At 38.7% G+C, this 144179-nt stretch overlaps 5 protein-coding genes and 1 long non-coding RNA gene across 8 annotated transcripts in view; 3 read left to right on the top strand and 3 right to left on the bottom strand.

The window, feature by feature from the left end:
- PRDM13 (PR/SET domain 13) overlaps window positions 1-2042 on the bottom strand; it is a 12796-nt gene extending 10754 nt beyond the window's left edge. The window contains exon 1 of the mRNA XM_088129825.1: window positions 1899-2042. Coding sequence (XP_087985951.1) covers window positions 1899-2042 — 144 coding nt within the window. The remainder of the gene's footprint in view (window positions 1-1898) is intronic.
- Window positions 2043-32301: 30259 nt separating this feature from the next.
- CCNC (cyclin C) lies at window positions 32302-55498 on the top strand. The gene is made up of 12 exons (XM_007428770.4): window positions 32302-32526; window positions 34621-34727; window positions 39145-39229; window positions 39368-39437; window positions 40762-40813; window positions 42993-43048; window positions 43708-43743; window positions 45529-45620; window positions 46151-46218; window positions 46608-46687; window positions 51843-51961; window positions 53820-55498. Exons 1-12 carry the CDS (start codon window positions 32495-32497, stop codon window positions 53872-53874), a joined length of 852 nt encoding a protein of 283 aa, XP_007428832.1. The 5' UTR covers window positions 32302-32494; the 3' UTR covers window positions 53875-55498.
- On the bottom strand, window positions 47593-62424 carry TSTD1 (thiosulfate sulfurtransferase like domain containing 1). Of its 2 annotated transcripts, none has more exons than XM_088138788.1 (5): window positions 62128-62424; window positions 58173-58346; window positions 57611-57770; window positions 56447-56533; window positions 47593-48984 (listed from the first exon to the last, which is right to left on the bottom strand). In XM_088138788.1, the coding sequence occupies exons 1-4, from the start codon at window positions 62306-62308 to the stop codon at window positions 56470-56472; spliced, it is 579 nt and encodes a 192-aa protein (XP_087994914.1). In that variant the 5' UTR covers window positions 62309-62424; the 3' UTR covers window positions 47593-48984; window positions 56447-56469. The 2 variants fall into 2 exon arrangements, with proteins under 2 accessions (XP_087994914.1, XP_087994907.1); XM_088138781.1 differs by lacking the exon at window positions 47593-48984 and adding an exon at window positions 55498-56035.
- A 232-nt stretch (window positions 62425-62656) lies between these two features.
- Window positions 62657-66619, bottom strand: LOC148217061 (uncharacterized). The gene is made up of 3 exons (XR_015795814.1): window positions 66263-66619; window positions 65050-65150; window positions 62657-63740 (listed from the first exon to the last, which is right to left on the bottom strand). It is a non-coding gene; the product is annotated as an uncharacterized LOC148217061 (long non-coding RNA).
- On the top strand, window positions 65565-119263 carry USP45 (ubiquitin specific peptidase 45). The gene is made up of 18 exons (XM_007428771.3): window positions 65565-66044; window positions 76447-76556; window positions 77262-77431; window positions 78741-78844; window positions 79779-79879; window positions 91486-91637; window positions 92195-92290; window positions 93342-93472; window positions 100051-100138; window positions 105167-105248; window positions 107066-107157; window positions 109736-109792; window positions 110095-110241; window positions 113306-113975; window positions 114901-114998; window positions 115883-115969; window positions 116318-116471; window positions 117265-119263. The coding sequence occupies exons 2-18, from the start codon at window positions 76457-76459 to the stop codon at window positions 117393-117395; spliced, it is 2460 nt and encodes an 819-aa protein (XP_007428833.2). The 5' UTR covers window positions 65565-66044; window positions 76447-76456; the 3' UTR covers window positions 117396-119263.
- A 7501-nt stretch (window positions 119264-126764) lies between these two features.
- The window catches only part of PNISR (PNN interacting serine and arginine rich protein), a 19756-nt gene continuing 2341 nt past the window's right edge, over window positions 126765-144179 (top strand). The window contains exons 1-10 of one of the 2 annotated variants that reach the window (XM_088138746.1): window positions 126765-126895; window positions 130861-130973; window positions 133355-133540; window positions 137258-137484; window positions 140231-140417; window positions 140720-140910; window positions 141320-141457; window positions 142119-142218; window positions 142855-142908; window positions 144094-144179. The exon at window positions 144094-144179 is cut by the window's right edge and continues 85 nt beyond it. In XM_088138746.1, coding sequence (XP_087994872.1) covers window positions 130886-130973; window positions 133355-133540; window positions 137258-137484; window positions 140231-140417; window positions 140720-140910; window positions 141320-141457; window positions 142119-142218; window positions 142855-142908; window positions 144094-144179 — 1257 coding nt within the window. In that variant the 5' untranslated portion in view covers window positions 126765-126895; window positions 130861-130885. The remainder of the gene's footprint in view (window positions 126896-130860; window positions 130974-133354; window positions 133541-137257; window positions 137485-140230; window positions 140418-140719; window positions 140911-141319; window positions 141458-142118; window positions 142219-142854; window positions 142909-144093) is intronic. The other variant, XM_088138754.1, reaches the window with a different exon arrangement.

The raw sequence follows: 144179 nt of genomic DNA, 5'->3' as shown, positions 1-144179 counted from the left end.
TCCTTGGGTTGAACCAGAGCTGAGAATCATGCTGACTGCTCAAGTTTGAATCCAAGTGTTTCAGTGTCCTCCATCTATGTACTGTGGCCATAGAGAAGGGACACCCACTATGCATTTTTCCTTGAAGGAAATCCTTCTGAGTTTAGTAAGCCTTACTTCCAAGGACTGACACTTCCAACTGAGTTGTGCTGCCCAATTTTCCAACATCTCCATCATGTTGCTTTCACTTTCTCTGGTCTGTCTCTACTGCCACATCTTGAAATGCTTACTTGCAGCCACTTTTCAAAATGTTCTATTAACGTTTCCCCTCCAGCCTAGCAAATCTCTGCATTGATTTCCTGACTGCAATCCCTTTCAGTGCAATTAATTAATGAACCACCTAATCAGGCTTGTTTCAGGAAGGGGGCAGGAAGAGAAAGGATGAGTGACTCAGTTTAGTGGTAAAATCGCCCTCATCGTTCATAATCTGCTTCATCACAGAGAGAGAGAGCAAATGAGGAGCTACGTCACTGAAAGACTGGGCAATAAACATCATTCTAACAAAGGCAAGCTAAAGGGGGCAACCAAGGGAGCCAGATGAGAAATAAATTTGAAGAGCTTGGCAGAGCATTTAAAAACAATTAAAGGCCATTCAGAATCCAAGTGAAACTTGTGACAGATCTCCGCGCTTGGGGACCAAATTGCCTCCTGCTAACTTCATCTGGAGAAGGTCTTGTACCCCTGAAACCATTTCTATTTTGGAACCCATTTATGGGCTTGGGATGTGTAAATACCACCAATGGCCGACAGAGTTGCTATTTGGGAAATCATCCCGATTCTTTTTGCTAAATAAATATTTCATCTGGATCAAAACACTCCTATTATTATTATTATTATTATTATTATTATTATTATTATTATTATTATTATTCACCATTAAAAGACACGGATAGGATATTTCAGCAATGGTTTGGGATATGCATGAGGCATCTCTTCAACATAGCCCAATGGCTCCATGACAAAACTCACCCAATTATTCTTTGCATCATATTTGACCTTGGCAAAGACCTGTGAAAAATCTGCCTCCTACCCTAGGTGGATCTATGAATCCACAGCTTACAAACTTTCTCGTTTTCTATACCTGTGCATGCATGTGCTACCTCTGTTGGAATAGCTTCTAAAATGAGACAACTGGTGCCACGTTAAGTGTCTGTGGGGTGGCAGTGCCACATGACAGTTGATTTTGCTCAAGCAGGCTGCCGGTCCACCCTTCTGACAGTCTCTTCTGGAGGACCAAAGGTGCATCAGGCGAGATTTTGTTGCCGCCTCCCGAGCCCCACCCCGAGCCCCGTTAAAAGGGCCTAGCTCACCTGGGTCCTGGAGGTGCCTATTTTTAGTTCCATTTTCACTGAAAACTTTCTTCTGCCCTCTTCCCCTTGCCAACAGAGAAACACAAAATCAGGAGGAGGATCGCAAAAATGGATCGCGACCATTTCATGATTTCTTAATTATGAATCCTGTGCTTTGGTTGTTTGGAAAGAGAGATCAAGACGGGAAAACTTATTCTGAATGTCAAAGGCCACTCAGGGTGGGGAAAGAAAAATATCGCACTGCCAGTAAATTGGTCGACTGCCCTCGCTTGGGAAGTGTCTGTGTGTGGGGGCGCGGGGGGCGGGGTTGGAATACCAAGCACCCAAAGCCAGCTTCTTCCTGAAAACTAAAAGTCTGAACGGCGTCAGAACGAGGGTTCTGGCCCAAGCCCTTCACTGTCTTTCTGCTCCGCGCGGGCGGGGCGAGGCAGGAAAAGTAGGGCTTCCTTGCCCGCTGTTCCCTCGAAGGGATCCGCTCCCCTTCCTCCCCTTTCCCGTCTGGGCTTTCCGGTCCCCCCTGTGCTTTCTGCCCAGGTGCGGGAGCAGTACCTTTTTCTTGGGTCCCGGCTCCCTGCGATCAGACAGGTACTTGCCCAGTTTGAAGGTGCCGGGCACAGGACCCAGGCGCAGGCCAGCCGGGATGCTGCTCTCTGCGGTGATGCCGAGGGCTGGCGGGGGCCGGCTGCTTAGCATCGCTGCCTCTGGGCAAAGACGCGGCGCTGGGAAGCTGGCCCGACTCTGGGCGAACTGGAGTGAGCGAGAGCAGCGACGCGGGTTGAGCCGCCCTGGCGTTCTCTCCGCCCGCAGAGTGACGCGGCCGGGGGTGCGCGCCGCCTTTTCAATTGCTTCACGACGAGGGCTCTCCCCTTGGCACGAGGGTGCTCCAGGGCGCCCGGTTGGGGCGGCGAGAGAGTTGAGCTCTCGGAGCAGCTGCCGAGTTCCATCCGGGAGAGGGTCACATGGTGCTTTTCCCTACCCCTTCCCTTCTCCTCTCCCCCACTCCGCAGCGCATAATCAAGGGCTTTTTTGAATGGGGCAGTCAACAATGGCCCAGGCGACCTTCCCATTCCTAAAAATCCAATTTGTCAAGGGCAAAGAAAAGACGCTGGTGAATCAAAGGTCTGGAGGGACCATTAATCCTCAGCATGGGGGATTGTCCCCGAGACAGTTACGATATTTTAAGTGACAAATCCACTGTATAATTTCTCCATAAATTTTACTTCCTCCGATTGTTCCTCGACAAACCAGTTTTGGAAAAGAAGGGAGTGTTTTAAGTCTACTTGGCTGAGCCTTTTGTACACCAGAGGACTTCAAAGATTTTTAATTCTCTCTCCTTTGGCTGGATTGTAAAGGCGATTAAACAAAGAGATGTTGGGGTGGGGGGAAAATGTTTGGAGGCCTTGTTAACTTCTATTGATTCCTGGCGTGTGCCATACAGAAATTGGGCAGGTACTTGATGGGAAAACACCAGAAAATACCTACACTTTTAAAAAGGAAAAAGGAACGCTGCTATATCGCCAACTTCATGGCTCTAAGCTCAGAGTTCAGCTTAGAGACTGGCTTCGTTACTTGACTTTCCTTTTCTTCTGGGCTCACCTGCACGAAAGCCAGGATTCCTCACCGTTTCTTGGAAGTGTTTAAAAACACTGCAGAAATAGTTTTATTTGGATTTCAGAGGGTCGCGCCAGAACTCAAATAAGGAAGAGAAAGCATCATAAGACACAAGATTATGAGAATTGTGTGTCTTCCTTCTCCTTTGACGCTTATTGCCCATACCCTGATTCAGGCAGCACAAAATCATTTTTCCCCCAAGTGTGTTATTCTATTTATTTAGAACAATAAATTGAAAAGCTACAAGTCCAGTTCTCATTGTAACAGAACCAAAGGGTCTGCCAGATTATTCTTATTTAAGAAACTTGCACAAACAGCAGTCATATGCAAGACCAAGAGGGGAAAATGGTGAAGGAATGGGGAGAAATAATATGGGAAATATATGCTGGTCCATGTGTATTACTGAACAGCCATAAAATATTCCAGCAGAACTGTAGAGAGAGAAGGGGCTAACTCACATTTTAAACAAACTTATCTGCAAGTTGCAGACCTGTTCAAATAACTGTGTCTTTGTCCATAGAAATAATTTTATTACCATAATCCTACGCAACGTTTCTTTGGAAGGAAATGCCGATGAACTCAGGGGTGTGGGGTGGGAGTTAGGAGTGCACTGCAGGGCTTCAATACAGGATGGGAAATAAGCATTAGATTCCAGCCCCATGGCTGGGAGCTAATATTCCTAGAATTTAGTTGGAAGGAAGCTCAGTTGAAATCCCTGGGTCTTATTCCCTAGAAAAGACGAGGCTATCTATCACCAAAGGATGTATCTCTCCTTCACATGGCAGTGACGGAGGCATCCCAGTCGCTTTTCCTGGAGAATTTCAGGCAGCTCTCGACTGTCCAAAAGTTTCCTGTTTCATCCCGCACCCCACCCCCTGCACCCGCCTTCCATGCAGATGCCATTGTCTCATAATACCAGGCCTGTCCTCCGATCAGGGATTTATATCCAAGACATCTCAGTGCTGCAGAAGGAAAAAGAGACTTCTTACTATACTTCTGTAAACATTTAAGGCAATTGATTGACCTAGGGCTATTTCTAGGATCAGGCAGAAGAGACGAGGAGACACACCTGAGGAAGAGATCATTCTCGCTTCCTCAGAGGTCTTAGGGTCCCCCACCCCCTGAAATCAGTGGTACAAACTGCCTTCTGCGTTAAGGAAAGCTGTTTTAACAGTGGTCCTCAAAACTTTTGGGTAGTTGCCCCATCTTGGCATGACCAAGAGCCACGTGACCTGGCTTGGTTTTATGCTTCTCTACCAGGCTGTAGGAGCCCCCTTTCAGTCCAGCAAAGGTTTACTTCCGAAGTCATTTGTACCAGATCGAAGGCTAACCCTCAGTCCAGCAAAGGTTTACTTCCAAAGTCATTCGTACCAGATCGAAGGCTAACCCTGCCAAGGTTTTATCGACAGCCTATGCCCCGCTACAGGATTGCAAGACTGACCATCCTTTTTCCATTTACAAGACGGGAAAAGGGTTTCGTGCAAAAGCCAAAAGCTGGCTTGCTGTTTTTCAGTCATACGGGTGAGATTGGCAAACTGTCAGTGAAGAAGACCTTCACCGCATCGTTTCTTGAGAGATGCACTTTATGTCGAGTGAGAAGACATCTTCGTGCGCGGCTGCATTGTGCGATCTCTCGCTGGCTCGCTCGCTCTCTCCCAGAGTTTCGACAAGCTGTGCTAGGAGGCAGCAGTTCCACAACCGGTGAACATACCGGAACGAATCATTTGGAGTCAAGCCAAGGAGAGCCCAAATAAAACCCATCTGCTTGAAAGGGATTTACTTCCCACTAGTTATGCAAAGGCTTTGCGGCCTGGCAGGGCGGGATAAGCCCGTCCCTTGGAAGTTACATTCAAAGGAGTGGGGTAGGACTGACTTTCACATAACCTTTGGGACTGGGCCTCAGAAACTCTGAATTCAAAGGACACGATCCAGCAGAATCCGGTGACTTCAGTAAAAGCCTTAAGCGAGACTCATTTTTATTTCTCTTCAGATTTTGGGGATCTAAGAATGTTGAGCATTTGTTGAATGTTTAGCAACTGGGAATGAACTATCTCATACGCAATTAAAGCTCATATCTTAAGCATGTTGTTGTGTTTAGTCGTTAAGTCGTGTCAGACTCTTCGTGACCCCATGAACCATATTGTGCCAGGCCTTCCTGTCCTTCACTGCCTCCCTGAGTTTGCTCAGTTTCATGCTCATTGCTTCAGTGATGCTATCTAAATCTTAAGCATAATCAGGCTTATTTCTGAGTAAGCTATCGTAGACTTAGTTATCAAACAGTAAGCCAAGACACTTTAACTTGGCAGGGAAGAGAAGAAGCTCCTGAGCTCTTTAATAATTTTGCTGAAATGGCGGAGTTCGACTTTTGTTTGTGGCTTTCTGATGTGGGTTGGGTGCCTCTAACAGCACAATCCTGGGAAGGTTTATTCCATAGCCTGCAGCTTATGCCAGTGCTGTTGACTATGGTCCCCTTCAGTTAATGAAATAGGAAATAGTGTTTGACTGAGCAGGTCTTAAGCTGATTTCCTTCAGCTCCAATGCACAAAGTGTAGGAGAATGGGCTGATTTTCACACATATAGGAATGTTTCGACCTGCAAATCCATGTCCACTTAATTTATTGATCTTTGTCCTATAAACTGCTGGATTGTGGTTTACTCTACCATGGTTCACTGAATAAACAACAATTGGTTGGGTTCACACAACATGCTCAGCTATAACATAATTGGTTTGGTTTGGGTTTAGTTTGTTATTTGAACCCAGTCACAGATCAATTGTCATTTCCTCAAGGTTGAAAAAACAAAAGGTTGATCTGTTAGAAATTTACTAGGACCTGAGATGATTGTTTATTTAGGTCACAGAGTGGTGGTGTTGGCATCTATTAGCTGGAAGATCACCCTCTTTGAAATTGGTGGAACTTATTTTGATATATTGAGAATCCCGGCAAAAATACAGTGTGTGTGTGTGTGTGTGTGTGTGTGTGTATTCTATTTACATCCTGTATTTCTAAAAAAATAAATAAATCACATTTTGGTCATGAAGCAGTTTGGGATTGAACGTCAATGTAGGTGAAGTGGAATACATGGTTATTTAGTGTGAGCACAGCTGAACACAGTGGGACTTCTCTATAAACAACCACGACTTCTCAGATATTTCAATGGCTGGTAGCAGAGGCCTCTGTCAGTTAGAAATAGCACCTGTTGAATCCAGGGATTTATTCCAAGTAAGAGGGCATCCAGTTGCAACTAATAATAATAATAATAATAATAATAATAATAATAATAATAATAATAATAATAATAACAGCAGCAAACAAGGAAAGGAAAGGATCTAGTATCCCAAATCTGGATGAGTTCGACTTCATCAGGTGTGATTGGACATCTAACTTCAAAAGCAGGGCAAAACTGTTGTGCTGCAGAAATCAGCACAGGTTTCTTGTGTCTCTTTGCTGCCACCTAGTGGTGGCCCAGATTGTTGCAGCTCAGACCTGGTAGCCTGAAGTAAGTAAGGCTTGAGGATTGAGGGTTTAAAGCTAAGGATGTACTACACTTTTTCTCCTCCCAGGCTGCTCTCCAACACTGAGGCCCAAGCCTTTGGAAGCCTGGCACTTTTACTGTCCTCCAGGACATGCTCTACTGGGTTAGAGACCTTTCTGATCTTGGCTGCAGTTCCAAACTGCTTGTTGCACAGGAGCATTTGCAGCTAGATACTTCTAGAGACTGCAGTGAGCTAAGCTCGACCCTTGCAGCATGGTTAGGAAACTACATTAAGATAGGATGCCGGAAGTGATGAAAGGTGAAGGCCACATTTGGTCACAGGCTTTCCTAGAATCCTAAAAAAGCCCCGATTTTTTTTTTCTAGGGTAAATCCCATTTTCTTTACGGCTTTTCCTACAGGCTATATCCCTACTATCAGAAATCAGTTTCCATCTGTGGAACCTGTTTCATAAGAGCGGGCTCGGAGCTGCCGTTTCCACTGAAATTCTCCACCGGTTTCAAATAGATCGAGACTTTCGAGGCAGCGTCTGAGTTACCGGCCAATGGCTGCAGATGGGAGAGAGCTGGGGCTTCAGGTTGGAGATCCAAGGCCGGAACCCCCTCTTTCTCTTCTAGGTCAGGTGGACCCGGAAAGGCGCGTTCCCCCGGAAAGGGATAATTTGGGTTGGCTTGCCAAATGACACCCGCCCCCCCTTCATAAGGCCGGACTGAAGATGACCTAGTGCTCCACGCCCTGAATGGGAGGTAACAGGCTCAGCGAGAAGGGAAGGCAATAAATTCTGGCCGAGGACAAGACGGGTAACCTCTGCCCCGCCGGCTTTCGGATGACACCAGGCAGAATATACCGCCGCTCGCTGCAAGCGGACGGATCAACGGGGGTGGGGAAGAGTCTCCGGCATGGCTTCTAGTGGGATTCTCGCCAGCCCGGTTCAAGTCAAAGAGCAAGAACGCCACGCGAACTGCCGGATCAAAACCGTCCTGGAAACAGCGGCTGGGAGGAAAAAGAGCTCGCGGGCCGAGCGTATATATGAAACCTAGCCAATCGGGTCTGCATCCCATCCCTATCAAGGGAGGGGAAAAAAAGTGGGGGGTGGGCAGGAAGAAATATATTTCATGAGCCTATTTCTATTTCATTTTACAGTATTGCGTTCTTAGAGCTGCATTGCTTGGGAGCTGATTTCCATAGTAATAAATGTCTCCCCCCACCCAAAAAAAGGTGATTATATTTATTATATACACGGCGGTTCCTTCTTTTAAAAAAGAGAGTCTGAAATCAACTTAATGTGCCCACTGGAGCAAGCCACACCATGAAAGCTTGGGTGTTTACCAAAAAAAAAAAAAAAAAAGCAGGGGGAGGAGGGGAAGAGAAGGAGAAGAAGGAGACTTGGGAGCAAATGGGATGGAAAATTAAATGAAATTAAATAGCTTGAACGGTTTTATTGTCCCCTATTAAAAGGACACATTAATTACATGCTTCTAGCTTTATTCTGAGACAATGTCGGACTCACAACATTCCACTAGTCCCTTTTGAGACACTTCAACTGGGCCGCTGGAAAGACCAGTTAAAAGGGGGAAATCACTTTTGCCCAGCGACCAAAAGATTTTCCCCCCTCCTTAGTGAGCTTTCTATCCCTTTCTCCTTCTCTGTCTCTCTAGCGTTGAACTGCCAACGCCCCCAAGGGAAGGCTTTGGCTCGGAGCTGGCTCTCTTTTGGCTTGAACAGGTTGCCCCATAATGAGGCATGAATGTTAAGGAACAACAGCCGTCCAAAGAAGCACAGTTGCGCCTAGCAATGTCCCACCAGGGAGCTCCATTCAGACCATCAAACTGCTTCAGCAGTGAGAAGATTCAACATTACATTCAAACCAGCATGAATGCCTGTATACAGGGCCAGCGCCATTATGTTGGGGGGAAAGAAACACAGTGGATGCTTAAACAAAAAAGGGGGGAGAGGAAAGAAAGAAAGAAAGAAAGAAAGAAAGAAAGAAAGAAAGAAAGAAAGAAAGAAAGAAAGAAAGAAAGAAAGTATTCAGTGGCTCAGATTGTTCCAGTATAACAGAATGGAGCAGGCAATGTCAGTCCTGTTGGGATTCAAAGAAAGGTGCATTTCAGCCAGTTTCTCCCTTCCCTTTCTCACGCACCCCCCCCCCCCCAACTCTAATGTTCAATTTCGAGTTTGATCTATTCAGCTCTGCCTCACCCCCTCCAGCCCATCACCAAAATCTGAAGAAAGTCAATCGGATTATTGTGACTGGTGGTACACACAAATTGTATAGCTCAATGGGCATTTGACATAGCAGTTAATCCGGAATCAATAAACCGTGTATAAGGATCTCAAACCATTGCACCTGAAGACTTTTTTTCATCCCTTATATTGTATTCTCCACTATGAGGATGGCCTAGGACGTATGGATTTATTTATTCCTATTTTTCTCCACAAATGTACGTTTACACAGCTAAAACTCTTTAGTGTTATATTTTTTTAAAGCGGTAGGGGAAAAATGATGTTTTTCTTTATCCGAATGGAGGAGAAGGGTGGTGTGGTTTTAAATGAATCTTGCTCCAGAGAAAGCATAACTTATTTGATATATCTGTCCTCATGGAGTGTTAACTAGTGCTTGGTATACAGTTTGCTGGGACTTGGAATCACTGTGTTTATTCACCTGTCCAGAGAAGGAGAACTGACTCACAGAGAAGGGCGAATGGATAGAACCATTACCCAACTTCACGTTTTGGGTATTGGAATCATAATTCTTCTGCCTAACACAGAAAAAGAAGCCCACGCATCCCTGAGGCAGACTTCTTTTTGTGATGGGGGAGGATTCATCAGTGATGGGCATCCTGAAGGTCTCAGGATTCTTCATTTGCGTTTTGCCACACGAGTAAAGCAGGCCTAAGCATTGCCAAACCCCATTAGTATGTCTGGACTACAACTCCCATCTTCTCACCCTTGCATACCCATAGTCCACGCCTGGAGAACATCAGATTGGAGAATCATTTGTCTAAACTATCCCTTGATCTTTATGGGATCCGGTGTCCGCCCCTCGACTCCACCCTCCGCCCCAATGGATCCTCGCTCCGTTTGCTTTTCTGGGCGAATCCAAGCGAGGTGCTCTCTGGCTCGTTTCCAGCGCGAAACGTAGAGCCAAAGAAGGGCGATCGGGCGCTGCGCAGGTTTGGTGGCGGGTCTCTCCAAGCACCTGTGCGGGAGAGACAAGAGGCGGGTGGGATATTGGAGCAGCTTTTGAATAGTAATTGGGCTTCTATGGCAGATGACACGACCATCTCCGCTTGGACAGCCTTGCCGACTTCCTTCCCGACTCGGTTCCTGGAGGCGCCTGGCGCGGGCCGGGGGGCGGGGGTGGTCGGCGGAGAGTCCACCTTTTTCCTCCCCCCCCCCCCGCGCGCGCACAACTCCGCGCGCGGCCCCGCTGCTCTCTCGAAGGGCCGCGGCTGTTTTTGAAAGCGCTCACAATCGGGCGCTTTCAAGCAGGGGGCCGGCCGGGCGGGCACTTGCCGCATCACGTATTCAAAGTCTGTCGAGAGTCGCCTCCTTTCAGCGTCCCCCTCTCCCGGCTCCCGCCCCCGTTCCCTCGGCCCACTTATCTCCCGGTTGACAGGGTGCGAAGAAAAGTCGGCCGCCTTGGGGGTGAATGGCGATGTTTCGGTGTCGCCCTTATAAATTCATATCTTTTCTCCGACCCTCGCCTTCCGAGGCGCCCGGGCCTCAATTCGATTTTCCTTGCTGTTGGGCACATTTAGCGGCGCCTCTATGGGCGAAGTTCATTTCTAGGCAAATGTATTCAAGAGCGGAGGGCCGTGAATAGGACCGTGTGTCAGCCGCCCCTAATTGGGATTAAAGCACTTCGGACCAGATGCGGAGAGTGACAGAAATTCTCAGGTCGCTTTGTGTGCAGCCTTCCACCCGCCTGGGCGCGCCTCCGAGAGAGGAGGAGGGTCAACCAGCCGGGCCCGCCCCAGCGCCACACATAAAAGGGTCGGGGCGGCCAAAGAAGAAGGTTCGCCTCGCTCTCCCTCTCTCCCGGCCCCTCCCGGGCCTTGCCAGAGCACCAAAGGCTCCTGTCAGCTTCTGGGAAGAACGGGGGCGGGGGGCGGGGAGGGGCGCCGAGAGAGCGTCTTTAAAATGCGCGCCACAAACGATGTGACCTTATTAGACCTGCGGGGCGGGTGGCGAGCGGCGTTTCACCTGAATCCATCCAGCCTGCAAAGCGCTCCTTCTGCCCTCCCCCTCGCGGGAAATTGGGCGCGATGCCGACACTTATTCGGATCGTGGCGGGCAAGGCCGGAGAGGCGATGGACGAGGAACTCCCGGTCGATCCAGGGAGGGGAGAGGAGTGGGGGGCGGGGGGGGGGTCGCGGGACTTCGGCTCCCAATTATTGAAGAATTACAGCACCGCAGGGCCTCTTCTTCTGCTCAAGGGAAGGACGAGACAGCTAAGGCTGGTTAGGAGCGTCAGTCCTTGAAAATATTTGCCACCCCAAGTTACTCTCCCAGCTTTCAGTCATATCGTATTATTTACGCCCCTCTTTGTTGGTGAGATCTAAATCCCGAGTTTTCGGCAGGAAAGGCCCATGTAGCTACCCTGGCTAATCTCAGAAAGCTAAGCAGGGACCAGCCTGGAAGGCCACCGGGAATGGAAAACTGCAACTTGGACTAGGAAGTTTAAAAACAAATAAACAACAACAAATAAAAATAATAATAAAAGAAGTCAATGGCAAACCAATTTTGAATTGTCAAGAAAACAATATGGACATTTCTATGCAACACCAGAGGTCAGCTGACTTCAAGAGCTCAAGGCTGTATATACAGGACTCCTTCCTCCCATGTATGCAAGCCATGGATATTGCAGAAGCCTTGCTACCCTAATCATGGTCTAAAATACAGTACTATTTTTTTTTAGCTGCCTACAATAATCAAGAGGTGTGTGACTGTATGAACCTTAAGCAAATTTCTAAGCATCAGTCTTGGAGTAGATTTTGCTGCATACTTAAATTGTCTGATCTCATAAGCTAAGCAGATTCATAGTACATGGATGGGAGACCACCAGGAATGCCAGACCTATATGCTGGACTTCTAGGTCAAAAGTCCTAGAAGAAAGCAAAGACAAGCTACATCCTATCACTACCAAATTAAAAAAAAACCAACAACAGCCTTTCAGAGATATGTCCATGATGTTGCCAGAAATTGAGTTTGACTGGAAGGAGACTTTTGTGTAGTAGCTAATGCCTGAGTTTATGAAAATGCCTACAGTAGTTGGAAAGAAACTCACTAGAGACCTGTAGTGGGGGTGGGGGGTGGGTGCAGGGGGAAAGGGTTGATCCCTTAATTTTTCTGGTTAAATAATATGTCCTGGGCTGGCTCAAATTAGTAGCCTCCTCAAGATTTGGGGGTTAGCTATGGGTCTGCTCATTAGTTGGCCTAGGGGAACCATTCTTTCTCAGCTTCAAGACATTTCCTTACTAGGAACTGATAGCATCTTCAGAAAGCTATCTACTGTGGAGTCCTTGGGCTTCTCTGAGCTTGGCTGTTTTCTTGCAAACACTTTGATACCCACCTAGGTAACATTTTCAGTGCACTGAAGATGTACCTAGCCAGGTAACAAAACATTTGCAGGAAAACAGCCAAGCTCAGAGAAGCCCAGAGACTCCACAGTTCAACCCTGAGCTACACATATTTGCTTATGTTAGTAAGCTATCTACTGTCTAACCATTCCTGTGCTATTAATAATAAAGACTTGCTTGGTATCAGCACACAAATAGCAGGGTGTTACTCTAAGAAGAAATGGTCAGTCTCCCTATCCGCTAGAGTGTAGCAAAACTGATATAATTTACCTACTGGCAGTTATAAGATAGTCATTGGAAAATGCATCTGAAAGCAGTATATAAATACTAGGACTATTCTTGTGCAATTGCTGCTGCTATTATTATTAATTTGTACATATAGAAAAGGGGAAAGATTTATTCCTGTTTTCTAATATTTGAAAGTAGAGATAAATATATTGGAGCAATTCAGTGGAAATGACTGTCAAGAGACTGAAAAGAAAGTGCTTCTTCACACAATGCATAATTGATTTATCAGAATAGCTGTCCCAGCAGGGCCTTAGACACAATCATCCAGGATAGGTCTGCCCAAAAGCTCATTGCTGTGCTAACTAACTGAAACTTCTACGCTAAGAAGTCATGTACCTCAGAATACCAACTGCTGGGAAGAAAACAATTGGGGAGGGACTACTCAATCTGTGGTCTGCTTTTACAATATTTCTAAGAGAATCACATTGGGGAATGCTGAAAATAGGGTGCTGGACTTGAGCTGTTAGTCTGGTCAAGCAGGATTCTTTGCCTTAATGTTTTCATAGTGTTTTGCTTCATCATTTGTCAGTGGGAAAAGTGTTTGAGGGTATTTTCCATTGTATCCTTAGATAAGTCTGTGTGAGACGGGCACTGATTACCATGAAAAGATATTTAGTCTGGGCAGAGTCAATGGGACCTACGTATGCTTAGATGTATCACAGTTATTCTCCTCCCACCCAAAACCATCACAATTTTGTTGTAATCTAAAAATATGGATAAAAGTATGCTAAAATCAATACAAAACAGTTAAGATTGTAAGTATCAATACTGTTTAATATTGAAAATATGATTCTAAAACACTATAAATAGCATACTAGCAATGGGATTTTTTTAAAGTGCCTGTAAAAATGCACAGACAAGACTGTTTCAGAGTGAAATATTTTATTTGTTCCTACTTGGAAGTAAGAAAGTATGGAAGCCCACATGCACACACAAATAGGGAATAACTATTTTGGTTTTCCGGATTTCAGTATGAAAAGCTGTGCCGGATCATGTCCTTTAATGTACAGTACGTCCTGTGATCCTAAATCTTGTTCTAAAAAATTAGGCAGCTATGCTGAAATCCACAATACATTCAACAAATTTTGCCATACTGTATCAGTCTCTTATATTCTTGCACTTTTGACAAACCCACAGTATTTTTTTCACCGTTTAACTTTTTTTCACCAAATCTCTTTGTGTTTTTACAAGACACAGCCTTTGGTGAAATATGCATTTGAAAAGGCTGTGAAATGTTTTAGACTACAAAGTGCACAATGCAGTGAGTTACTACAAAACAAACGGGGCATGAAATTAACTGCATATAAAAGGCTTAAGAGTACAATTTATGCATTGCATTTTCCATTCAGAACATACCAGCAAAAAATCCCAGGCCTTAACTGAAGAAAACAACTAACAAATGCAAGCAGAAGCACAGATCGAACCAAATGAAATCTGAACAGTTTGATGTACATAATTTCTGTGGGAAACATTGTAGATTCCATCTAATATAAGATGTCATGTTCAGAACTCCAGTTCCACAATTTCTGTACTCTGCTGGTGCTTCTTTACTATTTGCAAAACTAAATAACTAAAACATACTGTACACATATGTTGTTTTATAGAGGTAACATTTAAAATACTTTTATGCATCTTTTCTAAGTCTTTTATTGGATATGTTTTCAAGGAGTAAAATAATACTTACAAGGTATTATTTGTAAGGTTTTCACAGCTTTCTGATATTGGTTTGGATTCAGGCAATGCCTAAATCAAATAAATAAACTCCCAGAGTCCCAGTATCACCAAAGGGAATTTTGACAGTGGAAGACCAGGAGAATACCATCTGGGGTAGATTCTTCTTAACTTTGTGCATCATCAATATCTTCTCCCTTAACACTGGCTATCATTCTTATCACTGATCACAAATGTAATACACATTCTTTTTTTTGTTGTTGTTGTTTAAGCCTCCATTACTTTGCAGTTAACTTTGTGCAAAGGTAACCTCTAAGCTCCCAATATTTCATTTTCTGCATACTTGTGGGTAGAATGATTGTCAGAAAAGAGGTCAGAGTATGGTGGCAGCCAGTTTTCATGACATGCCAGTAATTTCTGTTTCCAAATGCCTCTTCAGTGAACTCTACTTGCTGCAGCATTGGCTTCCAGGATTTGGATTTTATCCATCTTGAAGAAGGACCTAGTGCAGCTGCGGATGGAAGGATGCTCGCTGCATGGTCACTGAAGCAAACACATTGCCAGAAGGGGGCTAAAATAGCATATGTATGCATCTGGGGCCCAAAGTATGTATGCAATAAAGGAAGCGGAATCAAATAAGTATCATGAAGCCTTAATCAAAGTTTATTCTCCAACTTTGGATTAAACAGATGGACCTTTTCCTTTGATGTATCTGAGTGTACCGACACCTAAATTTATTTAGCAAGCTAGTTGTCAATATACTCATAAAAATGTGGAAGCAGAGCACAGGCATTTGAAGCTTATAGATTGTGCAAATCCATGTCCTGCTACTGAGGTCCACCACTGGTTTCAAAATTTAGTAGCAAACCTAAATGCTTTGTCATATACTCTGCAAAATGAATCATAAATGGACAGATTCACAAAATGCATAGAAAAGTGACAAAACCTGGTACAGAACCTGATAGGTACCTATGGTCCTCATGAAACCTCATTCCATATGGATGCATCTCGTACCTATTTCTAAGAACATTCACACGCACTCTCAGTGGAGAAGAAGGAATAGAGTCAAGTGTGGCAATCCAGTGCTCCCTCTGGCTGCTCTGGGGAAGGGATGATTCTGGGCAGAGATCAGCAAAGTAGCTGTTGAGTGGTTGGTTGTTGGACAGGAGGGTGACAGAAGAGATAGGAAGCCAGAGTATGTGTATGGGAATTGTGGGGTTTTGTCTGAGCCAAGGTTTAGAGGACTTCTGTTTCCGTTTCTCTCTTTCTGTCTCCTGGGCCCTTCACATCTACCGCTGCTTGCCTGACCAATGGGGAAGGGGCTGGTGATGCTATGAAGCCTTACCAGTACTGTCCTGATGCAAGATCTCATACCAGCCGCTTCCTGGAGAAAGTGTGTGGTGACCTTGTATTCTCAGAATGGTAACTTTTGACCCAGTTAATGTGATCATGAGCTGTTGGAACCTCAACCAAAGAGATTTGACTGAATTAGTAACTGATTGTGTGGTGGGACAACAGCCAATTTATCCAACTTTCTATCTCTTGAGCATTCACAAACTGCATCCAGCAGCTGCAGACAAGCTTTCTTACAGCCTTTGCTAAATATATCCTCGCTCCCATGTAATCACAGCAAAATATTCCTAACCCTAGAGCCTTCTGACATGGGTAGAAGAGGGCAAGAAGATTTGTAAGGTTACAAATTCAGTATTTCTTATTACATTACAATTAATCAAAAAGCATGTATAGAAAAAATAGTGTTTTTTCTCCTTTTTATTAATGAATAAAAAGGAGATGGAATAATTGCATAGCAAGACTAAATAAAAGAACTGTATTTGTTTTGTAGTTTAGAGATAAGTTGTTACTTCCTTGGGTATCATCAGTGTTTGGATAACATTCCACTCTGTTTTATGTAATACTAAACTAAGGGGCCCATCAATCCACTCAGTAAAAGACAATTTCATACATTCCATCTTCTTATACACCACTCAAAAGTTCAGGAGATTAGTTGTACAGACTGCTTCTGTTCAGTTTAGCCCATGCTTTCCATTGCCGTGACTAAATATGGTACAGTTTTCAGCCCCTAGACAAGCAGAAAAGAGAATTAGCCAATAAGGTAGCTTATTTTCTTAATAATTAAAGTTTTAGAATGGCAAAAATATATACATTAAAAATATCATGTCCAGGTATAGTTTATCCAGAGCTGAGGAGATATGGAGAAAAGTGATATAGGTACCACAAAAACACATACTTGATGGGGGAAAAATAGCTTCTGGACAATTATAACAGCTGTACTATTATTGTGCTAATAAAACTGGTCATACACAAGACCTCGAGAAAGCATCTTTTGGTCTTCTCTATATACAGCATTTTCTGACTGTCCTCCAACATGTCTATAACATGATATATGGGCCAGAGGTGAACATTGTATATTCCATTTAAATAATTTATTTCTTCAAAATGTGTTTCAGAGTATTGGGGGGAAAAAAAATCTAGTTTGTGCCCATATGTTCAACAGGATCTCCAACTGATGCCTCTATCATTCGGTGTGGTGGATCAGAGGGAGTTTGCCACTCCTCCCCATGCTGAGATTCCCAGTGATGTTGAGGCTTTCCAAACTATTTCAGTTTTCTGAGAAAATGCCCAGTACATAATTGAGCTCAGCTTCTGAACCAGCACTGAAACTGTAACTTCCTCTCCCCTCCCAGACCATTCATTTCAGTGAGAGTAGATACAACTAAAAGATCAATCATCATCTGTGAAATCTCAAATTCTTCTTTTGCATTTTGCCAAATCAAACTGACAATCTTTCTCTCTCTGCCTAAAATATCCTGCCCAGTCTGGCTTGTTTTGATGTCACTTTCTATTTACTTTCACACTCTCTTGCCCTATTAACTTGGTTGAGGATGCTGGTTTAATTGCTTTCTTTATGACTTCTATGAAGCTGCCCTTATTTATAAACTCTTTTGTGACCTCATTCTATGCCTAAAGCTCTCTTGTTTTAATCCATCAACATATACTTACCCTGCATGTTCTTACTAAACTAATACAGATGCCCACAAGCACACCAACACTCTGTCCTGCTCACTAAGGACTAGCATAAATGGTAGAAAAGTGTATTGCTTAAAGGTTTTCTGAGAAGGAGAACCAGAACTAAGACTGATAAGAGGTAATATTCCACCAGCTTCATCTGAACCCAGGTGGAATTGCCATAAAACATGGATATACTGGAGAAGACTGTACTAGGAGTGGCAAGAATCACGTTTTCACAGACTGGGTGAGTTTAGCTCAGTCACTCTTTTCCAGTCCAACTTTCTTCACAGGCTTAGTGTGGTGGGCCAAATAGGTCTTGTACTGCACTTAGACATAAGTAGATGCTAAACAAAAATAGTAAATGCTATTAAAATCTATAACTGGGGAGAGGAATCTGAGCAACAACCGAAGAGCTCCAGCAACTAGAATCTATGGCAAGACTTTCTATGAATCCAAATTCAGTTGCAAATAGGATGGCTTGAGGTCCTTCCCTATTGCTTACTTGAAATGCTAAACATTCACCCTTCTGTTGGCAGAGTCTCTGGTGAAAAGGAAGAGGTAGTTCTTCTGAAGCCCTAAGGATAACTGGCAGTGCCCATGAGGCAGGAAAATCCATGCTTAGGCATTTTCCATCAGGTTGCGCTCTTTAAGGGTTAAATTATCCAATCCCTTCCTTCGTCCTACCCAACGATTTCCTGGCAGCTTCAGCCTACCAGCAGATTCCCCAAAGGCCAATTTTTCGCCGTCCATCGCTTTCTTGAAAAGGTCTGGAGGAGCAAAAATTGTGGGACGAAAAACACGCGCAAAATACCTTGCGCCGTGGAGAATAAGGCGCAGCTTTTTCTAAACACAGACACACACAAACATGGAAAAAACTGCCGAGGAGCGACCCATCTCGCTCCAGCCCCCCAGAAGGGCATCTCGGACACGGCTTCTGCTCGTGCCGCAGCCGTGGCAGCAGCGCTAGCTAGCTGAAGCCTCCTTCTCTCCCCTGAATCCTGCACTCCGCCTGCCGAATAACTTTGGACACTTAGGCTTTGTCTGCAGGAGAGAGAAAAGGGGACCTCGTGTTAATGAGGAAGCTGCAGGAAGGGCAGGCCTGAGTTGCCTCAGGTCGTCCCGCTCTGGTCTTGGAGCCTGCGGAAAGCGCGACCCAAGGGGCAAACAGCTTTGGGCATCCCCGGAACGCCCATCTGAGGGTGCATTTTGATTCTTCCCACCCGTACAGAAGTTCGAAAAGAAATTATGCAGAGGGACTGTGGACTGCGCCTGCCCGCCAGCAGGATAACTGTCCAAAGATTGAACAAAAGGGGACAAATTTGGTAAGGTAAATAAAACAGGCAAAAGAAGAACTGAAGATGAAAATGGGCCATATCTGACTTGGGGTTGTGGAGAAAAAACATCCAGATTAATAGCAATCAGTTAGGTGTTGCCAACTGCTCCATTCTAAGCTTCTCTTCCCTCTGCCTCGGAGCATATGCAGCTGACTATCCTGCACTGCCCAAGGCACATTGCTCTGCCCCCAACATGTTTCAGTCTGCATGCCAAGAAGTCACTTTCTGCTTCCTTTTTGGAACATCTTTCCTTTCTGGCCTAGATTCAGGAATTAGCAGTATCAGCCCCAGTTTAGTCACTGCTGCTGTCCTGTGCATACACACCAGCAGATTGTAACCATAATTAGTCCAAAGCAATTCTCTCTTATTTAGTCTTTGTATATCACTTCCAGAAATGGTTTATTAGAACATGGGAGGGGAGTGGAACAAACATTTACAAATAAAGGTGCATAACAATGCAATCTTTTGTGGAAAGAAATTCTGGCTAACCTGGCTGGGAGAGATGGGCAGCATATAAATTTAATAAATAAATAAATAAATAAATAAATAAATAAATAAATAAATGCACTGAATCATAGTTTGTTTAACCATCAGTAAACAACAATTAGCCAGGTTGACACACCAAGCTAAGCCAAGGACAGCAAGCCAACACTGACATAATACAATGACTGAATACATAACAGCAGATTTCATAACAACAGATTTTAAGTGTGTAACTTAAAGAAAGAAGCTAAAGAAATGTAGAACTCTGAAAACCTCAGAACTCATTGGGTGGTTTCTAGTGGAGGTGAGCAATGAGGAATAACCGGGTAAAGTCCATTTGTTATTTGATTTTATCAGTTACATTTATATCCTGCATTTCCTCCAGCATCTTAAGGCCTCTCACCCCTTTGAGTAGTATTTGTCTTCCTCAACTTTCAGTCCTCTACCAAAGCCCTGGGAATTTGAGGGTTCTGCACAGTATCTTAGCTGTTCCTAGCACTGCACTCTTCTGAACAGAGAGCTCTGATGTTGTTCTTGGAATCTGTTGGAGCCACTCTCCCAGCTTAGGAGTCACAGCCCCAAGGGCTCCTACCACCACTGGGACCACTTTGGCCTTTACTTTCCACTTCCTCTCCCTTCTTCAGACCCTCGTACTTCTCCAGCTTCTCATACGCCTTCCTGATGTTGCTGTCACTTGGCACCACTACATCTATCACCACCACTGTCTTCTGGTCCTTGTTCACTACCACAATGTCTGGTTGATTGGCCATTACCTCTAGATGTGGAAGTCCCACAGGATTTTAGCCCTGTTATTATCCATGACCTTTTGTAGAATCTCCCATCTGGACTTGGGAGGGTCTAGCCCGTACACTGTGCAGTTGTTCTTCTACACAATGCCAGCTACTTGGTTGTGCCATTCACAGTATGCTGTTCCTGCCCACATCTTACACCCTGCCACTAGGTGTTGGATTGTCTATGAGTCCTCTCTGCACAGTCTACACCTTGGGTTCTGTCTAGTGTGGTAGAATCCTGCTTCTATGGATTTGGTGCTTAGTGCCTATTGTTGTGCTGCTATGATCAGTGCCCCAGTGCTGTCTTTTGGTCCAGCCCTTTCCAGTCACTGGTAGGATTTCCCAGTGTCAGCCACTTCAGCTATTCATCAATGGTACGTGGGATGTACCATTAATGGTACCACTGTATGTATGTATGTGTATACACACACACACATGTATGTATGTACGCACACACACACAAAGAATGTGTGTGTGTGTGTGTGTGTGTAACTAGCCTAAAGTCACCCAGCTTCTGTGGCTGCACATAGACTTGAACCTCAGTCTCCACAGCCTAGTTCAACATCTCAGTCACTATACCACCCTAGCTTCTGGTTCCCTAGAAATCATATTGCATGGCAACTATGGCATATCTTAATTGTATCTACATCCACCATGCAGTTGTATATTATACATATTTACTCAGAGGTAAGTATTGAGTTAACTTGATGTCCAATATGTATGTAAACACAGTATTCCCTAAGCTCTCTTCCAGCTGGTTTGGAGTGCAACTCCCATAGTTCCCAATGACATCCAGTATCTGGGAACAGCAACAGCAGCTTGATGGAAGATGTATAGTGCAGGTTTAGGGAACCTATGGCCAAGGAGGCTTACAGACCCTGCTCCCTCTTTCCAGGGTCTGGGCCAAGCAATGATGATCAGAAATAAGATGTTTTGTGTAGTTGATCACGGAATTATGCTTTAAAGAGGCTCCCTGGAGGCCAAAGGAGGCTACTTAGCAACAATAACAACAATTAACTGTTGCTCATTTTAGGGGGATTTGTATCTGGCTCTGGGATCAGACCTTTTGAAAAACTTCCTGGTTGGCTCCATTGGATTGTGGCCCACCTTAAGCTTCAGCCCATGACTGGAGTCTCCTGCATCTAATGCATCTCAAGGGCTGCATCCTATTTGGATTCTTTTTGAGATGGAAGCACTGGAGGCTTCTCATGGTCTTTGCCCAGATCTGAGGCAATGGGAGATGGAACATTGTTCTGCCTGCCTGACTATTTCCATTGGCATATCAGCAGCATTTGGACACTGTTGTCTCCTGAACCTTGTCTCAAGCCAGCCTCATCCTCACTTCTAGCCACAGACCGGCTGCAGGAATGGCCCATTGGTTGGGATCAACATGTGCACATGAGTGAGGAAGGGTGTGTGGACTACTGTCAAATCAAGGAAGGCAAGCAGCCAGAAAAACCAACTCCAGTGTCAGACTGAGAGACCTGGCAGCTGCTTGGAGGGATGGGCAGGCAGAAAAGCATAGAATCGCAGCCGAAAACCTGCAGGTAAAATTAGATTTCAGCGGAACCCTCACATGAATCCAGCTGTCATTTTTGGCTTAATCAAAGAAGGAGCCCTGATCTTGACAAGCTTCTTGAGGAGGTGTGTATGCAGTGCATCTCGGGAAAGTTGAGATTTAGTGCCTGGATTTGTAGAAAACAAACAACAGGCCAACGGATGAGCAACCTTTCTGATTTGAGAAGCGAAGCAGCTAGAAGAAATGGCCAGGAAATAGAGTGAAAGAGGCAATGTCTGTATTGGTTGATGGTTAAATGCCCCACCCAATTAAAATATTCTGGTTGCTGACACATCAGCACCTCATTTTAATTTAGTTGGACCTTTTTCCTTCTCCTTATGACACACACGCACATCTGCCAAGTGTAGGTGATGTTTATCCAGCACGTGTTTAGATAGCTTTCTCCTTCTCCCGCTTCCTAAGTCTGACAATAATATTGATATTGGCAGTATCCTGTCTAATTTTCCCCCTGCGGGAAACCGACACATTGTGGTTGTGGAAGACTGGAGTCTTTTGATTTTCAGCAGGATTCTCTCCCCCTTCTCCCCAGCCCCAAACGTGAGACATCTGAAGGAGGAGAATGGGGACTGCAAAAGAAGTATAAGTGGATCTGAAAAGCCCTTCCAGCTCCCAGTCTGTCATTCTCATAGAACCATTCACTGAGCTTTCACTAACTTAGGTAATATGACAGATAGCAGTGATGTTTCTAGTAATGGTGGCCTTTTCTTCTGGGCTGTATTCCGAGGCTGGAGAGGGTGAGGGGGGCAATATGGATTGGAAGAACAACTTTTGGTGATCATGTGTTTCAGACTAGGGGTCAAGTGGATGGAATAGCAGTCTTGAGACAATTAAAAAGAAGAAAACTTTTGGCTACTCTTCGGTGGTTTAATCTAAAGGGGATATTGATTTGTTTGAAAAACAAATCTGTATTTACAGAGAAATATCTTGACACATCTAAAGAAAGCTTCAGCTTGAGATTCACAGGAAGACTGTCTATTTCAGCATTCTTTAAGCTTGAGCAGTTCAGATGGGATCTTATCATCTTCACGGTGAGATGACATTGACAGTGCTTGAAAAGATAGTACAAACCACTGGGATGGGGGTGGATGCCAGGATGAGAAGGCTAGCACTGCAACTTTGAACTGTAGCAAGAATTGAAATACTCAGTGGTATTTAGTAAATACCACTATGAATCTCAAAACTGTGCATCTCTTTGAAAACAATAGGATTTAAACATGCTTAATTTTGTCTGGTTGGTGGCCAATATTTTTTATAACCAAGTCTCCAAATAAATAGCAGAGACTTTTCTGGCTAAAATCTAGAGCCTGGAATAGCTGATAAGAGATGAACCACACTGAAAATATTTATTTTAAAGGGTGGCGCAATAAATGTTAAAACACATATATAAATATCCTGCAGAACAGTGGTTTTGAGAATCTCTTAATGGTAAAACCATCAAGTTATATAAAGAAACGATCAGTTAAGATCATCTTCACTCAAAATGTGTTGAGACCAAAAGTCAGGACAATTCTCTGCTTGTATACTTGAAAGTGTAATTTATGTGCAGTGAGAGTTCCTCCCATGAATGTACATATAGTAAAATTCCCCAGTCAGGAATTCTCCAGATTAGTTGAACTGCAATCCTCTTCATCCTCAACTAGCCAGGCTATCCAAATGATCCTGCTAGCTAGGAATAACAGGAGTGGTAGTCCAAGTCATTTGGAGAGCCTCTGGTTTCAAAAAAGATACAGACTGAGCTGCATCTTCTTCTTCTTTTTTGAATTTGTTCAACCAATATCTTTTACCTTGGAACAATCCAGTTAAAGTTATGACCTTATAAGGTTATAAATCAAACAATCCAGGGACAAAGTCTCATTGAACCCAGTGGGATTTTATTTTATTTCTGAATAAATGTGGATAGAAAACTGAAGTCCATGACTAAAAACTGGGACAGGCTTCATTCATTTCTGACAAGATCCATGGATTTTTTTTTTTTCATGGTTGATGAAATGTCAGTCTCATTCACAGGAAACAGACTGTTGCAGCCAGTCAGATGCAGTCCCAAACTCTTGCAAAAGTAATTCCTCAGATATATCCTGCCATTATTCCCAGATATCTTCTTCTAGAATAGATCTATTCATGATTTGGTGAGTATTCCATGCTCCTTAGCAATCCTGAGCACAATTGGCTTTTCCACCATAAAGGAAGAAAGTTGAGGCTTGCAATCATGTCACAGCCTTAGACATTGGCTGTGTTGCATGACACTTATTAAACTCAAAGTTCTATGTTAGCATCACCACTGAACTATATACTAACCATATGATCTGGATTCACATGATTTGCTGAGCTAAACACTTGATTGGCTAGTTTATGGTTCAGCATATTGAAGGATCACAAAGTTCTCATTCTCAGTTTACTAACAGCACGTCTTCTCTTTTTAACAAGAAGATCAGTATTTAAGAATAAATTTAGAATTTGGAATAAATTGAAGAACAAAAATAGCTTTCTGTACTAGGGCTTTCAGATTTGAGCTGCAGAAATCCAGATAGCCACTAGCAAACTCTTTAATAAAGTTTTAAAATCAACTCTCTGCTGCCATTGAGCGATTATATTGACTCTGGTTTGTAATAGCTTATTGAATAAACAATTATTTGGATTTTGCCACATACGAAAGTGCTAAAAAAAATGATGTCACAATTTAACATATGGCATCCAAACCCAAGCATTATGTTGCCTTGAAATCATGAAATCAATCATGACACATTTGAAAGTTTTAATTGTTCCTTTGAAAACACACACACACAGAAACACACACACACACTGTACATGCAATCATTGTTTTGTTTGCGATAATAAACTAGAGTACTTTAAACAGTGATTCCCTTAGAATGACTGTTATCCAGTCCAAAGGGGGCAAAGGGACTCTCTTCTTCCTCCTCTTCCATACAATGGCCTGGTAGTCTGGATGATTTGCTGCTGCCTGGGGTCAGAGTTCTTATCCCAAGCAGCTCTCCAAACTGCAAAGGAGCGTGGGGCAATTTGAGCACACCAGAGCAGAAGGTAATCCCTGAAGGTACTGTATCTCCGGGGCAATATAAATTGCAGGCCCAGAGGTGTACCTGAAACAAAGGCAAACAACCCTCACACTCCTTCCCACCACTCCTGCAGACCCTGAAGAGTGGCCCTGAAGTGCTTCTATAAAACATCACTGAACTGCATCAGGACCAGCAGTTCAGTTTAGGTGCAGGATGCTGTCAGGCAGGATAGCACACCTCTGAAATAGCCCAAATATGTCAGACATAATAAGGAGCCAAATACATGTGCTTCACAATGAGCCACCCCAGATCATGCAATCAGGCCTTCAAAAGGTTTGGGTGCACAACTTGAGATGGCCCAAAGCTTACTGTGAGGCACATACTTTCACTCCCATCATTATATGTTAATGAGTGTTATATACAATCAAACTGAGTCACATGAAGCCTTCCAAAACCTTGTGGATGAGCGTCTGAAGAGGCCTTCGAATCTAGGCTTTGATTGTGGGCTGCAAGGTCCAGTTCCTTATCCTTTTCCACTAGTGTTGGCCAAGTTGGACCTGGTTTGCCGTGACTGACAATGCTTTGCAGCTGTGGAAAACTTTTAACTAGACTTGATTCAATTCCATCATATCACCAAACTAATAAGAGTTAGCCATTTCTTCTTTATGGAGAGCCAGTTTGGTGTAGTGGTTAAGGCACTGGACTAGAAACTGGGACACTGTGAGTTCTAGTCCCACCTTAGGCACAGCACCAGCTGGGTGACCTTGGGCCAATTGCTCTCTCTCAACCTTAGGAAGCAGGCAATGGCAAACAGTTCCAAAATCATGCCAAGAAAACTGCAGGGACTAGTCCAGGCAGTTGCCAGGAGTCAAAAATTGACTCTAAGGGAAAGAAAGAAAGAAAGAAAGAAAGAAAGAAAGAAAGAAAGAAAGAAAGAAAGAAAGAAAGAAAGAAAGAAAGAAAGAAAGAAAGAAAGAAAGAAAGAAAGAAAGAAAGAAAGAAAGAAAGAAAGAAAGAAAGAAAGAAAGAAAGAAAGAAAGAAAGAAAGAAAGAAAGAGGGCGGGCGGTTGGGGAGGGAAGAAAAGAAAGGAAGAAAAGGAAAGAGAAAGAAAAGAAAGAAAACTAGGCCTTATGATTTGATCTGAAACACATGAATTATGTGTACATTAGAAATTATTAAGTTAACTTTTAGAATTAAGACTGTCCACCCAGGCTCCTATTTATTCCTAAATATTTTCTCTTTTTGGCACTGAGTTGTTTGGTTTTGTTATCACAGAAATGATAAAGACCCAATAAAACAGATAAGGTGGCATTTTCTGTGCCAGTCAATAGCTCATTGTAACTGTCCCAGTTACAATGGGCTATTCTAGAATCAGCAGGTTTTAAGAATTCCAGCATAATTCTGTCTCTTCTTAATTCAAACACAAATCGCTCGATATTCCGTGGACTTCAGTGCCCCGGTGAAGCCCATGCTACTTAGCACTAATTTATCTTATAACGTCGGAAATTTAAAAAAAAAAAAAAAAGGCCTTCTGTGATAACCAAGGGGGAAATGCAGCGTTCCTCTTTTGCTCCAATGCTTGTGATCGGAGGTTAATTTATTTTATTGTTTATTTTAGGAAAGGACTATTACTCTCTGCTCAAAACGGAAAGTGGTCCGAACAGTCGTAGTATTTTTTAGCTGACGCACCCGTGAGTCTTGCGCCTACTGAACTCTCTTGATTCCTTCTAAGGCAGCTTGGCCTGACCACATCCCTTTAACATCAATCGGCCGATTTCTTGGACGAAGGAAACCTTTTGAAACGGGAATACAAATGTAGCCAAGGACGGGGGAGAAATCTGTGTTCCGTGCATGGGAGGGTTTGTGTTGGCTTCATTCCGTCGCCCTGCAAGCGGCAGGCCTGTTCTGCTCCTCGCGGGTGCCCTTAATTGTGGGGGCCGAGCACTTCTCTCGTTACCGAAAACCTCGACAGCCGGCAAGCAAGCAAGAAAGTGAACTAAGCCTTAGGACTAAACACATGAATTATCCCTCTGAGCCTCCTCCCGTCTCATCTTTACAGGTCAACGCGAAGCTATCGGGTGGCTGAGCTGGTCCTGCTGCCCATCCGCCTGATGAAGCTGCTGCTGCCGGCATAGATCTGCTCGCTCGACCGATGCCGCCGAACGGGTGAAGGAGGCTGCGCACCCGCCGCGGCACCTCTGACCCCCGTGATCCCGTCCACCACCACCGCCTCCTTCTCTTCTCTATTGTTGCACCCCAGGCTAAAAGGGGGAAAAAAGGGAAAGTCCTGTCCGAGCTGAGATTCCCACTGTCGGCTTTGTCTGGGATATGCAGCCGCCTGGAAAGTTTGACTTGGCAGTAGGGCAGGAGGACCCAAGGGAGACGGGCCAATACCAGCAGGATTTGGGGAAGGTGGGAATGAGAGCGGAACATGCCAGGAGGCCGCATTCCCATGCAGACTTGAGCACGGTCGGCCTTACGTCCAAGTAGCAATGGGTAGGATTGGGCCCTGAGGCTGCACTTTCTGGGCTTGTTTAACTAGGAGTGAGCCCCACTGAATTTAGTGTAACTCCTAAAACTATCCAGGGAGGTGGAAGCAGTTAGCCACCCTTGGCTGATTTGAACAAGCTGAGCAAGGAGAGTTTTTATTGACCCCAGAGGTTGATACTTATTAAGGGGACAGTAAAAGTTAGAGGTCAAACCAGTCAATCTTAAAGGAAATCAACCCTGATTGCTCATTGGAAGGACTGATAATGAAGCTCAAGCTCAGATACTTTGGTCACCTAATGCGAAGAGAGGACTCCTTGGAAAAGACCCTGATGCTGGGAAAGACTGAAGGCAAAAGGAGAAGAGGACGGCAGAGGATGAGATGGTTAGATAGCATCACTGAAGCAATGAGCATGAAACTGAGCAAACTCAGGGAGGCAGTGAAGGACAGGAAGGCCTGGCACGATACAGTTCATGGGGTCACGAAGAGTCGGATACGACTTAACGACTGAACAACAACAACAACAAAAAAGTTAGATGTACAGTGAGACAGTGCATTGGAATGTTAAAAGGGGGGATTGGATTCTTAGTGAGCATATGAATAGAAGCAAACTTAGAGGGAAAAAGGCTGTAAGGAATACAGTCATGATGGATTTGCTTCAAAGGCTTATTGACGTTGGAAGAACAAATAAACCTTTAGCTAGGGATTATACCTATCATCAGCAAAATATAAAATGTATTGGAATGGATAGAAATTTAATACATTTTCAGTTGAATTCATAAATACACAATAGGTCAATTACCTGAAGCATGATCTGATATTTGTATATTGAAACTTTGTAATCCAGCATTATCATCTCACTGTAAATGGAAATGGAAAGTATGTCCCATGGAAAAAGACACTTGGCTTAAATAGATGTTTAAATACATTCAAAATTGCACTTACAGTAAAACATCAACTCATTTTGTGGCCAAATGCTTTGCAGTATAAAACATTGCTATTGGAAATGGAATTCAGGTACCACTTTGTTTCTGTGACTGAGCTATATGCCAGTATGTACGAATGGATGACACGTTCTTTCTGTGTTAATGGGGCAGATTTTTTTCATATTAACAGGCATAAAGCAAGGATGTCTCCCTACATTTATTGTATTTATTTTGATTATCTTAAGGTGGATGGAGATATACTTCAACTGCAATCGAAGTGGATAAATTTATGAAGTTATGGCACTTTCAGTAAGTACTGAAAATTCAATTGTCATATTAAGAGTAACATCAAGAAAATAGTGAATTGCATATTAATCTTGTGGATTAATAGTGGATAGCATATTAAATATATAGGAATAATAATTACAAAGGGCTGAAAACAATTACAGAAATGCAGTTATGTACCTTGATATGGATGTTTTAATTCAACATGGAATTAAACACATGGCAACCTCATTCAATATCATTATTAGGAACGATAGCAATGATTAAATGATTATCCTTCCAGAATGTTTATTTCCTTTTCAAACATTGCTAGAAATAATGGCCATTTACTTCTTTAACAGAGTACAAGAAATTATTGTCTTTCATACCTAAGCCAAACTAGAATCAGACAAGATGTCCAGGATAAACACAACTAAAAGGGAGGTCTATGAATATGAAGTCTGAACTATTATTTGGATGCAGCTCCACTGAATCAATTCAGATTAGAAAACCTAAAAATGGTAAGAAACTAACACAAGCCAATCCTAACCCATCCTAATCCTTATTTAAAACTGTCCTTAGAAGTTTGGATAAGATAGAAACATATTTTGATCTCCAATCTGATTCCTTTTATCCTATTTCTTGACTATGTACTATTCAAGTATGAAGATAAATTTCCTCAGTTCAAGGAATGGGAAAACAGAGGATTTTATTGAGTTAGTGACCTAATTATAAAGAATCAACCTGTCACCACTGAATATATATTGCAGGGGAATGAAAACAAGCCGTAACCTGGTTCCAAATAAAGCCAGTATTATTCTTTCTTCACAGAACATATAGGTCAGACCAGTTAAGCTCACTGGAAGTATTTGAGAAGTGGTGCTTCTCAGATTCTTTAAATAGTAAAGGAATCTTGCTTTTTATATCATTTTTTAAAATATCAGTACAAGTTCTTTAACTTGGGGAAGAGGCTTTAGATTTTGAACTTGATGAAACTCAGTGAAACTTTGTGATGTAGAATTTCTTTTAAATCCATTTGAGCACATCATCAAGAAAGTGTAAGCTAATTGATCAGTGGCATTATATAGCATTAAAATTATATTACATTAATCACAACTTTACTAGATTGTGTTGACAAGGCTGTGAACAAATTGGCATGTATTTTCAACTTCGGTGGTAATAACCAAGTTTTTGGTCAAAAGGTTTCGACGTAACTAAGAAAATCACACACCCACCTTTTAAAAGGAATTTTGCATTAAGATTGTTGTCTATATTTTGTACAATAGGAAAAAAGTTGCAAAAATAATTAATTCATCTGTTGTTAGCAGCCAGGTGTGTAAATGTACAACACTGGAAGTTGAAAGCACAATTGTCATTAGATTATGGTATTGTAAGTGTGGGAAGTTGCATTGGCAGAAAAAGTATCCCCGCAAACTTTTTTTCCAAAATCCCAGAATGAAGAATAGACTAGTAATATTTGGACACCATTTATTAATTATACTATATTGATAAAGTGTTTCCTGTCAGAGTGTACCTGTTAGTACAAGGAACATGCTATTTTACACAAATATATTAAATATTGATAATTAATCTTATTTATTTTCGTTATAGTTATTCTTATTTATTTTCTTTAGTTATGTCCTCCCAAAGTATAAGCATTAGCTAACTTTTTTCTTCTCTATTTTGAAATTTTGTTTGTTTTCAGTTCAGCTGCTGGATTTTTTTTCTAGAAAATGTTTTGTAATTCATGTCTAGATATTGCACTTGCTCCATAAAAATGAATCTATCAGTCACCTGTCATAAAGAAAATGTTAATCAAAATCAAACTTGTTTTAATATTTGGATGGAAGACTACCAGAAAATTCCAGGGCTATAAGCTAGGCTGAGAAGTCAGAAAACACCACAGAAGAAAGCAGTAGCAAAACACTTCTGTATTGTGGTTAAGAAAATAACACGAACATCCTGAGGTAGCAATGACCTCAACTAGAAGAAGACTTCACTTGTTATGAGTGGGTTGGCATAAGAAGGAGGGAAGTACTGGGAATGGATGGGTATGTTGCTGGAGGGGAAGGGAAAAGACTTAGCTGGTAGCGTCTGGATGAAGTAAAGGCGGGATGTTAAACTTTTGCGGGCTGCACTGCCCTTTGCCTGGTATTTCAAGAACCTCACTCCAAAAGAGGGTGCAGCTAGTACCTATTTTGTATATGAGGTTCAGGAGTTTTAGGAGGTGAAATGGATACCTTAAGCACCTGAAAGCTTAAAGTACCCATTTGCCCCTTAAAACACCCATCCAAATGCAAACAATAGCCCATATTTTTGTCCCCATCCACTTGGAGGGCCACAAAACAGATGTCATAGTTTTGCACCCCTGAAATAAAGGATATTCCCATTCCCTCCCTCCACTGCCACCCCACAAAGACCAGGATAAGGAGTTTATGCCATGATTAGAAACCATAGAGAGGAATTGTGATTTCTGCCTCTCAGCGCTTCCAAGAATGTGAAGTACTGCAGTAACAGTAGCTTTACAGAATAGTGACATTGAACTAATGTTGAGCTGGTATGTTGAACACATAAAGACTAAATATGCTTTCAGATGCACAGGAAGAAATAACAGTCAGCAAGACATGCAAGTCTATACTCCATTAGTTTCAGTGTGGCGTCTGCTATGTACCCATGGAAGGGTGGTGATTGTTATGCAGGAAGCTCTGCATGCAACCAGAGACACTGTTCTGCAGATAATCAGATGTGAGATTGGGTTCTAAGGATAACTGGGATTGTTGCTACCTGTCCTCCGTGCTGCAGAGCTCCATTCTTGCCCGAGCTGCTAAATTTCCCTTCCAGGTTGGTGTTTGATTTCCTAGGGTTTATGTTTGAAGGGAGGGGTCAGAGGCAGTTCTTGAGTTCATGGCTACCATGTCAAACACAGGCTTATCCCAATTCATAATGCACCCAACTCATGTGGGAGGCCACAATATTAGTTTGATCTAATGTGTCTTGGAAGAGATGTCAACTGAGAATGGAAGATATTAGCATCAGTGTCTTGTCATGATCAAACCACTCCCTGATTTCCATGGAGCTGACTGTTACCATTCATTTGGTCTACCCCAGACTTCTGATGGGTCTGCTTGATTTTTAAAAGGCACTTTGGAGTGCAGCTCTGTCAAGGTTTTAGTGAACTCCTGGAATATGGAAGTAGCTGCAGATCTTGACAGGATTGTACCTGAGAGCCTCTCCCTGAACGTTGATCTGGGGGGCTCCTTGGTATACTGAAGAATTCTGGGAGATGAAGAGATGCCTGGAGTGTCACTGGCAAACAGTAAAGAGCAAATATGATCAAACTTGGGTGCATGCTTGGGGTCAATCCTCCACTGTGGTGCAATGGAGCAGTGAGGTGTCAATACTTCTCTGGGCTTATCACATCCACAGATTATTATCTAACAGCCCTATTCAAGCCAACCCAAACCTTTTTGGGGGAAGTTGGGGCAGAAGATCAGTCATGATTCCATGGTGATATGTTTGCAAGGCATCTGGACGATAAAATCATTTACAGTTACTCAGAACTGGATGATGGTTCAGTAAACCCTTGTGAGATTATCTGGGAGCAGTTTGAGTCTGTTAATCTTGAGGAAGTAGACAGGGTTTTCTGTGACTTCAGTTGTGTCACCTGTTTCTCCTGATTGGTAAATACAGTGATGTATAGATCTTTAAGAACATTCCAAAACAGAGGCAAAGATGACTGCCACAAATAAGCATTTATAAGAGTATAATAAAGAAAATTTATGAATGAAATAAAGGGAGTGGAAAATGTCTGGATTCTTGAGAATAATGAAAATCTCAGCAGGTGGCAGTACCTAGGTGCTCTTGGCTGATCTCTAAAATACTAAGGTCAGATGGGGTTATACTTGGATGGGAGACTTGGGAAATCCCAGAGCTGAAGGCTAGATACAGAAGTTAAAAAAATGTCCTAGAAGGCAGCAATGGCAACACAATTCTGCATAACTATCAAGAAAACGACACTAATATATTCATGTAGTCATCAGTTCGACTTGAGGGAGACTTTGATCTTTTTTTCTGGAGAAAACAACTAGACAAGAGTTTCCATTTTAGGATTAAGCTTAGTATAACAAACACAAGCGCTGAATATTTTATTTATATTGAGAGAAAGAGAAATTAATTATCCTGTTCAATGAGTAGGTATTTATAGGGCAGTATGCTATCATTTAGAATAAAGAATTATGAAAAAGCAAAAGCGCACGTAACATCCAATCTCAGCTGACAAGCAAAAAGACAGCAGTGGGCTACTTTTTCATTTCCGCAGGCGGAACTTGTCTGCCGCGGAACTGAACGGCCAGCAAGCGGCGACCCGCCGGACGAAGAGAGGAAGCGCACAGAACAGGGAGTGAGGTCGCCGCTCGTATGGGTGCTGCTGTTTTTGCAGACTCCTTCCTGCTGCTAAAGCTGTTCCTGTTCCTGTTCCTGGAAAGTGGGGGTGGGGGGAAGAAGAAGAAGAAGAAAAAGAAGAAGAAGGGTTTGCCCTGGCTACCGGCAAGCAGGAAAGAAAAAGCGTTCCCACCTTGACCCCTCTACATGGCAGGGAATTTCTGGCAGAGTTCGCATTAGTGAGTTGTCCTTGCAGTCTGAATGTTCTGGGGAGGGGAGGGAAGGAAGGAAAAGGTGGTGCGGAGTGCAGGCGCGCGGGGCCGGGCAGTTGCGGGAGTGTTAGAGGCTTCCTCTGTAGGAGGGTTTTTTTCTCAGTGCAGAGGGTAGGACGGGTTTCTGTGTAGTGGGATATTGCTGTACGCTTGGGAGAGAGGTGTCTCTGCAGGTTGGGGCTTTCAAAGTATTATTTGTAGCTGCAATATTTTTAGGACACGGTTTATTTCCAACAAGACGACTTTCTCTTTTTATCGATTCTTCCAAAAATAACCGGACAACGTGTGTGACTGCATGTATAAAGAAAAGAGGGTGGGTTTTTTCCAGCTTGAACATACTTTATTCAGGTTAAACGTCCTGTGGTGCTTGTAAAGTGACATCTCCTATAAGAGCAAGTACTTTGACAGAGTAAAAGTACGTACTGTGCTCTGTATTAGTAAAAGTTTGCTGCAGAATCTCCACTCACCACCCCAAGGGTTTTGTGTTACCAGAGAAACTGGTTTCCCCCTCATTGTAGCATTGTGGTTAAGATAACTGCGCCTTGCCTGTTTTTAGGTACTATCTTTAATATTTTCGTTTTCATTTTAACTTTTGTACAAAACTAAGGGCAATGTTACTTGTTAAACTCATATGGAAGCAGATAAGGTGAAAAATAAATATTCTGATTACACTGGGTTTATCATGAGGAAAGTAATCTACTTGACCATGTATGTTTCTTTCCAAAATAGTTTACCCCTATTTACATATTTTTGCACAAATGAATATTATTCTAATTTCTAGGAATCAGATTGTGTTTTCAATCCATTCACATACATACTGAAATATTTTAAGGTGACTAAATTGTGATACTGTGAAATTAAAGAATGTCTTGGCTGGCATAGATGTAATCACATTGAATAATGTGATTCAGGTTCAAATATTTTTGACATACTGTTTTTCTTAGTAACATAACTTAGAACCTTATCATAGGGGGAAAAATATCTAGTGGTATTTGCTATGGCTGCAGGATTCTGTTTTATTTCTTTTGCTACTTCTTGCATGTAATTTACAACCACTATTTATTTCTAAAGAAACCAAGATTCCAAGGAAAACTTCTTAATATGTTATATCTAAATATCAAATATGATTCGAGTATTGGTTTTTTAATCAGCAACCAACATTTTCTGTACTAGGAAGTCAAATACCTAGGATGAATAATATCTAAAAAGTATGCAGCCATGTAACTGGAAATCATGATATCACAGAAATGCTATTTGTAGAAGAGTTAGAGGCAGAAAGTGGGGTTAAATGTGTAGAAGTAATAAATATGTACAATTTGTATAGAATATTTAGAAATATCTAAAATTCCTGAGGCAACTTAAAATAATTATTATTGTTATATATTAGTCTTATATACTGCCTTTACTTCAGGAGGTCAAGACAATTTACATAGGGTTCTCCTTTCATTTTATCCCCACAACAACTATCCTGGACTGTTTGCATGTATGTGTGTGTGAGAGAGTGCATGCACGCAAATGGTTCAGTCTTCCAGTGTGTATCCCTGATTGAGGGTGGATTTGAACTCTACTCGGACACCTATTACGTCACCCTAGTTTTCACATAATATATTTAAATACAATTACATCAATACAAGTTATTAGAAAGGGGCAAAAATTACTAGAACAAATTTTCTTCCAAGTTTTCAGATGTTTCACTGTTGACATTTTACATTTGAATCTTTGAATTATAGACGGTCTCATATGAAACATTTCTAGTTTGAAATTATTGTCAAAGCCAGATGGTAGTTTCTTATTGGCCAGAATTTTGTTGCTGGCCTGTTACTGGAGCTCTCAAATTCTGGTGGCAGGTGAACATTGGAGAAATAGAAGAGGCATTGGAAGAAAAAATTAGTTCTGAATACTTTTGACTGAATATTCATGAAAATATGTACCTTTGGCATCAGACCATATAATACAGGATAAAAGGTGTTTTGTTTTTTCTGTGTTTATGATAGATCCAATCTGTTTAGTTGATACAAGTGCTAATGTTCTAAAAGCAGTCTCTCCTTTCTTTCTCTGTAGCTTACAATGGATTTTGGATAAACAAGATCTGTTGAAGGAACGCCAAAAGGACTTAAAATTTTTAATAGAAGAAGAATATTGGAAACTACAGATATTTTTTACAAATGGTAAAAATAGTATCAGTTTTAACTTGCTTAATTGATACACTTGTGTGAGAGACAGAGAGATGGATGAGTGAGATTTGTGTTTATTTCTTAAAATACAATGATTTAACTAATTTTTAGAAGAAACACACTTTGCCAGGCCCTTGAGCATGCTCCCATTAGAATCTTACTCAGTTTAAATATAACATTGGTCACTGTAGATGTTTTTTTCTAAGGTTAGACATATATTTTCTTTTTGGAACATTGCATTTCTAAAACATGTGCGATACCATCTCTATACAGGCCTTTACCACGGTACTGCAAATACTGACTTAGTCTATATCTAATGCCCATCCAGGATGAAAAGGTGGGGTTTCAAATACTCAGGAATAGAAGACAAGCACTGTCATGAGGAATGCTGAAACTCTTGCACTAATAATTACAAAATAAAATTATCATTGGATAAATTATTTGAGGTCAGTTCTGAAGGCTAGTGGTAATTGGGGCCAAAAGAAGGCACACTTTTGGTCAGTAGAGGCTGCACTTAAAATTTGGGGGCAGAGCAGCAAAAGAAGCAATGGATGGGGTGATGATTCAAATTGAGATGGACTTTGTTATATGCATGGGGCAAGGATTTTCCCCCCTCTTTTGTTATGAAGAGGGTTTTAAGTTGCTTGTAATGGTGTTAGGCTTAGAATTTATGCTAAGCCTTTGGTATCCTTTCTCAAAATGGTGGGAAACCAGAATGGCAGTTGAGGAGGTTTCTGAGGCAGTTGGAACGGCAAAATAACTGTAAAATGATGATTAATTTTAGTAACTCTTTTGTATTGGAAGTCAAGCATGTCATTACTATTTAGTCAGAGCCAATAGTAGCAGGGATTGATAAATAAAATTTAAGCCTGCATCTTAATACATATCTTGGTATCATTGAAACTTTATTCTAGGTAAATATGTATAAGATTCATATGCAGGGAGGCGTTGGTTTTAAATTTTTTTGTAAGGGATGAAAGCATGCTTTAATATTTAAAAATTTAAATATTTAAAATATTTAAAATTGGAATATAATTTGGCTCAATTTAATAGCTGAAATGCAGCTTTCATATCTATAAATTCCAGTACTAAGGTTCTATAAAACTTGCTAATAAAGGATTTGTTAAGTGTGCATAAATTACAACTCAGATAAGCTGTAATTCTGTTTTAATATAGAGCTACTGAACAATCTTGCATTCATCAAGTAATGCACATGCACATAACTTATTTCCTTACAGGGATTATGGCAGTCCTATTTTAGAATGCACATATATATTCACAACTGGACTTTTCATAATATGTCTGAAAAGTCAAAGTAACTTGTTACAGTCAGAATCAGTATCCTCTGTGTTGGAGCTGGCAAGGTGAGGTAGAGGGAAATGACGTTAATAGTTGTTTTCTTAAAATTATTTAAGAAGTTAAACAATACAATTATTTTGTAATTAACACATTAGCTCATATTTTTAGACATTTTGGAAATTATTATAAAAGTAAGTTAGGAAAGAGGTACTGATATATGGACAATGCTGTTAGAATGCTGTTGATAGTTGCATCAGCATTATATCTGGCATTCTGAATGTTCTGTACTTTAAATCAATATCCTGCCTCCACTGATAATTTCACATTTATCACAGTTAAAAAACTGTTTAGCTAGCCACCTTGTGTACAAAAGACTTGCTTGGCTTTAAACCTTTAAAATGAGCATTGATGTGTGAATTATCTCAGAAATGGCAGGAATGTAATAAAACACTGCCATGTTCAAATTATGAATGGATGGAGGGGATTTTGGAATAATATCAAATAACCATCTTATGTTTTGTTTTATAATTCTGTCCCTCTGTCTCTGCTTGGTATTTTGGATGGATGCTTCCAACATGCTTGGAACATATCCTTTGCTCCGAAAGCCAAATGAGCTACCTGTACAGCTGACACCATGGTGGCTTTTTCGCCAACTGGCAGATAGAGCTTGTGATGGAGCAGCTGACAATTTTTTTATGATCTAGCTTCCCCCGGCACCCTATTCCCTTTCCATAGATTAAATATGTCATACTTCAAGCACCTGCTGCCTTTGCCAACTCCATAACTATGCTGATATTGGCAGCTTAATTCATTGAACAAATTAAATACCTCTTTTGCAATGTGTTAAAAGCTGTATACAAATGATAATATAACTGAAAGCTTTGGGTTTCACACAGAATAAAGTTCTTAAACCTCTGGATGAGAGTGATTGAGTTGAGAATTGCATGAAGTTGCAGATAGTAGAATAAATGGTTTTCTTTAGGTGTAGATTACACCTCAATATGCCTTGCATCTGTTCTGTCATTTTTGGAGAAGTGAATAATGCATCAGAGTTATCTATAAGAGCTGGAAATAATTATCATCTGCCTGAATTTAAACTAACTCAGCTTAGTAGCCAATCATGGAAAAATTACTGGCACTGTTCAGAAATACAGTGCTGTGCAAAAGTTTTAGGCAGGTGTGAAAAAATGCTGTAAAGTAAGAATACTTTCAAAAATATATATTGTAATTGTTTATGTTTATCAAGTTACAAAATGCAAAGTGAGCGAACAGAAGAAAAACCCAAATCAAATCAATATTTGGCGTGACCACCCTTTGCCTTCAGAACAGCATCAGTTCTTCTAGGTACACTTGCACATAGTTTTTGAAGGAACTTGGCAGGTAGGTTGTTCCAGACATCTTGGAGAACTAACCATAGATCTCCTGTGGATGTAGACTGCCTCAAATCCTCTGTCTCTTCATGTAATCCTTGACAGACTTGATGATGTTGAGATCAGGGCTCTGTGGGGGCCAAACCATCACTTCCAGGACTCCGTGTTCTTCTTGACACTGAAGATAGTTCTTAATGACATTGACTGTATGTTTGGGGTTGTTGTCCTGCTGCAGAATAAATTTGAGGCCAGTCACATGCCTCCCTGATGGTATAGCATGATGGATAAGTACTTGCCTGTATTTCTCAGCATTGAGGACACCATTGATCCTGACCAAACCTCCAACTCCATTTGCAGAAATGCAGCCCCAAACTTGCAAGGAACCTCCACCATGCTTCACTCTTGCCTGCAGACATTCATTATTGTACCTCTCTCCAGCCCTTCGGCGAACAAACTGCCTCCTGCTATAGCCAAAGATTTCAAATTTTGACTCATCAGTCCAGAGCACCTGCTGCCATTTTTCTGCACCCCAGTTCCTATGTTTTCGTGCATAGTTGAGTCGCTTAGCCTTGTTTCCACATTGGAGGTATGGCTTTTTGGTTGCAGTTCTTCCATGAAGACCATTTCTGGCCAGACTTTTCCAGACAGTAGATGGGTGTACCTGGGTCCCACTGGTTTCTGCCAGTTCTGTGCTGATGGCACTGCTGGACATCTTCCAGTGTTGCAGGGAAGTAAGGATGATGTGTCTTTCATCTGCTGCATTAAGTTTCCTTGGACAACCACGGGTCCTCAGTGTTGCCCATTTCTTTGTGCTTCTTCAAAAGAGCTTGAACAGCACATCTTGAAACCCCAGTCTGCTTTGAAATTTTTTCCTGGGAGAGACCTTGCTGATGCAGTCTAACTACCTTGTGTTTTGTTGCTGTGCTCAGTCCTGCCATGGTGTATGACCTGTGACATGAAACTGTCTTCCACAACCTCACCTTAGTAGCAGAGTTTGGCTGTTCCTCACCCAGTTTTAAGCCTCCTACACAGTCGTTTCTGTTTCAGTTAATGAGTGTGTTCCAACCTACATATGAAATTGATGATCATTAGCACCTGCTTGATATAATTGGTTAATCATGCACTTGACTCTAATCCTACAAGATCCCTGACTTTGTGCAAGTGTACAAGTGTAAGAATTGATGCTGGTTTGAAGCCAAAGGGTAGTCACATCAAATATTGATTTGATTTAGATTTTTCTTTTGTTTGCTCAATTTGCATTTTGTAAATTGATAAACATAAAGAATTACAATATATATATTTTTGAAAGCATTCTTACTTTACAACATTTTTTCACACCTGCCTAAAGCTTTTGCACAGTACTGTATATTTCATAGTTTACTACACAATATTGTAGGGATCAGGTTCAATAATCCCAACTGTGCACTCTTGAGTTGTTCCTTGTATCAGGAATATCAAGCAGTGATTTAATGTCAGTTTTTCTAACTACAATTTTAATGCTTTATGATATAATCTACTGTGTCATAGTCTCAGTTTGCAATCTTCATCTATAAAATAAAGTATTGTTTTATCCTATGGGGATCCTATGAATGGGCTTTTAGTACAAAAAGAAGTTTAGGATAATATTTTAATAATACTACAAAAATGATTTGCAACTCTGTGGGGTTCAGTTTCAGTATTCATTGCAGAATACAAAATTGCACTTTGAAAATTTAACTAATTTTTAAAAATTTTATTCTAAGTTATCCAGGCATTAGGTGAACATTTGAAGTTAAGACAACAAGTTATTGCCACTGCTACTGTCTATTTCAAGAGGTTCTATGCCAGGTAAGATCATGAGCTCTATTACTGTCTAATTCTTCCTATATAAATCTTTTAGTGATTATAGGGTCTCTTTTTAAAAGTGGTGTGACTGGTAAATCCCTCTTTTCTGCCTGTTTAAAATTATGTATTATAATTTTTCAGGTATTCCCTAAAAAGTATTGATCCAGTGCTAATGGCTCCCACATGTGTATTTTTGGCATCCAAAGTAGAGGTAAGGAAGCAGCTTGCTACATAGTGATCTTTGGATAGATTGGAGAGAAGGCATTTTACCTTTAGCAGGTGATTTGCTGACTTTTATTTTTTCATTTTCTTTTGGAATAAATAGAAAGCCAATATAGCCAATTAGTAGTAATTAATTAACGGTATAATAAATTGACATGCTGATTGAGTGATTAACTTTTCTTCTATCGGTCCTAATAAGTATACCTTCTCATTTAGCAACTGCAATCCATTCCAGTGACTTTGTCACTAAGTGAAATGGTCACTAAGTGAACACATGACACACAGAGAGAGATGCTGCAAAGATCACTGGTTGCTGCTGTCTCATTCAGATAAGGTTCTCTCCTACAGTGTCCTGTCCCTGACCCGTTTTTTTCCTCTTTTTTGCCCCCTCACGGGGCGGAGAGATTGCTTAAACAAGCTCTCTCTTCCTGAGCTGCTTTTCTCTGCAGTGCAGCACCTCCCTAAGAACCTCTAAGGGAAAGTTAACAAGCTGAGCTCTGTGATCTTAATTAATTGATTAGAACCCTCTGGCTCCTTTGCATTGCTGCCTGAAACTGACAATACCTTAATCAGTTTCACAATGAAGGCTTTTGTCGTCAGGCGCAGGAAATTTGGTTGTAAATCCATGTGTTGGTCAGAAAATAAATTTTTTATTACTGTTTATTACTGTCATATTTGTGAATATTCATTACCCAAGGTAGTTGCTAAATGAGGAGTGGCTGTATTAGCAGATTAAGTAGTGCTTTTTCTGTTAGGGTTTTCTGCTATGCCTTCCCCTGTCCCAGCCTCCACAGTGGTGGGCGTTTTGCAGGTCACATGTATTAGCCAGTTGATGTTTTCTGTCTTTTGATCAGTTGTGCTTTCAGTGCTTGCTTTGCAGGTTGTTTTTTCTGCCTTATGGCTATAGTGGACTAGCATCAGAATGGCTTCCTGCCAACAGTATACAGTAGCAGCCAATGGAAATTGATGAAAGAAAAGAACTTAGCTTTCTTCTCAGGAAGAAATTTGTTTATTGCAACATAATCCTTGAATCTGCAAGTTACTGTGATTTTGATAAAACAAGAAGGATCAGCAGAAAGGCAGAGAAGCTCTTTACACCAGCTCACATGGGATGTTGTAGAATTGGACATGGGGGGTTTGGATGATTCCACAGTGCTGCCCAATGAGAACAAAAACTGCCCTGGCTTTCTTTTTTCCCACAGATCAAGAGTACCTCTGTAATCTCACGTAATAACCAGAGTTTGACATTTTGTTAGCGTTAGTGCTTCTGGAATTGTGTACTTTCCTCTATTATTTTATTTTTGACGTTCTAGGAATTTGGTGTGGTTTCAAATACGAGGTTGATATCTGCTGCTACTTCTGTATGTAAGTGGAACTATCCTTTTGTAGATAATGGCTGTCATCTTTGAAAGGAATTTTTAAATCAAATATCACTTATAGTTATGGTATACAGACATACAGTGCATTCTGAAAGTATTCAGACCCCCTTCACTTTTTTCAATTTTGTTATGTTGCAGCCTGATAGTATAACTGTTCAAATTCATTTTTTCCCCTCATTAATCTACACTCAGTACCCCATAATGACAAAGTGAAAACAGAATTTTAGAAATGTCTGTAAATTTATTAAAAAGGAAAAACTGAAATATCACATTGGCATAAGTATTCAGACCCTTTGCAACAACACTGGAAATTGAGCTCAGGTGCCTCTTGATCATTGCTGAGCTGTTTCTACACCTTGATTGGAGTCCACCTGTGGTAAATTAAATTGGACATGATTTGGAAAGGTGCACACCTCTCTATAGAAGGCCTCACAGCTGACAATGTATACTGTATCAGAGAAAAAGCCATGAGGTCAAAGGAACTGCCTACAGAGCTCAGAGACAGGATTATTGCAAGGCACAGATCTGGGGAAGGCTACAAAAAATGTCTGCTGCACTGAAGGTTCTGAAGAGCACAGTGGCCTCCATAATTCTCAAATGGAAGAAGTTTGGCACAACCAGGACTCTTCCAAGAGCTGGTCGCCTGGCCATACTAAGCAATTGGGGGAGAAGAGCCATAGCAAGAGAGGTGACCAAGAACCTGATGGTCACTCTGACTGAGCTCCAGAGATCCTGTGTGGAGATGGGACAAAGTTCCAGAAGGACAACCATCACTGCAGCCCTCCACTGATCTGGGCTTTATGGCAGAGTGGCTAGATGGAAGCCTCTCCTCAGTGCAAAACACATGAAAGCCTGCTTGGAGTTTGCAAAAAAGCACCTGAAGGATTCTCAGACTGTGAGGAGCAAGATTCTCTGCTCTGATGAAACCAAGATTGAACTGTTTGGCCTCAATTCTAAATGTTATGTTTGGGGGAAACCAGGCACCGTTCATCACCTGCCCAATACCATCCTAACAGTGAAGCATGGTGGTGGCAGCATCATGCTGTGGGGGGTGTTTTTCAGCAGCAGGGACTGGGAGACTGGTCAGGGTTGAGGGAAAGCTGAATGGAGCAAAGTACAGAGATCTCCTCAGTGAAAACCTGTTCCATAGCGCTCAGGACCTCAGACTGGGCTGAAGATTCACCTTCCAACATGACAATGATCCTAAGCACACAGCCAAGACAACATAGGAATGGCTTAGGGATAACTCTGTGAATGTTCTAGAGTGGCCCAGCCAGAGCCCTGACTTGAACCCTATTGAACATCTCTGGAGAGACCTGAAAATGGCTGTCCACCGGCGGTCCCCATCCAACCTGATTGAGCTTAAGAGGATTTGCAAAGAAGGATGGCAGAAAATCCCCCAATCCAGGTGTGCAAAGCTTGTTGCGTCATACCGAAAAAGACTCGAGGCTGTAATTGCTGCCAAAGGTGCTTCAACAAAGTACTGAGTAAAGGGTCTGAATACTTATGCCAATGTGATATTTCAGTTTTTCCTTTTTAATAAATTTACAGACATTTCTAAAATTCTGTTTTCACTTTGTCATTATGGGGTACTGAGTGTAGATTAATGAGAAGAAAAATTGAATTTGAATGATTATAGTATCAGGCTGCAACATAACAAAATTGAAAATAGTGAAGGGAGTCTGAATACTTTCTGAATGCACTGTATGGAATGCAAAATGTGTGTGTGTACATGATAAACTCAAAAATTGTTAAGTTCTATCTTATTCAGATATTTGATTGGGTAGTAATGTATTGGTACAGTATTTAATTTTTCTAAACTAGTGAATGCTTCTTTCCCATACGATAATATTTGAAACTTGCAGAAGCTGATAAACATTTTTAAACTGATTCTAATATATATTCCAAAATATTGTAACAGAAATATTTGTTTTGACATTATTTTTATTGTTCAATTCTGTAAAACGTTGCTATCCAATATAAAAAATAAATATGCTTCAATAGATATTGTTAACTCCTGTTTTCTTATGCTTTCAAATGTAAATCCCTGCATTCAGCATCTAGTTTTCTAATTAAATTAAGGTGTTGAGAGAGAACTAAGTGTGTTAAATTAATTTCGATTGCTTTTATTTTAAAAATCATTCTTGACTTTTTCTTCATCACAGTGAAAACTAGGTTTTCGTATGCCTTTCCAAAAGAATTTCCTTATAGGATGAACCATGTAAGTATGCTGTAAGAAAACACTGTTTGCCTTAATACTTCCTTATCTCCACAAATGATTTTAAAAAGCATTTTACACTTTTATGTGAAAGAGTGGGAATGCTGAGCATATTGCAAAGCATTGATTTCCATTATCATCTTCATTTCCCTAAGACTGAGGAAATGAAGATGAGAGTGACAGGAAGATTGTGCTTTGCTATACCCCCAGCTGTTTTAGATTTTTGGAAAAAACAGAAAATTAAAGTAAAAAGAAAAGGGCCTTTCCATTGCATCATCAGCTGTGGCTGAGAGACTCTAGGAGTGGTGCTTGGGAAAGAGAAAAACTTAAGGTAGTAAACTGGATTGCAGAGAGAAAGAAGTATGAGATAAATCAGTTGACCTCTGTAAAAAGGCGATTTGTTGGAGTAAAAAATATAATTTCAAAGGAGTTTCTTTATGTTTTCCTTTTTTGAAATGACAGTGGCAGATGTTATTGCTGCTGACAAAAAAGCTTGTATGTTTCCATTCCCATTGTTTTCCAAGTTTAGAATCTTAATAGTTTTAGAATTGGCTGATTGTAGAACAGGATAAACTACGGCAATCAACTGCTGCTTCAGTCAAATGGTGCTCATGTTACTTGAGTTATGTACATGTAATTAATGTATTCTTATGTCTATGCAGATACTAGAATGTGAATTTTATCTGTTAGAGTTAATGGTAAGTTCATCATTTATTTTGTACATTCTGTTTAATCTCTTATACTGGTAGTCCTCAGCGTACATCCGTTTGTTCAGTGACCATTCAGAGTTATGGCAGTGCTGAAAAAATGGACGTATGACTGGTTCTCGAACTTCTGGCCATTGTAGCACCCCCGCAGTCATGTGATTGCACTCTGGGCACTTGGGTGCCCGGCTCGCGATTATGACATTGCAGGGAATCAGGGTCATGTGATCACCATTTGTGACCTTCCCTGCCGGCTACCCACAAGCAAAGTCAATGGGGAAGCCAGTAGGGAAGGTTGCAAGTCGCTCCGGTAAGTCGCTCCTGTTTTTTCTCCTGCCCGTGCAGCCTCCGCCAGCTCTTCCAGGCCTCTCCTGGCCTCCTGTGAATTGTGCACAGCCTGCACTGGCACTCCTTGGCCTCCCACAACTTGCAGATGGCCTGTGCCAGCCTTCCCAGGCCCTCTCCTGGCCTCCCCCCACCCCCCTGCGGCACCCCTGCATGCCTTACCTGGGACTCCTGCCTCTTCTCACTTAATGATCCATGCGTTTTGGGGCTAGGATACTGGGACTGCCCAGGATTGCCGTCGCTAAACGATGCGGTCAGGTGATGTTGTGCTTTACAACTGCATCACTTAGTGATGGCAGTCCTAGTCTCAATTGCTGTCATAACCTGAGAACTCCCTGTATTTAATACATAGTAAAAATATAATTCCTCTGCATAGTTATATGCTGATCATCTCTGGAATATTCCATCATCTCCTGAAATGTTCCCACTTTCCACATGTCTGAACTGCTCCAGAATGCTTGGATTAGTCTGTACTGGGAGAAAAGAAAATCCAATACATTCCAGGGTGGAGCTGCTCCTAAATTGTAAATGTCATGACAAGATGTAATGAGCTGTGAGAATAATCTTGAGAGACGGGAGGAAGAGCCGCAGCCTAGACAATAGTCTGATAAGAGAAATCTGAGTCCAAAGCAGAAATGGGGGTGGAGAAAGCATCTCAGAATTGACCCCCTCCCTAGTTTTCTGGAAGGTAAAAGTAAAGGGGGGAGAAATGCTTTCAGACTTGCAAGATTCTGTTATTGTAACCTTACAATAAAGGCAGTATTAGTATTCTTGATTTTGGTTTCCTGGTCTGAACTACCTTGAAGGGCTGGCACAAGCTCCCTTCCAAGGAGCGGCCTTTTACACTGAACTTTTGTAGGAGCCCATGTGCACTCGCCGCAATTTTAGTGGCTGCACAAAGACAGAATAAGTCCACGCTCACTCTCTGCCAGTATTAGAGGGTTTTCAATTACAGTCCTGTTTCTTCTGAAGCATTCACTGAATGTGTGGGGCCTGGGAAGAAGGATCTGAAGAATTCTAGACTATATTTTAAATTTTGAATGGATTGTAAAAGCAAACAAAATATCATATGATTTTGTTTGTACCGGTGGACCGTTTCCCAAGATTGAGAAGGTTATGTCCTATTTCCTATTTTTTATGTGACTCCCACACATGAAGTTAGAGTTAAAAAGAACTGATACTAGTTTTTTGAGATGAGAAGTAACCTGTAGATCTTATACAGATAAAATTGCATGAGAGAAAAGTGTCTTGGGGGGAGATAGAAGTTGATAAGCTACCAGTCAGTTTAAAGAGGACTTATTTCCATTAAGACAGCTACTGTCTTTGTAATAAATGGCACATCAAACATCAAAGAAGCATTTAACGTGATGTTGAGTATTGTAAATGGATGATGATAATGCTTTTAATGTTTTTTTTTTAATGCAATCTTTCTAGGACTGCTGTTTGATAGTATATCACCCCTACAGACCTCTACTTCAGTATGTACAAGATATGGGCCAAGAAGACATGCTGCTGCCCCTTGCTTGGTAATGAAGACAAACTAAAAAGTCCTTTAACCTAAGTAGAAAAGCTAGGAAAACTATTGACCTGAATAAGATTGTTGCCTAGGGATTTGCTTAATCTGGTTTGGAAAGTGCATGAAACCATAAGGTTGCTTTATTTATTTACTTGGAAAGGGCGAGTTGACCATAATATGATTTTTATGAATGAGATAATCTAACAAGTGTCCTATTATCTCTTATAAATAGTCTGAATATATTATAACTGAAAACCTCATGATTAAGGTTGCCTTCCTGCCTGGAAGATGTGTTCACCTAATATCTCTGTGCAGAGTTCTGTTATTTGGGGAAAAATATACCAATGCTCCAAATAGAAAAAGATGTAGAAACAATATATATTGAAATATGTCCTCCTGCTCAGATTATACCCAGTACATCATATACTGTGTAAATGTTTAAAGGAAAAGTAAACTCATATCACTGTGTCATATTATTTTGACTCCATCATACCGAGTCATGAATGACAACTTGCTGATCTGTTGCTTTTGTCTGTGCAGGAGGATAGTGAATGACACATATAGAACTGATCTTTGTCTGCTGTACCCTCCTTTCATGATAGCTCTAGGTAGGTAACATTTTGTGTGCTGTATCACTATTTGAATGGAGTGGTTCAAGATAGAGTTCCATCCATGGCCATTTTTATAGAAATTCTGGTGTTATTATGAAAGCCTCAACCATTTCATTTTTCAGTTAATAACTGAACTGCTTTTCATAGTCCAGGCATACAATAAAAGAAAATGATAAACTGGGGACCTATTCTTCAACTGTACATCTTAAGTGAGTGTTAATAATTAAATGTGTAGAATGGCATAATGGAAAATCCACCTTTGAGAGGGAGACAGTAGCACAGAGAACATGTTCTGGCAATGTGCTTTACATTTAATAATGTAATAGTTCTTATACTGCAAATTTTGTATCTTAATTCTACCTGTCAATCATATGCTTACTTTACAGCTTGCCTACATGTGGCTTGTGTTGTCCAGCAAAAGGATGCTAGACAGTGGTTTGCTGAACTCTCTGTTGATATGGAGAAGGTAGTTACATTTTATTTAATAATTACAGATTTATTAAGCCACAGTTTATAGAAAAAATAAACTTGTGTATTGAACAAAATGGGTAGGGTGAAAACTTCTCATTGGCCCAGTATCCCTTGGTGATGCTTAAAATTGAAAAATCTATTGTTGTTGTTGTTGTTTAGTCGTTAAGTCGTGTCCGACTCTTCGTGACCCCATGAACCATATTGCGCCAGGCCTTCCTGTCCTTCACTGCCTCCCTGAGTTTGCTCAGTTTCATGCTCATTGCTTCAGTGATGCTATCTAACCATCTCATCCTCTGCCGTCCTCTTCTCCTTTTGCCTTCAATCTTTCCCAGCATCAGGGTCTTCTCCAAAGAGATCTCTCTTCGCATTAGGTGACCAAAATATCTGAGCTTGAGCTTCATTATCGATCCTTCCAATGAGCAATCAGGGTTGATTTCCTTTAAGATTGACTGGTTTGACCTCCTAGCAGTCCAGGGGACTCTCAAGAGTCTTCTCCAGCACCACAGTTCAAAGGCATCAATTCTTCGGCGCTCGGCCTTTTTTATGGTCCAGCTCTCACAGCCATACATTACTACTGGAAAAACCATAGCTTTGACTATGCGGATCTTTGTCGGCAAGGTGACGTCTCTGCTTTTTAATATGCTATCTAGGCTTGCCATAGCTTTCCTCCCAAGGAGCAAGCGTCTTTTAATTTCATGGCTGCAGTCTCCGTCTGCGGTGATCTTGGAGCCCAAATAAATGAAGTCTGTTACTGCTTCCATTTCTACCCCTTCTATTTGCCAGGAATTGATGGGTCCAGATGCCATGATCTTAGTTTTTTTAATGTTGAGTTTCAAGCCAGCTTTTGCACTCTCCTCTTTCACCCTCATCAAGAGGCTCTTTAGTTCTTCTTCACTTTCTGCCATTAGGGTGGTATCGTCCGCATATCTGAGGTTGTTGATGATTCTCCCTGCAATCTTAATTCCGGCTTGTGATTCTTCCAGCCTGGCATTTCTCATGATGGAAAAATCTATAGAGATCTCATAAACTGGAATTTAAAAAGCTAAATTGTTTAATTTGTTAATATCTCTATATCAATATCAACAAGATATTGCATAATAATTAAAAAAAAAATTATTGAATGCGTACTCTGTGTTTCTGCTAAAAAGAGAACCACAACCTGAAAATCAATAAGAACTAACCTAAAGTCATTACAAAAACATGTACAAAATAAAGGGTAATTCAGAGCTTAGAAGCAAAATCAGTTAGCATCTCTACATGTCCATCTAATTAGTGATATTAGTTTTGTTAATTGCTACAAAGTATATTAGTTGTCTTCACTTTAGATGAGTGAGAAACTGTCAGGAAAAAAAATGCTCCAGCAAATCTCTTCAGCACTTTAAAAAATTATAAGTTCATATTGAAGAAAAAGATGACTGTGTGTATACTGCCCAGTTTTCTGCCTCAATTTGGATGGTCAGTTTTAACTGTCTAAGATCAAGTATAGTGTATGCTGTAGGATGAGGAAACAGTAGTATAAGCATCATAGCCCACTAATGTATTTGCATGGGCACTAGGAGATGAAGGCACAGCTGTGCTGCTAAAGGGATAGCATATAAATAAATGGATGATTGTGTGATCTTTCCATTAAAGTATTTGAGACTTCTTGACGTTGTAACTACAGGTGAAGAGTTTTCAAAATTATTTTATTTGGTAAAGGTTTTCAAAGTACAAATATGAAAAAATGTGGGTGTCTACATTATTTAAATCTAACAATTAAATCCAGGCAATTAAAGTAATCCTGAAATTATCTCTCAAGCAGTGACTTTTTCTGTTTGTTACCTATGCATTCACATAAACCTGCAAGAAACATATTTACATAAAAAATGAGAACCTTTTATTTTTTCTCTTACAACTCTTCAGTTCTAAGATATATCTTCCAAAAGATCAAGTGAGTCCTTTAGAAACAAAAAGAACAAGATTAGCTAGTAGAATATTTTGACATATATACCTTGCTGTTCTATTTGCTTAAACTTTTTGATATGTCTCAGTTTCTCAGCAATATGGTGTATACTAATTAATCATTTAGACAATGTTAGTCCAGAAGTAGACTTTCCAGTGAGGAAATCAAATCAAATGTTACTTTCCATGGAAATTGAAAGGAGAATGAAAGAGTTAGTGAGTTGAGGTTCATCAACAATTGGAGAACAACCATCCAAAATATGGATGTTGTTGGACATGTGAGCTATGCATATGTGAGTGTCCTTGAGCCTCCACAACATTTATTTGACACAGGTGGATTCATACAAGTAACTGTATAGGACTGTTAAGGCAGGCATTTGAAGATGAGCAGAAACAATTTAGACAAGTTACCAGTCTTACAGAGATGTCTATTGAGAATAAAAAAGTTATGCTTTGGTCTGCTCCCCCTGCCACCTTAGAATTAACCCTTTTCCCCCTTAAGTTATTAATATGCTTCCTTAGACTGAATGAAAAGTCTAAGTTTCTGCTGAACTTGAATTTTTGGAACCAGGTAAATTATATCTCATTCGGGCTAATTCACAAGGATGCTATTGTGATTTACATGCCTTGTTCCATAGCATCACCCAGCTAAACAGATGTCTCTCCTTCCAGTGATCAAACCATATATGCTTTCATCAGGAAAATTAATCAGGAATTTTCTAGGAAGATACTTCTATAGAAATGGATTGTTATTTTAACCCATAAGGAACTTCAAGTAGACATACAGTCAGGTCCAGAAATATTGGGACATCGACACAATTCTAACATCTTTGGCTCTATACACCACCACAATGGATTTGGAATGAAACAAACACAATGTGCGTTAACTGCAGACTGTCAGCTTTAATTTGAGGGTATGTACATCCAACTCAGGTGAACGGTGTAGGAATTGCAACAGTTTGCATATGTGCCTCCCACTTGTTAAGGGACCAAAAGTAATGGGACAGAATAATAATCATAAATCAAACTTTCCCTTTTTAATACTTGGTTGCAAATCCGTTGCAGTCAATCACAGCCTGAAGTCTGGAACGCATAGACATCACCAGACGCTGGGTTTCATCCCTGGTGATGCTCTGCCAGGCCTCTACTGCAACTGTCTTCAGTTCCTGTTTGTTCTTGGGGCATTTTCCCTTCAGTTTTGTCTTCAGCAAGTGAAATGCATGCCCAATGGGATTCAGGTCAGATGATTGACTTGGCCATTGCATAACATTCCACTTCTGCCCCTTCAAAAACTCTTTGGTTGCTTTTGCAGTATGCTTTGGGTCATTGTCCATCTGTACTGTGAAGCGCCGTCCAATGAGTTCTGCAGCATTTGGCTGAATGTGAGCAGATAATATTGCCCGAAACACTGCAGAATTCATCCTGCTGCTTTTGTCAGCAGTCACATCATCAATAAATACAAGAGAACCAGTTCCCATGGGAGCCATACATGCCCACGCCATGACACTACCACCACCATGCTTCACTGATGAGGTGGTATGCTTAGGATCATGAGCAGTTCCTTTCCTTCTCCATATTCTTCTCTTCCCATCACTCTGGTACAAGTTGATCTTGGTCTCCTCTGTCCATAGGATGTTGTTCCAGAACTGTGAAGGCTTTTTTAGATGTCGTTTGGCAAACTCTAATCTGCCCTTCCTGTTTTTGAGGCTCACCAATGGTTTACATCTTGTGGTAAACTCTCTGTATTCACTCTGGTGAAGTCTTCTTTTGATTGTTGACTTTGACACACATACACCTACCTCCTGGAGAGTGTTCTTGATCTGGCCAACTGTTGTGAAGGGTGTTTTCTTCACCAGGGAAAGGATTCTTCGGTCATCCACCACAGTTGTTTTCCATTGTCTCCTGGGTCTTTTGGTGTTGCTGAGCTCACCGGTGCGTTCCTTCTTTTTGAGAATGTTCCAAACAGTTGTTTTGGCCACGCCTAATGTTCTTGCTATCTCTCTGATGGGTTTGTTTTGTTTCTTCAGCCTAATGATGGCTTGCTTCACTGATAGTGACAGCTCTTTGGATCTCATCTTGAGAGTTGACAGCAACAGATTCCAAATGCAAATAGCACACTTGAAATGAACTCTGGGCCTTTTATCTGCACATTGTAATTGGGGTACTGAGGGAATATCACACACCTGGCCATGGAACAGCTGAGAAGCCAATTGTCCCATTACTTTTGGTCCCTTAACAAGTGGGGGGCACATATGCAAACTGTTGTAATTCCTACACCGTTCACCTGAGTTGGATGTACATACCCTCAAATTAAAGCTGACAGCCTGCAGTTAACGCACATTGTGTTTGTTTCATTCCAAATTCATTGTGGTGGTGTATAGAGCCAAAGATGTTAGAATTGTGTCGATGTCCCAATATTTCTGGACCTGACTGTATAATGGGAGTGCATAACAGCATGATGACGTGTTCTGGGGAATTTCCATTGGAACATAAGCTGCTATGTCAACATTTTGAACAATATGCAAAAGAATCCTTAAATGACACACAGTTAGGTATGCTTTAAGATAGCTACTGACAAATCTCCAAATTTAAACTTTTCTTCATGGAAGTTGTAGATTTTCCATTCTGTCTGTAATTGTTCAGTAATGTGTTATTTAGGTACTAATGGGGCAAAGATGCTCTTTATTGAGCTTGATTTGTGATTGCATGGATGCAACAATATAGTTTGCTTGTCAATAATACTATCAGTGCTTTCTTCCAAGATGTGTCTGAATTCCTCTGTCTGGCATTTACTAGTGGTCTCCCTGAGAACTAACCAGTCCAAACACTGCTTAGTTCCTGAGCCCAGTAGCTAAATAACAGGTTTAAGAATGGATGGGTGAGAGGGCTCTAATTCAAGTGTCCATCTTGAGTTTGTACTAGCTCCCAAGTAAATGCTATGTTAATTCAAAATGACATAACAAAAAAGGAACATTCTAAAATGAATTTTAAAATTTCAAAACCAGGGGATTAAGCTATGAAATGTTTTGAGGATAGTTTGCATTTTTTTCTTCAAAGGGATAAAAGTAATAGTGGACTGTCAAATGGTTTCAGGAGAAACTCCCTGATCCCAGAATATTTTCAAACCTTTCTTTCCTATATGAAGTGTATACGTATTGCAATTACCCATAAATCTACATGCAACTTTTTTTATCTACATTTCTTTTTAGATCTTAGAAATAATCAGGGTCATTTTGAAACTGTATGAACAGTGGAAAAACTTTGATGAAAGGAAAGAAATGGCTACAATTCTAAGTAAAATGCCTAAACCAAAACCACCTCCAAATAGGTAAGTTTTCAAAAGATGTGCATTTGAACAGATGATCAATTGTAAAACATTTAAAGAATATTCTATTTGTAGAAAAAATAATTTTAGACTTGGATGTATCCTTGGTTTTTAATACTGAACATGCATCTCAGTGTGTAGTTGACCTGTTTATTCATTCCATACTTACTCTCTTTATTTAGCGATCTAATATGAAGTAGTTAATTCTAAAATTATGTTTCAACCATTAGGTACAGCCATATAGATGATTTAAGCTGTGATTAAGCAAAATGGGACATTCATTTTCTTACGAGAAGTTTGAAATAGGAGCAAGTTGGATGCTTGCCATGCTTCATTCTCATAAAGATAAATAATACTTTACTATCCAACCTCCGAAGAGGGCTATTGGTAGATTTGACAGTCACGTGCAATTTGACTGCACCCCATTTTGAGTTCTTTTGGTTTAATCAGGTAAATCAGAAGGCAGTTGCATTTTTACAGGTCTCATAGTCCCCAAGATTGTTCCACTGAAATTTGGTAGAAAATATTATTTTCCAACAATGTGATTTGGTTTTGCATTTTTTTGAAAAGGGGAGTATAGATAACAATAAATGGGCTAAGTGTTGGCTAAGCTTATTGCACCTATTCTGTGGTCAACCCTGCTTCTCCCCCAGAAAATACGCTGCAACCCTTGAAGGCCAAAATAGATTTTTTCCTGGGCAAAAATAGAGTGGTCTGCCGTTGAGTTAGGACTGTTTGCATTGTGTACTTGTCTGGTTGCAGTCTGGACTTGTACAGGCTTTCTTTTAAAAGGCTGGCCATTAGATGTTGCGTAAGTCCTAAATAACATTTGTGTGTGTGTGGGTATAATACACATATATTTTGTAGGTAAATGTGGGTTTTTTTAGTAATTGCAGGAGCAGATTTATGGACAGACAGTTGCATTTGTTTGTACATAGGCAATGAATGAAAGCAAGAAGATCAGAGATGAGAGCCCAAAGATGAGCTTTTTCATTCTTTAGAATTATGATTTACGCAGGTTTTATAGCATGAAGAATTTTCAGACTTTGGGCAAAATTTCCAATATACCATGTATGCCAACCACTTTTCATGTATATCCAATTATTCTTCCACATAAGTAACAATAGGGCAGCCAACATCAAAACACTGTTTAAATAGGCTATGCTTGCTTTAGACATGATGTGGAATAAGTACTTTGGAACTCATTTGAGCACAGGACCTTTCCACAGTTATTTTAAGCAGACAGTGTTTTTCCATGGGTTCATGGGAGTCAGATAAAAATGAGGCTGCCTTAAGAGTCTAATTTTAATGAGTCAGCCCTGTAAAGCAATGGCATATTTATTTATGTGGAAGCTTAAAAAAATAGGCTGCTTTAGTGAATACACAGAAGGTCTATAGCATATTTCCAAATCATTTTTGAAACATACACACCCCTGCCAGACAATAAGTTACTAGTATTGCTGAGTTAAAAGTAGCACCCAGACCAAATGGGGATAGATGTCACCCCAAAGATGACTTTTGAAGGCCATTTTCAGCCTTCCCTATATCACATTGCAACAAGACTACTGTAGCTCTGAAAGCAGTGAAGCATTATGTAATCCTGAATATCCAAATAAAAATCTGTGCTACCCTGTTTTAAGTGATCTGTAAGCAAATTTAATGAACATACATCGGCTAATACTTAAAGCAAGTAATGCCCTAGGGCAAGAGAGAGATCTCCTGTGCAACTGTAACATGGGAAAATTAGGATGAAGTTTCATTGGCAAGGTTGAAATCTGCTTGCACGTTAACCATCAAATGTGTTCATGGTCATTTTAATAATAAATGTATAATTTGTTAATTCCTTTTTTATTTCAAACAGTGAAAGTGACCAGGGTCCAAATGGAAGTCAGAATTCTAGCTACAGTCAGTCTTAGACATTCCAAAGAAATGAATTGTGGACCACTTTGGATTAAGACACATTGGGATCTTTTCATATGTGGAAGACATGGACAGAAGGTTTCAATAATGTCTTTTCAGATAGAACGCAAAGAATGTTTCTATCAAGTGTACAAAAGCTTTTCCTTAAACACACACCCATTTGAATTGTGATACAACAAAAATCAAAAACTTTGGATAAAGTAAAAAATAATGATGTAATTCAGTATGGACAGAGTATAGTATGTTTTGTTATTTGAAAGAAATAGTGGTGAGTTAAACCAAGTTAACATGAAGATGGATAACTGTGACTGGATCTTTCTTGCAACTATACTTGTTTAACTACAGGATACAGGAGGTAACTTGAGAAGTTGGATTTGAAATCCTAATTTTCTAGGTATATACTTGCCAATGGATGTTTTAAGAGAAGAATGCACTGCTGTAGTAAATGCCTTAGGGAAAAGAAAAACTTCCTTAAAAAGTATAAAATGTTGCATGATGACATCAGAAGTTTAAGGAGGTGCTCTACAATACCTGTAGTTTGGTAGAGGAACTTAAAATCCAGGATACCTGCAAAGTGCAATATATATATATATAATGCAAACTGTGGCTGTTATAGGGAAGAATGTGCTAACTATTAAGTCCTTGACGTATTTTGCAATCCAATCAGGTGAAGAATCTAACCTATTTGAGGTTGTAAACGGTGGGTGTGTTGTGTGCTAGAAATTAGTCTTCTGCTTTAATTGTTACTAGGAATGGTTTGTCTCCTGAGAAAGCAGAAACATTTGAGACTATGATTCCATAATAAAATATCATAAATTAGTGTACAAATTAACACAAGAACCAAACATTCAAAGACAGGCTCAGTTCCCTTTTCTAATTCAAGGGCCGTATTCTGTATTCTTTACTCAGACTTCCCTACTTAAAAAGGGATTTGGTCCAAAGCCCTGAAATCTTCATGGACAGACTGTTTGTTTTGGATCCTAAAACAAGATAAAGTAGCCTTTCTTTCAGTCTAAAGTAGCTCTCCCCAACATGATGCCTTCTAGTTGTATGAGATTACGGCTGCCTTCAGGCCAGCTAGCGTGGCCATGTTAGTGGAGGATTATGGAGATTGAAGTACAACACATAGGGAAGGTGCCAGGTTGGGAAAGGCTGCTTTAAGATGCCTTTTACCCAAGCGAACATTATTCTGCCATGATAGAAACAAAGGAACCTTGGTTGAAAGAGTATTGTCAAATGGTGCTTGTTCTAAAACTTGATCTAAAAGCAGCAGTGCCTGCCTCTACTTGATATGTCATAGAATTAAGGGTAACCAAAGTGTTTTTGTATGCAAACGCTTGGGCTCTCTGCACTTAAGTGTTGGAAGTTATTTTTTTACAGAGTGTTTGGATACTGACTTACAAAAACATTTCTGTGAGGGTTTTTTTCTTTTAGTTCTTTCATGTTCCCTTTTTGGTTTTGCCAATTTTGTTGATGCTTGTCATGTTGTTCCACACCCTCGCTAACAGAATTGGTTGAGGCACCACATCTGTCGTGTTTTGGAAATTACTTTGTTATCTTGAGGATTTCAACTTTATTTGTAATATGGACTAGCTGGATAGGAATAAAAACAATGGAAATTAACAATGTTGCCTATTTTATTTCAGAACTGTAAGCAATAATTCTTACAAGTACTGCATCAAAACCCATGGACACATTATCCATTTTTAGTTTTTCCCTGGAGTGCCTTATCACAATGTTGCAAGTAATGTGTTTGCCTCTTTCCTCTGTGGGTATGAGAAGAGAAATACACACCAGAGGTTGGAGAGCTATTTTCCATATTCAAATGAATGAACAATAATTTACCAGTTTTGTTATCTTAAAGTGGGACATAATGGTTCTGATACCATAGGCACTGTACTGAAAGTTCAGTATTTTCATATAATGTAATCTCTCAGCGAGGAATGCAATTTTATTGAACCTGTTTATGTAGAAATATATTGTGTCCCTAACTTAAATGTAGCGTGTAGAAACCTTATCACAGATATAATACATATGTGCTCTAATCAGTTTCCTCTGAGTGGACAAAAGTGTGTTTCTCAATACTATTTCTGCAAATATTTAATGTCTAGAGATACTTGAAGGTCAAGAGCAACAAGCAGGATTGTAGCTTAATTCCTGAATCTAAAGTTGAAGAAAATAAGGGCGGATCACATCTTTAACCTGGCTAAATATTTTAGTGCCATTTTTTTTCCTCCCAGCTTTGAGATGGTTTAACATTTTACAGTACATTTTTTCTTTGATTCATGCCCAGAGATATACGTAACTTAATTCCAATTTATTTTAGTTAAATTTATATCATTATTTATTGCTAAACTTATCACAATGATCAGTTGTAAATTTCTTAAATCTGTTTAAATTAATTGTTAAAATTTAAACAGAAAGATTTCCATGATGTTAATTAGACTAAACATTTGAAGCGTATCTCAGCTTTTTTTTTTGCTGGCAAAATAACCATGTCTTAATATACCTAGTTTCTTAACTTTTATTAAATAGCATTAGCTATAGCCCTCTGCACTTTCAGGATACATAGAATTTGTGTGTGCTAGACATCATTTCTTCCTTGAAGATTCATACTCCAGCCACTCACTGAAGCCACCAGGGTACTGCTGAACTCTGAAAGCACACAAGATAGCTTCTGTAACATTTCTTATTGCACAAACATTTTCAGGAACAGTATCATCTTAAGAGCATGGTGATCAGATGCAGGAGAAATATGCTGGTATACCAATTTTCTTTTATATCAGATAAGGGAACAAAAAAACATGCATGATATCTCCCTCAAAGAAACTATTTTCAGTAGAGATGAAATATTGACTAATTTTGAATCATACTAGTTAAACACTTTTGAACATCAGCCAAATAGTAATAAAATACTTAATTTTGAGTAATGGCAAATGCAAAGATGTAGAATAAAATGTTTCTTTAGTTCTCAAATGAGACATGCTCACTGCTTGGTCATTCTACTTGATTTCTGTTTAGTATGTTAGGGTTTTTTTTAACAGATCTGGTTTAGAGTACTTGAGCCCAAACAGTGAATTTCACAAGGTTACAAGCAACAATTTCTCACAGTACTTCCAAGTTTGTTCTTTTTTCAATCAGCTGAGTAAAAGGCTGAATAATGACACTGTACTTGAATTGTAAGTGTAGGAGTCATCTAGAAGCGGTGTATTTCTGCTTAAAAATGGATTAATATTCCTTAAAATATATTAAACCCAGTTGGGAAAGGGGATGCCTATATTAGCAAATAAAAGAAAAGAAAATAGTAATGTAAATGAGACTCTTGCTACAAGGTTTTAAACACTAGATTATCTTTGTCCCGAACTAACTACATGACAGCATTGCCCTCCCTATACAAGCATTTTTTCGGGGAGGATACAGGAAAATTTCTGTTTGAATCAAATGGTTTGAATGCAGTTTTGGTTCTACTGGGGCAAAGTTGAGCTCTGTCCATTTTTCTTAGTCCTAAATCTTCAGATGTGTTATTCAGAAACTGGCAGACAATATTTATTGGATCAATTTATTCATTGCATTTAAAGAGCAATATGTCAAAGTATAAACTCTATTCTCTTTTCATGGGTTTGTATTTCTCCTTTAAGTCCATAATTTTAAAAAATCAAACTAGGAACAACTCTATTTGCCACAAAAACTAAACTGTCTTACATAGATTTTTCCTGGACGTTTTATACTTACCTGCTGAAACCCAGTGATTTTGCAACAGTTAGAGCCTGGCTGCTTCTCACCCCAGCCAGACAGGAAAACACTACATGATCTGATTTAGAAGGCATATCTTGACTGTATTTCTCTTTAAAGTGTACTGGGTCCATCTGTAAAGCTTTCTCAACTTCTCCAGCTGTAAAAATATAAACATTCTCCATTGATTTAATTGGTCTCTTTTGTGATGACCTGTTGGCTGTGTTTCCACTTTCACATTAAGCAATAAAGTGACTTACTGCATAGGCATCCAGTTTGCCACAATGGCAAAAAAAAAAAAAAGACATGCATAGTGACTCAGAGTGCAAACCCTGCCCTTTTGTGGACAATGCTGGACACAAGTACATGAATGATGGGGCCTGTGTAGTGATGTTGCTTGCACTCCCTTGTCTGACCTCTCTGGATGACTATGATAAGGGTTAGCATGCTGTACAAATCCAAACATGAAGTACAGAAAGTACCACACATAATATAATGATATGCCTTTCCCTTCATATATTTTTGTTTTTTCCTTGCTCTAAATCACCAAGCAGCAACTTACATGGAATACTGACTGATCCAGGAATTTTTCCATGCTCTGCGATTTCCCATTTTTCTCTAACATCAATAAGGCAGATGGCCTTTGATTCCAACAAATCTTTGAGTTGTTGGTAGGAGATGTTATGATCCTCAGCTGTGCAAAAGTGACAATCAATCTGTCTCCTGTTTTTTAGATCTGTACAATAAAGAAAAACATTGTCAACAACAGTACTACAGATTCTGACATGATCATCAAAGCACTAATTTACTTCTAAGTGCTGCTGGGCAACACCAGCTAGGGGAATCAATACATTGACCAAGCATTTAAATGGACAAGTAGAGTCCAGAAGTGCTGTCTATATTTACTCACAGCAGCTCCTCAGATCACATGAATTTCATACATTCTTTTTCTCTGCTCAAAGGAGGCGGCTTAGGATGTATTTTACGATACAAAAGCTGCATTGGTTTAACCCATTAAGCTAAAGTATCAAACTACATTGTGGTTGAATATGATGGTCTGGTTCATATGCTAAGACAATCTGGTTTATTTGATTTTGGCTTAGCCACTGTGATTTGTAAACCATGGCTTATGTTTTAGCATGTTATGTGAACATAGTGGAGTCATACGCCAGAGGAAATCATTCTAATTCTCTTGAAAGTCCTCTCCAGGACTCTTTATGAAAGGAAGAATACCAACTTTTATGACTGCTTTCTTATACTATTTGGGAACTAAATACATTGATCTGTGGTTTATTCAGCAATCCATGCCTTAGCATAATGTGAAAATGAAGTTATAATTGTCCTTCTTTCTGTGTATCACTATAGTTTTGATGTAAAACTCAAAACATCTGCCATAAGATTGCTAGTCGGAAAAAGATATGAGGAAGAAGTAAATAAGGTTGGGAAAGTATGCAGAGCATAGTTTCTTAAATGTTTTACAACCTATTTGCCTAATCAGTGGCCGTTGCAGATGTATTTTCTTCCTCATAATGAAATAACATACTGGGTTATGTATGTGTGCATATATATATACATATTGTCTCTGTGGGTATGCCTATGTCTTGCCTCTGTTTTCTGCTCTCCCCTTGTGCTGTATATGTGTGTTTTTATTATTTATTTATTAATTTTTCAGTGCATAGAGCTGCCCACTCATCATGCAATTTTGGATGGCTAACAGCCAGTTAAAAAACAAGAAAATTTTATTGATTGATTGGCACGGCTGCCCATCTTACCTAAGCAACTTTGGGCAGCTCAAAAAAATAATAAAATAATTTTATAATAAAAAAACATTAAAGTGACACATTGTGCTTGAGGTGGCTCACAATCCCCACAATTGTGTACCTGAATATGGGCTCGCCCAGCATCCTGGCACCCTGCTTGAGGAAAGAACTGCCAAGGCTGGTGGCATCTTCTGTATGTGTATGCATGTTCTGAGAAGCATAGAGCAGGCTTCATACGTTCTGGGTCATGGAGGAGAAAGTGGGGGCTTAGAATGAAGGAACTGCCAACATTCTGAGCCAGTGAATGTTTTCCCCTGCAGCTCCTACTCTGATCTGGCCCATTTTCAAACTTGATCATTCTTTAGCTGGCCATTCACCTCCTACCAAATCTGTTCACTTTAATAAGAATTCTCCTGTTGACAAACATATAGGCTCCTGAACCCATTTATATAATGCATGTACAACTTCCCATTGGTTTTGGAAAGAATAACAAGTTAGGAAAAGTACCCAGAGCATGACTTCTGGAATTCTTTCCAACCACTTAAAAACAATTCTGCTCTGTGTCACATGACTGGAAAGGAAAAGGGTGGTGGGGAGGGCTTGGAATGAGAGTGTCCAGGACATTATAAGCCTCTCCCATAGGAATACTTTATGGAAATTATTTCTGGAATGTCTTTCTCTGCAGCCCATTTTCAAACTCAGCATTTGTTTTGCTGGCTTCTTCTACACAGCACATTTGGTCTCATTCTGTTCAGTTTTCAGAGGGTTGTTGGATAGGTTAATCCAAGCTAATTTATAAGATTTCAACATTTCACTGAGTTGGAAAGAATAAAAAGCATGCAACAAATATCAGAGCACAGCGTAGAAGGAATAGTGCATTATCACAGGCAACCGGTACAAGCCACAATGATCTCACATGTGATATCACACATGACGCAAAGTACATAATTCACCCTGCATGATGACATCTTGGTGCACGTGACATCAATTGCTCCCTCTTACTCCCCCTGCAGAAGCCCACATACATTGTTGTTGTTGTTTAGTCGTTAAGTCGTGTCCGACTCTTCGTGACCCCATGAACCATATTGCGTCAGGCCTTCCTGTCCTTCACTGCCTCCCTGAGTTTGCTCAGTTTCATGTTCATTGCTTTAGTGATGCTATCTAACCATCTCATCCTCTGCCGTCCTCTTCTCCTTTTGCCTTCAATCTTTCCCAGCATCAGAGTCTTCTCCAAAGAGATCTCTCTTCGCATTAGGTGACCAAAGTATCTGAGCTTGAGCTTCATTATCGATCCTTCCAATGAGAAATCAGGGTTGATTTCCTTTAAGATTGACTGGTTTGACCTCCTAGCAGTCCAGGGGACTCTCAAGAGTCTTCTCCAGCACCACAGTTCAAAGGCATCAATTCTTCGGTGCTCAGCCTTCTTTATGGTCCAGCTCTCACAGCCATACATTACTTTGACTATGCAGATCTTTGTTGGCAAGGTGACGTCTCTGCTTTTTAATATGCTACCTAGGCTTGCCATAGCTTTCCTCCCAAGGAGCAAGTGTCTTTTAATTTCATGGCTGCAGTCTCCATCTGCGGTGATCTTGGAGCCCAAATAAATTACATTTATTTATAATTTATTTATTTATTTATAAATTTATAATTGATTTATAATTTATAATTTATTATTTATTAATGTAAGCCCACATACATTACATTCCACCATAATTTCCATCCTTTTTCCTATTGGTTACTATGAGTACACAGAAAAAGAATTGAAATAAATACTTCCTTGCAAATGAATTGTGGCTTTCAGAAAGCTATGAAAGTATTAGGAGTGCCTCCAAATGAAGCTTTCAATGTGCAACTGGTTTGCCTCATCCTTGGAAGTTTACAGGGGGTCCAGATGATCCATCTTCCTCCTTCTGTGTTTTTCCACTGCATCTTGTCTTTTTTTCTCACCATACAAAGATCAGAATAATTACAGAATTTCTTTGTAGAAAACTGTCTACCTAAAACTCCTCTGTGATCTGAGGGCAGTTCAACAGAAACCAAACTTATTATATCTGGGCTGGAAATATCCTGACAACCACTGATGATGATGATAACTACATGCCATCAAGTTGTTGTGGACAACCATTAGGTGACACCAAAGAGCTCAAATATTTGACTTTCTCTTTTACCCAGATATGGTCATACTATCGTTTTATGTAAATACAATCAGGGAAAGAGAGAGGGCTTGAAAGAGCTCTCAAGGGCTGTCTTAATCCTCCTTTCAAGAAAGCGCAATTATTATTTAATTCCGGGAATGAGACCACCTTTTCCCATTTTCTCTTGCAAGTGCCTTTCTACATTGTTTATCCAGCTGGTTTCTGTTTTTGTAACTGGATTGGTTATACAGTTGATTCCTCTTTTACAAGCGAGGAAGCCAGGCTGAAAAACAGCAGAGAAACTCTGCCAAACCCACTAACATAAATTGGGATGGATGGATGGATGGATGAATTAATTAATTACATTTATATGCCGCCCATCTCCCCCAGAGGGTGATTTCAACCCGGAATCCGGTGGACACTTCCGAAGAAGCTACGCGGGACCTCAGTCCCAGTCCATCGATGAAGTTGCTATTAAAAGCTCAGTATTTGTTCAGGATCGGGGTACAACGAAGCCAAAGCATTTCCCATCGCTTCGCATTGCCCTTAGCAACCAGGAAAGGAGGGAACGCCCTTCAGCTGCGCGTCTCCCCGATTTTCCCAACCCAGCCGTAGCACTTACAGCCCGAACGGCAGAAGGGACCGACGCCTGCCCCCGATTCAAATCGCTGCAGGACGCTCTCGCGGTGGCTCCATGCCAGGCGGCTTATCCCTCGCCCACCGCAGTCGCTTAGTCTTCTTGCAGCCAGCTGCGTAATCAAACCAAAAGTCCATCGCCCCAACTGTCTGCAACATCCCCGCATGTTTTCTACCGACGCGGAAATATCTGTCTAGCTTTGCAGGCCTCCGCCCAGTTTGGCTGGGCTTCCAGCATACTGTATAGTAGGCCGCGCGGTTCGCCTGTGTTCTTGGCTACGCTTTCCCGGGGAGGTGCGTCTGAGCTGGAACAAGAAATACTAATTTTAAAATCGGCTGTACTTTTACTTTCATGGGCAAATTATGCCTCTGACTAGAACCCGATTGCTCATCCAAGAAGCCAGTGGTTGTTGTAGTCGAAGCTAAGCCAAATGTGATTTGCAGCATGGTTTGTTAAGCATGATATAAACCAGTGTTTTGCAACCTTGGCGACTTTAAGATATGTGGACTTCAACTCCCAGAATCCCCCAGCCAGCATGGCTGGCTGAAGAATTCTGGGAGTTGAAGTCCACATATCTTGAAGTTGCCAAGGCTGAGATACACTGATATATACTGTAGTTTATTGGTGTGACAGCTACCAAATCTGGGATGCAAAAATCCGGGTGAGCAGGGGACAGCAACAAGGAGACAGAATACTCTAGCTCTGTGCCCAGATCTGATAAGCCCTACTTTAACCAGGAAATAAATATAACATGGGAAACAATCCAGTACAGGAACCAATGGATGATTCACACGAGGCCATAATGTGGCTTGTTTGGATTTGGGTGATTTCAGCCACTTTTCAATGCAACATTCCCCCCCTCCTCAGTTCTTTGGAATTGGTAAAGATGCTTCTTTGTTCTTTGCTGAGTATATTTAAGAAAACATCCCATGTAATTTGACATATTATTTTCTGTGCAGATTAAATGCTAGCTGGCCTAAATGAAGTTCTTAAAATATCAATAGTTATAATCTGAGTTATTTTCTTTTATAAATTAAATTGTGATCATAGTATATTTACAATACTATGAAAGGCTTTTAACAGCTATCTTCGTGGCATATGTTAACTTAGGGACAGAATTTGTTTATTTATTTTATTTATTTATTTTTATTTCGAATTTAGGTACTGCCCATCTCACGAGGAAGTGACTCTGGGTGGTTCACAATAAAACAACAAATAAATACTAATTAAAATACAATAAAAACAGTATAAAAATATAGTAAAACCAAATACACACACAAATAACATATAGAAGATATGATTATCCCTAATGTGCCTACGGAAAATATCACCCACATGCATACAATTTGTATTCTTAAGACCATTTAAAAAATCTTAACCAGTTAGTACAAGATTTCAAATTTCATTAAGGTTTATAAATATGCTAATACGTTAAGATTCTATGGTACCTTGACTGGTTTGGGGAATAAATATTTCTGTATTTAGGCCTCCCATATGGCAAACCGTGTGCTATCACCAGTTGAGATTACAGGCTGATCATTGGCGCAGCAGCATTATCACAAAGCTCCTTCTACAGAAGTATTTCAAACTGCATTGTTCTAGCAGAAAGATAAATTTTCATAATGACGTGGGGATTAGTTCATATTGATCTGCAGGTTCTTTACCAAGTAATCATGACCATCATTTTTTAAAAGGTACTGTTTCTTCTCTCTCTCTCTCTCTCTGTGTATATATTCACAATACTATGAAAGGCTTTTAGCAGCTATCTTTGTGGCATATGTTGACTTTAGATTTCTACATGCAAGACCTATCACTGTTTCAGAACCAGTCATGTCATATGATAACTAACAGTACAGTAAGCATTTCCTAAACTGCTGAGCACTAATGGATGAAACAGAAGGTATCATATTTAGAGCAAACAAATAATTAAGAATCTTACACTGGAACTGCCAGTGTTCTTGCTCCAAAATGGTCCATATGTTTTCACTGGGAACCAAATATAGCCCAAGCTATGACAATGATGTAATTCACCAATTTTGCAAGTGAATATATTGTTACTCTAGGACATTTTGCCTGACTTTTTTATTTAGAAATTGTTTTTGTGGCTGAGACATAACAATTAGCTTTTGAGTGGAATAAAGTAAATAGCTACTTGAATGGGTCCTTGTGTCCATTGAATTCAAAGGGAAATTTTTAAAGACAATTTGCCTGATCCATCAAGGCACCTCTTGCATATGCTATACTCGATTGTGTCCGTATTGCTTTCAGGTGTGCACAATTTTCCCGTGGACATTAAAATTATCTGTTTCAGGCACTTACTCCTTTGCATCAGAAAAGTCCATTTTGGGCTTGGATTCCATGACATATTCACACTCATTTATTTATTTATTTATTTATTCATTCATTCATTCATTCATTCATTCATTCATTCATTCATTTTTAAACCACTATGATACTGTGACTTGCAGTGGTTTACAGAAATAAAAACATCAACAATATAATCAGCGAACCCATACAAACATCATTAATTTACATTAAAACAATATCCTAATAACAGTTAACACTTCAATGGCCCTTACTGCATATCTGAGCATATCTACAGATCTATATATAAGAAGGCTTGGTGCCAAGCATTTCCTCTTTTTAATATAGATTGACCTATTTCAACAGAGGCTTTTTTCATTCTAAAAAGTGCATTAAAAAAATAACACTGATTTTTACCTTGCTTTAAATAAAACAAAGTGAAACCATATTTCTAAATGGAAAAGTATGATAAATTTAAGCTGGCATACAAACTGGTTCTCTAGTTGCTGGCTGTCAGCCTGGCCATATGGCATCCTTTTTCTATACAGCAGTTTTAAAATGGTAATACTGTATATTCATAGAAGATACGATTATAAATGGCACCTAATCATGATGATGCTTCTTCCAGGGTCAGAGGCAGGATCCACCTGAATGCCTATCTCAAGTGATGGGCTTTGGACTTCTTAGGGGCATCCGATTGGCCACTGTATCAAATGACACGATAAACTAGACCGGGTTGACAGATTTAACCTAGGATAGCTCTTAAGTTCTTATAGACAGAGACTCCCTCCCTGTTCAATGCATTCCTACGGTCCTCAGTTTTGCTATTCTTGAAGAGGGATCTTGAGAGGTATCATGACTTCTTTCTCCCTTTACAAGCCGAATGGAGAAGAAGAAGGGGAGACAAAAAGAGAAGAAAGGTTGTCCTCCCCCATTTTCACCTGCGAGCCCTCCCACTGCTTGCTCTATGGAAAAAAAAGGGCGGGGAGTTTGCCCTCCCTGATCCAGATAAACAGCCTGACCTGGCACAGACCAGCTTCCTACGTTTCTCTTGGTAGCTGCAGCGGAGGGCGGAGGGCAGGGTTGAAAGCCGTGCCTTTGAAACCAAATCAAACGTGTCCATTAAAAAAGCAACTCGGGAGAGTTTTTTTTCCATCTGCAGAGCGTGGAGGTGGCTGGGATCCCACACCTAGATTAATGGGACGCCTCTCTTCTCTTTGGAAGCCCACTTGGGCACGAAAGTTGGGGCGACGCACTGCGCCGCCTGCGCCCGAAGGTCGGACTCCTGCGAGAGCCGACGGAGGCCTCGCTCGGAAACACCAACCCTTGGGAGCGTGAACGGTGGACAGCTAGTCCCCTAATCCTTACGCGCCTAGTAGCTGCAGCCACTGTTCAGCCAACAGCGAGTCCCAGCCGGACCGCAGTTATCGCTGTACGAAACGGGGGCGGGACAGGACAGGACGGGACAGGACGGGACAGCTCCCTGCAGGGCGGCAAGGGAAGGTGTCCTGCTGGCAGAAGGTCCGCTTCCTGCTCCTCCTCTTTCGGCTGTCGCTTCAAGCCGGGTGCCTCTCCGGGCGAAGCAGAAGCCGAGCGCGGTGAGTTAGGAAAAATGGGCAAGGGGCGGGGGGCCGGGCGGCCGGCGGGGCTGGGCTGAGCCGGGGAATCCCCTGGAATCCCGCCTGGCGGTGGGCTCCGCTGCTACGGACGGGGGGATCGGAGGGCAGGTCGTGCTTGCTCGAGGGAGGACGCCAGACTTTTCCGGAAGGGGGGGGGGATTGGCTTTCTGCGGGCCTTCCTAGCAGCTTTTTCTGACCTCAAGCAGCACATCGCCCGGGTCTTCTACTCCGCCCTCTCCAGAGCTGGGGGGCGGAGATTGACCGATTCCGGAATGACCGAGTCGCCCCCGAGACGAGGCTTCTTTCTTTAGGTGGTTAATGGTTTGGAGGTCTGTGCCTGCCCGCCGGTGACGCTTCTGGAGCTTCTGCCTGCCTCTCTATTGTTGGCTTCGAGGCGCCGCAGAGGAAGCCCAGGGCCGGGAGCTGGCTCAGCTCTTTTGGCGCGCCGTGGCCCCTCCCCCTTTAAGCCGAGGTTGGGAAGTGCTTCTGAGCCTTGTTTTGAAGGCCAGATTTAGAAGTGTTCTGGGAGGAAGGAAGCCTCGGTAGGCGCTACAGTGTTTCCTGCCAAAAAAAGGGTCCCATTGAGCGTCATGGGACTGACTTCTCAGTGATCATGTGCAGATCGGTGCTCCGGCCTCTGAGAACGTGGAAACCAAGAGGTGTCTCCCCGCACCTTTTACCCAAGCACCAGAAGGCCCTGGCAATCCAACGTTCCCCCTTGACGTCAGTACGCTGCCTCTATCTTATTCCCAGCCACTGTATTAAACAGTTTTGTTGGTCCTTCATGTTCAGCAGATAAAGATTCTCTTAATTTGAGATCGAGCCAAAGTGTGCAAACTTTATACTGTCTTCCCTTTTCTTTAGGGAATATTTGATTATGTGAACAATCTGCTGGGAGGGGTGTCTGTATCATAGGCTGCAGGCAGGAAATGCGTGCCGTGCCATTGGCTGTTCATCAGCCAATCAGTGTCTTCAAAATATTCTCTCTTTCACTCTTCCTCTCATACACCCACCTGGTGCCCACAATATAATTTGATGGGGCAGGATTTATTTCACCCCAGTGGTGGCTGCTACTACTAGAAGATGCTATAAGTCACTAGTGGAGAAATGGCCTTCCAGAGAAAGGGTTATTCACCAATAAGAGTAACTTTGATTTAGAGAGCTATTATTACAGTGTAATAGTAAGCTGAGCTCTGATGATGTGGCCTGCTGCTGCTATAGGTGAATTCATGTTATGAAAGTTATAGAGAACTCTTATTTATTTGACAGGCTGCCAACTGATAAAAGGTTAAAGAGGATGTATATAAAAAAGAATTTAAAACTTATCAGGGCAGGTGCTTGTCAGCATTTTCCATTGCTTTTCAAGTCATTGGTTTTAAGAGTTTCTCTCCATCCAGCATTTCAGCTGCGATTCATGGATGGCATTGCGTTCATTAAAAACTGCAGTGTATACAGCTAAACATTCATTTTGGAGACATTTCTCTTCTGTGTGATAAAACTGTCCTGTCATTTCATATTTTTCTTTGTAAATCACTGAGAGCTGTGTGATTGCAGCAGTGATTTAAAAACCAAAAAAACTACTTTATAATTATGTTATTTGTGCTAGTGTTTTTGCTAGCCCAGCTAGGTGAGAGTACTTCGCTGACTTGGCTGAGTTTAGAAAGCTAAGCAGAACTGGATTTTATTAGCATCTGGATGGGAGACCACCAGGAAACATTGGCTAGACCAGGAAGGAAAAAATATCCTGTAAAAAATGGTGGAAACTCACTTCTTTACTGTTCCCATGGAAACTGCATGGATGTGTCCATGATGCTATTAGTAGTTGAGCTCCACCTGAAGGAAGCTTTATCTTTACTTTTGTTCAAATGGTATACAGTAAGGAAAATTTGGCCCTGAAATTTTAGATTCCATAATTCACAATAACTGTAATTCTATTATTCTTGCCACAGCCATTTATAATTGGGAGCCAATATATGAATATGTGCCAGAATAGTGGAAGAGGGGGAAATCTTAGTTTTTTCCACTATATACATACTTTAATTATTTTATTTCTTAATATATGGCTTAGCTAGAATGTCTTACATAATGTACTTAAAATAAAAATGGTTCTTAAAAAACATTCCTTGTGATCTGTGTTAAGTAATGCTGAATATGTATCTAATGATTGGGCACTAGGCATTGAATCATCTTCTCATTGTAGATACCCCAGGGAAGATTCATCTATCATAGCTTATCCAGCAGAGATTCCCACTTCTGTCCAGATTTGGATGTGAAAATCATCAAACTGGTTTATATTTTGTGTTAGCTAAGAAATGAAGGAGGAGAACTGTGTTAGTCTATGGTAGCAAGAAATCAGAAGGAGTATGATAGCACATTTTCCTACTAATAAAGTTTATTAAAAGGCATAAGCTTTTGTGCATCTGATGAAGTGAGCTACAGCTTACAAAAATTTATGCCTTTTAGTAAAAATTGTTGGTTGGAAAAGGGGCTACCAGACTCCTCCTGATTTATTTTTTAAACATGAATACATTTATAAAAGTGAAATTATTCTTTTGAACCCCCTTTTTAGATTCCTACATGCACTTCATAGAAAGCAAATTGATGAGGTTCAGAGACAAATAACTTGGTCCAGAAGCTGAGTCCTAAAGATAAATTGATTTTGCTTAGAGAATCACATGTAGGGTAAAGCATGCTTTATCCTCACCCCCCCACCCCCACCCCAATATCCAAGCACATCACCATAAAAACAGTTTCCATTTGGAATAAAAAAGCAGTAAAAAAAATTTACAGAACACTCCATACCAAAGTAGGTAAGATACTGTACACGGGCCTAAGAAGCAAAGAAATGCACAGCTCATATATACGCAGAGGCAAATACATGCCTCATTGCCTGACATTCCTTGTGCTACAGGCTGGTGCATCAGTTTATAGCATATTTTTTCAATTCTTTTAAAGCTAAAAAATAAGATGTGGGAGGAAGCAGAGAACCTGGTAAACTGCAAAAGAGTTCTCTGTGGTCCTCGGGGAACATATTAGATATTCCAGAGATAAACTGATATGCTACCATGTGGCACCTACTTCCCTTGAAATAAAGTGACACTTCATTGCAAGTTAATTATGTGCAATGTGACTGATCTGCAATTATTGAATGAAATACTTCAAAATCTTGGTGCCAGTTACTGTACTCTCTTAAAGATCTTTCTGGTGGCAAAATAGAGGCAATATTGAAACACAATAGCTTGTGTGTGATAGACTTGAGACATTTCTCTATAACTTGATTGACTTGTAAACATTTTGTCATATTTCTTCAGGAAACATTGCAAAACTGGTATTCTGTAGTTTTGTTTCCCCTTAAGTTCTGTAGCAGCATACTCTCTGCCTCTTGGGTTTAGCTGGTAGTGTACAAAGTAGAGCAATATATTATTGAGTTGAGAGTGATGTGTGTCACAAAGAACAAAGTAGGACAGCTTGTTGTATAGAGAAAAATTCCCCAAACCCTGGTATAATGTTATACTCTTGGCAATCACTAGCTTCCTTGGGAAGCAGTACATTCATTATGCTGACATCCTACTTTCTTGTCAACCGCTGTACGTTGCCTGTCAAGCTGTACCAACACCCCATATCTGAACTGATTATCTCTAGACCCTGTGTCTCTTTGTCCATTGCTAGCCAGCATGCAAGGTTTTGCCCTCCTTAATTCTGTAGTTGAATGTAGTTCTTATTGTATTAATTAAGTGGTAGTGAATCTGTTAATGTTTATCCTAGTTCTGAATTAGGTGGTTTCAACATCATGATGGCATCTAGTTAACATGGCAAATGAGATTTTGTGCATGTGGAATCCATATGTATAGAGAAGTAGGTGTACATGTAACTGAAACATGCACCCATGCCAAAGTGCCAAAAGAAACTTGAATTTTTAGATAGGCATGTATGATGAAACCCTGACTTTCCTCCTTCTTCCAAACCCACTGAGAAAAATTTAAAGTCAAGCAAACGTCTCACTGAGGGATATCTTGCATAGGCCAAATGATGTGAATGATTTGCAGAGGGATAGGATTAAGGAGCAAAGTAGGTCCCTAAAACTCCTCAAAACCTGGGGGAAATCAGGTTTTACATTTTAACTCTATCACTGTAGAAGGGGATATAAGCTGCCAAGAAAAGGGGGTATTTCACAATATACTGAGAAGTTCTAGGGGATGAAGCAGACTGGGTAATAGTTACACAGAAAAAGACCTGTAATCTGATTGTTGCTTTAAGTACTGTATTTGTCAATGAAGAGATTATACTTTGCCACTCTTACCATAAGAGAAATCTGTCTAGTTCAGCTTTTTAATTAATTAAGGGCCTGTTATAAAGTGCCTCTTTTCTTCTGAATAAAGGGGAACTGTAGGCTCGCTCCCAACCCAAAAGTGCCTTTTAAACAATAAGTTCTTATGACCTTGCCTCCCTTTCATCCCTATTATGCTGTGGAGGCAGATCAATGTTGTCTTTAGTGGCTGTGCTGCCAATATTTTCCATCTTCTCCCAACATAAATCTTATAGTGCAGACAACCTGTTGCCTCAGTGGCCGTGCTGGTGATGGCTGGTCAGGGGATGGGATCGATCCAGTTCCTTTTGACTGCTGAAGTCTGGGGTGTGTGAGACTAGGCTGAAGCTGCCATAACCTAAAGATGAAGCAGGCACGTAAGCAGAGAGGACAAAAGCCAGGAATCTTATCTATGAGATCCCTTCAGGGAGGTAGATAAGAAGGAAGCAAGTCAAAAAAGGACCTGAACCAGAAAGAGGAAGTTGGGCCTGAGCACATGGAAACCCTCACCCCAATCCCATCAACTTGTACTTTTGGGGATAAAAGGGGTCCCAAAGCCCACCCACTCTGAGTCGTCTTGGTCATCTGAGTCATCCAGACTTGGCGGCTTCCGTCCCTCTAGCTAGTGCCTGGCAGCCTAGTTGGGTTAGTGGGTAAGTGTGTGTGTGTATGAGAAAGAGCAAATGTACCTTGCAACCAGTAAAGTTTTGCTGTTACTTTAAATTCACTGGGTCTCCGTGTATTACAAAGAACCTCTTGTGCCTCAGTGTTTGGTTGGAAGTGATTTGTCTGTATCCCCAATTATTTCCCGGCTGTTGACCAGGGCTGTGTGTCTGTTTGCTCCAGCTGCACCTATCTGGAAAACCCAGGTAGAAAGCAAGGGGGGCTGACAAGATCCGCGTGCCTCAACAGGCTGTGAGTGTGTGAGTGAGTGACGATAAGCCGAACCTGGGAGCAGCGTGTGTAACAGGTGGGTGTGCCTCCTCCCCATTTGGTCACTGCTGCCTATGGCCCTTTTAGCTTGGGTTGCAAGAGAGGCCAGATATTTGGCTTATGCAGATACATCTGCTCCCATAATGCCTAACTGGTGCTTTGGAAATCACAGGTCAGGCATTATGGGGGCTTCTTATCTACACAGGTCTACCAGTTTTCTGGAAGAATAATAGATTTGCTTTTAAACATATGAACGGTGGCCTTTCAAAAGATCAGTAGATCTATCAAAAAAGAATCACCAGTCAATTTAAACTAAGGTAGAGATGCATGGCTGGTTATGACCCAAATGAGCGTGTTGCTAGTTTGTCACTGGTCCTGATGAGATTTTGTATGGCCTTTCTCCTATTGGCTTTACTATTAATTGGGGGCCTGTGGCCTTTTCAGCTATTCCAATTATCACTTTGCATTCTCTGTGGCTACTTCTAAGTGCAACTGTTCTAGGTTCCACCTTTAAATACATCTCAGAGAGTGAAGGACATAGAATTTTTTCTGGATCTTCCAGAAGATCAATATTCCTGAGTCAAATGTCTGTGCATATGTATCTATCAATCTATCAGTCATAAATAAAGTCTGCTGACAGATCAGTGGGACATAGGAGGGGAGGGCAAAATGAAGTGTGAGGAAAGACTACTGATGAACCTGAGAGCTCCATCCCAACTCTTACGATTTATTTATTTATTTACTTGCTTATTCATTTACTTGCTTATTCATTTATTTAGACAAATTGATCTTAACATGGGTGTATCAGATCAGTATTTCTTTCTCAAAAAAACCAAAGAACAAACATCCCATCTGACTGCACAGTTGGGTACAGAAGGGGCACTGGGTGATGTGGGAGGGAACATTGTCAATAAGTTTGCAAACTCCCTCCCATTCCACCCTGCACATTCCTATAACCAGCTTGCCAGCTGGGATATTTTTTATTGACAATGGAGATGAGTGGTGGAACTGGTTTCACTTCGGAAATCTGAAAGATGGCTAACCGTTTCCAGGCACACTCGAGGCATACTCCTGGAGTTCACCAAGCCTGTCCTGCCACCCTCCCTCCCTCCCTCCCTTCCTCTGCTGGCATATGATACACGATAGAAGGGGAAACAAACTGAGGAATCCACAAAGCTCTGCCCTGAAACTATCCTGCATCAAATCTGTAAGGAGAGCACCAGTCACTGGATTTGTTGAAGCACAATAAAGCTTGGCTATAGGGGCTGTGCAATTTAGGCTGACATACTTTTCTGACAACTGAGGGATGGGAGATATGCATGTTAACACAGTTATCAGGACTGTGTTGTATTGTCCCCTGTCAAAATTGGCCAGATTAGGTAGCTCAGTTCTGTGCAGATAAACCTGCTTGGGCTTGTATTCAGGATCTTTAGGTGTCTTGGAATCTACCACGAGGTAATTTGGAAACTGAAGATGAAAAGGCAATTAGTAGGTAGTGGAACACAGCAAAGCCAAAAAAAAAAAAAAAATCTGTATCACCCCGGCAAGGCTTAATTGGTACAGGAAATTATTCTATACTTCTTCCTGTCCTGGAAGCAACATTGGCAGAATCAGATTCAGACTCTGAATCATAGCTTGTGACAGTTAGTTGTTGTTGCTGCTGTTATTATTGTTGTTGTTGTTGTTGTTGTTATTCTGTATTATAAACCACCATGAATCCTTGGGAGGAGGGTATATAAAAATTTGTATAGATGAGTGAATGCATGCACCATTTTGGATACCTGAAGTGAGTTCAACATAGACAGATCTCAGTGCTATTCATTTGCTCTACACCAGCTCTTGATAGTTGCTGGTATGAGATATGAAGAGGATGCTTGATTCAGTCCATGCCACAGCATGCTCATTGCATCCTAATTCTTCATGGTTAATGATAGAGAATAGTATTCAGTTAAATGATTGGTGGTGGAGCTGTTTTCATTTTGGTTTTTCATATGTTAAGACTAAAAAGAACTTACATTCCTTGTTAATGTTTTTGTTTGTCCAAAGTGATTGAAAATTGGGCCTTTGTTTCTCAGTGGTTTGTCATGAATTTAGCAGTGCAATTTTGGATGATGTAGAAGAGGGGTCAGGGGTTGAATTCTGTCTGTCCTGAATCTCATTTCTCTGACTTTGGTGTCTTCTGGGTGTCTGAATGGATTAGGAATGTGTGTGGTATTGCTGATCTCTGTAGGAATTCTCCTTCACTGTTGCTCTTTCTATTGTGCCTATCTTTTTAGCATCTACATGAACTTGAAAAGGTTAGTTGCATATCTAGCATCTGGGTGAGGATCAGTGACAAATCTCTGTAGAACTTTACCAGATAGTTGCAGTGGTGGAAGACACCATCTTCTTAAAACTTCCCCCATGTCATTTATAAGTAGAACATGCCTCTGGTTTAGGCTATCATGGTTATGGTATGTGAAGAATTTTGCATGACAGTTAAAAATGAAAGGAGAGCTGCTGTCATTACTGGTCTATAGTTCTGGTTCTTTTACTGCTCCAGGAAGCATTAAGTGCTTGCATGCTTGAAAGGATTTCAGAGCTGTCATTGTGATGAAATTTCTGATCTGCTGATTGATGACATTGTCTACTTGCTAGTTTTGATAGCAACAGTCCTCTCTGTAATTGGATCAGCATTGCTCTAGCTCTGGACATATCTAATGCCATATATATGAAATATATCTGCATGTAACTCAAAAAACACAAGACTTTATAAACATTTCATTCTTAGCCAAGAGAAGCAGCAGCTTTGCTTTTCAAGCTTTTATCACCTGCAATCTAACTTTTGCTTTACAATTACCGTGAATTGCATTTGTCACTACAAGTGACACAACAGTTTTTTACAATTTTTTAAAATTGTATTAGACTCTTCTATTAGAGTCAGCATGGCAATGAACTTGGATAGGGAACCTAGGATCATCTTTTTACTCCACTGTAATGCATACTGAATAATTTTGATACTGGCTTTGTTACCATTTTTTGTGTACTGTAGATTTATATAGGAAGCAATTCTTGGAAACCACATTGAGTTTAAGTCACTATTATGTAATATCTCAATATGTCAGTTAATAGCACAAAGAAGAGAAAGCCAAAGAGTAAATGTACTTAGCTATTAAACTCTCTTTCAAGTCAAGGTTGATTTCTGATGACTTATGGACACACCTGTGCAGTTTTCTTGGCAATACTACAGAAGTGGTTTTCTGCTGCCTTCTTACAGAGTATTTCTTTGACTTTGCAAACAAGCTGACAGCCCTAGTGGTTCCTGGTGATCTCTCATCCAAATTCTAACCAGATCCAACCCTGCTTAACATTCTGAGATCAGTTGAAGTCAGCTGCGTTGCTACCACTCGCTGAGATATTACCAATTGCGTATTCTTTTCCTGTCATATACATAACCTATAAGAACTTTCCCTCCTCCTGCTCCTGCTCCTGCTCCTCCTCCTGCTCCTCCTCCTCCTCCTCCCCCCTGCTTAGTTACAGGGTCCACTTGTTTGCACTGTGCTTGCCTGGTTCACACAGTAAAGCCATCAGTGCATGATGTTGAGATTAGGGCTGAGTGGGAGTGACTGGCCCAAGATCACCCAGTTGGCTTCAGTGCCTGAGAGAGTTTCCCCACTCCCTGTCCAGCACCTTAACCACTACACCACTTTGGTGCTCCTTCTCTTTCTCTTTTTTGCTCTCATGGACATACCCTTCAACCTATAAAAAACAAATCTTGTTGGTAAATTGGAATCTGTAAAAGCATATTAGAGTTGGAACTACAGAAGTGCAGGCTAGTAGCCTAGCCCATATAGTTGTAATAAGGATAGGAGCTTCTTTCTCTTCCTTCATAAGGGAAAGGCATTTGATAGACCTCATACTTGCTTTCCTGTGGAAATTTCAGGAAGGCACATCTCTTTTAGGCACATAAAGTTCACTTTGTGTGCATGCAGACCTTCTGATTGGTTTCCTTTTTGATTTATATGTTGGTTCAGTTCTTGAAATCAAATTTGTTCAGGAACCCAGGATTTTTTTTTCCTGACTTCTCCTTGGGACTAGGTTTTCTCACTGCTTATTGATGTTGCTCCTCTGTACAGGAGAAGCTCTTCTTCTATAGAAGTTCCATGCATCAAATTTCTTCTCTGTCGTATGAAAAAGTTAACATCTACAATCACTTTTCTTAATGATTACAAACTGAAAAAAAGTCATTCTCAGACCTGTCTACTTTTGGGGGTTGATGCTTGGATAAAATATAGGCAGAAACAATATATCACCTTGAGCTCATTGTATGAAATATACAATAAAAAATGTATATCTGTTACACAAATGTTGAAGCGGAAGTATTGTTATATGTCTGCTACATGCCTACTACTTCAGCCATTGTAAGATAGAGGTGGGCAGCCTTTGGGCCCCTAAAAGCTACATCAAGTACTTGGTGAGTCTTTTGTCAGTCCCATTCTCCAACATGCACACATACATCCAAATATTAGGACAGTCTTCAGTTCCTTCCCAGATGCAGTTTATTCCTTTCATCAGCCTTGCCCATGGTTGGGCACACTGTTGAGTTTCAGGAGTTGTCACTCTGTTGTACATTCTGCCTGCATGTATTTGTCCTTTCATAGTGGGTATTAAGAGAGCCAGTTTGGTGGAGTGGTTAAGACATCAGGCTAGAAACTCGGAGACAAACCTTGCCAAGAAAACTGCAGGGACTTGTCCAGGCAGTCACCAGCAGTCAAACTAACTTGAAGACCTCCTTACCACCACAAAAGTGGGTATTAAACCAGAGTGTCTGCATTATGTTTTCAAAAGCAAGTAAGCCTGGGTTAGAATGGTTATATTTTGATGCATTCCTTTCATTCCAGCTATTTCTGGTTGGGATCACTGTAACATATTGCATTGTTTGTTCTTGATGTAGCTTATAAGAGGTAGCTGTAATCACTATGGCAAGGCAGAGAGAAGAATTCTTTAAATAATTGTTCGGGTTGGTATTTGTGTTGAAGTTGGGCTATTTGTATTGCTTTGCCATGTCAACGTATGCTGTTGCTTATGGTAACCAAAGCTTTTGCCTTTTACCAATGCCTATCTCACTTATTTTTGTTCTGTTTTTCTTTCTCTCTCTTGTAGCAAATAACTGATGAGGGTAAAAGATCCATCCAAGGTTACCCATGATAAAAATAAGAGACAAAAAAAGTCAAATCAGCATCAGGATGAAGATTCCTCTGATGATATTACAGGTGAAAAAGCTGTGTTTGGGGAGGTATAGCTATGCCTGTTTGCTCCATCTGTTGAATTCTGATTCTGGTGCGTGGGAGAAATGCACGTTTTCCCTTCAGTGATGTAGGCTATACAGAGTGATCTCATCAGAGTGGTATCCCATGGAACTGTCTTGCCACAGGCAGGAAAATAATGCCTCTTGTGGTTTTAAATACATTTTGAGCTACTACTATACACCTAGGGATGGAGTGAATCAGATCATATTCATCAAAGAAAGGAAAATATTCCTAGGTGGTTTCAGTTAAACAGTAAGTAATGGAATTGTGTGTTTCTACTGTAGTTTGATTAGAGGACATTGGGGCATTATTTTATATGTAAAACTGGATCTTTTTATGCTAGAAAGAGAGAGAAGGGGCCAGAATAACAATGAGAACACTAGAAAGAATTTTTTTAAAAAGAAGAAAAGATTACACTTTGAGAGAATAGCATGCAGAAAATTTATTAGCCTGTACAAGAGCTACACTTCAAACTATATTCATTATTACTGATGATGCTTTATGTGGGATAGATGTTGAATTCTGTGAATTATGAAATGGTAGTTTCATAATTATGTGGTTTCTTTTCTTACGTTCAAATTATTAAAATATTTTCTTATTACATATTTCCTCCAACAATAATGTATGTCTTAATCTTTTGAATCCTTTTTTTTTTAATCTTCGATGTAGGACTGACATGCCAGCATGTGAGCCAGGCAGTTGATGTCCATCATGTGAAGCGGGCAGTAGCACAAAATGTTTGGTCAATATGTTCAGAGTGCTTAAAGGAAAGAAGAATATACAATGGTGAGCCAGTAATGCCTTCTGATATATGGCTCTGTCTCAGATGTGGCATTCAGGTAAATAAAATTGTAAATTAATAGCTTATATATCATTCCTATAGAACAAATGTAGCATTTGGGGATTATGAGCTCTGAAAGAAGTGTGTTAAAGAGAGACAGTATAGAGGTTTTAAAAAAATCATGCATAGTGTGAAAAAATACATATAGAAAGGTTTTGTTTTTTCACATTATTCCTGAGGTCACCTATGGAATGGAAGCCTAATAACAAGGAGTTTTTGAAGCCATAAAAAAAAGCATTTGTTTACATAGTGCATTGTTAAACATTGGAATTCACTGCCACCAGATATGGCACTTGTACTGCCTGTTGAAGCAAGAGAACAGAGTTCCTTGTGGGAATTTTAACAGGCTTTGAAGGCACATTTTTGAGCAGGAGTTTAATTGTTGATAATTTGATTAAATATTTATTGTTATTTTAATTTTTGGTATCAATTCTGATTTTGTGCTGACTTTATTTTATGGTAGTTGTCCATAAAATAAATAAATATTACTGTACACCATAGTGATTCTGATTCACTTAGGCGGATTTAAAAGGGGACTAGATGGAACCATGGCAGATAATCTTGATAGTCATGCATTTCTTCCAGAATCAAACACAACACACCTTAAATATCAGTAGTAAGGGGACAGTAATAGAATATTCATCTCCTGTCCATGCTTTTGAGCTTCACAGATTCATCTGATTGTTCGTAGTGTGATCCGGGATGCTGGACTAGATAGGCCTTTGGCCTAATCCTCAGTCCTCATCTTATGTGTTTGTTATCTAGGTCATGGAACATTTCATTGACTTTGCGGAACTCTGCTGAAGTATTAAAAGGCAGGATCTGGGACTAAACTTGTGGAATTTTATCTATTATGGGAGCTGAAAGTAACATTTTAGTTTTTGTTTGGGAATATGCAGCAGCTTGTTCTTTCATAGATCTTCTGGTCTCATTGTTTTGAGAAAACGCTAATATACAACTTTGTATCATAACCAGGAGGAAATGTAGCTGCTATTATGTTCCTTGGCAGGTTCAGAAGAGTCATTTTATCATGGACAATGACCTGTCTATGATGCTGGTCATTTGTTGTGGAAGTGGCTCAGTATGAAGAAGACAATATAATGGTTTCTACATCGCTTTGTTTGTGACAAGTTAGCAGGATTCCCACCTTCAGACAAGCTATGCTTGTTGAAGTACAGTATGTCAATATGCTTTAAAAAAAACAAACAAACAGATGTGTCCTTTGTTTCATGTTGTAAAATAAAACATACTTGCTGCTTTCACTGCAGAATATAACTACACCTTGAGATTTTATCAATGGTCTTTAGGGCTGCGGTCAAAATTCAGAAGGCCAGCATTCTCTGAAGCACTTCCAGGCTACACAGGCAGAATCTCATTGCATTGTAATCAATCTTAGCACATGGATCATATGGTAAGTTAACTTGTATTTTGAGAGAGAAAACTTCGTGCATTTAAGAGTAAAGATATGCAGTGGTACATTTAGTTGTACATAAAATGAAATAATTTTATTTCAGTTGTTAACTAGCCTTAATATAAGGCTATAAGTAACTATAATACTTCATAGTTTATACAAGTTATTATTACAAGCATTTTAGTTATGAATGATTAAGGATACAAATTATCACATGTACGGTTATGAAACTGTACTAGGATTTATATTCTTTTGTTTAGTCATTCTTCAAGCCAGTTAGATAAAAGTCTTGTCTTTATTCATGGTTTTTTCCAGTGAGTCAGACTAATAACTTGCTAAAATGTATTTAGATATATGAATAGTAAAAAGTAGTCTTTGAAATCTGTTACATTGCCTTTGGTAGTAGCAAACATAGGCAATCCATTTTTCATTATTACATTATTATTACATACCTTTTTGGTATACTTGTATGCCCCATCCCCCATTCCCCTCATCTCCTGATTTGTACTATGAGGCTGCTGCAGCATGCAAAGCCAGTTACACATAGTAGTTGTAGAGAAAGAACAGGGAAGTGGGAAAGAACAGAATTCCCTCCGTCTTCTCTCTGGTCACTTATGGTTTCTTGTGAACTTGTCAGGTCCACTGGAACAATATGTTCTTATCAGTGAGTGGCATGAGCAATGCTCTTAAGATGAGACTGTTACTATTTTAGTCTTAAAGAAAGTGAGCAAAACGGGAACTAAGGTATTTGTTTAGTTTTAAGTTCCAGATTCCTCTAAGGCAACATCTGAATTATGTTGGTGGAGTTGTGGCTTATTCAGTGCTCTTAGTGAACACTCTAGATTTTAGAACATCTGAATATGGCTAGTGTCATAAGAGTTTAATCCCTGTCTTCTTGAAAGTTATTGTTACTGCATTTGAATGCTTATTTTAGGTGTTATGAATGTAATGAGGAGCTCTCAACACATTGTAACAAAAAGGCTTTGACACAGATTGTTGACTTCCTCCAAAGGCATGTTACTAGGAATGAATCAAGTAAGTTACCTTAAGACATTTTATGTTAGTATGATGTTATGTGTCTGGTTAGATACATCAGAAGGATGAAGTAAAAAAACAAAACAAAACAAAAAACCAGTGTGATGTTGTAGCACTATAAGCAAACTTCAAACAAATGACTGAACTATCTTTTGGCTAATAAGCAAATGCCTTCTATTAAAAAATGTTGGATCCACTCACTACTTGCTATTGAATACAGCAGTGGTTAACTTCTAAAACAAAGACTCTAGGTTTTAATGTTTGCTAGATATATGAGTGTTTGTGGGATTGCTTTGTAATTGAGAGACAGAATTTAGCAGTGGAGAACAATATTATGTGGGTACATATTGGATTGGGCCAGATTTAATTCTGCTTTCAGAAGCAACTTGAAATCATGGGATTTGAGAAAATCATGATCAGATTAAATCCCGTATATTTCACTTTGTTAAATATTCTGTGTCTAATCCAACTCTTAACTCTTGTTTTGTCCTATTTATGCTGTAAATAATATATATTCACCACTCTGTTTTATTTGTTTATTGAACTTGATATTCTGTCTACCTAATTAACAAAAAATTCTCACTGGTTTAAAATATATTAAAATAATTTTAAAGTGAGAGATTAAATATAGTTAAAATAGTGATTAAAATAAATAAGTAAAACAAGTAAAATTAATAATTAAAATCAATACCTGAAATCAGCAACTAAATGTTACAAAAAATATGGTTTTAAGGGACTTGACTAATAAAATGTGCATTCCAAAGAGCTGGAGAGGCAATAGAAAAGGTTTGATTTGAATTGCCGCCAAAGAAACTTGTGACAACTGAAGGTAAACTCCTTGGATGAACACAATAAGCATGGAAGTTCATATAAAAGAAGGTATTCTTTCAAATAGCCTGAAATTAAGCTGACTAAGGCTTTAAAGATAATGAGCACCACTTAATATTTGTTTACACTGAAATGAATTGGCAGTTTTTATCCAAGGTGGAATTAGTATTTAGATACTGAATTTGGGTGGGGTTTATGCTTTCCCCCCCCCCCTCTTACTTTTGAGGTGAAAAACTTCAGTCTTGGGAATAACTGGACAGAGCATTTGGAATTCCACACCATTAGAATAGGGCAAAGATCGTCAGTAGAAGTCTGGGTGGGGCTGGGGCTTGGCCATCTGTCCACTAGGCCAGAGTGGGCAACTTCCTAAAGTTCAGGTTCAGCTTGCTCCCTCAGCCATCTGGAGGATTGTACTAGAAGAGTGATGACATCACAAAAAAGTATGGGAGGCAAATTTTTTCAGCTCATTTTTTGTTCCCCCCCACCCCCAATGGCCTGAAATAACAGCAGCAAATTGGCTGGATTTCAGTAGCACAGTTTTAGACCATTTACAGAGGGTGTTGGGATGTTTTTAAGGGTGGAAAATGAGACTGTCTTGATTCCCAGAGACCTTCTGCGTCAATTTCCATCCTTATTTTGGAGGAAGGGAAATCACACGACCCCAAAGCAGCCATTTACCTTTTTATGATAGTCATTGATTTAGCTTGGAAGGGAATTTAGCAGTTCAACGAGAGGAGTGCTTTTGCTGAACTTCTCTTTGAAAAAGAGAGGAGGAAGGAGTTCAGAATGGAACATTTTGATGGAAGATTAACATAAATAAGTAAATCAAGTAGAATTAAGGTAGAGGGAGAAAAAGTTGGCTTTTCCAGATTTATATTATATTTGAAACATCTGGAGGTACTACAGTAACATACTGCTTAGAAATCCCAGGTTATGATTTCCTGAACATGATGTTAACTCATGGCAGAAAATGAATTACAAATTAAGTGTTTTCTAGAATGCAGCTGTTGTGCCAAATAAGAGGTGATAAATGATTTACATTGTTCTGTCAATGTATTCTGCAGAGGTTTAGATATATCAGTACTGATTCTGACATGCAGTGTTATGCAGGAATGGGAAATTTAATCAGCTCCAGACCCATTTGGAAAAGAGAATCTTAGTATGTTATTTTTGCACATAGGTCTCATGTTCTCTATACATGAGGAATCAAGGATTGTAATTCCAGTGAAATACTCTAGGGTTGGAAAACTGACAGTATGAATGTAACACAAAATCCATTTGGCACTTGGTTGGGGAATATTCCATAAAATATTGAATTCAGTAAAAAATACTTAAGGGTAGATGAATGGATGCAGGTTTCATGTTTCGGCTGGCTACATGGAACCTGGTTTGTGGGGTGTTTAAAATGTTTAAACCCAGATGCTAATAAGAAATCCTGCTCGACTAGAAAACTTAAAGCACAATCTTATGTTTTAGAAAGAAGTTCCAACTACTTTAGTAGGTCTTAGTTTTTAGTAAATATCCATAAGGTTGTAGCTTTTCTATGGAATGTTCTACATGCCTGTTTGAAGTAAGTCATACTGAATCAAACAGGATTTACTCCTCGGAAAGTGGCTGTAGGCTTCATTTTTAGTTGATCAGTTGTATGCATATTAAGTTATAATATTTAAATTAATTAGTGATGACTCATAGCTTTGTAATAGGTGTATTTCTTTTCTTTGTCCTAAGCCTCTTTAAATACTTATACAAGTAGAAAGACAGGAAATAACTTACAATATATTCTATTTTATGTATTGCAGCAGACAGTATCTTAGAGATGTTTGCTCCCACGAGCGAGTGTGGAAAGATGATTTCTCCTTATCTATGCATGTTATCAGAAGTTTTTATAATTTTTAAAATTGTTGATATTTTTAAAAGTGCCCAATTGATCCTTTTTAAAATAACATTAAAAAATACATATAAAAATGAAATTGACTAATTGTCTAAGCACTGCATGTCTCTATTAGCCTTATTTTTGTTAAATATACGTCTAAACGGAACCTATCTTTTTTCCTGTTGAAATTATTGGTTACAGTTGATTTTTTTTAAATAAAGTCGGTTTGCGTACAATACAGAAATTAAATGTAAGGAAAATTGGCCATATTCCCAAGAGAGAACAGAAAGAACACTGAGCATGACCAGCGCTTTTATGAGGATTTTTAATTGCACATGAATTGTTCTCTTCTTTTATATCCAATAGAACATACAAATTGCAACTAGGTTTTTTCCTTTAGATGAAAAATGTATTTTAGTGCACAGTGTACAGGCAGTTCCTTAAAATAAGTGAAGAAACAAACAGGGCTTATTTTATAATAGTATGCATTTGCTAGAAAAGGTTTCTCAGAAAATTACGATTCTTTCTCAAATACCATATGCCTGGCGATAATGAGACAAACTGGACAAATAGAGCGTAGCTTGCTTGTCCAGTTTCAGACTAATCAAGAACATATTTGAAGAAAAAGCAACTGTATTGAGGAGCAAGTAGCACAGATTTTCTAACAAATATATTTTGAGAAATAAACAGAAGTAAAATATTTGCGATTGCAGAGAGCAAGTCTGGCAGCCAGATCTCTGCCTTTTCACTCATAAAGGCTCATCTTGCCTGCAAAAATGGGCGAATGACATTACTGCTCCATGACTGACCAGGGAATTACATTAAGTGGTTGAGATGAGCCCAAGTGTGGGGTTCCCAAAAAAATGCTGGCAGCTGTGTGGACTTCCCATCAGATCTTGTGATTTACCCTGCCCAGCAAGTCTGCGTCGCCTCCTTTCTCCCTTCTCCCTTTTCTTTTTCTTTCTGAAAGTCATCTGTTTGGTTAACAAGTCAGGTTTGCCACAGCGCGGAAGAATAAAGCAAGTGTTTTGGAAAGAGTAACCACCCAGCAGAGGCTAGTTTTGTGGAAAAAGGGAGCTGGCCCGTTATACAGCATTGGCCAGCAAAGCAGGTGCAATATTGTCATGACGGCACACTTGTGAGTTTCACATGAACCTAGTGCACATGTAGTACACAGAAACCATGCTGAGCTGTTACGGTTTTGGCTGACGGTTGCCTAGGAAAGAAGATTAGAAATGAAGGTTTGTTTGATCCCTTGAAACACCCCCCCCCCCCGTACTCCTGCCCCCACTGCATCTCTCAGTTAACGGGTACAGGGGAAAAAAGTTAATTACCATTCAAAAATAATTTCTAGTTGCTCTGAGATTTACAGAAACATTTTATTCTCATTTTCAACACCAATGGCTCACTACGACAGCCTTTTATTTTATTTTATTTTATTTTATTTTATTTTATTTTGCTGCTAAATAATTCAGTAATTGCTTCTTTGCCAGGCTCTATGTTTGCTTTCTTTAAAAAAAGAAAATAAAAAAAAGATGTTGCACTATATTTTTGATAGGTCTTTGTCTGAATACCAATTATTCTGTGAATTAAAGGAAATGCTGATTTGTTTTAATAATATTTTGGAATTTTTGTAACATTTTTGCAAAACATTTTTTACCAGGCTCTGAAGAACAATACAACTGCTTTGTATATAGAATTGTCTAATTTCTGTATATTTTAAATTAAAAATAATATTTAAATATAATATAAATTATTTATAATTATTTATAATTATTTATAATTATTTATAAATATAAATAATATTTAAAATTAAAAAGCAAAAGTATTGCATCCCAGCAATTATTGTAATTTGTTTGGAATCGTGAAACAGATGTGTCAGGGGCTGTTTTGTGTTTTGTTTTTAGTAATTAAATGCTCAAAGGAAGACAATATGCCTGCTCACTTGTTATGTTTTTCTTATGATGAGATTAAAATGAAAGATTAATCATTCCAGGGAGGGTTCTTAAACTTGACCTACCTGAATAGGCCTTCTGAAAATTTTACAGACAGTAGTTTTAGAATGGATTAAAGTATATCTGGTGAAAACATACTGCTAATTTGTGGGCCGGCCAAATCATCACAGGTGACCCTTTCTCCCCCACACTTTCTACTCACCTCGCAGATCTACCCCAGAGCGTTGAGGAATTATCTGAAGCAACTTTCTGGGTACATTAGTGTCTATAAGAAGAGAAACTCAAAGAAAACTCCCAATGTACAAGCTGGTCTTATGACCACAATAAAGCTATCTATCCAATGAAGTTGCATATACTGCACAGAAAATGGAAGGGTAAAACTGATTTCTTATTTTTCTTTAAAAGAGTCAGTATGTGATGAACTCTGCAAGGGATTATGTTCTTTAAGCTGTCCCTAAGAAACAGAGCATCTTGTTAAAATTTGCTTGGTGTTGTTAAAATAGTCCAGCTAGCACCACTGAAATCTTTCCCAGACCTCCAAGTTAGTGAGCTGTTTTAAGTGTGCCTATAACAGCCATTGGTTCATTTTTGGAACCCCAACATTCTAATTGCTGAATGTGGGAAGAGTGTTGGTTTACACTGGCATCCAAACAAAAATGTAACTATTTAAGTTTATAGGAAGTTATATTTTTTAAGGATGTTCACAATGGTTTTCATTTTTGTCCTAAAAAAAAAAAAAAGATTCTGCTTGGGGAGGGAATTATTTCACTCAGTGCTGGACTTGATCCTACAGCTCTTTGCTGAGGGTCAGGTATGAAGAACCTCTTAGGTTGACAGAAGAAGAAACATTTGCTTCAGAAAGGTTGATTTCCCTTAGGAACTATGTATTTCAGTATTATATTTCCCTCTATCCTTAGTTAAAGAAATGCATGATAGCACATTATGGCCACCTAAATATGAAGGGTGAAAACAAGATTATTATAATGAAAAACTCAGTTGGGAAAATTTCTCTGTCAATTCTCACTTTGTAATATCTGGACTCTTATGGCATTTATGAATGTTTTGTGTATTTCAGCAGTGCTGAATTATTTCAGACACTAAAATTATTTTGCATCTTTTGATGTTGTGTTGTGGTAGAAAACTTGAAACATAACATTTAAAGCCGCCTGTTAAGAATCAAATGTTTCATTGACTTTTCTCTTTAAAATTCAATTTTTATGGTTTCTTCAATACGGAATAATGCCAATTCAATTTTCTTCATTTTGATTCATTTGATTTATATCCTGCTTTTCCATTAATGAACAGTGCTCAGGGAGTTTCAAATAGTGTTCATGAATGCTTCAATAGAAAATGTCATTTTTATCAATATATTTTTGGAGTTGCTCCATAGCTTAAATTTTCTAGGCCCTTTTTTTTCCCTCCCCTCCTTCTTTTTATTATTTTATGATGATTTCAAGTTAATACTGTGTCATTAATACTGCTCATTAATACTTTTGTTAATTAGTTTAGCACATAAATTATTATTTTAAAAAAATCTTAGCAATGTAAATCTAATGCTGCAAGATGTGAATTTTGTAACAGAAAAGATAGGTATAATTTTGCAATTGGAATACTCAGAGAATAAAAATACTGTTTTTTAATGTTTAAAAAGGGAAAACTATACTATGATTAAATAAACATAGTGAACGATTGCTTTTTTTTTTTTTTACTTTTGTACCCTCTGTATGTCCACTTAAATGTCTGTTTCAATAAGGTGAAAAAGGAATAAGAGTATATTCAGAGATACTGCTCTTATTAGTATAATGGTAAAATGGATTAATGCAGGCTTTCTTTCATTCTTGCATTTCTGAAGTCAACACAGAATGCTTTAAGAATAAAGGGTTAAATACATGCTGAACTCACACAATAAGACAAGATAGAAGAAAGAGACTTAAGAAGTTAAGTGAATGCTATAGTTCTGTGTAATTTCATTTCAGACTGAGGTAACTCCAATTAATGCTGTGGGACTTGTTTAGAAGTAGCTTGCCATTATGCTATTTTTCAGTGCAAGTGAATGAACCATTTGATTTTATGAACATTTATTCAAAAGTATATTTGGCTTTTGCATTGTTTTAAACCATAAACATAGTTTATTTGGTTTTAGATCAACATGTTGTGAATCTGACTGTTGTGGTTTGTAAACAGTGGTTTATGGCTTAGCATGTATGAATCCAGTCACCCAAGGTTTATTCAATGATCCATGACTAAATAAGACACAGATTATTTATTTAGCACAATATATGAAGCAAGAAGGCAGAGTTCAGTGGCACTTACTCCCAAATGCTTAGTTGATTTCCATGCACTTCACCTAATTTCATTAAGAAATAAGATGCACTATTTTCAATGTATCTTCTCTGTGGAAAGTGTGTTTAGGATTGAGTTTGAGTTACAGATTAAATGTTAAGATCTAGAAAGACAGGATTTTATTCATGTTAGTCTCTTGGTTACTGTTAAAATAATGTACTCTTTAGATGTGTAATTATGGTTTCCTACATTTATAATTATATAAGCACCCAGGTCTGGCCATAAAATTATCTTGTTTGTTCTCTGTGGTTTTGTGTGGGGGTTTCAGGGGTCGGTGTGCTTTATTTTCCCCCTGGATGACTCACGTTGGAGATTCTGTAGACAGAACCTTGCTACTTGTGTGAAGCTGTCATTTAACCATGAAATGAAATGCTTTTATTAAGTTTGCCCTGCAGATATGGTCCGCTGTGGCAGGGCTGCCCATATTTGGTGGCTGGGCAAGGAGAGCCAGGTGGTGCTGCAAAGCATCGCACAGTGAAGCGTGGACAGATCTAGATCTGACATTTGTCATCCTGCAGTGCTGAAGGGGAGTTAAAATCTGTTTTTCCATATGCTTCTGTTCTAATTTTTGCCCACAGTTTGATCCAGATGGCCTTCTGAGCATTGTTTACTTTAAGATGTTTTCCCAGATGTTGTTGAATGCCGATGGATAAATGCAACAACTGTGGTATACCAATATACAAATTAAGGGCACAATTTAGGCTTTTCTCAAAACTCCAGACACATTTATGTATACTTTAAATGAAAACATCTATTTCTTTTTTATAAAAAAAGATATGAGTCATGTTGGCATAATAGATAGATGTTAAACTCGGACCAGCAAAACAAAAGTTTAAATTAGCCACAAAAGTCTTAAGCTGGTACTATCTTTCATCTTATCTATATCGTACGGGATTGTTAAAGAGCATAAAATGAGGGAGAAGAGGAAAGAAATCCAAATCAAGGGGACTTGCTTGAATTCTCATAGAAGTGAGAGAGGATTATAATCAGTAATTCTGAAAGCATCAATTCTGTCTTTAATGCTTTGAAAATCCTAAAAGGCTAGATCCAAAATTATGCAAGTGGATTTAAAGTTGTACAATAGGAATTAACTTTCAAATCTTCCCCCTTGCATGATCCCAAATATGCTCTTTTTGGTCTGTCATCCCTCTAGAGCAGATTTGCGGGAGGCATCTGGGAACTTTCAGGGAGAAGGGGCATTTTTTAGCTTTGCTCCATGTCCTGAGACATGTTGCAGACTTGCATTTTGAACAGGATTTTGGGTGGGCACTCTGGAGAATACATATTTTAGATTACAATCTTGTTGCTGGCTGTTCTAGTGGAAAGACAATTTTAGGAGTAGTCTACCAGGAATGCACTAATTATATAAAGATAATCCTAACATTAGGTAGAGTGTAGCCACTGCCTCTGACAACACCTGCCTATGAGTGGAAGGAATTGGTAGCAATGTACTGTAGGATATACCTGCATGTGACATGTGATCTGTTCTACAATTTCTGAACTAGCTTCCTTTCAACTATCTTGTGAACCCCACCAAAAACAATAATAGTTACACAGCAGCAGTGCTTCACAGATGTCACTGTTAGGGATAGTTTGACAGAGATTACCTCTGGTTAGAAAATAGCAGAAACATTATCAAACATAAGTAGATCATGTGCAATCAATGTATGTTACATTTGTGGGATATTTATGTGCATAGAAACAAGGTCAGTTTTATGAAAAATGTAACATGAAGCAGTTGATGATCTTCTAGCATGTCTTGTTGGTTTTTATTGGCTCATATGAGGAGATTAGGGAATATAAATGATGTTTCATTGTCAGCATAAAGGAATCAGATTCCTATACCGGGCAGAAGATTAGACTAGACGTTCTCCAAGGTGCTTTCCAACCCTCACATTCTATGCTTCAACGATTTTATGACAATGAAATTGACCAGACAGTAGGAAAATTATGTAGCTTAGTATCAGCTGTAATGCATATTTTAAAATTTATTTACTTTTCTTTTACAATTTAATTATGATTCTGCATTCTGTTCTCATGTCCCCATTTCTGAGAGAGGAAATAAGTTTTTAAATGTAATATACTCATGTCACAGTCATTCACACCCCAGTTCCTCATGGCTCAACTGTTGCAATACACTAAGGTGTATATGGGACCACCTTTGAAGATCACTCTGAAGCTTCAGCTGATCCAGAATGCAGCAGTCTTGGCAGTGATGGGCATGCCTTGGTATGTTCATGTGATACCACTGCTTTGTAAGCTACACTGCTTTTCAGTATGTTTCCAGGTGCGATTCAAGGTGCTGGTTACCACCTATAAAGCCCTACATACCGGTTATTTGAGGGACCTGGTTGTTTGAGGGACCATCTGCCTCCCATGGTTTCTTCCCCAGGCAGTACGAGCCAACAGATTTGGCGCAATCCAGGCTGCTTTGATTAAACAGTGTCATCCGGCAGGATTCAGGAAGTATGCTTTCTTGGTCACGGTACCTGCCCTCTTGAATGAGGTAGCCCTTAGATCAATATGGCTCCCACCCTGAAGGCTTTTTGGAAGGCCTTAAAGACCTGACTGTTCTCCCAGGCCTTGGGTTAAGGTGGATGGAGCCCCTTGTCTTATGTATTTGTGTGGACAGATCCCCCACCTTGTTCATCTATTTTGTATTGTATTTTTATCTTGTTTATCTTGTTTTGTTATTCTGTGAGCCACTCAGAGTTGGCCTGTAGTTGATTGGCACCTAGATCAAATAATTAAATAAACAAACATAGAGAAATATTTCAGCATGAGAGTTCTATTTATGTAGATAGGATCTGTTTACTTATTTTTCAAGAACACTTAATGTAATTAATACATTACATTATTAATAATTCCCAATATGTAATTCATTAGGGAAAATGTATGAATTCATATATCAAAGAGAAGATTGCAGTATTGTACCATGGCATCCATTAATCCCATTACTAGTTCCCATTGGCATGAAACATTGATCAGTACTTAAAATATTACATATGTCAGTAATGTTCATAGTTAGTTCAGGAGCCATGACAATTTGAAAGTTACCAGTAGAAATTAAGGCTGAATAGCATATTTCAAGACTTCTTATTACCTCTAGATTACTAGTTAAGAGCTTTCTAATTTCACTGCAGATAAGAATCATCTAGATTAAGGATCCACAGTACTATGTCATGGGGGACAACATGATATTAAGCCAATTATTGAAAGTAATTAATTGTTGTTCACTTAGTAGGCAAAAATGTAAGGCTGCAGTGTGATTTAGTTACCTTGGAGTAAGTCTGACTACATTTAATGATTTCAAGTAGTGCTTAAGCTTCTACTTAATGATTCTCATTTCCTGTTAATGCTGAAATGTTTTCATAAAAGGATTGTTTAGAATCTGGGATATACTTTGAAATGGTACAAATTTCATGCAAAGCTATTTGGGTTACTGTATGTATCTCCTATTACATTGTGTAATAGTTCAAAAGCAGGAAGGTAAATATTGTGAATCTCTTGGTTATGTTAAGAAATATTTAGAAGTTGGATTCCAACTAATTACTTGAATGTAGTTCCATTGAAAGCAATAGTATTTCAGGTATTTATTAACTCTTCCCGTTGATTCCAGTGGGAATTAAGAACAACTATTTTGGTCTGAAACCAGTGCTAGAATATTTCAGAATATCTTGGAAAGTAAAACTATTTTCTGAAGATTGTATTAATTTCTTAAACCAAAAAAATTTTAATTTCTTAAAAAAAAAGTCCTTGTATAATTGAAGAAATTACAAACTGGAGTTGTGATTTTTAGTCTTTTTTAAAAATAGTGAAATTGTGCTTAATTTGATGAAGTTGCCAGATAAGAGTTTTTGATCAGGAGTTATATTTGGGGGGGGGGGTCTTAGATGCTAGTTGTTTTATGTACCTTAAAAACTGAGCCTTATACAAAGAACATGATATCATGGACTTCAGATAAAAAGCAAGAACATAAAGCAAGTTACAAATATTACTCTGTGCCTCAATGTGTGGCAGATTTTTCATTTTTTCTAGAGCTGCAGGCTCAAAGTGTGCTCATACTGAGGAATTCTGTAATCCAGGATAGTACAGGGAAATTGAAAATGTTTGGCCCAATCCACTTCGCACACTCCAGCACTTTATATATCTTAGACCAGGAGCCAAAGGGCCAAAGAATATTCAAGGTGCTAATACTAGCCCAAGAAGTGTTGTGTTCTTGTTGATCCTGTACCATTTTGCAATTGTTTTTGAAAGTGGGTTTTATATTTGCTGTTAAAGAAAAACTGTATGCCATTCTCATGATCTTGGAGTTGATTTGATTATGGATATAATTTCTACATAAAATATAAGCATAAACGCAATCTACACAACATAAGAAGTAGCAACTGCAGTGTCTTCCCAACATAGGAAGAGTTGCCAGTCAGAGCCTGAGAACTGATTGTCTTTAGTTAGTAGCTGTTTGCAAACTCATTGAATGAATGTCCCAAGAATGTAGTATTATTCCAAATTGGGCCTTTTCATTGTCTTCATTATTTTGTCTTTTTAAAGGTCAGCATGCAATAACTTGTTTAGCGAGACTTGATGCTTATCTTTTCTCATTAAAGGTTCATCATCAAAAATTATATGGCTACATGAAGAAAATAATGAAGCAAATGACGTATTAAGGGGAAAAGGCCTCGGTCCCAGCTGGGCATCTGTTCCTGTTAAAGGCATTAATAACTTAGGGAACACATGTTTCTTTAATGCTGTAATGCAGGTAAAACTAAAGATGACTCTGTCTGCTCAGAAATCTGTAACAATCACACAACAAAGAAATAAGGGTGACTGTGGCACTGAGGAACATCGCAAGTTCAGAAATAAGCAGGTCAAACTATGATATGTATTATATGGGTAGTTCCTTCCCTTTTCAACACTGGTTGCCCGGAATTGTCTAACCTGGATATCTAGCTTGTATCTAATTTGGACTCACATTTTCAATAAATGTCTAGTATTTAAATGCCTAGTATTTAAAGAAATGCCTAGTATATATCAGCTTATCCAAGAAGAGAATTTTCAAGCAGAGACTATCAGTTATTTGTCATTTCCTTGGTCTTGAGATTTCCTTTTAAAAGATATGTAGGATGAGATGTAGGCGGTTGCACATTAATCCTCAGGTCAAAAGTCCTGCTCAATAGATAAAGGTTTTTTGCCATGATCTGGTCAAGCAACTGCCACGGAAGACCGTTTATGCATTCTGTAACATAAAGCAATAAAAATTCACTTTTTTATTTGTCCAGTTGCTTATCATCTATAGCTTCTTTTTTTTTGTCTTAGAACTTGGCACAGACACACATGTTAAATGAACTAATGTGCGAAATAAAAGAAAAGGGGACAAAGCTAAAAATAGCTCAAAGCCCAACATCTCAACTGGTAAGCTTTCTCTTGAACCCACCTTTGAGCATTATATTAAGTGGACACTAAGAATCTAATGATCACTCTTGATTTAATCATTTTCTAGTGCACAATGAGTCTTATCATTTTCTAGATATAGAGCTGGCTCCAGAGTTTGAATCAGCAGAATTCTACTCAAGGAGTATTCTAGCTGGAGGAAGGGAGAAAGACTGTTTTTCCCATTTCCCCCTTTGCTTTGTGGGTTTGGGGGACCTTCTGGAAGTTGTGGTGTCAGAGGATTCAGGAGGAGTGTAGGTGACAAAAATAATTTCCTTCTTTCCCTCCCTCCAGATAGGCGTATAGTGCACCACAATCTGTTCCACAGATAGAAAGTCTTCTCTAAATAGAGGAAGGCACAGAAGAGACCCTTACTCTAATTGACCTGTTCATACCAAATTACTGTTCAAACCCTGTGGCTTGACACCTTGCTGAATGAAAACTGAAGCATGGTTTACTTTTTCCTTTTTTCTAATTAAAATGTAACCTTTCAATCCCTCTAATGCCACTAGTTTGTGAGTCCATCCAGCTGGAGTTGATACCAGATGTTCTTAGAAAGTACTGTAAAGGCTTTAAAAATTAAATTGAAAAACCCTGATGGCCCTTGGGTGTACCTGAATAATTATCCTACCTGTATATAAATCTGCATTAAAATTTTTTAATGATTTCTTCATTAGATTTGTATTTTGTATTATAATCCTGTATATTATGAGTTACTCCGCATTGATAAATGATGCTTTGCCCTCAAGTGTTCTCTACCAAAATTGTTGCCCATTACAGACAAAATAACTGGTCAAAATCATGGGTTTATCAAATGATGCTCTGGAAGAAATTCTTCCTCTTCAAGTTTTCAAGACCCTTTAGAATAGATCTGGAAAACACGTTGGAGGGTGCAGGGTAGAGGAGAGCTAGGAGAACTTTTACTGTCTGAATAGAACTTATAATATTGAATCGTATGAAATATTCACTTTAAACATATATGCTGAGAGTTGATATTGTGCATTAACATATGTTATTTCTTTTGAACCCAAAGGATCCGTTGGTAGTGAATCTTTCAAGCCCTGGGTCTCTGACATCAGCTATGCTCCTGTTCCTTCATAGCATGAAAGACTCTGGGAAGGGTCCTCTTTCTCCTAAAATTTTGTTCAACCAGCTCTGTCAGAAGTAAGGATAATCTTATGTCAGGAGTAACTTTCATGTGGAAAGTATTTACATATATAAATGTAAAGTGGTTTGTTTAATATGTTTTATGGTATCTCACTCAACAGAAATGCATCATGCTGTTTAAAATTAAAACAGTAAGCATTAGCATTTTGGTATGAATACCCCTTTCTGGATATTAATAACCTAGGTATTAAGGAAAAAGAAAGAAATTGATAATGTTTTTTCCATAGCAACTGTTTAGTGTCTGGTATTAATTCATCCACTGTTAATTTTGTTAGTGTTGCAGCTGTCAGACATTTTGCTAAGACAGATTGTGTGCATAACTACAGGCTCCCTTCTGTTTGTTTCCACTATTCTGAATATTAAGGATGCAGACTTTTGACTTATCTAGAGACTTTACAAAACATTTATATACTCTTAAGTAAAGAATTTTTTAAAAATTTGTTGTGGCTGAAGAACATTATCAGTGACAGAAATCACAAAGTTGTGTATTATGGTGGTAATATTCCTGATTGAATACATTCCTAAATTATGTGAAATGTTCACAGAAATAGAATTGATTATTTTTCATCATTATTATAATTCTGTTGCTTTAATATTGCTGAGTAAGACTTTCCTTAATAAATGAATGACAATTAGGTAGTGTCTCTTTATCTTTGAACCTGGAGCTTGGAATTGACAATATAGTAATTCCAAAAAAGAGAACAGACCAAGAAGAACTTTTCTAATTTTGTTCTTTCTAGGTCATTACAGAGGGATGATAAACAACATTATGACAGAACTACATTAGTTCTCAATATTGTATCATCAATCTTGGCACAATCCAGATGTGTGGATTTCTACTCCCAGATTTCCCCAACCACCATGTCCATTGCTGTGAATTCTGGGAGTTGAAGTCCACACATTTAGATACCAACCAGTTAGGAAAGACTGCACCAAATGATTTGGGACCATAATACAGGCAGTCCCCAGGTTAAGAATGAGTACCGTTCCTAAGTCTGGCTTTAACTCGAATTTGTATATAAGTTGGAACTTGTACTTATGAAGGGGCTGCCTATTACTAAAAATGGTGGATGGCTTTCTCTTTCCTTGAGCTGACAAACCACTGAAGCTGCACAATGTTTTCATGAACCACTGAAAACCGCTGAAAACAGGTTGTATATTAAAAATGCACAGCTTCAGCAGTTCATGAAAGCATTGCACAGCTTCAGGGGTTCATTGGTTCATGGAAGGAGACCACCATCTGCCATTTTTAGTAATAGGCAGCCTGTTCACAAGTATGAGTTGTCCGTAACTCAGATATTCTTAAACTGGAGACTGTCTGTATTTGAAAGCCCGTATTTCTGCCCAGGAGAGACATTTCTGTCACTTCCATCATTAACAGAAGCATGTTTAACAACCTTGATAATTACTCTTAGGGTCTGGAATTCCCTGCCAATCAAAGTCCAGTTAGGACCTCCTTTGATATCTTTTCACTGGCAAGCACAAAATCTTCTTATTAAGTTCTTAAGATGACATATCAGTTACTAAAAGAGTACTGCTAAGTTCAGGTTCCACTTATGTGATAAACCCAAATGCAGTTATTTTCAAATTATATTTTCTGGATTGTGCAAAGTTGATGTTCCCTAAAGGCAACTTTTCTGAAAGTAACAAATTTATTCTTCAGGCAGGTGTGTTCTAAAGCTCATAGCCATGTCTTTTCAATATTCCACTAGAACTAGTATATACCATTGAACATAAGACTGTCTGTTAATTGGGTAGATTAATCAGTTCAACCTTTGAGTAATTAGCAGGATCCTTTTTTTTTTTTTTTTTTTTACCAATGAGAGCAAATTATAATTGACTAGGGCTTGAGTTATGGTTGTACATTTTAGGCTACTTTAGATAATGTTGTGTTACCATAAATCAAAAGATTAAATATGATTTTTTTCTCTAATGTGGTAATCTATGGTTTAATAAAGAAATATCTCTTCTCATTCTTTTCAGTGTCCTACAATGTCACTTTATATTGAATTTTGCAAGGCTTCGTGATTCATTTATCTCTTAGCCATACTAGATAATGTACAGCTTAATCTTTGTGGAGGAACAAGTAGAAATGATTTTTTTTTGCATTTAATTTTATTTATAGCTCATTTTTATGCAGCATATATATTTAAACAAAATGAACATTGAATCATGACAGTAGTAGCAGTTCTGTACAATAGACAGGTTATCTATAAACCAACTTGATTTAAAATGAGTAGACATTTCTGTATCAATATACAATGGAATGGTAGTATTCAGATAATTATATTTTTCATGAAGTTGAACATTAAAGTGATAGACATGAATAACTGTGGCATAGCTGTCCTAGTCATCCTTCACTGCTTATGGCGATTAACAGTAATTCAACCTGTTCAGTCATTTATTCTGCTGACGCCATACAACAGGTTGTAGCACGTTGGCACTGGCTTCCATATGTCAAGTCGTCTGGGAGTGGTCAGTTCAACCAACCATCCCAGAGTCCTCCATTTTTGCCAGGGATCTTGCTGGAAGCACATTTTCAAGGAGAGAGGAATGCACATCTTTTAGTTGTCAAATCCAAACATATCAATGTGGACTACAGCTTCTGTTCCCCCTGCTCCGCATGTTTCTTGCCTTATTTTAGTTTTCTCCAAAGGTGTTTTTTTTAATCCTTTTCATTTTTCCTAAAACTTATTTAAATTATATTGGAGGTAATTAATAAGCATGTAAAATAAATATTATTATTTATTAAACTTGTATGCTGTACAGATGAATTATAGGTTTTGTGTTAGCAGCGTTCTTAATAATATGCTGCAGTTTTGCTATTTTAGATTTTAAAGTGTTAATATAGCATTAGTTATGCCTTTATTTATAGGCTAGCACATCCTAATTATGCATTAGTAAGTGGCCAATGAGGGACTTCTGGGGAAGCAATGGTAGACTGAAGATGGCTCCGTGAAGAGTGGAGCCGACGGCTGTGGTGGAAAGAGGAGCTGGTGAATGGAACGCTTCTTGGAACTCCTCTCTGGATTAAGGAGAGGACTAGGATCACCCATAAATTTGCTTCATACAGAGGCTCCCTGCAAAGAGACCATAGAATAGCAGTCTCTGGTGGGTTTGAGAGCTCTGGGAATTGGGGGAAAATCATCCTGCCTAAACCATGGTTCAGTGCTTTCAAAAGGACACTGGGTTCGCCCACTTCCTCTCTTAATCACCTTAGGAAATTGCTTGTTCTTTATTTTTTGGATGTTAAGAACCTTCAGAAGGGCAAATTTCATTATGCCAGGAGAGTTTCCTTCTATCCTTGATGAAAGAAATTTCATGTAAGTTTAAGGATTAAAAAGAAAAAAAATATTTTTGAAAAACAGCTACAGGGGAACTAGAATGTTGATTTTGAAAGTTAAGGCACCAGATGGACTTGAAAGAATATTTCCTGTGGGTTGTTTGAAATTTTTTAAAAATATATATGAAAATCCATATGATATTCCAATCAAGAAAACTTGCTCCCGTGAATTGGATAAGCAGTGCAACTTTTACAAGTACATTTCAGTTACAGTCTCTTAAGAGTTCAGCAATTATAGCTTCAGTTGATTTATCATGATGATGATAATGATGCTTAAAATAAAATCTCTCTCTAAATACTTTTACAATTGATAATATAACAAATACGCCACCCAGAGTTGCTTTGTGTGAGATGGGTAGCTATATAAATATGATGTATAAATAAATAAAATAAATAAAATAACAATGTATTTCACACAGTGAAATATGCAAAAGTGTTTATCCAAAGGAATGGTAGAATACCATTCTGCTCCTAAGAGGTAATTTTTTGAAATTGGGATTCAGTAAAAGTTGAAGAATTTAAGAATAAAATACAGTAGATGCTGGAAACAGCTATATTAGTAATATTGCAAGATATCTTAGAACAAGCAGCTTTAGAATTGGCAATTAAGATGGTCTGCCTTTTAGGCTCAACCATCAACAGGAATAAGCAGTCAAGAAAAACAGATTAGCACTTGATAGGGCAGCCATGAAGGCCCTGGAAAAGATACTCAAATGTCGTGATGTGACTGTACCTACAAAGATCAGAATCATACAAGCCATGGTATTCTCTGTGACATCCTATGGAAGCAGAAGGTGGATGTTGAAGAAGTAGAAAAGGAAGAATATTGGCGCTTTTGAACTTTGGTGTTAGAGAAAACTCCTGAGATTACTATGGACAGCCAAGAAAACAGACAAATGGGTCATCAAACAAATCAACTCAGAGTTCTCACTTGAGGCACAAATGACCAGTCTCAAATTATCCTACTTCAGAACATTATTGGAAGACCTAGTTCCCTAGAGAAGGCTCTAATGCTGGGAAAGGTGGAAGGAAAGAGAAAAAAAGGACGACCAGCAGCAGGGTGGATGGATTTAAACTGGTGATGAGTACACTGTTGAAGACCTGAAAGACCAGGTTAGGGATAGATCATCATGAAGAAAATCTATCTGTTTGCTAGGAGTTGAAAATGACTTATTGATACATAATCAATTAATCAATCAAATCTATTGGGGCAGAATATAGATAGCTGGCAAAACTGAAGCGAGTGAGGGTGAGAGAGCCAGAAGTAAGAGACACCTTCCTCTCTTTCCCTCTCTTCTCCCTTCTCTCTTTCTTTCTTTTCCTTTTTTTCTTTTTGCCCAATTGTTTTTAGAATTGCTTTTCATAGGACAAAATTGCTGAACAAATGGCTTGCAAAATATGTTTGAAATCAGGCCAAAGGCTGCATGAAATTTACATTGAGACTGCCGGTTATTCCTCCTGGGTTCAACAGTTCCTAAAAGCAATGTCTCTGGATATTATCAGAGATAGACTAGAACTTTCACAAAGCTTTGGGAAATGTGAGAGCTATTTATTCTGTAGTGTGGGGCCTCCTTTGATTTCTGAAGTTTTCAAGCCATGCTGTGATTTCCTCCCATTTCCTTCCCCTAATTCTTTTGTATATATTATTCTCTCCCTATAGTTATTAATATGTGAAGATCCCTAAGGTCTTTATTGAAAGGGTCCTCTCAGGGCAAATGACAAATGCAGTTATTGTATAAAGGACAAGTTGCTGACATACATTAAAACTACTGTTCAGAACATCTTTCCTCAGGCAGGAGATAAAAATTGAACCCCTTGAAATTTTATTAAAACTCAGCTAAGCTAGCAATATGTTCTTTCTTCTCATATTCTGTTTTTTTTAGAAAGCACCGTAAGTTCTGTTCTGTCAATTATAGCCTATACCAAATATAGAAAAGGACAGACAACAGTTGCGCATATGCCAAGTTCTGCTAGTCAGTGCAAAGAAAGGGCAACTTGGAAATTTGCTGGTGATGGGCAAGGGGAGAAATGGTGGGAGGCAGAGATGGGTTGCTCATGGGGAAAGTAGTTTTGGTGTGTCATATTGGCTCCATGTTCCAGGCCCTTGGACTCGACTCCAAGATCCAGGCATCAGTTCCTTAGTGGTCTGAGCCTTTAGCTGTTGCTGAATGCCAGGTCAGCCTGTGATAAGGTCTCTCTCACCCATGATTTAATAGTGAATGCGAAGGCCGACCTGGCATGCCTCACCAAGACCTGGCTGAGTATGGAGAGGAAAGTCCTCCTGGAAATGTGCTCAGTTGGGTGTGTAACCCAAGGACAGGGTTTTCTGATTTTCCAGTTTTTCTGATAAGCAAAAAAGCTTTATTAGCACCTCCCCACACATACCTGTTTCAAACTAAAAGTTTCTTTCAAATTTCCTGCCTGGGCACCTTGAAACATTCTTTATCACAAGTGACCAGATGAAATGATATCTTTATCATATTTGCATCTTGCAGTCTTGTTTATACAAATGCAGTGACTGGACTAGCAATTTAGCTTAAAACTGTGTATGCTGAGTATTCTTCAGTATTAGTCTCCTTCTCTGCCTTGATAAACTCCTTAGTAAAAGAAGGCTGGAAGTTCCTATTGCAGATTCCAAGATTCTGTACCTTACCCCTAATTCTTGCATTAAAGCTCCTCAGTTGGGTGGTTCTTGCTTTGTGGATTGTGCCCTGCAGTATGGGGCTTAACAGGTAGCCGGTGGGCCACTCATGTAATCCTTCTGGGAAGAAATTCTCCCAAAATTACTACAATCACACAGCAGATGTGGTGGTTTGCAACCTGATGTGTGATTGTGGTGCAACAACACTGTGAGGTAAATTGGGCTAAAAGGGAGTGACTGGCCCAAAGTAACCTTCCATGGCTGAGAATGGACTAGAACCTGGTCTTCCTGTGCTAGTCAAACACCTTAAGTGCTACTCTATGCTGGTTACGTCCATGGTCTCCAAGATACTATAGTTAAGACTTGCCATCTTTCAGCTGGATTATACATTATAGCCTTTTGGAAACTAAGGCTACTTTCTATGTTTTGTCCCCTTCTCTTACACTTTGACCTGTGTCTCGCCCTCTTTCTGAATGTTCTGCCCATCACAGCATCACTGTTCTTGAACATATGTTTGCATGTACATGTTAAACCCCTGTTTTTAAGCCTTACAATTCCTTCTCCAGAGACTGTCCATTTTTCCCTCTGCAGGGCCCCTCGGTTTAAGGGATTTCAACAGCAGGACAGCCAGGAGGTCCTCCACTACTTGTTGGATGCAATGAGAATAGAAGAAACAAAGGTGAAGTGGTTATTATTGCAAGAAGAACCAGCTTGACTCAAATTACTTCTTTTTAAAAAAAAACTGTTATTTTATGCTGCTTATTAAGAAAATAGTTTGCTTTTTTCTACATCTTCAAGGTGTAGACTGTGTATTGTTGGTCTTGTCAGTGAAACACTGATGATATTGTAGCTTTTGGTCAATTCTTCCATTTGAAGCAGGAGTTTATTAATTGGGTACTTCTTGATTGCTGTGTGAACTGACTTTGCAAATCAAACCTAAGATTTGCTCTCATATTCTACTGTGTTCAGGGATTCACTCAAAGAAGTTATTTTATTTTATACTGCTGTCTTTATTATATTGTAATGGGCTATTTACTTATGTTAGGTTATTTCTGAACTATTCTGTGGCCAACCTCAGTTTCCTGACAAAAGTATACTTGTAAGAGAATTATAGGCAACCTGATTGATTTCCTGAATGAATGTCCCTGGGCAATGCATTTCTTTGTCAACCACATTTTAAAGTATTTATTTAAAATACCATGGGAATGCATAAACGAAGCAGGACTATAGCAACTCTACCTTTGACTCCTCTAAGTCAGTGGCAAAAGTTTGGAATACCTATTTTCACTACAGTATTTTTCCCACTTCTCCTCCCTCCTTCCCCCCCACCCCACTCCCCATCTTTTAAAGTCGAGGCTGTAAAGTAGCATCTTCTAGAACAGAAGCAGTAATAATTTCAACCAGAAAAAATATCTTTTCTCCAGTACTGCAGTCCAGGTGTGAATTTATGTTGCTTTTTATTTGAGAGAATATACTGGATCTGAGCAGTCTGATTATTACGATGTATGATCTGTGATATTCTCTTTCCTTACAAACCCTTGAACAGTGTGGTTTTGGGTACTACCCTTTAGAGAATGTAATTGCATTCCACTGGATATGGATAGAAGTATGCCTTATTCAGTTGGTGACTATTGAACCACGGGAGCTTTTCTACTGGTTGAATGAGGAAAGGTTGCTATTCACCCTGCCCGTTATATCCCCTCAACATCTCTTTCAAAGGTTTGTGGGAAGGGGCTTACCCAAACAGTGCTGGATTCTGGAAAGAGAGGAATAGACCCAGTGCCTCCTTCCATCCATCGGCAGGAGCATTCTAGGAGAATTTCACTCAGTGGTAGAATAAAACTCTGAATCCCACCCATTGAATATAATTGAACTCCTTAATTTAGGGTAGTTATTTTCAGATTACGTAGGATCTTTTATTTCATACTGGCAATATGAGTGTGATGACACATTACATTGGGCTGCTTTTGACTCTAGTGCCAGAACTCTACAATCGGTTACAAAAATGTGGCCAGGAATGTTGATGGGCGCCTGAAAATCTGAGCACGTGATGCCACTTTTGTGCCAGTTATATTGGATGCTCACCAACTTGTAGGGTACTTTTTAGAATGCAGCCCTAGTTGTACCACTGAGACCATGGACAGTCCTTAACCCTGTTTTGAATGATCCAAATCAAGTGATCTACCTTGCCTTTATCAGTTCAGTTCTGTATATCCCATTTGGTCATTATGTCATACTATATTCATCAGAATAACTGGATTGGGAAATAGGAGGTGGTCCTTATTTGTCAGTGTTTTGTGTCATATATTTTAATTATAAGCTTTCGGGAAAGCTTTACAAATTATATATTTAATTTGAACAGAAAGTTAATGCCCCCATTCCGCTTTCCATAGCCTCAAATTCTGCACACTTTCCTCATTACAATAGCACCAGTTTACATATTTATATGTGCTTGGGGCTGATACTTTCATTTGCAAGATCATATATGAAGGTGAGTCTCTGGAAAGTGGGAGGTAACTGTCTTGATTTCAGTCCTTTGTGTAATTTTGTAGCAGGAAAAATGCTCCAAAAGAGCATTATCTGATACTATATTAGCAGGAATAAATCAAAATGACCATCTCACCCCTTTTCTTCATTGTCCACAATCCCACATTCTCTTCTTACTTTCCCTTTAAGGTAGGCAGTGTTGACCCCACATCAATGATTAAACCCATATTCTGCCATAATGGAGCAATGTAGCAAATGGGGATTTTATTACCTCAGGCTTCACAGTAAGGGGTATTACTAGTAAAAGCTGTTGGGTGCCCCTCCCCTTCCACTTTTCAGGTTTCTATATGATCATGGCAAACTGAGAATGTAAGATCTGAGAATCTGGACAATCTTGTGAGCAGTGACAGTTGTGCTAGCCTGAACGAACCTGAGCAACATTGTCTGTCATGGGAATGCCACAGCTGTTAATCGTGCTATTGTTAAAGAGTGTCACTACGGTGTCTTTTTTTAATTGAAGAAAGCCTCCATCAGTCTGTCTGCCACCAGAATCCTTTAGAACTGATTAGAGATACTAAGCTCTCTTGTGTTTCTCTTAAATGTGTTCCCTGTAAGGATTCTGTTTGGGTCAGCCTTTGTTTACTTTGCTGCCCTATATTGTCCCATCTGTCTCAGCTATCTGCATTTCTGCACAAGTAATAAAAAAGGTATCTAATTTTTTTAAAGCTTCTTTTTTTTTTTTAATAAGAACTGTTTTCAATAATAAACAATATCTATTAGAAATAATAAGTATTTGGTAAAATTAAAATTTCTTAGTGTAGAACAATTTTAGTGCCATAGAAGGATCTGTGGTTACTTAATTCTGTGTGCTGAAGCTGTGAGACAGTTCTCTTAGTGATATGTCCCATCGATGGACTTATATTTGTAATTGCTTTCCCCTAAATTATATTAATACATATCGGTGAACCATTTTTTAAAAAGTCAGTAATCCAGGCAAATTTGCATGCTGTCCCCTTGTTCCAGCATTGCATATTGGGAGTGCTTCACACCAAGGCTTGAAAAATTTGAACCGTGCTGTTAATTGATTAATGTCTGATGGGGTTTGCTAACTGCACTCAAACGACTGTGTCTTTTTTTGACCTAAATAAATGGTTCAATGCAGTTGTCTCAACAAAAAGAGAGTTCCTTTTGGCTGCAAACCTATTTATGGTATCAACTTGATGAGTTATTTATTTAGCTATCATGAATGGGTCCTCTTTAATATGTTGTTGGATTTAAGATGAATACCACGGGTCTTTGAGGAACTGGGAATTAATAGCTAGATCAAGTCCTTGTGAAGTAGAAACTTGCATCCAGATACAGATCGCTTGGCAGAGTAGTTCTAATATATTTCACTATACATCATCATTATACCATTAAGCCAGTAATATATAAGCAGGCACGTTCAATTATTTCTAGAATATAAATAGAATTGTATTTTTTCTATCTTTTCTGATGGTGATAGTGACAGATTTTATTCACATAAATAACAAGTGACTTTACAAAGACCTATTTTTAGAATGCAATTCTAAATCATATGATTTAAATACAGGCACAGAGTGCTATGCAGTAATCACAGCACATTTGTAACACACAGTTTTAATGTTAAAACTCTTTGTATGGATTGTTCAATGATGTTCGCCCTGAATGTTACATTAATATATTTTAAGATTGAAAATATCCAGTTGTAATTTTAGTTCTTGCCCACGTTTTCCTTGCCCAATCATTATATTAGGATTCATTTTTAGCTCCAAAGGTTCCATTAAAACTCACACTGTGCTACACAAACAGCAAATTCTTAACGTCGTTTCTGAAAAACAAGTGCTTTGGTAAGGCAGTCCAATATAACATTTTTATTATAATTTCATTTCGTTCAAATTGGAATGAGAGAGCTCCAGTGCAAGTATACTCAGTTTCAATTGATCTTTTGTAATTTATTGTGTTCTTTTGTCTTTATAGTATTAACCCCATCTGCTAGCCAATTTAAAGGGATATATATTATTCTGCAGAGAAAGGATCCTCTTCCTCCTTTTCTCACTAGAACTGAATTCGGTTGTCCTCTTCCCTGTGGAGATCTTTTCTTCTTCTGCTGATAATGATTTTCATATTTTCTTGTTTTTTTCTGTGTATGCTTGATGTGAGCAGTAATCCTTCTCTGTTAAACCGTTCTAGAAGTGATGCAATTTATCAAAATACACAAATTGCAACATAATGAAGTAATGGATTTTCAGACAAGAGTAGATTTTATAATAATATAGGGCAGCTGTTCCCAGTTTAGGTCTTTCCAGATGTTTTCCAATGGCCATAGGCTGATGGTAGTTGTAGTCTAATATTTTTGGGGGGGACTGGGTTGGCATGAATGGAAGCTTGAGTTGGGTGGATTGGAATCTTTCATGAAGACTGCAGGGGCCTGAAGTGTTAAATTTGTTCCCCATGCATTGCAATCCAGAGTGTCTTGTTCCTTCCACAGCTTCTGCTTTAAGGTGAGTGATGGACCTGGAGAAACCTGAATTTCTTAAGAATATTTAAGTATTTTAATATATCTAGTTTGATCTTTAGGCTGAATGAGTTTTGAAGTGGATGCTTTCTGGTTCACAGTCTTAACTGCTACCACCCCAGCAAATCCTATTTTATAAAATACCACAAGGAAAGGACCATTGTAAAGATAGTTAATTTTAATTATGCAAGTCACTATTCTTTAGGTTAGAAAAGTGGCAACAATGTATTTAAAGACTTGGTAAAGTCCACTGTACAGTTTCTTGTGACACACATGTATTCTTTGTATAGGAAGGGAAAGGATCATTATTCTGTAGTTTTCTAATTGAATTAGTGCTGATAATTGATTTGTTTTAGGATGGTATTTTATTACAACTGCTCTAGGTAACTCTGTTATATATTTTGCAGTTTTGTGCTTCATTTTGCAACTCCTTTGACTAGGCTTTTAAAAGCAAGAAAGCATAAAAATATCTAAACTTAAATAAAGGAGTATAGGAACAAGAGTAGCAATCTTTATTGTGAAATACTGAGATTATATTTCAAATTCTGTCATTAATATGAGTTTATGTGTTTGAAACAAGAGTAATTCTCCTAGTCTGTTAAAGTATGCTGTTTGATTTAAAAAAAATACTTAAAACTGTAAACTTTAATCAAATAAAATATGTGCTAAATGTCTGTGTTACAGCGCATACAAGCTGCAATCCTAAAAGCATTTAATAATCCAACAGCTAAAACAGCAGATGAAGAAACCAAAAGAAAAGTCAAAGGTATGGTGTCCTTCAGCAGAACTTTTCTGTATTATTTGCATAGTTTGATTTTTTAAATGTTTTTTATAAACATATGAGTTATGTTTATGCTTTTGTTTATTAATGAATTTGCCTTTTAGACAACACTGAGTTCCAAAGTCATGTCTCTGTGTGTGTCTATCTCTGTGTGTACATATATACACATGTTCTGGACTTGGAAGCTAAACAGGATCTATTTGGATTTTTTTTTTTTTCTTGGATGGGAAACCACAAGGAAATTTTAGAGGCTAGAGTGAGAAGTTGAGTAAACATCCCAGAAGACAGTGGTGGTAAATGACTTCTGTATTGCTGACAAGAAACTCTATGGCCCTATCCATGGAATCACCAGGAATTTAACTCAGATCAAAGGAGACTTTTTGTATATAATGGAGTGTGTATCTATTATTTTGGTGCCATCTAGTGAAGATGCAGAACACTTCATGGATCAGGTTGCTTTACCCATAATAGCCTAGTTCTCTGATAGAGATATGATCAGATTGTCCCTACCCCCAGGGAATCTAATAGACTCCATAAAAACGGATATTTTAGCATTCTCACTTGGGAAGGAGGCAGAATATCTTTATTGTATAAATAAATAAATAAAATACATTTAAGCTGCATATTGAAGTACTTGATCAATAATTGAGAAGGGAAGAAGAGAACACAAGGAGACAACTAAGATTGCAGACCTGTGCACACTTACCTAGGAGTTTGTTTCATTGAATTCAGTGGGACTGGTTTCTGAGTAGGTACTAGGATTGTACTGTGAGGTCCCCAACCACTAGTTTTCTTTTAGCTGAAAAAGTAGAAAAGCTGAAAAGTAGAAGTTGGCAGCATGATGGGAGTATAAGGGCGTTTACTGCAATCAATTTTTTTTTTCTCAGATCCTCTCCATTTTCTTAGTACTCAGCAATCACCTAAATGCTCGTTAAGAGAAAGGGTTCAGATATGTAGAATAGAAATAGAAGGCTATAGCCTTGAATGTGTTAACCTGAAAGTAGATTCAGATACAACCAGTCGGACTCTTTTAGCTGCAGAGCGTATAGTGAGAAACATCAGTGTTTCTCAACCTCAACAACTTTAAAATGCGTGGACTTCAACTCCTAGAATTCTACAGCCAGCATGCTGGCTGGGGAATTCTGGGAGTTGAAGTCCAAACACCTTAAAGTTGCCACGGTTGAGAAACACTGGTATACATGCTAACTAAGGAGTTGGGGAGATTATTTTCTGCTTATAAAACACCAGCTATATTATTTCAAGCAAAATACTTGTATTTCACAACTTGTTGTTAACCAGTAAAGTTCACATAATGAGTTAAAGATACTGAAATCCACATTCTAGAAGAGTTTCTAAGATTATATTAAGGGGGAAAAATAGAATCCACTGGAGTTTACTGATGTTTCACGTAATATAATAAAGTGTCTACTGCATATCTTGTGAAATACCTTCATATGATGCAATGTAATACATGATACAGAGGATATATCTTTAATTAGCAGAAATAAAAATCAAAACTGAATGTAGTCATAAATGGATAACTCATTTTTATAGTCAAACTGTATCTGGATGCAAAAATCCAATAACCTCAATTCTTTTGTTGCCATCTGGTGGCCACCCAAATATATGCAGCTCAGGTATGGTAAGTTTTTATTTTTTTCCCGCTGATGGATGCAAACTGTAACTTATTTTGGGTAAAATGTACATACTTTCTGAATAAATATTAGAATTAATTCTGCTAACTTTTGAATAATTAATTAATACATTCTGCAAAATTTTTAAAGAAGTTCTTTTTTTTCCAGCATATGGAAGAGAGGGTGTGAAGATGAACTTCATAGATAGGATTTTTGTGGGTGAATTGACCAGCACTATCATGTGTGAGGAATGTGAAAATGTAAGTATTCTGGAATTTGATATGATTTCAGAAATGTAATTATTTCAATATATTGTGTACTGAGTTAAAAGTAGAACTATCTGTTTTATTAATGCCTTTATAATGGAATATCAGAAATTTGATTGTTTCAAAGTATATCTTTCTTTAATTTTTTTTTTAACATACAAAGAAGGGTGTTGAATAATCATTTGGATAATGGTAGGCTAATTTCTGACATTGTAATCATAGTGTGGATTGAAAACTTCTTAAATATTGTGGAAATCAATGCATTAAGTTCAATTTATTCTCCCAGCTGCTCCAGTTTGTCAAGTATCTGCTTTACTTGGAGAAGAAAGAAATGTTTTTTTTCTTAAATCAACATAGATTTAAGAATACCAGCTATGGAAAACAGTAATATGTAAAGAGAAAGAATGGAAATAATGTTTTCTCCTGAAAGATCCATAAGTGTATGCAGGCTAACGCTTGAGTTGTACTCTGTAGTTTGAACAGGGATAGAGGCAAGTAGGCTAGTCCTAGGTACTGGTTTGAGTCTTGTGAGGTCTTCAGGATGGTCCTGGTTGGTCCTTCTCCCCACCATTGTTGCTGCTATCCATTCGCTTGTTTCTCTGTCCTGTCCTCTTTGCATGAGGGGAGGATGAGAAGGCAAACACTGCAGAAATTACATCTATTTCTCTTTGTTCTCTGCCTATTTCTATTGCTTGAAAAGAGTAGGTGAACAAGTCACAGTAATGAGGAAGAAAAGTAACTCTAGGCAATGGAGATGGCAATGGGCCTCCTACCATGGTGTGGACTTTTGTTATTCTGGCTTCTAAGATGGGAGACAACTCAATCACTTGGTGCCTGATTCTACCAGCCAATACACTTGGCCTTGTTCCAAAGTTTGGTTGAATCTAATTGGTGTCTCTGCTGAAGGAAGATTATATGACTCAGCTGAAGTTTATGCCTCAAGGAAGGAAATGACAATTTTGATAATTGCATTTTGCCCTTGCTGCCTTCCACTGTTCTTTTACAGGGTTGCCAATCCATCAGAGCAGGAAGATGGGGAAATAACTGAAAATGATCTCTCCCCTTGTTCTGACAGATTGCAAAAACCTTCTGTTGGTCAGGGGACATTGGTTGAATACATAACTATGTGATTGGAGGTGATTAACTATGATTTTGAATAAGTATTTTGTTTTTTATGGATAACACTGTTTTGAATACATTTGCTGATGCCTGTGAGGAATCACCTTTTTGTAGTTTCTAAAGCTTTCATTGGTGACAATGAACAGTTCGTAATTATGTGATCTTTTCTAATGTTTCTGTATTTCTGAATTCACTAATAAATGAGGGTTGCTTGTTCTGTTTCCAAGATTCTGTATCCTAACCCTTTATTCCTGGCATTAAAGCAGATTAATGGAACTCCATATGAATCTTGCTTCATTGCTTATGCATTGTTGTCAGAGGTTTGAGAGTACTACTAAGCATGTAGAAGTTTGTTATTTTTCTCTCCTTTTAGTGGATAACATCCTGAAACCATCTGTGAAGTATTCAAATTATGTGTTCATGCTTGTAGAATTCAACAGGATATTCTAAAGAAATCTCTGTCTCTGTTGTAATAGGATACTGTATTTTATACATCCCCTGCATTTTAATGTGTCTCATCTGTGTAAAGATATATGAGAACTGTTCTTGCACATATAAAGAGTTACTCATTTATAAAGCTATTAAACAGCAAAGCACACAGAATGGGATAAAGGTAAAAGTGCTGAATAGTAGACCCCCAGTACATATTGTTGAATATTCTAGATACAATCTGATCTGAGGAAAATGGAGCCAGGGTAGAATATTTTTCCAAAACTCAATCTTGCTATGTAGTCTGGAAGGATATCATAGCTAATGGTATTGAAAGCCTCCAAGAGAACTTGCAAGGCCATATTCACCCCCATCCATTTCCAAATGCTTGCCAGTCTGTTCTCAAGATAAGATAATCCATTTCTATACCACTGAATTTTGGTAATTTAATACAGGTAGTCCTTGCTTAATGACTGCCCTGTTTAGCAACCTTTCGAAGTTATGACACTAAAAAGTAACTTTATGACTAGTCCTCACACAACCATCGCAGCATCCCCACAGTCACATGATTGAGATTCAGGTGCTTCGCAACAAGAGGTGTTTACAACTGTTACAGCATCCTGCAGTCACGTGATCACCATTTGCTCACCTCACAGCTGGCTTCTGACAAGCAGAGTCAATGGAGAAGCCAGCAGTAAAATCACAAATTGCAGTCACATGATGTCTTACTCAACAACCACAGGTGATTCGTTTAATAACCACAGTGGAAATGAGGTTGTCTCACTTAATGACTGCATTGCTTAGTGCCAGAGTTGCTGGTCCCAATTGTGGTCATTAAACAAGGACTACCTTTACAGCAGGGTTCTTTTTTTCAGGATTTTCCAATATCCTAGTTCTTCCATTTTTATGAAGTACTCCAGTACCTAATTAAAAAATGTATTTATAATTTTGTATGCATGTATATATGATGGAATCCAGAAGATCTGTATATTCACTTGCCATATTCATTTTTTTCTGTTCTAAGATTTCGACAGTAAAGGAACCTTTCATTGATCTTTCACTTCCTATAATAGAAGAGAGGGTAAGGAAATTCTTATTCAATAACGCCTTTATTTAAACTGTCAGAAATTTTCTTTGTGTCAGTTGATATAAAAACCTCAGCCAGTTTAGGATGGAAAAGAAGAATACCTTATAGAGATTGTAGCTGGTGTCATACATCACATTAAATCATATGTTTGGCTTTGTTTTGCTTTAGACTAGAGTACTGAGTGAACGCAGCCATTAAGATTTTTAAATCATGGTATATATGAAAGCCAATCCTAATTAAACAAATAATGTCTTAGATGTTGTGCTACACCACAATAATCTGTGTTGATTTTCCAGATCTCAAAACCTGTTTCTTTTGGAAGGACAAGCAAAGGTAAACAAATACAAGAAGCAGATATTGATCGATTCAGCTGTTCTTCTATTACTGCTCTGACTAATCAGCAATCAAAGCTGTCTAGAAAATGTTCATTAACAAAGGACAAGGTAAGAATGTGGTAAGAATGTGGTCAATTACACATGAATTCATATATTCTTCACACAAATTTCATTACTTTTTTTAGGAACCTGGAGTAGCACATTTTTAATTTACAACTTTATGTCACAATTGTTTGGATGTACTTTAATCACTTTTTTCAGAAATCTTAATACTGCACTGATACACTGAAAGATTTTAATAAAAGAAATGATTGTGACTAATATATATATATATATGTATGTATGTATGTATATATGATTGTATGTATGTATGTATGTAAGTAGGGGCTGGAGATATCTTAAAATGACAGCTTTAAAATATAGATATTTTGAGACAAACATTCAACTTTGATAGGGAACATTGCTGAAAAATGATTTCCTAACTAATGTCATTTAGAATCTTTTGAAGAGAATTTTCACAAATTCAGAAGCAGTTTGTCTACGCAGGGTATTACTTTTTTTGTTTTTAATTTTTCCAAGTTCACCAGATAATAAAGTTATAAAAGACAGCATCAAAATAAAAGTTTTTTGTCTAATAGATAAACAAATGAAGTTGACAAGGTTCTAACAAGATCAAGAGGCTTTATCAATTTAAAATAATTTATGTGTTAGTTTTAGTCTCTGAATAATTATTTTAAATTAAGTGGTTGTCTGTATGTGTGTAAATGGCCTGTGTCAATTTCTGCCTCATAATTATGTAGATTTTCTTTTATTTAGAAAGAAATAAAAGTTATTTAGTTATTTAGTTATTTAGTTCCTTATTCAGGTTTCTTGATCTCTTCAAACATAAACATTTTATATTTTTACAAATCACAGTAAGCCATAATGTGGTTGGTATTTGGTTTAACCTGAACAATTGAAAAGATGGCAATTGTTGATTTTAACTGGGATTTAGTGTGATGTGCCAATGGAGATATTTGGGTTTTTTTTATAGTTTCTTGGTTAGTGGGTTGCATTTTGCCCAGTCTTCTAATCAATCCATAGTGCAGCTAACAAGCAGCTAAAAAATGAAGGAAAATACATCAGGAATTGACTATAGAAACCATGATAATTTGCTCATCTGCAAGAGAAACTCAGCTTTGTTACCTGACAATCATGCCTAAAATAAACCATGGTTTAGCATCATGTACAAAAATAGTCACTACCTGTATGTATTTCCTATTTACTTCAGTAGCTCCTAAAGCCAAATTATGTAATATAGAAATATTGTTACCCACAGGATTTGTATTGCTTGTTATTTTTTTTTAATGTCTTTTCAACACCCTGTGTTGAAATCCTATATTCTTAGCCAAGGATGATAGAAAGTCTTCCTTATCTATAAAAAATAAAGCCATTCAGGAAAACACCACACTAAATTGAATGGCAGTTTTTAAAATTCTCACTAACCTAAAACTTTTGATAATCAGAGTTAAACTTCATAATGTTCAAAAATAAAAAGCACCATTAGTGGAATTCTACCATGAACTTTTTTTAATTACTCTTTTTATATATGCTGTACGTGTTAATTTTCATTACAGTTTCAAATTGCCCACAACAAATCCAGTAAAAATGGCCTTTCCTTAAGAAGAACTCATCCATGAAATATTGTGGATTGGGAATTATGTGAAGAAAAAGCTGCCATGGTTTCTTTTAATTTGTGGAAAGTTAAACCTTCTTGCATAGATGGATTTTAAAACTACAGAAGATTTTAAAATGCACCCTATATTGCATTTGAAGCATTTGGTTTCATTTTTAATGTAGTCCTAAGTACCCTGAAGTAATGTCATAACATACTAGAAGATTTGAAGGCAATCTGTAAACCAGACTTGGCAAGGAGATCGGGATCACACTAGCTTTCATCTCAATTCTACCTCCAACTGTGTTTTTTGTTTTGTTTCATTTTCTGGCCTCCTGAGATATTCCTCTCTTTGTATGCCTGTCTGCATGTGGTAAAACTGGATCAGCTGCATACAGTACATATGATAGTTATTCTTCAACTTTGGGTGGCTAGGGTTTGTATGTATATAGGTTATTAGGGCATACCTATCAAGCAGAATCTGAAAGGTGGACCATGTGGTGTGAACTTCATCCTCTGCCTTAGTAAGGTGCTTATCCCTGAGGAAAACTACACAGTGTCAAAAGAACATGTATAGTTTTTGATTCTTGGTTTAAATTGCATAGATATTGTATTTTTAAAAAAAATCATTGCTTTTAATCTATACTAAACAGCAAAGGACAATAATAGAATACAAAAGTAAATGACGATGCAAAAGAAAGAACCAAATATACCAAAAACTAAACAGAATATGTATTAGAAGAATTCTAACAATACAAATCATTAGTATATATTTACACACACACACACCAGAACTCATAAGCTATGTTAATTAGTATAAAAACCAAACTCCTTGCAATAAAAGCACACAGCACACTATAAGAAGAAAAAGAACATATTTCCAAAAGAAATAACAAAGTTATAATAGCTAGGTCAGCAACAGGCAGCAAAATAAAACTTGAGCTGAACATCACTGAATAAAAACTAACTTGAATAAGAAAAGGGTTTAAAAGTAGGTCAGATAGTCTTTTATTATGGTCAATGACCAGAGTTCCACTTAACAGAAAGTAGAAATTAAAATATATAAAATTAACGAAAATAAAACAAACAGTAACTAAATAATCAGTATGAGTAGTTAACAATAGGTTTTACAAATGATAAAACAAAAATTGGCTGAAGGGACTGAATCATGCTGGTTTGCTAATAACTATACCTAAAATCAATCTGAATGAGCCAGAAATTTAGTTAATGTGGGATATAAAACAGAGCTGTGCGTTTGTATAAAATGGGCAGGGTTTTAAGTTTACCAGGATCAGAGAGCAAATGCGCACGTTCTTCTTCCCAAGCATTTGGCAGCATCTCTGGTTAGACTACCATGCTGAGCTCCAAAGTCTAACCATAAAGAAAGGCCAGTTTATACGAATACCTCCATATTTATGCATGTATAAAAAAAGTAAGATTGTTGTTGCTGGGATTTGAACAATGTGTTTTTTTCTTTTTTCTTCTTTAACAATTTGGTGACGGCATGGCAACTGGCAGAACCAAGTAAACCATGAAAGAAGACTTGCCAATAAATCTTCTGGTGAAGAAGAAACAAGCCCTTTTATTCTGCCTGGAAAAATCAGAAACTCTAAAACAGAAGACAGATCCAGTGCTTCATGTGCAAGAGACAGCAGTGCCGTTTTGGAGTCTCCAGCAAACGGAAGTCAGACTGAAGGCAGTGAGAAAGAAGCCAGCCGTTCTGAAAGTAGCATTGATGCCGATAGCGAGGCCTCCGAAAGTGAAAGCACTTCTAAACAAGTTACAGCCAATAAAGCTTGTACCGCACCTGGTTTGTGCACTGATGGACACAAACACTTACCTGCAAATGCTAAATTGCAATACAGAAAATCAAGCAATAGCAATACAGAGGCCCTTACTAGTGCCTTGTCAAAATTTCACTTTGGAAGCACAGCCATTGAGAGCGAAGGCCCTCTCAACTCCTTTTCAAGCCTGTCGAAGAACATCGCCTTTTCAACAGAGATGCAAAACCCTCAAAATGCTTTTCAGACCCTTTCTCAGAGTTATGTTACTAGTTCTAAGGAATGTTCAGTTCAGTCATGCCTCTATCAGTTTACCTCTGTGGAGCTGCTAATGGGAAACAATAAGCTGCTGTGTGAAAATTGTACAGATCAGAAGCACAAACACCAGAAAAAAGCAAATTCCACAGGTAGCTGATAATGAAAATCTTTCTGATACAAGGACACGCTCATTCAGGGATGGTATTTGTGTGTCTCAGAAAGCAGCACCCTTCCCATGTTCTATACTGCCTGCTTTAAAACTGAACTGCATTTCAAAGGCCTTTTGTAAACTGACCTGGAGATTTGCTGTTCATAGATTCTTTGCAGATAAGACTGTTCAGATTCATGCTGGGTTTGATGTCACTTTGAACCAAAGGTGTCTGCTAAACCATCCAGTAGCACATCTGAGGCAGTTTTATAGTTTATCTCCTGAGGAATAGGGGAATGTTCTTGAATCTATTTGAGCCAGTTGGATCTCTTCTCAAGTTGGCTTTGAAGGGCCTGTAAAAACTCTAGTGCCAGTGATCAGATTGTTGTTTCCTTCTTGCAGGTAGAAGGTAGGAATGAAGCTGTCGCTTAAGGAGCCATATTTTGGTCAGTTTTAATAACGATTGCATGGCATCCAGTATTTCACATCCAGCTAAGCTGATGGAGGAGGTAGTGGTATTGCACCTTCAAAGATTTTTTAAACAGAATGGATATCTTGATCATTCTGAGTCTGGGTTTAGCCATGGAGTTGGCCTTGGTTGGCCTGTATATAGAGAATGACAAGGAAAGCTAGACCTTATTAATGCTACTGGATCTTTCAGTGGCTTGTGATACCATTAGCCAGAGTATGTATGTATGTATGTATGTATGTATGTATGTATGTATGTATGTATGTATGTATGTATCTATCTATCTATCTATCTAGATGGATGGATGGATGGATGGATGGATGGATGGATGGATGGATGGATGGATGGATAGATAGATAGATAGATAGATAGATAGATAGATAGATAGATAGATAGATAGATAGATAGATAGATAGATACGCTCTGCCTTATAAATGATGTATTTTTTTTCTTATAGATAAGAAGACAGATGGTGTGTATACAAATGCTAGGAAGCAGCTGCTGATTTCTTTGGTTCCTGCTGTTCTCATCCTCCATCTGAAAAGATTTCATCAGGTGATGCCCTAAAACAGGGTGCTTTTTCTAAAAGTTAATAGACAGGAATTTTTATTAGAGCTGCAATAAATATTTGTAGGGTTCATTTTCCCATGTTGTCTAGGAGAGGTGGAAGGTTTGCAAAAACAAAGTTGCCTTTGTTGCAGGTTAGCATTTTGCTGTTTTCACTGGGCAGTTAGTATACTGAGTCTTTTATCTATAAAAGCCTTTTTCTTATTCTAAGCATCTGTTGCTTATCACAGCTCATTCTAAAGGTTCACTGCCTGGCACTAGATCTAAAGTTTCTGGTCACCTGTAGTCTTCCTTTGTGACCTCACCTTATTTCCATTTCCTGTATGTGCCCTTTTTGGTTTTGAGATATTCCCCATAAAGCTTTTGTATAGCCACATTTGCTTCTTTTGTCCTTATTGGGATTCTTCAATTTTTAGTACCGCATCTAGTGAACCATATTGGACTCCATCAGTACAAAGACATTTTGGCAATGGGGCTTATATTCCCTACATCACCTCAGCATTTGTCTCCTTTCAAATCATTTTGCGAAGGAATATATCCGTTAAAAGAAAACAGTTGTAACTGGGGCCTGTTTTGATTTAGCGCTACTTGACTTCCTAGTTTAATAAAATGGTTCAGATATAGCATGACATTCAGGTTCAGGTTTTGCTTTTTATTCCTGAATATTCTAGGTTTAATTTTTGCTGGGCTGGAGTGGTATAAGGCAAGTTGATATTTTAGGTTGGATATTGTAGCTCTATAATATAATTTGTTTTGTAGACGTATCGTATCACTCGTAGTAATTACTGATTTATTTTATTTCAGATGTTTAAGACTATTTCTGCAGTATCATTAAATTCAAATGCTCCAACTATTTTCAATTTCTTTTTAAGGCTGGCGTGAGTCTAAGGAAAGTAAACCGACATGTAGATTTCCCACTTGTTTTGGACCTGGCTCCATTTTGCTCTGCCTTTTGCAAGGTATGACATAATAAAAGCATAATGCCAGATTGTGTTCTAAGCAAAATTCTTACCAGATTGTTATTGTTTCAGTTGAAAATGGAAAAGAATTCCTCTTATAGATGTCAAACATTTTTAGTCATGCATTTGAGCCAGAGTCTTGTACAGCACAAGATCATTCTGTTAAACCAAGATTTAATAATAGCTGAAAATATCTTTTGCTACCTGAAATTAGAATAAACTGGCTGTTTTCTTTTAATAAAATTGCATTTATTTAACAGAGTCTTGCTAATTGTTTTGGTAGGAGCAAAGATTTATTGTGAGTAAATCATCTTCCTTCCTCCCTCCCTCCCTCCCTCTCTCCCTTAGAATGTGACAGATGGTGGGAAGGTCCTGTATGTGCTTTATGGAATAGTGGAGCACAATGGCTCAATGCGAGGAGGTCATTACGCAGCATATGTAAAAATCCGAACATCATCCAAAAAACATTTGGAGCACAATTCTAGCAATAAAAATGTTCAAGGTACGTATCAAAGCACAATTGTGTGATCAAATAAAAAATACCTTCTGTGTTGTGTGTTTATTTTTTTTAGAAATATCACCAGTTTTAAAAGTTCAGTCCATGAATAACGTAAGCCAAGCATTCTTTTTACGGCATCAGCCCAATTTTTTCCAATGAAAGGAGGATGAAGACATAATCTTTCTTATATTTTCAATATTTTACATAGTTCCTTTTTTTCAAAATGTTGTTACAAATAACAATCATTGTAGAAAACATGATTCTTTTACACTGCATGGTATGTATATCAATTAACAGAACTCAGTCTTTGGCATGAGGTGGGCATGGACTTCTTAAGCAATCAAATGAGGCTGGTGACGCTCAGAGGCCATAAATGAGAAAAATGTGCTTTTTATATGGTCTGGATTTGGCATCCTATATCAGTTTTTCCTCACCCTTGCAGCCATTGCCTCCTTGCTCAAGCACAGAATAGTGGAGGAATACCAAAAGTAGCCTCATTGTTACAAGAACCACTTGTATTTGAAAAGAGACTACTTTTGCTTGCTTTAGTCCACAATTTGGGCGTCACTACTATAGGTGGTTTCCTTGTTTCACAAGGTCTTTCTCAAGCAACTTTCACAGCTGTAAGTAAAGTCTCCAAAAGAACAGCCAAGGACCTAAAAACAAAGCTGTAGATGTCATATAGTGGGGTACTTGTTTCTGAGTCTTAGTTGTTTGCTTAGTTTGATTGTACCTTCTCTTGCTTGTTGATTACAGTTAATGAACAGTAGTGTACATGTCTGTGTTTGCATTGCAGGTTTAAAAGAATCTCCAGGATCAGCTGTAGGACAGTGGGTGTACATCAGTGACACCTATGTACAAGCAGTCCCGGAATCAAGAGTATTAAATTCACAAGCCTATTTGCTTTTCTATGAAAGAATTCTCTAGACATGCTCAGTGTGGAAAACAGGGAAGCGATGAGTATTATTAACAGTTATTGAAGTGCAGCAGAACATTACAATATATGTAAATGTTGTGCCTTTATCTGTTCCTGTTCTCCAGTACAAAATATATCCTGGTTTCAGACTCTGCAAACCATGGCTTGGATGCAGAAAAGCCCATGCATGCATTATTTTCTTTCTCTCTTTCATACATACATACAAAAATATAGTAGGGTGGCTAACATTTCTGTTCAGTTGCTGTTTCAGAAGAACCCATAGCTTCAGATGCTTTTATGAAGAGGTGAGGGCACAGACTCCATTGAAATGGAAATTAATAAAACATTTACATATGTGATTGGAAGGAGATTGTATGTATGTATGTATGTGTATATGTATATGTTATAAACATACACGCACACGCACACACACACACACACGAATGAATGAATTCGAGCAGACATTGATTCTGAACTCCTAAAATGTAATGTGAAATACTGCATTCTGAAACTGAATAGTGATGTTTCAAAATGGTTTAGCTAAAATCAGTGTGCTTTTTAAAAAGTTAATTGCAGAAACAATGTTGGTAAGACTGATAACCTGATTTTTCCTTAGTGAAGAAAGACTGTTTATGGGCACCAAAGCATGCTTTTGTAAAATATTTGCACTTGAATATTCTTGAAAGCAGTGATTCTTATAAATTTAACATGTTCCACAATGGGAAGTAGTAATTTCAGGAAACAAAAAGGTCATTCTACAAAACTAGGATACTATGTTCTGTGTTCTAAAGGAAAAGTGGGAGTATACCCAGACCTGATTTCACTCCAGTGTGCTTTTCTGTATTTGAATATGCCTTGAAATCTGATGATGTTACATGTGGAAACTTTATCAGAAAGCAAGTTAAACAGACATTCTTCCTGGGGTGTGCTGGCTTTCAAATTTAGTGAAGCCCAAATCACCTCTGAATCCTCCATACTTGCACTGTGAAGCTGGAGCAAGTCATACTTTTTCAATATTCTCCATATAAATATATTGGCAAATAAATGCATGCTTTCTAGTGAAGAGATTACTTTCTCTGACATTGAAAGACAGTATCATGCAGAACAAGTCTCAGGGGTACAAGTATGTGTATATATGCTTTTATTTAATGCACACTATAGTGACCCTGTTTCTACAATAGTCTTAATTAGATCAAGAAGGGAGTTAGTAAGCTATGGAATACCTTCAAGGAAAAGTTAAATTAACTCCACCCAATCATAGTGTGGGGAATATCTAAAGATAATCAGTTGACTTGCCTACTTAATCCTTCAAGAAAAAGAGCAGAAGGCAAAGAGTAAGTGAAAAAGCAACCTTCTCAATGACAGAACTCATTTCTAAGGCTCAACAACATATAATGTACCTCCCAAACACTGGTTAGCTGCAGTGTTCAAGCCAGCCTAACCAATGGGGAAGGGGATAGCGATGTAATGACACTTTACTAGTACTCCTGATGTACTATGTATTTCCCGGAAAAAGTATGTTGGACTCTGTATGTTACAAATGGTTATTTGTGACCTGGTTAGGGTGATTGGGTGTTGCCAGAAGACCATTTGAATGGGTTAGAGAATGACAGTAAAGTATGTAGAAACAGGACTGTTGAATTAAATATTGTCTAACTTCAAAGAAAGCTACATTTTCCTAAAAGATTTGATCTTTTTTTGTCTTTTACATTATGTACGTTGATATTCTTGAGTGGTTTTCTATTAAAAATAGGTATTGGGGTGTCCAACTGTATGTGATTAAGATGACTTAAATAGAATCAGCTCTCAGGTCTTTGTTGTGATTATCAATACATTGTTTTATTTTTATATATTAAAGAACTGTACAATTAGATTCCCATTAAGTGTGGCTTTTGATATGTAAAATATGCCTGGATAGTTTAAAATTTGGTTATGTATAAATTTTGTAATTGATGCCACTTGGTTGGGTCCAGAAATAAGAAGGATTGAGTCCATATTGAAAAGGGTTAATGAAAGTCACCTTTCCTTCCCATTTATTCCATCTGAAACCTATTTTGAGAGTACATAACTCTGTTGAACAGGAAGGATTATTGTACAAGAGGATGAGAAGGATGAGTAAAAATTGAGTAGAGGCAACGTCTGCTAGTGGGAGCATGGAATATGTCTCTACCTATTTTGGGGAAAAAGGTGCTTTCAAAGTTCTATACATTTAATGCAGTAGGCTTGTTGAACCCTGGGAGAAGTCATGGCTGCTAGAATAGGAAAGTCTGCATTTATCAACTGGAGATACAGAATCAGAGGTAACTATTATAGGACTGTTTTTCTTTCTGTTTGTTTTTAAGTAGTATGAGGGGGAGAAATGTATGAGTGTGGTTCTGCTGAACTTCTCAGTGCTCTTCAATACCACTGACCATGGTGTACTTCTAGATCTGCTGTGAGGATTAGGAATAGAGGGCACTGTTCTTCAATGATTCGCCTTCCTGAATGGCTGGCTACAGTCAGTGATGGTGAGTGGGAAGAGGTTGAGCACTTGGCTATTTCATTATGGAGTGTCCACAAGCTTGGTCCTCTCCCCATTACTGTTTAACAGCTGTATGAAGCCACTGGGAGAGATCATCATCAACATGGGATGAGATATCATCAATATGCTGTGTATTAGATACAGGCTCCTCTTAGCTAGTTAGGGCTTCCCAGTAGGTGATAGGTAGCTGGATTCAAATGGTGGTAAATGCCTCCATATAGGAGGTGGTGGTTCTACCTGCCTTGAAGAAGTCATTGCTGGACCCAGCTGCACTGGATGATTTTAATCCAGAATCCAGCCTTATAAATTTGATAAATATGTTGATGATACCCAGTTATATATCTTCACCCTGGGCTGGACAGGAGATTTGGTAAAGATCCTGATCTGGTGCCTAGAGGCTGTTAGGGTCTCAATAAACAGGCTTAGACTGAATCCTACAAAGAAAGAGCGGCTGTGGATTTGAAAGTCGACAGGGTGTAGAAATAATTCATATTTGATTGTGGATAGAGTTGGCCTGCAACTTGAGTGTCTTTCTGGGTTATGGGGCCTGCTTGAAGACAATGCTGAGGTTACAAGGGCTTTTGTAGAATTGCATCTTCTGTGGCAGTTGCAGCCTTTTCTGGATCAAGAGATTTACAGTCATTCTTGCCTTGTAACCTTGTAGCTAGATCATTGCAGTACACTCCACATGGAACTATCCTTAAAGACCCTCCAGAAGCTTCAACTAGTACAGCATGCAGCAACCCACATAGCTATGGACAGACAGAGGTTTGTCCATGTAATGCTACTACCATGGAAGCAGCAGTGGCTGCCAAGTAGCTTCCAGGTACAATTCAAGGAGCTAGTTGACACTTTTAAAGTCCTGCATCTCTGGGATTACCTTCTCCCTGTGGAATCTGACGATCCAATAGTATCTGGGAAAGGAGGCTTACCAAGGGACCCATCACTGAAGGAATGCCTTCTAAAGTAGTGGTCACACATTGGACCTGTTCTGGGGCAGCGGTGGCATGATCTAGAATTGGGAGATATCTGTTGTGGTGGTCAGGTCACTCACCTTAGGGTTCTCTTCAAACACGCCTTGGCACAGGGAAGAAGGGCCAATTGATTGGTCTCCCCCAGGCACCTGATAGACTCTATAGGCTTAAAATGGGTTGGGTTGGGTTCATCTGAAGCCTTTGTTGCTACCTGGAATGAAAGGGCTGCCATGACCTTGGATTGAATTGTGCCTATTCATAGATCCCACAGAGCCACTAGGAGAAAACAAGTGAATCAGACTGAACACAGGTAAGATATTTTCTTTAAGACTACCTCGTGGTAAAAGGACAGAAACATGTAATTTTTCTACTCTTATCGCATCTGCAGATAAATGTTGGTTAGACTAACCCAATCCCTCTTAAGGAAAGGGGGGACTAGAAGAACATCTACTAGTGATTTGCTTGTAGTTATAGAGGGTCCTGGATGAAATGGATTATCTGGACAGCACTGGTCAACTTGTAGATGATGCAGTCTGGTGGAATCGGGATGGGGTGGCTTTGATTTCTCATCAGCCTTTGATACAATCAATCACTATATCCTTCTGATCTGCTTCTAGAGATTAGGAGCTAGAGGCATGGTGTTGTAGCAATTCTCCTTCCTTCCTTCTGGGGCACTTCCAATTGATGCTGGTAGGAGAGATTGTGCCCCAAGCCTTTATTTTGTGGGGTCCCTCAGGGCTCTACACTTTTGCAACTACTATTTAATATCTATATGAAGCCTCCAGGTGAAGTCATCCATCAGCAACAAGTCAGGTATCAGTATGCAGATGCTACTCAGTTATACGATGATGGACCAAGTGATGCCATCAAGATTCTTTCCCAGTGGCTATGGGGATCTGGATGGGGAAGAACTGGCTTTAGCTTTATCCCTTTAAGTCCCCTGACTCTGGCAACTCTCCATTTTTGGTCCTGGATAGGGTTGCACTCCCTCAGACTTGTGCACAGTTGGGGGGGGGGTTTCCTCTTGGACTCAGTTCCTGTTGGAAGAGAAGATGGCAGCCATCACCAGAAGAACTTTTGCACAAATCTATCTTGTATGCCAGTTACACTCATTTCTGGACCAGGAAGCCCTACACTTAGTCATTCATGCCTAATCACCCCCTGGAAGGACTATTGCAAAGTACTGTAAATGGGACCTTGAAAACCCATGCAGAAGCTGCATTTGGTCTGAAATGCAGCAGTGAGTAGCTATGGAAGCACTTTAATGCACTCCTGTAACACCACTTTACGAGCTGTACTAGCACCCTATAAGCTTCCAAATGTAATTCAAAGTGCTGGTTACCATTTATAAAGCCCTTCATGGCACAGTGCCAAGTTATTGCGGGACAATTTCTCTCCAATTGTCTCTACTCATCCTGGCAGAATGAGCATGCTTTGAGTCCCTTCCATGAAACAATGTCACCTAATGGGATTCAGGCGGTATGTGTACTCCAGTGAATGCATGGGCTTCTAATACTGTATATCTCAAAAACTGGGGAGGGAACAGTTACATATATGCAAAAAGGAGTTGGACAGAACTGCTCATTTTGATATTTATTGTTTCAGGAGTTCTGGTATATACAGGCAACTTTGTATGCATGATAATAAAATGGATGAATAATTTGATTTGTACCAGAGGTTATCTTGTACAAATAATTTTAAATAATTATCCCAAGTTACAGATAACTTCCCCCCATATATATTGATTTTTTCATACAATTTAAAGTTTAGTCCCATAAATCAGAACTTTAAAGGAAAGTGAAGAAATGAATTCTTTAATTCTCACACTGAGATCTATGGTATTTAAATGCGCTTCATTTTGACTGGAGCATGGCCTATGATACCAAAGTAAACATTTGCCATTTTTCTCTATTTGTGTTGTAAAAGTCAGTGAGTTTATTGCTACTTCTGGTTGGAGCTATCCTACTGTGATTTTCTTTAATTTTAAAGAAAGAATTGTATTTCTTTCCTCTGTCTCCTTGTTCTACCCCTACCATTTGTTCTGTTCACATTCTATATATAGCTATATGCACTGAATAAATAAATGAATAAATAGAAATTAATTCTTGCATTTGGATCTGTTGCAGTTATATTACACAGCCACTTTTCATAAAATGTATATCATTATCATTCTCCTGTTCTTGCTTTCCCTGGATACTCTAAACATTGGCACAAATGAGGAGTGGATTCACCTTAAGTATCTGTTACCCATATCTGCATAACAGTAACCCCTGTCATTCCTAGCCAGCATACCCATTGGTGATTTTGTCTTTGTGTCTGTAAAACATCTCAGCTTAGGATCAGAAAAGAAAATTGATAAAAGCATTGTGTCAACTGAGGTAGCACCATCCTCTGGTTTGATCTTGGAAATGCGTATCTCATTTTACTGGAACATGATCTACACATTAATTGGGCTTTCCAAAACAAGAATATTGGCAGCTATGACTAAGATACTGTTTTATGGACAGATGCTTTGTAAATGGGATTTGTCTATTTTTGAAATGAGGAAGGAGGCAAAAAGAAAATCTAGTCTAGATTCCTAATAGATTATTACTGTATGTGACTGGTCCAAGTCTAGGCAAGGTAACTTTATGCACAATCGTTGCTCTATACACAGAGGTACTAGTGCATAAATGTTCCACTTTTTTTTTGTGCTGTATTTGGGGGGCTTGTCTACTACTTGTAGTAGCCTAGAAATTATTCCCTTAATCTTTTTTTTCCTTTCAAAGTAAGCATTAGTTGATTTTGACTTTGACTTTTAAATGCGTTGGTTGTCAGTTTCTAAAACAGCATCATAGGAACACATTCATACTGAAGCCCTTGGTGCTTTTAGGTTCAAGAATATACAAACAGTTTACTAAATATATGTATGTTGACAAGTAAAGTCCCCTAGATAAGTGGGTTATGTGAGTCAGGATACTAAAAGGCCTTTTAAATGCATTAACAAGAATGACTGCATTTCAATACTAGTGCTCTTGGATTATATTTGAAATGATGGTGCATATGCAGACAATATAAGTTACCTAATAGCAAAGTCAAATGCAAGCAGAATTTACTTTGTACATGCTATCAAAAGCTATTACTCTATTTTTACATATAATGTATAGAATGTTTTAATATGTATTTAACAGAACCAAGGCAAAATAGGAAAATGACTTCTAAATATATTCCATTTTGGATGGAATTAGAAAATAAACTATTTTTTGAAATAAAATATCGGGTATTTAAGAAAATGTGTGTTTACATTTATGTGATTGGGTAAAATAAAACACATACTTTGTTGAAATTTACTGTTAAGTTTTGGTTTATTGTTCAGGCCAACTTCTTCATACAGATGGAGTTAATGAAGGCATTGTAAGTCTAGAATGGAAACTGCATTCCAATTATATGATTAATATGAAAGACTACATTTATTTTCTCCAGTGTATACTGCATGTTTAGTATGCTGCAAAATAGTTCAAAATCCTCAAAAGGAAGATTTATATTAAATAGTGAAATGTCTCATTAATAGGAAAGAAAAAGGTACTGTCTTGCCTCATTTACCAGAATATTTTTAAATAATGAAACAATAGGAACCTAGCTTTCTCATAACCTTTCCTAGATTTATTTATACATTTGAAATCCCCTCTAAGATCAAGAGGAAAATCTAAACAATGTAACCTGATCCAAAGTGGTCCCAGAGTACTTTGCATGGTCCAGACCTCTTGGGATCGTTCATTATTGAGATTTGATTGCCAGGAATCATCAGCTGTCTGCACCAGCTATGCCACAGCTTCTTTTTATCATGTCATTTCTTGCCATTTTAACCATCTCTTGATTATCGCTTCATCTGAAGCAACCTGCAGCTGTTGCAGACTGATGAAATGCTCATTTCTATTGTATCCTGAGTCAAATTCCCTCCTGTTTATTTTCCACATATAATGAAGCTTACCCTGGAGACTAAGAAAACCTTGGAACGATGGGGTTTAAATAATGTCTGATAGACGGGTGTTCATATCCATACTTCATGAGAGCAGACCTTTTGTGGCATCTCATTTGCCACTGTGCCTTCTCTGACCTACTGAGCAATGCCAATAGTCTTAATAATTGAGGACGTAGCACAGAATCCATGAAAAATGCAGTGAATTAAATAAAATTTAAAAACAGAAAATACCAAAACTCTCCCTATATACCCTGCAGAAATTCCAAGTTCCACCCATTGTTGTACCATGCCCCACAATCTCTTTTCATAATTGCCCCACCCACAAGCATCCTTGGCCTCCACCAACATGTTAAGTGTGTCTCCTGGCCACAAAAAGCTGCCCACATAGAAGTTGCCGTTGTCAGTATTCCTCTTCACTTGCCACTGTGCTACGTTTTGCAGTATGTATGTGATGCTAATCCAATGTGCCCGTTTGGGCAGTCAGAAACATTCTTAATATCCTGTCAGGATGATTCAGCCCAACCAGAACATCATCATATCCAGAAATCTTCCCCAGCATTCAGTCATAGAATAATAAAGCTGGAAAGGCATTTTTGGCACAGAATGCAACCACCTGTTTAGTGCAGGGATTCAGAAAAAGCCACCCTCAAGAAGCGAGTATCTATCCTCTGGATAGTTATAGCATAGGTTTTCTTGGACTCGTGTATTCCATTAAATACAAGTGCATATTGGAAAGTTGTAAAGTTTTAGAAAGTGAAAATAAGAAAACTTATACAAAGAGGAGCACTTTAGGAAGCAGGCACTGGCCACTCCCCCTGCGTTAAAATGGATGGGAGTCGTCTGAAACATAGCCTTGGTATCTGGAGGTTGAGTCAGCCCCCACATAATTCCACCTGGATGACTGAGAATCTTCATCAACATATAGCCTTGGTAATTTCCACTCACGTGAAGCATTTGAGTTCATCATTCTGCTTTTCAGAGACTTATTCTTTAACAATACAATAGTTGTTCTTTTAGTCTTTACTTTTTAAAATGCTAAAGCATCCTAAAATGTTACTGCGAGCAGACCAAACGCAGTCATGTCAGACAGAGAGATTATTTGAATAATGTTAAAGGCAAACAGCTTTTGTTTCTCAAGGAGAGAAAGAGTATTAAAGGAAAACTAAAATAGGATGCGGTTTTCACGCTACGCATGTTTTCTTGGAAGTTAAGCCTCACTGAGTCTTCAGAAAAATTCAGACTCTAGATATCATTATACAACTATATTTTAGCGCTTAGAGCTACCAAAATCCGGACGGCCAGGAGATGGCAACAAAGACTCGTCTGGTGTGGGTCTTCCGGGCTGTGTGGCCGTGTTCTGGAAGTTTTGTTTCCTAAGACCCACACCAGCCATCGTATGCCGGCCGTGAAAGCCTTCGACAATACAAAGACTCGTCTCTTTGCTGCTATGTAGCGGACGTGCAAATTTTTGCAGCTCGTATTTAACTCATTTGAAAACGTGGAGGATTGTAGCGCAAGGCAGAATCAAACATACAGCACCGCGGCGCTAGCAGAAACATCAAAGGGGGCGGCGTATGCGTCAATAAACTGCTCCGTATGACAACCACTCCCTTAGTAAAAATGGCGCGTACAGAAGACTTTCAGTCAGAAGCTTACAAGATGGCTTTGCTTGTTGGCAAACGAAACATTAACTACCATAAAACTGACAGCTGCAAAATTCTAATGCAGTGGTTGAGTAAGTTTCCCAGATGCTTGTACTACCGCTCCCATCAACCGCTGCCAAGGTAGAGAAGTAGTTGGAATTGGTGCCCAAAGAATCTGGAGACCAGTATCTTCGCTTCTAGGCTTGTCTCGGTCAACGCCTCCGCCCTGACTAAAGATGGCTGATAGACTCAAAGGGCAGGATTTCTCCACCGGGTTGCGGTGACGTAACTTGCTGTTCCGGGTGAGTACCAACGGGCGCCATTTTGTGTGGTTCGCGCAAAGCTGACCGGGGAGACGGAGGCAGCCGAAGAGCTGCAAGGGTTACCGGTCGGCGCGGAAGGCGCGGGCGAGGTGAGTAACTGCCCGCGTAGCGGCTGCGGTCGAGAAGAGGCGGAAGCCGGCCGATGAGCTGATTCCTTCCGCCATATGTGCTCGACGCTGAATTCTGAGCAGGCGGAGTTCGCTGTGGCGAGGCTGGGGGAGGAGAAGAAGATGCAGGGCCGGTGCTCTGGGCTCTGATTAAGAACACAGAGGAGCCCGCTAGTCCCCTTCTGCTCTCCGGAATGGCTGATCGTTTCCTACAAGCGCATTCGCGATACTCGTAACAGAGAAAGGGAGAAAAAAACGACTCCGTTATGCGCATGCGCTGTGATCCTGGCTGGACTACCGAAGCGGCGGGCTGAGGTTGGGCTCGTTACGAGCCCTGTGTGCGCTTGCGTTGAGGTCCCCTAATCTGCACGGGATAAAGCCTGGATTGACACTTGGGGCGACTGCTTAGTTCTGTTGCCATGGTAACCAAGTAAGAAGGCCAGGAGCCAGGCGCGCACGTTGCGTTGTAAACATGTTGGGACACCCGTGTACGGGATTGCTGATAGCTAGGAGATAGGGGAAGGATGGCGTGTGTGTGACTTGTATTATTCTCGCGTGGGAAAAAAACCTGTACTTAATATAAATTCTGATATTTTTAGCATCATCCTATGCATGCTTATTCAGAACCAGGCCTTTTCCAGTTTTAATAGGATGTCCATGCCCAGAAATGATTAAAATAGTACCCTAAATTCCGGATGGAAAGGGAGTGGTGTACAAAAAAGAGCTGTTGCCTTCATGTTATATTTCTGGACTGCCGAGAGAGATCAGGTTGACAACTATTGGAAGTGGTTTCCTGAACTCAATGGAACATTGATATGAAACAATAGAACTGCTTTGTGTATGGATTTTAATTGCAAAATGTAGAATGGGATTCTGTCTGCCACAGTACAACAAGTTGTGCCATTTTAAGACAGTTCCAGCCCATAGCTACTGAATAAAATAGTAAACTCACTTCTGTTGTATGAAAGATAATAAAAGCAGCTCTGATGAGTTACATGGGCTAAGTTGTAAGCAACCATTCACTTGGTTGTCTCTAGTTTAGGTCTCCCTGCTTTTCCTTGTGGGCTCTAGATGACTAACAGAGATTTGTCATTTTAGAAGAGGAATAACCTTGGTCAACTTATTTTCAGAAATGATGGTGTGGTAAACAAAAGTGGCATAATTAGATCTATTTTTATTGCAGACGCTTGTCATATTCATAACTTCGTAATGTAATTGCCATTTTCATACCATATTTCAGATTGTATATTTCTCAGATATGTTCTTAAAATAATGCATAATAGGGATGTAGTAATGTTTATCTCTTTGGGGGAGGGGATTATTTTTTACTTTCAATTTTTAAACCGATTCAGAAATATTTGTGTTAGATTCATTATTTTTCAAGTGTCCTGATCATATTAGGTTAGGAAAACATGTATGTGTGGTGCTTAAGACGTTTATGCATTTAAAAATTGTATTTACCGTACTTCCATCATACCCTACTTTCAGTGAACTGCAGGTATTATATATTGAATTTATTTTTGTTATTTATTTGTATACAAACTTTGTGGCATGTTGAACCACTGGTTAAGAGAAATAGCATGGATAGATGATAGTATGAATCAAAGGATTCTTTCTTCCATGCTATTATGTACACAATATTATCCTTCCAATTATCGGTATAAAATATTTGGTAGTAGGTGATGGAGAACAGGGGTAGGTCAGATTCTCCCATCAAAATTAAAAAAAAAAAATGATTTTAGTGATCTTCTGTGAACAAGTTGAAATCTTTCTTGATTTAATCAGTTGAGATTATAGCTATAAAATTTAAAGGGGTGGTGCAAGTTCCATTTAAAGGTACAACAGACAAATTGGTGGTTGTAGATGTCATGTTGCCAGTCCCTGGTATAAAATATTTGATAGGACAGTTATTATATAAAAACGTATAATATCAGTGCCATTCTCACAGAATATTGTTTCCTAAATGTACAAAAATAGGGAAAAAAACATTGGTTTTGAATAAATAAAGAAAAGTAGTTTCTTTATAGACAGAAGACTGCTAGAAGTGGCTGTATTTCTAGGAATATATGCTCTTGCTTAAATGTTTGAAGGTCTTCTCTTCATCTGAAGAATTTTGTACTTCCATTACTTCCATGAAAGGAGTGCACACTTCTCATTTCCTTGACTGCTGATCATTCCACTAATCTGCCCTCTCCTGAACTTCCCTGTGCTTCCCCAAAGCATAAAATCTTGATTTATCAGACTTTGTCCATTATTTCAGGGAAGTGTGCAGACTCAAGTTTTGTCTATTGCATCCAAAGTCCATTAAATGCAGATGTGTTAAACCAAGATTGTTCTGTCTAGCAGCATATCTGAGATTTTAATTTTTCACTTTATAAAAGTACTGTTGAGAATTTAGAGATAAATGTACAGTGAGAATACATTTTATTGAAAGGAATACAAAAACAGTCATGTCACTAATGTGTAAGCATCTAAAGATGCTAGAATCTAGAAATTATATGAAGAAATCAAACAAGCTTTTTTTCCTGTAGAATAAAGAAGTTTGCATCAATTCAATCACTTTGATTTTATCTACCATAAAAATGGAAAGTGGAAACAGCAAGTTAAGTAATTTGGAATACATGCACACACACACGGAAATCAGTTATATTTGGCATCTATTCATGTGCATTGTGGCTATTAAAATTATAATATTTAAAAAATTTTTGGCATATTTTAGGTGAGTCTTAAGATTTGCTGCAAAAATACAAAGGGAGAGCATATGCCATTAATTGGAAGAGGACAAAATCATAAATATTGGTATCCTGACAATTATGTTTTGTCTTTTAGGAACTGTTCTTGATTCTTTTTGCTATTAAAACACTAATACAGCTACTAAAGCTTTATTCACAGATATGGGCAAATTCTGGGATAAAATAGTGTTTTGATAATCAGAGGTGGTCAACAAATGTGCCTTACAACCAGAGTCTGAATTCCATGATAAAATTACTGTGCTAAAACAAAGAAAAGTAGGCCGTTTCAATCTGATATGGAAAGAGGATGGAGGATATATGAAATTATAAAAGAAATAAACAAGATCATGATCAGGATAACTTTGCAGATTTACAGTTCTTTGCTAGAAAAACCTGTGTACTAAATAGAGCATTCCATTTTATGTAATCTGAAAGCAATATTTAATGGGGCAAAGGGATTGAGAATTAAGCTTTTATATTATTACCAATTTTCAAATGTATATAATATGATGCAGTGTTGTTTGTGTAATCTGCACAGGAACCATGTGAAGGAGAGGAAAAAATAATTTTCTAACAGAGCTCATCTAGTTTATGGTTATCAGATTTATTTATTTAAAGATTTATAAGGCGACCCAGATCAAACAGTGTAACTCAAGGGAATGTATAGTTGATATTTTTAGCCCCAGTAAATAGGTTTTTACATTCGTTTCATTTTGCTCCCACCATTTTCCAAAGATTTTTGTACAAATAATAGCTGTTTTAAAAAATACAGCAGAAAATCAATTTAAAATAATGGGAAACTAAAATAAAATCATGGCTTTTAAATCCTGTGTGCCAAGATCATCCCAGGAAGGCAGATCTTGTAGCACATCTGGAAATTATTCAACTTTATATTTGATAGACAATTTTGCAATCACAATGGTAAAATGTATTTATTATTAAATTTATATGCCGCCCATCTCCTCCAGATAAAATATCCACATCCAAATATTTTTGTCAGTCGCAGCTTACTAAGTCTCAAGCAATAGCAGATTTCAGGGAAATCCTGTATAGTTTCTGTGGAATATTTTGATTACAAGAATGTCATAATTTTTTTGGAAAAAGGTTTGGATGGCTTTGTATGGGTAGTTTAGAAAGGGTTGGATGTCACTCTATACCGCTGAATGACTTAAAACTGAAGCTTGAACTCAAATTTGAAATGTTATTTTTGATCAGATAGATAATATATAAACAACTAAAGATGTGGGATCAAGGTGGACAGCCTTGGCAACAGTGGCCTTTGAATCAGCAGCAATGGATGCAGTCATTTCAACATCAGCAAGATCCAAGTAAGTAAATAGCTGTAATTGTGCTTTCAGCATGAAAGTTAAGATAGTAACCCACATTTTAGGAATTTGGTTAGAATATTACTCTTTCATTTGACATAGAAAAAAATGCTAGTGATGAGTTCACAAAAAACTGTTAGATCAAAACCTCAAGCAAATCTGTATTTACAAACTTTTGAAAGTTGTTACAGGTTGCTTTTATGTTGCTCATAAGTAGTCCTTCAGATTGTAATGTGAATAGGAGAAAATGCTGGTAATTTATAAGCAGCAATATATGCTGAGTTGATAATTTATTCTCTATTCCAATGTACCTTTATTGAAATTCTTAAAGAAACATCTCCCAATAAGCTGGGTTTGCTAGCTCACAGCATTTTCCAACTCACTAATATACTATGAAAGTGTTTTGGGCTATTATAATAAACATCTGTGTCAGCTATATATGTGTAACAATACTGACAAATACAGAGGGACTATTTGAGAGACTAGAAGTCTTTTGAGTTTTATGCATAGTGGAAGAACTGTTGGTTCTCAAAAACTATATTATCAAAATACATTGCATTGTACACTGTCACCTTCTAATCCTTTTTCTTTTCTAAATTTGAGTTACTCTTAATTTTATAGTGTACAATCCTCATACAAATTATAAATTGTTCAGTATTTTGACCAACTGCGGGCCTCTCCTTGGACAGTAACATGCAAAATAATACAAGGAGAAACTTGCTAAAAGAGTTTCTTGCTCTTTGATCCTTAACCCTTTAAGACAGAGTTCCCAAATTGTGAGGTGTACCTCCCAGGGGGAGGTGCAGACAGAGTCTAGGGGAGGTGTGAAGAACCTTTTAGTTACATTGTTACAATAAATCCACCTTTCTCAAAGTTTCACTGTATTGTTTTCATAGTTCATTTTGTTCATTTTGGTGTTTGGATTTTTAGGGGAAGTGTATACATTTAGATTACACTAAAAGGAGATTTAATGGCAAAAAGTTAAGGAACCCCTCCTTTAAGATGAGGTGGGAGACTTTCTTATGCTGAGAGGTTTAATTTTTTTTTTTTAAATCTTTGGTTTCTGAGGGCTGGAAGGAATATATTCAATAATGTTATGACATCACTGGAATTGGGGATCCCTATTTTGTTGCCCTTTTATTTATTGGTGGTGGGGTTAAAGGGCAAAAAGGACAAACATTATGCCTTGCAGAAGCTTAAGGCACCCATTTTGCTATTTAAAACCCCCATACTCTAAGAAATGGGCTGGAAATGTTGGCCCCACCCACTACAAGCTGTGGGTTCTCTACCTTTCCTTTAAAAAATGTTTTATTCTAATCCAAACCAGCTACATGTGTGTTCTTTCCTTTATATACATATGCTATCTTTCTCTTCTGTTGTTAATAGTTTTTTTATTTTTTTATAAAAAAGAAAATAGAAAAGAATAGTCTGTATATTCATCAACTCAGTCAGATCTGGATGTGCTAACTGAAGGCTAGTGTTCCAGTTCTGTTAATTGTTACATTGTTGCAACAAACCAATACTCTGTTAATACAAGGAGAAACACAGAAACAGAATGTAGTAATCCTAGGATGCCTGAGTATTACAATTATTTTTTTCAAACGTAGTGTTCTGTAGAAGAGTAGAAGCAAAAGAGGCTACAGATTGGAGGAAATCTAGGTGCATCTAAATCAGCGGTTTGTCTCTGTCTCTCTCTCCCTCCCCCTCCCTCTCCCTTCCCTCTCCCTCTCTCTCCCCCTCCCCCTTCCTCTCCCTCTCTCTCCCCCTCCCTCTCCCCCTCCCTCTCCCTCTCTCTCTCTCTCTCATGGGATGCCTAAGTGTTCACATAGGCTGCTTAAATATTTAAAACACATAGAAACTGGCCCATGTTCAGGATTGAGTTGTATAGTCTAAATCTTTGCATGTTTTTCAGTAAAAAGTTCTTAATTCAGAAAAGCTCAAGATTCTCAATAAATCAGCATAGAATTGCAGTCTGGGATGTGGTATCAGTGTCTGCTAGATTCCTCCAAACTATACCTGATAGATGATGTAGATTTTTTTTTTAATGGAGGATTGGAGTGTGATAAAATAATGCACTCTTTGTTAATGTTATGGTGCAGCTATATATAGTGTAGTGTAGTGTAGTGTAGTGTCACATAGCATAGCATAGCATAGCATAGCATAGCATAGCATAACGTTCATTCAGCGGGTCTTAGTTCTGTGAAAGTTGCATTGAAATACAGTCCATGTCTAGTAATTATTTGTCTTTAACAGTACTCTCTAGGTAAATGATGCTAAGAATATTTTTCCCCAGGCCTTATAAAATAAAGCTGATGTATAAATAAGATGCAATTTTTGGTTGTGTGATGGAAATCTATATATTGAAAATCTAATTCTGCTTCTAGGCCAGATTGACTGGGCTGCATTAGCTCAAGCATGGATTGCTCAGCGGGAAGCATCGGGGCAGCAGGGTGTGGTAGAACAGCAAGGGATGATGCCAAATGGCCAGGAGATGACGGGAATGGAACCTGGTCCAAACAACCATGGTAATTTTCAGAATGATCCAAACTTCAACAGAATATGGCAGCCAGGTGTGTTGTTGATCCTTTTTTACTGCATTTGGAATCTTTTTAGTTGTGGGTGCAATTCTTAAAAGAGCACTACTATGAACTTAAAATCTGATTGGTTTGCAAAATTTTCTGTAATGCTGGGCAGAATTACATTAGGACAACATTTCTTTTATGGGAAGGACAAGAAGCACTGAATCTCCCATGTAACTGTGCTGCTTGTAGATGTATATAATATATTTTGGATTTTTCTGCCTTAATCATACATGGATTCAGATTGTGGTCTGTAGATGCTTTGGGGATCTAGCTTTGTAGCATGATTATACTACAAATTATTAGGAAAGTTACATAAATTCAGAATTGTATAGACAGGCATAAAGAATTGAAAGGTATTGGCATTAAACAAACAGGACAGAGTAATTTTCATAGTTCCACAACAATTTTATTCAGTTCTATGCTTGATGCCAAATGCATTTCAGAATAGTCTTCATTGATACAATTTCTGCTGCTTAGGTAAAAATAAAACAAACAAACAACCCCCCCCCCCCATTACCTTTCTGAGTAAAAGAAGAGAATATTCCTTGTTTTCTGAAGTGAAGTTGCAGAAATTACCCCTGATAAAGGAATATATACCGTGTGCACAATTATTAGGCAAGTGAGTATTTTGACCATATCATCATTTTTATGCATATTTTCCACCTCCAAGCTGTATAAACCTAAATGCTTATTGGATATAAGCATATCAGGTGATGTGTATTTGTGTAATGAGGGAGGGTGTGTCCTAAGGAGATCAACACCCTGTATCAAGGTGTGCGTAATTATTAGGCAGCTTCTTTTCCTCAGGCAAAATGGGCCAAAAAGATGTGACTCGGAAGAGTCAAACATTGTAAAAAGTATTTCAGAGGGATGCAGCACTCTTGAAATTGCTAAGATATTGGGGTGTGACCACAGAACCATCAAACGTTTTGTTGCAAATAGTCAACAGGGTTGCAAGAAACGTGTTGAGAAAAAAAGATGCAAATTAACTGCCAAAGATTTGAGAAGAATCAAATGTGAAGTTACCAGGAACCCATTATCCTCCAGTGCTGTCATATTCCAGAACTGCAACCTACCTGGAGTGCCCAGAAGTACAAGTTGTGCAGTGCTCAGAGACATGGCCAAGGTAAGGAAGGCTGAAACTCGACTACCACTGAATAAGACACATAAGTTGAAATGGCAAGACTGGGCCAAGAAACATCTGAAGACAGATTTTTCAAAGGTTTTATGGACTGATGAGATGAGAGTGACTCTTGACGGACCAGATGGATGGGCCCGTGGCTGGATCAGTAACGGGCACAGAGCTCCACTTTGACTCAGATGCCAGCAAGGTGGAGGTGGGGTACTGGTATGGGCTGGTATTATTACAGATGAGCTAGTTGGACCTTTTCGGGTTGAAGATGGACTTAAAATCAACTCCCAAACCTACTGCCAGTTTTTAGAAGATGCTTTCTTCAAGCAGTGGTACAGGAAAAAGTCTGCATCTTTCAAGAAGACCATGCTGTTTATGCAGGACAATGTTCCATCACATGCATCGAAGTACTCCATTGCGTGGCTAGCCAGTAAAGGCCTCAGAGATGAAAGAATAATGACATGGCCCTGTGAGAGGAAAATTTTAGTAGCCTTCTATATGTTTTAATGTTAGTTTTGATTGCATTTTATAAAGCCAAGTTAGCTTCTTGTGACCTGTAGGGCAATGACAGGAAAAGTCAAATGCAAGACTAAGCAACTTGCTGATGGGAATAGAACAGGAAGCTATGGTAAAATTAGCACCAAGGACGTTACGAATCAGTTGCTAAACCTAGGAGTCATGTCTGTGGTTTGTGGTTTTTGAGGATAAAAAGGATTACATCTGAGGGTGTTGGTACCATTTTGGTCAAGCTGTCTACCTGATGGCTCAATTAAAATGGTCACGACATTGCAATGTGAATCTAAGTAGGTACCTTGTATGCTATTGGTTGAACTTTACTTGCTTGTTGAACTAACATTTAATAAAGCTTTTAGAACTTTGAAGTGACTTGTTTTATGGTGTGTCTGCCTCCCGTGTTTAACTTGGTTTTTTCCCTGACAGCCCCCTTCCTCACCTGACCTAAACCCTATTGAGAACTTGTGGGCCCTTCTCAAATGGGAGATTTATGGTGAAGGAAAACAGTACACCTCTCTGAACAGTGTCTGGGAGGCTGTGGTTGCTGCTGCACAAAAAGTTGATCGTCAGCAGATCAAGAAACTGACAGACTCCATCAATGGAAGGCTTATGACTGTTATTGCAAAGAAGGATGGCTATATTGGTCACTGATTTTTTGTTTGAAATGTCAGAAATGTTTATTTGTAAATTTTGAGTTGTTTGTTTATTATTCTCACTTTAACAGATGAAAATAAACGAGTGAGATGGGGAAATTTCTGTTTTTCATTTAGTTGCATAATAATTCTGCACACTAATAGTTGCCCACTAATTGTGCACACATAGATATGCTCCTAAGAAAGCCAAAACCTCACTTTTACTTTCTTAAATATTCAGGTTTGAGGTTTATTAACATTTTGGATTGACCGAGAGCACTGTAGTTGTTCAATAATGAAATTCATCCTCAAAAATACAACTTGCCTAATAATTGTGCACGCAGTGTATGCACTGTAAAAAAATTGGATAATAGTTAAATTGAATCAATTTTTAAAAATACATTTTTAGAGAATAGTATTTCAAGAGCAGTTCACCCTCAGTCAAGGCATAATGGCAATTTATGTTGGACCTAGATGTGAGCAGATCTTTCACTGGGTCAGCTATTGTTCTTGTCCCTTCTTGTTTCAGACAAGCTGCACATTGTCATGTTTATGATTTGTCTTATACAAACAACCTGCAAGCCTTTTAAAGACAATTGCAAAAACTGGGCTTGGTCTCTGTGGGCTGTGTGTGTGTGTGTGTGTGTGTGTGTGTAAGAGAGACATCTTAGCATTCAGCATCATTACTCCTAACCTTTTCCCATTTCAGGATTAATTGCACTGCAGACTTGTAGAACAGGATTTTCAAAGTGTTCACTGGAAGAAGACAAGATCTTTATTTTAAATGTTGTGGTGTTGTTCCAGCTGGGCTTGCTACTTTTAAATTTTAAATCTGTCCATATTCTGTAACATAGAACATAGAAGTTGTGGCCTTTCAAACATTACTCAACTTCAATTTCTAACATCCCTCATTATTTTCCTATATTAGCTAATGTGGAATTGCCATTGATTATACACACTGAGGATGCTGGAAGTGATAGTCCAACACAGCTGGAGAAGCTGATATAAGTAATTATTCTCCAGAGGGATACTGTGTTAGTTTAACCAGCAAAAACAAGAGTTTTATGGCAATTTAAACACTAATAAAGTTATGGTTACATAGCTTTTGTAGCTCACACCTATTTTATCAATATTGATGATGGAGATTATTCTTATCATTATCCTTGAAACTGCATTTCCATCAGATCTAAAAGGGTCAGACTGGAAAAAAACTATTTTAGATGATGTAACACAGTCTTTCTCTGATTGTGGTAGATGTGATCTGCTTAAGTATTGTACAAACAAAGGACTATTAAACATAGTTTGGATTCATACAAAAATGGAAACCAGAAAAGTTTAATGATATATCCTTCATTATAAAGATCAGTATATCCTGATTAAATGTTGATTAAAATGATTATTAACATTTTTATTATTACATCAAAACAGAATGGAGCATGCCCCACCAGCCACCTCATCCGCCTCCAGATCAGCCATGGATTCCTCCAGCCCCTGGATCAATGGATATTGTTCCTCCATCTGAAGACAGTAACAGTCAGGACAGTGGGGAATTTGCCCCTGACAACAGGCATATATTTAACCAGAATAATCACAACTTTGGGGGACCACCACCTGATAACTTTGCAATGGGGCCAGTGAACCAGTTTGACTATCAGGTGAAACATTTGTTATTTTAATATAAGCATGTGGAGTTCCAGCAGCATTGCTGTAAAGCATATTTCAACGAAGTCTACTTGTTTGTTAAAATAGATGTTTTCAAACATTTACCCAGCTCAATTAGTTTGCCAACTGTATTCATAGTCAAATTGGCTGTGATGATGACACATGTGTTGATTCTAGACTGGATTAATGTGATGTGTTCTGTTTGAGACCAGTTATGAAAGGTCTGAGGAAATTCAGCTGGTCCAGAATCCACCAGCAAGAATGTGGGTGGGTGCTTTCAGGCAGGACCATATTTTAGCTGCAAGGGGCGCAGTGGCTATGAGCACAACTCAGTGTTGTTGATGATCTTTAAAACCCTAAAGGCTTAAGTCTAGGATATTTTAGGAACTGCCATCTCCCACCAAAGCTTTCCCACATCCTCAGATATGATGGAGAAGCCTTTCTCTGTATTGCAACTGTGGTAGAAGAAGTTTGGTTGGAACAAGAAAAAGGATCTTCTCAGTGACCCCATCAGTAGTATCCTCTCTGGTGATCTTTTAGTGACTGGTCAAGACCTTTTTAGAAAGGCATTCATGCCACAGGCAATGTAAATTTTATTAATATGTTATATTAATATAACATGTATCTATATCTGCTTTTATAAATTTTACTAGGGTTTTTTTGGAGGGGAAGTGTTGGGTTTTTTTTGTTTTGGTCTTTTGTTCTGGTTTTAATTGTTTTTAGACTCCCGATGTGATATGGGGGAGTGTATACGATTAGAAGGGATAGATGTGTTTGTATAAATAGATTCATGTCTTGTAAAGGAGAAAAATATTAACATCATGAGGACGATATTAATTAATTATTATTTAAACTAAGAGGATAATCCAGTAAATACTTAGGATTTCTCCATAGTAATTTTCTGAATAAATAATGCTTTTGTAATCAAATTATGTATAGAGAATATTAAGATTAACATAAAGGTAAATACTGTGTACAATCATGATGCATGCATTTTTAGCCACTCTGAAATTGGAGTAATTCAGAACTGTAGAATACAATTGTATTCAGTGACCCAAGTTCAGCTGTTTGTTTTGGGCTAGTTAGTTAAAACACATACTGGAACACTTTCATCTACTATGGCATTGCCATTCACTTCAGTGAAAGAGGAGAACTAGTATCTAGATTGAAGGGGGGGGGCATGGGAATTTCTGCACAACTGATATCTGTGCATGTTTATGAATATTTACATCTGTGAATGGAGTCCTTGGTATGACCTAGACAGCATTAGGTATACTGTTTCAGGAGCACAAGGTATGCCTACATTTTTCTCAATTATGTGTTAGTGCTATGCTAAGATTTGGTGTTACATTTAGTAGGTATGTACAAAGTAAGTGAAGAGACTGTACATAGTAAGTTACCTTTTTATGTCCTTGTGTAGTTTGTTAAAAGTTGCGAACTTTAATTGATAGATTGGTCATCTGAAGTTTTGAATAAAGTGTATCCTGTCCCATAGACCCACATTGATATATTAATGGAACTGAGATTGAAGACACAATTGCATGAAGACTACACACTGTCTAAGAATCAGATGTGATTTGGGGGAAGGGGAACATCCTAAAATAATACTATTGACTAGCTTTCTCTAGCAGCTTTCCTTCTAACAGTACCATAGCTGAAGTTGATAATATGCAACTGAAATTAATTCATTTCTTAAAACCACATTTTCCAACAGTGCTGATGGCACTTAAACTTAGAAGAGAAAATCCCAAATTGTTAGGAAAAGATGAGAAGGCTTTATTTCTGATAAAGAATAGATTTTATTTTCTGAAATCATGATTCATGTTTAATAGACCCATGCTTCCTCCTTACATGTACTTGAAAAATGGTTTTATTGAGATTTCAGTAACATGCAAGTACTTTAAAAGCAAGAGAAAAACTGCTTGACTGCACAAATCCTTTGAAAACAGTATGAACTGCTTTCTTATTCAATTATCATTTTGCTAAAAGAAAAAACCTGATGTGCTTCATTCATGTACATCGTGCTGTTAATAATCAGCATCATAAATTGGGTACTTGGTAACTGTTGTTAAACATACTCTATGACCAACTTATTTAAATAAAATATGTCAAATAATTTTTGCTTAAAAAAGTGAGAATTGATCATGAGAATTTGGCCTCATAAATTATTTAGACTTGTTTGGTTGTAAGAGAATGATAATTCATTTATATTGCAGAAAAACTATATGATATGCTCATTAGAAGAGCACATGATTGAACTCCCTTTGCCTCTCCATATTACTGCTGAAAAAAAGATCAGAATATTAGGAATATCCTGATAACCTACAAATAAATGGCAAACCCCCAATAAAATAAAGAACTAATTCATGTTCCCTTGAGTCCTTTGGGCCTCTGTTTCCTCAATGGAAGATTCCAGTGCTATATTATATACTGTTTTTAAAACTGAATAAACTTTCAAAAGCCAGAGTGTAATATTGCATGGGCTTCTCTTTTACAAATTAGTTTTTAAATGATAAAATCTTATTTTGTTTTGTTAATCTTTGGGGTATGCCTAAAATACTCTGGACTCCCTAGTGGAAACACAAACACTCCATAGAGATCAAGTCTTGTCCTGTCCCTTCCCTTTCCCTTTCCCTTTTCTTTGAATTCCCATTTTCTGCTTGCCTTTCTGCTGAGAGACAGTGTTAAGGGAATCTGTAGCACTGAGTTAAAGAAAAATGAACTTCATTACTCTTTCAGCATGGGGCTACTTTTGGTCCACCTCAAGGTGGATTTCACCCACCTTACTGGCAGCCTGGACCACCGGGCCCCCCAGGGCCTCCAGCACCTCCTGCACCACCTCAAAATCGAAGGGAAAGGCCAGCATTTAGAGATCGCCAGCGATCACCGATCACATTGCCAGTGAAACAGGAACCCCCTCAAATTGGTATGTCTTCAGCATATTCAGTTTAATGTCTCTAATACACAAATTTTGAGAATACAAGTTGCTGGTTGATGAGTTTCACTGGTAGGAGCTGAATTATACATACTGTACCTAATCTCAGCTATCCATGCTTCATTTTAAATAGAACAACATTATGGAACCTCAGCTACAGCCTAACAAATGTTCTCTGCTACATGGCCCATGAAAAAAATTATAAAGCTTATTAAAGACTGTTAACTTTTTAAAAATCTGATAAGGCTCAGAAAGTATGCATTTGTTAAGTAATCTACTTTATGATGCTTTAGATGCTGTTAAACGTAGAACTCTACCTGCTTGGATTCGTGAGGGCTTAGAGAAGATGGAAAGGGAAAAACAGAAGAAGCTAGAAAAAGAGAGAATGGAACAGCAGCGTTCTCAACTGTCTAAAAAGGAAAAGAAGGAAAATACAGAACCAGGAGAAGAGGATGGACCTCGGTTACCACAGAAAAGTAAATTTGTAAGTGGGAGAATTCCTATACAGTAGATGCATGTTTGCATATTTAAAGTATTTCATTTTAATATTATTAAATTATTAGAAAATAAAGATGTATTTTACCAACAGTGTTGGTAGCAAAGACAGCAGGCTGTCCATACTTTTCATAATTTGTCAGGCTTCTAAAGTAGATGGGTAATAATGTTAGTTGCAAGGTCCTTCCCAAAACATTGGCTTTGTTCTGATAAGATGACGCAACATTCCAGGCAGTCTTGATCAGGCACAATAGACCTTAACCTTGCCATTTCCTTTTGCATCAATACCTTTTTTTGGTTTTGTCAATATGAACAGTTAACATTTGAAATATGAAGGTTTCTTAATTGTTGAAAATGTAACTACTTGTTGAACAGCTACATTTCTTTTTGTTTTATAGGATAGTGATGAAGAAGAAGAGGATTTTGATAATGTAGAGGCTACAAGTAGTGGAAAAGTCAGCAGAAGCCCATCTCCAACTGCTCATGAGGAGCAGAGTGAACCAGAAATGACAGAGGAAGAAAAGGAGTATCAGATGGTACAGTTGAATTTTGGACTGATGTATTGACCATGCATTTGACTGTTAATACAATGGGAGCTATAGTTGAAGAAAAAAATAATGGCTTCATTAAATTTTGAGTTTCTTTAACTTAATTGATAAAATTTAATTAATTATAAATTGTAATTTGAAAGAAATAAATTTAACATTAACTAGGAAGGTTTCTTTTGATAACAGTTATTGAAATAACAAAACAGTTAAAGATTTCATCCTTAGACATTAAGAAAAGCTGCTTTTCTTTAGTAAAATTATTCTAGTGGAAACATCAAGCAACTGTTGCTCAATTGAGATTTTATTTGCACGCAGATATATCTGTTGCATCAAACTGAGAGGTGTTACAGTGAGGGTTTACTGTGGAACAATTTTTTTACTTGATATTTTGCATAGGACTCCATATAACTATTGCTGGCATAAACATGCTGGTGAACAAAGAGACAGTAGTTACAGCTGCAACAGCTATATTAGGCATGGCAAAGGCTTGTGTGTGACTGAGAAAAGTTCCAATTACTGATTCCTAGCAATGAAAATGTAATTCCTGACTGTTGTCAAATTCTTTCCTATTTGCTTTTCATGAAGTGAGATACCTTGAATTGGGGTAATTGAGAATAGCATCTGAATGAGTGTGTTTAAATTTGTTCAGATGTTGCTGACAAAAATGTTGCTGACAGAAATTCTCCTAGATGTCACCAATGAAGAAATTTATTATGTGGCTAAAGATGTCCATCGTAAAGCAATAAAAGGTATGTTTAGGGTTCTAATAGCTTCATTAACTGTCCTTTTGCATGTATTGTAATAGTTTATATATATATACAATATCTGCACCTAAAATAATTTAAATGTGAGAAATTTGTAAAAATTCATTTGTAATCATACATTGTTGTTCTGTGCAGTTTATAGTGTTAAATTATTTCATTTTTTCCATTTAGCTTTTTTTAAAATTGTGTTTAGTTTTTAAATAGAATTTTCTAGTTGAAATTTAGATGAACAAAAAAAAGGGCAAACTTGAATAATAAAATGCTTTTGCTATCCTGCTAGTCAGCTTTTTCTTTTTTAAAAAACAGTAACCTTATTTCATATAGCTGTGTGTAAATTATTTAATACTGTACTGATTGCAGGTGAAATGTATTAATCTGTTAATGCCTTACTCTAAAGAACTGCCTTTTTAATTGTATCCATTATTAATTTACAGTTTAAATTTCTAAACATTCATGGCCAGAAATTACTGGGCTTTCAATGGATGATACGTTTTTAATGTTTTTTCTCTCCTCCACAAAACAGCAATAGTAGTAGATTTAACAATACCATAGACTCTCATGACTATGAAAACGTGGCTATTTGTGTTAACATGTTGTTCCTGTTGTTGATGTGATACAAAGCTCCTGCAAAACAGCTGGCACAGTCCAGTGCATTGGCTTCCCTCACTGGACTTGGTAAGTATGTTCCTGATTTTTGAGAGGGACTTAATGGGGAGAGCTGTGGCTTGCATTCCTAAATATGTATTGAAACAGGAGTGAAACTATCCAATGTGAATTAGGCGAGCATCCAATAACTTAGGACTTTATCTCACAAAAAGCTATACTGAAATCTGTGAAATTGTATGGTAGTATTCTTTCTGTGCAAGCCTGTCCTGAGATTTGGAGGTTGGGTGTTTTTGGCCAGATATCTAATACGGTTATCTAAAATACAATGGACTTGAATGATTTGTATTATTATTTTTTTATTTAACTGTGTTAGTGTATGTTTAAATAAAAAACACAATAACATCTACTACTTTGTCTTGCCAAAAATCCCACACAACAAATGCATATTTTGAATTCTCATAGCTGGCACTTGATATTAGAATATGCTGGATATGAAATTCAGAATTGCATCCTATGTTGTAATAGATTGTGTAAAAACTTTGCATGTCAGTGTAACATTGATAATGCCGTCGTATTATTGTGACATTAAATAAATACATTATTTTGACCACTATGATTAATTCTTTTGTTAGTTTAAATGTATTTGGTAAACTAATTTAAAGATTAAGAACCTGGGAAAGAAAGTAAAAATGCTTCTGAATCAGATGCTCAAGATTACTTTCTACCAGTTTTTCAGATCTATCTTTTGGGGGAAGAGAAGTCCATTCCTATTGCATATCTGTACCTTTTTAATGTACAGTCTTTTCTGAACACTAGAAAATTGATTGGCTTTGGGACTTTTTAAAGCCCTGGATATTGAAGCTGGCTGAAATCACTGTAAAGATATCTTGAAGGACAGATGTTAGGCATTGCACTTCAGAGTATATTCTCTTGCTGATGTATTCTAAGCATTTGGTACTGGCTCTGTAAAGAGCTTTTTTACTCATATTGAGCAGAAAGTATGTAATCATAGCGATTGCTTGCTGGAAAACATGGCAAGCTATTCCGGATGAAGTAAAACCAGATACTGAACAGCAGGTCAAATGTGTGGGCCTTGAACACTCCAGTCAACCAGCATTGGCACTTCCTCCAGAATAAGTGGCTTCTTCAGTGAAGAAGTGAAAGATGGGCAATATGAACTCCTCTTTGCCCTGCAGAAATATTAAGAACCAGGATTAATCTTTCCTCGTGATAGACTAGGCTTTATGCACGCAGGTGGACTGGGTGGTTATGGATCAGGAGACAGTGACGATGAGAGGAGTGACAGAGGCTCTGAGTCATCTGATACTGATGATGAGGAA

Source organism: Python bivittatus, unplaced genomic scaffold (genome assembly GCF_059951505.1).
Source record: "Python bivittatus isolate LINGU-HERP-01145 unplaced genomic scaffold, Pbiv_v1 ctg000020_np1212, whole genome shotgun sequence".
NCBI classification, from domain to species: domain Eukaryota; kingdom Metazoa; phylum Chordata; class Lepidosauria; order Squamata; family Pythonidae; genus Python; species Python bivittatus.
The sequence above is the reverse complement of the archived record's forward strand: the minus strand, read 5'-3'. Positions and strand labels throughout refer to the sequence as shown.

Coding starts and splice junctions, on each gene's coding strand:
- TSTD1 (XM_088138788.1), bottom strand. CDS start 62,308: ATGCGGGGATGTTGCAGACAGTTGGGGCGATGGACTTTTGGTTTGATT. Junction 58,347..62,127: donor TCCCTTCTGCCGTTCGGGCT/GTAAGTGCTACG, acceptor TTTATTGTACAG/ATCTAAAAAACAGGAGACAG. Junction 57,771..58,172: donor TGGATCAGTCAGTATTCCAT/GTAAGTTGCTGC, acceptor ATATTTTTACAG/CTGGAGAAGTTGAGAAAGCT.
- USP45 (XM_007428771.3), top strand. CDS start 76,457: ATGAGGGTAAAAGATCCATCCAAGGTTACCCATGATAAAAATAAGAGA. Junction 100,139..105,166: donor TGAGAATAGAAGAAACAAAG/GTGAAGTGGTTA, acceptor TCTGTGTTACAG/CGCATACAAGCTGCAATCCT. Junction 105,249..107,065: donor AACCAAAAGAAAAGTCAAAG/GTATGGTGTCCT, acceptor TTTTTTTTCCAG/CATATGGAAGAGAGGGTGTG.
- CCNC (XM_007428770.4), top strand. CDS start 32,495: ATGGCAGGGAATTTCTGGCAGAGTTCGCATTA. Junction 39,438..40,761: donor TTTTGGCATCCAAAGTAGAG/GTAAGGAAGCAG, acceptor TTGACGTTCTAG/GAATTTGGTGTGGTTTCAAA. Junction 51,962..53,819: donor CCAAAACCACCTCCAAATAG/GTAAGTTTTCAA, acceptor TATTTCAAACAG/TGAAAGTGACCAGGGTCCAA.